The sequence below is a fragment of the Pempheris klunzingeri genome, chromosome 10 (assembly GCF_042242105.1).
Source record: "Pempheris klunzingeri isolate RE-2024b chromosome 10, fPemKlu1.hap1, whole genome shotgun sequence".
Lineage (NCBI taxonomy): Eukaryota > Metazoa > Chordata > Actinopteri > Acropomatiformes > Pempheridae > Pempheris > Pempheris klunzingeri.
The window spans coordinates 23,593,187-23,737,365 of NC_092021.1; the positions used below are offsets into that span (position 1 = coordinate 23,593,187).

Sequence of the window (144,179 nt, forward strand, 5' to 3'; positions counted from 1 at the left end):
TGGACGTCATTACTGAAAACTCAAATATAACATTTGGGTTAAATGAGGAGAACCTCTGTTTCAGGTTTCTTCCCATTAAAGGAGAGTTTTTCCGGCCACTGTTACCTGATACCTGATGCTTTCTCATGAGTGGGATTCCTTAATTTTGAATTCTTGAATCGTCTCTCTCTTAATTAGAGTCTTTTGTCTAGACTTGCTCTGTATGGAAAGCGTCTTGAGATAACACTGTTGGCGCTATATAAATAAAGATTGATTGATTGTTGAAGTTCAAGAGGTTAAACATCACTAATCTAACCTCTAAAAAGGGGAACAATTACTGCTTTAACTTATAATATCTGAGTACATTTTACAGCTGAGACACGTTCACATTTACACATGAAACATTATGAGCACATGCACGGCTTTGCTGTGTTTCTGACGGCACGCTGTGGGAGACGCAGCCGTCACACCCTGAATGTGCCGAATGTGGCACTGTGTTGTGTTGGCGAGTGTTGTTGACTGTTGTTGTGCTCTTTGTTCCAGTTCTATCAGAGCAGATCCTTGAACAATGGCCTGAGACCTTGACTCAGAAGAAACAGATTGTGAATGCACGTGAATAGTCCCCTTCAGTGTGTGTGTGTGTGTTTATGTGTGAGAGTTTCTATTCTTATTGGGACCTTGTTGTAGCCCTCATGGGGGCCAAAGCCTGGTCCCACTTAATCAAAATGTCATTACTGAGGTTCTGGGGAAAAGGTGTGAACTGAGGTTAGGTTAAGGTTACTGTTAGCCATGAGTTGGTTATGGTTAAGGTTCGGGTTAATCTGTCCACAATAAATGGACGTCAATGCCTGTGTGTGTGTTCATGCTTCCTCTTCCTCTTCCTCAATGGGCTGCTGCAGGAAGGACCCAGTGCAGGAAAACACACAGAAGAATGAATAATCAGTCAGACTTTGATCTGATGTGTATTTATATAAGAGACATTGCTGCATATCGACTGACTCTCCGTTTGTGTATCCGTGCACGGAAGGAACGCGACGATATATTACAGCACGATATTGTTTGACATGAAATATGAAACGCTGGGCGTCATTAATCACCCAGCTGAAGAATTACTCCCAGCACTAAGTCTAAATGAAGTCCTCTAAGTCGTACTTGTTGTATATCAAATGCAGAGAGTGCAGTTAAAATGTTCACAGGTCTCACCCGTAGCTGGAACATGTTGACAGGTTGAAAAACCAACCTCAGGCAGAAATACAGAACCAGCTTCTCTAAAAATACTTAAACTGAGCTTTGTGGCTAGAATGTGGGGTGACTAGCGGAGGACAGGGTTTTATTGTTCTCCTCTAAACACTCACTGCTTCTGTTCAACCATCTTCCTGCGAGGAGAAACAGGCCCTTCAGCAGCTTTGTGTTTCACTCTTTTTGCACCGTTTCATGTTTGTTGTTGACAGACTGACAGAAGGGACGCGGGGAGCTCGCGGATTTTAGCTGCACGGACAAGAGGCGTTCATGATTCTCCTTCAGGTCAAGAGCACCGTTACAAACTTACATCTGATATATTTGTGATTACAGGAAAATAAATCCATGTTTTCCTCCTGATTTAGTTGGTTTGGCCTTTATTCCTGTAGATTATTACGACATTTTGCTCCCTAATTTCAGTTGAGGACCAGATGAGGGATGTGGGAACAGGTGTGCGGATGAATGGGGCATTCAGGTGATTCGGGCATCTGGTGCACGGCTCGACGATGGCAGGTCAGGGGAGTTGAAGGAAATGGCCTTGGAGAAGTGAGCAGGGGGAAGGAAACAGGGACTGAGAGCAATGCAATGTGAAAAGAGAGTGTGGCTGAGGGAAGGAACTCAGGCTACATTATAATTATGAGTGTTTCACTGTACTGGATCAGCATCACGCTGCAAGACTTGATTATCTGCAGCTGCTGAGTAAACTTAACGCTGCGTCCAGTGGTGTAACTCCAGAGCAAACAAGGGAACAAGAGACCATTCACCGCAAAGCAAAGAGGAGGAAGGAGGACAGGGTTCATTCTGGTAAACACGGTCTGAACTGATGTGCAGTGAGATGGAAGAGGAGAGAAATAGAGGCTGCTGTCAAAGATAATGCCTTCCCTCCCCTTCCCATCTCCCTCTCTCCCTCGATCTGTGCATGCACTGAATAATTTAGAGCTTTACAGTACAGCCGGTGATAAAGTCAGCTCTGACTGAGACAGAGGGAGACAAAGGTAGAAACATCACTGCTCGATATTTGACTCTCTGTGATAAGCAGAACATGCGGCGTTCACCGTCTACACAAAGAGGACGATTTCCTCGATTACTGCTCTCGATAAAGCTGATGAGAGCACTTTTTGCTCATGAGGACGGAATAATCATGCTGCGCAAATATGAAAATGTAAAACAAAAGGTGACACCTTTACAGCCCGTGTGGCCTCTTTACATTTTAATGCAGCTGGGCTTAACAAGACAAATGATATTAATAATTTGTGGAAAAAATTGGAAATAAAGGGCCAATATCACCTTGGAATAGCATTTAGTAATTTAAAAGGGCTTCATGTGTCTTAATGACATTGCAAAATGTTTTTGTGCTGTGATTTCAGCAGCAGGAAACAACAAAACAAGGCTCTGTTCAATGTAGTTTATTGACTCTAACTATGACAAAAATACACTTAATACAGGCAGCAGGAGGATGTTAAAGGGTCATTTACATGTATGGAAATCATCAAACACTTGAGGATAAACAGGGGAAAATATCTCACACTAAACCAGACAATATGACGAATATGATGATTCTATTTCTGTCGTGTTTGCTTGAAAAAAAAAAGATGAACCTGGATTATATTGAAGTTGTGATATTCTAAGAATGAAGTTATTGTATTCTCACAGTTCCACAACAGAGTATTAGGTTGTTCTTGAAATGTTTGATCTCTGAACATCATGATCTTGTATGTAAATCACTCATTTATTCTCATAACATTGCAAATTGCTCCTAAAAATATCATCAATTTTGAATTTTGGAATTGGATCCAATTTTTGGATCTGGATTTTTACATTTATTCCCAAAATACTCACCCTTGCTGAAATCTTTGTCATGCACATCCATCCATCCATCCATTATCTTCTACTTACCCGGGTGGCAACAGGTCAAGCAGGGCGCTCCAGACGTTCTTCTCCCGAGCAACAATTTCCAGCTCCTCCTGGGGGATCCCGAGGCGTTCCCAGGCCAGATGAGATATATAATCCCTCCAGCGAGTTCTGGGTCTGCCCCGGGAACTCCTCCCGGTGGGACGTGCTCAGTAAACCTCCAAAGGGAGGCGTCCTGACCAGAACCAAACCACCTCAGCTGGCTCCTTTAAATGTGAAAGAGGCGGCTCTACTCCGAGCCCCTCCCGGATGCTCGCAGATCAACTGGTAAATCGAGAGCTTTGCCTTCCGGCTCAGCTCCCTTTTCACCACAACAGACCGGTACAGCGCCTGCATCACTGCTGACGCTGCACTAATCCCTCTGTACCCTCTGTACCCTCTGTACCCTCTGTACCCTCTGTACCCTCTGTACCCTCTGTACCCTTGCTCGCTCCCAACCTGGAGGGGCAATCCACCGTTTTCTGGCAGAGAACCATGTCCTCAGACTTAGAGGTGCTGACCCTCACCTTGTTGACCCTCGGCTTCAAGAGGAACAATGTGGATGTTACGTACATGAGTACATGAGAAGACCTAAAAGACCTGGCTGTGTGTTTACATGACCAGGAACAGTTTGTCAACCCAACGACTCGACCAAGAAACAAGTTTTCTCGTTTACATGATGTTTAAGAGGCCACTTCAGTGCAAAGAGACGGAAATAACGTGGTTATTTAAGAGTGTTCACGTGTGTGTGAGAGAGAGAGAGAGAGCTACTGAAGTGGACTGAGGAGGAAGCAGAGACTGGCAGGGAGACAGAGATTAGCAGCGATAGCAGGCTAATGTGTGTTTGACCTCCTGAGTGGCTGTAAGCAGCAGATAAGCTAAAGACTTGATTGTCTGTGGACCTCCGCAGACACACTCTGTAATTAGTTCATCTGTCTGAGCATGTAAAGACAGAATTTACACAGAGCACTTCTCTCTGCTCCTGTGACCCCCGGGAGTCCAGACAGTTGACCTTGGACCTCTACAGGCTAAAGCGCTGGGTTCTCCGAGAGTTCTTGTGCCTTTTTCCCCCCCTCAGTTAACGTACAAGCTGCCACAGATAAAAACAGAAGAAAATCTTTATTGGTTTTTAGCAAGAGTGGAACAAAAGTGGGCTCAGGAGACTGGCAGGCAGACGTCATCAACACCCTATCACGAGGCTGGTGTTTGAAAGTCAGGAAGATGCAGTCACAACTAATCAGGGTTCCCACCTCCAGAAGCTGGCAGGAGCTGTATTGAGTTTGTCAGCCTGAAACGACCCAGAACACCAGGAAACCAACAGCAGAGAAACACACCTGTCCAAGAGCAGCACAGCGTGAGTTCAGGGCTCCTTTATTCACCACAAACAGTGAATAGTGGTGAATCAAACAGTGTGGGGAGTGCGGACTCCCCGCTGATGAGCAATCTCTGCTCGTTGGGCTGATGGTGGCCAGTTGGAAAACATCACATCAGAGCTGCAGTAGGTGGTGGTAGTAGTCAGGTGGAGGCAAAAAGTTTCCTTGAATTCTTAGTTTTGGTGCTAAGCTACGCTAAACACACTCTAGATCTCCGAACTGAGGACAACGAGCTGATCTCTTCTCATCAAACTTTACGTCGGAAAGTCTACTTCCCAAATTTAGAGAATGTGTCCTTCATGTTTTGTAATAAAACTAAAAAGCAATTAAAACATTTCCATCAGTTTTCTGGGTCAACAAGCTGGTTTCAGTTTGAACAAATGAAAACTGGTGCTGTGTTTCTTACCTCCCACAGCATCCACCCACACACCCACTGTGGGACGTCTTACACCAGTCTCATTCCTCCTTACTGTTGAAACAAAGAAGCTGTAAAGGCAGTCGATCAGGTGAGTGTGTGAGAGAGAGAGTCAGATATATACACTATACAGCTCTATAGTTTCAGATGTAGCTCTCTCACACAGCTCAGATTGATGAGATGTGTAGCAAAGTTGCAACAAAAAGCAAAAATGATGCAACGTGGATACAGTTTATAATGAACTGAATCTTCGAGCACTACAGCATATCGTATCTAAAATCTAAATCCCACTAAAATCATCTGGAATTCAACCAAGACCGTGTTTATCTTTCATGTGATTATTCCGCACAGGATTTCTTTTACTTTTGGAGCAGACAGACTTCTTCTTCTTCTTCACTGTCTGAAAGCAGTCCGTCGATTGTTTGTGGTAGCCACTCAAAGGAAGACAGCAGGTAGCTAATTTAGCTAATTTAGCATGTTAATATTACTGTACTTTTTTCTTTTATGCACGTAAAAATCAATTAAAGCAATGCACATTCAGTGGAGCACTTGTCCAGCCCACAGTGACTCAGCTACACTAGCCATAAAACCTGTGGACTCTTCCTAGTTTCTACTCCCACACCTGCCTAAATTTGCCATAACTACCATCCTCCCCCTCCCCTAAAAGCAGCTATAATCAATATTTTTGTGATAACGATGCATCAAGATGAAGATGTGAATACAATGTCTCAGGGTCGCCGCTCCCCTCGGCCTGAAAAAGCTTCGTAATGACCTTGAACTCATGATTTAGTTGTCTGCAAAGCATCTTTGTGATTTGATTTACTCTCGCTGCTCTCATAGCATCATTTTCAGCCGCAAGAAGCAGCTGTTCTCTAAAAACCCACTGCACACGACCCTCTCAGCACTAAACAGCAGACTAAATCAGCCACTAGCAGAACATTTAGCAGCTAAACAGTCAGATATTTTAATCATTTGAGTTTGTAGAGACAGTAAATATGGGACATTTCTAAGTTGGAGTAGTTGGAGTTGCATGTGTAGAAAGCAAGAATTTGAATTGTTGAAAATGTTAGCATAGAAAGTCATCTGGAGTTTTGCAGAACTGACCAATATTAACATTCACAGTTGGTAAAATCGCTCCTTTGAATTGATTCTGCAAAAAAGATGTTGCAGCACAACATGCAGTTGAAACATCTGGGTGAAACAGACGCATCTCTCATCAATCTGAGCCACTCTGAATAACTTCAGACCTGCTTTTGTTTTGATCACAGCTGTCGTGATATTCGTCCTCTTTTAGAACAAAGCAGCATTATCCGGGTAGGTGGTGGTGGTGGTGGTGGTGGACAGTGCGGCCGCTCTAATGAGCTGACATGGCCCTTCTGGGAGATAAGTATAGAATACGCCATGGGGCAACTCCCCACATTTCTGTTTATTTCTGCTGTTAAAGAGAGCTGATGGTTGCTGTTTCTGTAACGCTCACCAACACCACACAGACTAATGCTGCTGAATAAGATTATAAACAGCTCACTCGCCTTCTTTCTCCACCTCTGACAAGAACTGAATAAGCTTGCAAACCTTCAAAATGCCCACACTAATCATCATTGTGGCTTCCCATTTTCCAGCCAACGCAGCCCACTGCTGAGAAATGATAATAATCCTCTGCGTTGGCTTTGCTGAAACCTCTTCATCCAAGCATCTTACGCACCCTGCAAGCAAAGAAAAATACAAGCATGAGTGGAAATGCAAAGTCCGTACTCACAGAAACGCCAAGTGACCACTTAAGATGATTTAAATCAGACGAATGAATATCGAGTCTGTCCTTCTGGAGAAATACAATCACAATTTGGTCTTTTAATTAGTTAATTAGCAATTTCTATGTAAGAGGACAAACTCGCAGAGCAGATACGCTGTATATGAGCCTCCTTACTTCTGCTTAATTGATCCCCAATTAGCCATTAATTATTTGATTACCTCATTTAGCCCGCGTGTCATTGGGTTGTATGTCAGCTCAGTCAGTGACAAGTTAGGGCTAATTAAAGACTGGGACACTATAGGCAGCCGAGGAGAAGCCATTTACAGGCAGCAGAGAGCGATAGATATTCATGAGATTGTTTTAATCTGTAATAAAGACCTAAATTACCAGCAGCGTTAAGAATATGAGCCTGTCTGTTGTATTTATGTGACGCTGGTTCTCCGTACGTCTGTGCTCTTGTCAGTGGCTGGACAGGATGCGTCCATCTGCTTTAAATGGCCATTACGAAGGAATAATGTGCCACCGTGTTACTCATAATTGAAGTCATCTGGGTGTCCATGCAGGGGTGACTTCAGTTATTTAACACTCAAGGTTATATTCTGTAGTTTTCTGTCTGTCTGCTCTAAAGGGAAGATGTGCAAACAAGGTGACATCTCTGAAAGTGAATCCCCGTCGTTGGGGACAAACTGTAACACGTTGACCTCAGAGTTCCCCCGAGCCCAAAGGTGCACGTAGAATAAATGGATCGTAAGCGTTAAAATGAAATGATATAGAGGGATCTATGGTTTATTCACCCTGATGAGCTCAATAGATTGGCTGTGTTATGTTCAAGTGCATCATTTCCAGAGATACATTTGAAATAATTCAGCAATTCTTCTTGCTTTAAATAGTTTTTCAACAGTTCCTAGTTATTTTTCTTTGTGTTATGTGATCATGAATTAAACATCTTTGTGTTGCGGACTGCTGACTGTGCAAAACAAACAATGTGAAGATGCCACCTGTGACATTTAGGAAATACTAACGGGCATTTTTCATTGTGTTGATAATTAAGTGATTAATCAAGAGTGCAACTTGAAGATTAGTCAGTAATATAAATTATAATCACTTGTTGCAGACTTAATCATTTATTCTATGTTTTGGCATTTATCAGGACGTCATGTGCCCATTATCTCTGCTTAGCCATCCATCTCTGCTGCACATGATGCCACATGTCAAGATGACACTGGTGCATGTGTGGGGAGAATTAAAAGAACAGTGTTTCCTGCTCCTGGAGGCCCACTGCCCTGCATGCTTTAGATGTTTCCCTGCTCCAACACACCTGATTCAAATGGAACGATCAGCTCGTCATCCAGCTCTGCAGAAGCCTGACGACGACCCATTCGTTTCAATCAGGTGTGTTGGAGCAGGGAAGCAGGCAGGGCAGTGGGCCTCCAGGACCAGGATTTGGAGCATCAATTGTTCCAGCAAGTGCCCCAAAGCAACATTTATTTTACGTTGAAGTGACAAAGTCCTGTGGTCATAACAACAGACGTCAGGTGTCTTGACTTCTTTGTATGTCGTCCATGAACCTTAAGCACGGTGGTGTCACATCATGACATAGATTTATTTTTCAAATGACAAATTTTGTTGTTTAACTTGTCCAAAGTTAAGTTCAAACTTATTTAAGGCTCCAATCTGTGGTAGCCTCACTGAGGGGGTGTTGTCTTGTGTTGGCTTATCACTGAAAAGTTTACGTGTAGTCTAACAGGATATGTCTCTCTGCTGTGGCTCAGCAAGGAAACTGTCTGTCCACAGAGAAGGAATCTTATACCCATAAAATGTATTTTCAACATAAACATGTTTCCCCAGTGTGCCTGCAGGCCTTCTTCTCCTGCTCCATCTTCCAGGAAATGTTTGTGAAAACACACTGTTTGGATTTGGCTCCTTATGAACTCCTCCGTTCCTTCAGCAAACCTACTGAGTCTACCTCGTTGTTCTTCCGCTCTAACACCAGCTCCCGTTAACACAAAGATGTCTAGATAAAAACAGAGCCTTCAGTGTTGCGTTGGTTAACAGAAACATTTAAACTCAAGCATCCAAAAGTGCAGTCGAGCAGGATCCATGCAGAAGGTAGAAAAATCCCCAGGTACCATATTTTTCACCCAAAATGGAAAATTACATCAAAAGGCGTCCAGTTTGCAGTAAGAGTGCAAAGAATTGAGAAAAAGATTATTCTGAAGGAACAAAATACAAGACAGGCAGATCAGATTCTACCATTTATTACACATATTACATTCTTAAATAAAAATGCTCCACTTAACAGTTCTTGCATAGATATCTTACAATACCAATTTAGAAAAGAATTATGAAACAGACCAGTAACAAAAATAAATTTTCTTCTTCCTTAATAAAGAACATTACCATACTAACATCATATAATACAAATAATATTTTAAACACTTTGTACAGCAAAAAATTTTAAGTAAAACAAGAGAACTCAAAGTAAAAAAAACAATAAAAAAAAAAAAACTCAACAGAGGTGACGGTAACAGAGGAGAGGAAGGTGGGTGTGGAGTGGTGGTTTATGGGTCGAAGGTTGAAATGGAAGGTATCAGAGTAACAGAGGCCCTGTGGGACAGGTGAGAGGGATGTTATGATGGTAAAAACACACCTGCTGTCTCCTCTTTCCTCTACATGTCAGCTCATCCCAGGAAATATATAGTTGTGACCCCTCAACAGTTCTGGCTTCAGCTGAAACAGTTCAGATGATATAAAAAGGTGCTAAAATACAACTTTCACCAAACGGAGACACTGGATTGGTCACTTTTCCCAACATGTGGCACAAAATGAAAATCAACTCTACGCCAACTAGACACAGATGCGCTCACCAGATGCATTACAGAGATTTTGGAGATGAGGTTTCTTTTTAATACAGCTTTACAGCAACATCCACTTGGGCAAGCAAGATGAGCATCATGCACATTTCTAAAACTTCAAATTTAACCAAAATTACCTAAAACTTGTGTTTGGCACTTGATCCTGAGGGAAACATTGAACGTCGTCTTGTGTCTTGTTCCCCTGATCTCTTAAATGCAGCTGGTGAGTAGCAACATGTCGACGTAACCGATAGGAACGACGGGCAACAGTGTGAAAACAAGAAAAACTGGATTTAAATTTTTACATTTTTTGTCAACTTGGAAAGAAACTTAAGAATCCCAAACACCCATGATGATCCCATTTATCCCATTCGTGAGTCTGAGTTCAATAAAAAGGAATCTTTCCACACTGATATAAAAGATGCTGCTGTGTAGGTGGACGTAACATTTTCACTTTAGCTTTCACTAAATGGACTTCATTTGAACTTTGCAGGAGATTATTTTACTTGCCTCACCCCAGAAACAATGAGCAGGGTGTGGCAGATGGTTAGTTAGCAAAACATGTCTGAATATTTTCCAGACTTGCTGAGGATTGTAGGATAACACATTTTCCAGAACATCTTTGAACCTGTGACAAACAGAGCATTTTTCATACCAGTCGTTCTTTGCGCGTAGTGACTGTCCAAACTCCAAGAAGCAGTTCCTAATTTCTAAGTACCCTACAAGAATGCATCGGGCATTCGGGTTGAACGGAGCAGATAAACTGACAGAGATGGAAAAGCACCTACAGCGATAGATCGACTGAACTAAAACAAACTGTACCGACTGAGGAAATTTAGCTGGCAAGGTGGAAAAGTTATTGCAGTCTCACCAATGAACTGCTTGGAGCTCCCAAGCTGCATAGCTCTTGAGGAAACTTCCCAGTACAGCTGGATATCCAAAGACTATTAGCATGTTCGGCCCCAGAGGGCTCTGACGGTCATGGTGTTGCTTGGAAAGGTTTTGGTGTGGGTGAGGTGAAATATACACAGACAAGGAGAGGGGTAAAGATCTGTGAATCTCTTATATACTGACACATCAAGCTTGGACAAACACAGTAGTTACAGACAGACAGAGTCACTCCGGGATGCCACTGATACCAAGAAGGTTCAACCAAGTCACAGCTTGACCGAATGTTTTAAAGTCCAACATATTCCCCCAGAATAACGGTGATGAAAAAGGCATTTCACTGGAGGTCGATATGTCGCTCTGACCGGACCTGTCGTCAGCGGTTCTTGGTGGCAAAGTGCATCCTGGACGTGTAACAAATGTTAAGTGGATATTTGAAAGAGTGCTCCAACAGACTATGCTAGCAGTGCGTGCACATGGAGAGTGCAATAGCTAAGTATGTTCATGTAGTGCAATGTTTGCGAGAACTAAAGCAGATCTATATAAACGCTGAAATGTCTGAGACGGTGCTGTCGCCACACACGGTTAATTTCACACAGAGCGGTCTGCATGTAAGATCTCACGCTATTTACAAAAGCTGCCTAAAGTGACAATCCTTCTTCAGGGTGATATGGTGGAAAACTGTGGAAACCAAAGCCTGGTTCCTCAAAGGACAATGTTGACAACGTTAACAATCAGCCCTGTGGTCAAAGATGAAGTCAGACGGCTGTTTTCACACTGGGTTTGTTGGTGCGAGTCCGAACCTGAACTTGATTAGCTTCTGTCTCCTAAAAAAACCTCAAATTACAGTTTCTAGGCAAAGCAATCGCAGATTCGGACTGTGTGAAAGCACCTTTAATCCCAAAGGGAAGAACTTAACTTCACCTCTGACCTGTAACCATTTGATGTGATGAGAACAGTAAACTTCTTCAAAGTTGGTGATATAACATTGGTTTCCACAGTCAGACAGATTAACATTTCCAAACACCACCTTTTACTTTGAAATATGAAACTTGACAGTGCTATTTTCAGTGTGCTAAGCAGCTAAATTAATCTAAAGCTTCTTCACTCCGGCTTACGCTGCTAGCGCCACTATACTGGGCACCCTATAAGACCATGAGAAAATTATTTTACATTTGTGAACTATGAGTTCGGCTCCAGCTGACAGCAGACAAGAGACTGAGAACGTTATGAAGCATGGGAAGTCGGAGCATAGCGGTAATTAAGATTTAATGGGACGTTCATGTAAGGAAAACAATCCGTCTCCCTCCACCTTCCAGCCGACGCTCCTTTCCTGCGTCTCTGCCCTCTCGGCTCTTTTCCTCTACATCTACAACATTCACAGCAGTTAACTTGCAAATATGCAAATCTTTGGGCAAAAATGTGTAAAGTGTGCATTCAGCATTCCTGCAGCTGATAGTGCATGGACAACTGCTGTGGACAGAGAGGGAGAGATGGGGTGAGGATGGAGGGGTGGAGGGAAACAAGAATGGCACTTAAACTGCTAAGGAAGAGAGAGGGTTGAGTATCTGTAGGGGCTTTGCAGATAAATGGTAATTTAGTTATCTGTAATCCATGAGATAAAATGTGAGTACTGTTTTAATGATTCCAATATTCATGTTAGCACTTTTTTTTTATCGCAGTTTAGTCTCTTTGACAATAATCCCACTGTCTCCTGACGTTTCTCTATGCTAATGGGATCTTCTGTTTGTTCTACATCAAATATGTCCACTGGGTCCGAAGCGCTGGAATCGGTCCGGCTCAAGGTCCCCGTTGTTTTTTCTTTTTTCTTTCTCCAGACCACTTGGTTTCCCCGTGACCCGGAGCTACCTCATTAGCCGAGCTGCAGCTAGAGAGGGGGACCCGGGAGTGCTAATGCTAATCAGAGCTGTGGGACGGCAGCTCGCCGTCCTGGAGGAGCCCGAGAGACGACAGAAAACCAGCTTCAACAGGCTGAGAGACGTGAAGGAGACGAAATGTTAGACTATCTGAAGTGACTTTGAGGTCTGTCAGATGTCAAGAGGGATTCTAATTAAAGAGGGGAAGAACTATAAGCTGTATTTGTTGCATGCTGGCCACCACTATAATTTCAACTTTTACATTTTAAAAACGTATGCTCTAAAACTTGTCTTTATAGTTTGGGGCACATTTTGGAACGTGTTGTTCCTAAAAACAACACAGAAATGGGCTGAAAGTGACGTATGCCTTTTGTGTACTTAAGCATACTTATGGCTCATCATTTTTGTGATCTTCACGTAAAAAATACCATGATTTCTTTTTTCAAACATCAATTCGTGGTATTAGCGGCTCAAAATATGAGTCTGACAAGACAAATGGAGATGATCTGCTATTAACTTATTGTTTTTTTCACCATTTTCTTTTTTTAAATGATCAGAACAAACACTATTCAATGCTGAGATTTTTGGGAAGGAGAAACAAAATAATGAGCCATAAGCGTCCTTCGTGTCCATCAGTGCACGTTTGCATTTCTTTGACTCTTGTCATCAAGCTCCATGACTTGTATGAACTATGACTGAATGTATGAACGAATGAAGGGTTTAAACAAACAAACAAAACAAAAAAGTCTATTAAACACATTGTCAGCCATTGCTTAGATTAAATGCATTTCCCAACAGTTCATATGTATCAACCAGCATTTCTCCCACATGGTTGCGCACGTGTTCAGCACTTAAAAATCTGTCATCGACCACTTTGCTGAATCACTGCTTCCCTCACAGTATGCCTAACGGGGACACACACATACACACATATACACATTCATGCCATCAAAAGCCTCACAAAAGTGCTACGATCCCCATCCCTCTATGATTGTACGTCCTGTATCGGAGGGTTCTTTCTACATCCCATTGCATGTCTCAACATTTTGGCATGACTTTGCATCATCCAAGCTGAAGGAAACAACCATCAATACAGCTTTTGTAACAGAAAACTAACAATGAAATGAAATCAAAAGTGAAACACTGGATTCATCCCAAATGAGGGTTGCTTTACGTCATATTTAGCAGAAAGAGAGTTAGTAGAGAAAGCTGCCGCTGGATACAGAGGCCTCGTATGGAGACGGTCTCCCGCTGATCTCTCCTGACCGGGGAGACTCTGCCCGTAGCTAAAGGGCAGTTCCACGCTGGAGGTTTTTGGTATCGATTGTTCGAAGCTGCACCATAAACCCCCTTGCAGGGGAATGTTTTCACTGTTTCGCCTAATGAAGGCTGGCAAGGCCGACTGGCACAATGAGTGGACACGCTGGGATGTGAAATTCCCCACCAGCTTCAGGATCCCTGCACCCTCACCAAGCCGCACCAGTCAGCAGCAGTGAGTATCAGACTGTTTGCATGTGCTACGGGGCATATAGGTGGTGGTGGGCGGATGGAGCAGCGGTGTCGGTGTTGCTGTTGATGTTGGCGGCATCAGTTATGCCCTGATTGCAAGGCGAGTTTATTTTTTCTGCAACCACTGAGCAAAGGAAGCAGGCGTTGTGATATGCACTCGCACCAGTTTTTCGCCTCTTATATCATTTTTTACGTTGGAGATTTTGCGATTACATTCAGGTCACAGATAAAAGTAACTGTTTTCATCAAACATTCAGTCCAAGCAGTGATTTAACAAACCTTACTGTGCCCATAAACCTCTACAGGTCACAACACGCAGAAGCAAAACAGCAGCCCGTCAACAGCCAAACGCTTGTTAGTCTGCTAGCTGAATTACTAGCTAGCATGCTAAGGGACGATTATTCACAGACCATCTCACAGGCCCTTCGCATCAAAATGTATTTATTTACATCATTTGGTGTGTAAAAGTTAAGTTTGGCTCAAATTTTCTGCAGATTTAAGTCTCTTCTAAAAGAAAGTTACTCAAGATGCCTGAAGTTTTCATTAACCAGATGCAGTAATTCACAATTTCACGGGTAAAGTGAGTCCCAAAGGTACTCTGTGTTTTCAAAGGCTTCTTTGAGTGTTACTGTCACCAACTGTTGAACAGCCTGAAACCGATGGTGGGAATGGTTATGGCGTCGCCCGTGTGCTCACAATGTCTTTATGTAATTGTAAAAATGTTGCTCAATAGAAATATAATAGCAGGATCCTTTAATGTTTGAAAGAATTTTGCTCAATCTTTTTCAATTTGTCAAATCAAAGTAGAGTTGGAGTTTCAGCAGTCAGATGTGATGGGGATATTAAACATAAAAACATTTGAGAGGATGTTATCCCAGTGACAGCCTGATTGAGACAGTTCTGATATTTCTTCAGGACCTTTTCATAATAAGAAAGCTGCTTTAGCAGGTTCTAAACGAACCTGATGCAATAATGCTTCTGGTTGCTGCTTCTGCTTGGCTGAAGAGATGCGGATTCATCTCGAGGGCCCTTGAGTTTACTGTACAAGAGAGAGACCGGACGGAAGGGTCTTTGTGGATCATCGACATGTTTTCAACGATGTCGTATATTTTGATAAAAGACCTGCTGCAACTGTTTCACGTCTATTTATTTTTTGATGAAATCAGTGACTTATACCCTCGATTGCAACCAACAATGTAACCGGAGTCTCTGAAGTAAAAACGCTGATTAAATGAGAGGCACAAACTGTAGCGAGGGATATGTGGGTGATTGTTGGAACTGAGAACAAGCAGATTTCTCACTTCAAAGGATTTGGAATCGTTTGTTACCTCCAGCCGAGAGCTAAGATACTCTTCTACTAAACAACAGTTGCTAAATTCCTACTGTGAAAAAAGATCTGGGAGCAGAACATATAATTCCAGGAAGAGTGTGCGTGTGTGTGTGTGTATGTGTGTGTGAGTGTGTGTGTACATGAGCTGGTGTGTGTGTGTGTGTGTGTTTGCAATAAAGCCTGCCATGCAGTGTTTTGTTTTCCAACTCTGTTCATTAGTTTAATAATTATTTTCCTAAATCTTATTAGTCTTATCTCAAGAGGAGCCGTGAGCAAAGAAACTGCAGTCTAAGTCTGTGTGTGTGTGTGTGTGTGTGTGTGTGTGTGTGTGTGTTGACGGAGTTTGTGTGCTTGTTCTGTATACAATGTGTAGAGCGAGACAGAATTGTTTTTGTGTTGTATTTTTTCAAGTCTTTTTATGATTTTTTTTTCTTTGTGTTCCTTTTTTGCTGTAGAAAAAAAGCACAGATAACATTGAAAAAAAGTCAGTGCAGTCAATGGATACGAAACAGGCAAATTTGACCGGGCTGATGAGACCATGTCGGTTCGGTGCCACCGCGCAAAGGTCGGTTGGCGTCTTAAGTCCCTCGTGAATAACCAAAAAGCAGCTCTTCAGCCTCTGTTCTTGCCCTGCAGTGCTGCCGGGGAGATGAGATCTCAGAGTCTGTGAAAGTGCTCCAGGATGACTTTCAGAATCAACAAAAAACAAAAAAGAGGAAGAAAAAACAGGTTTCCAGTTTTTAGTGAGTCCTTCGCCTGACTCTGGTAGAGTGTGAGACCACAGAAGGTCATGCAACGGTTTTGTTTTTTAAGCTGGAGTGAAGGGCAGAAAGAGCAACGGAAAAAAACATGAAGACCTCTCTGCTCTCTGCTTTTGTTTTAGTCCAAAAAAACAAAAAAAAAATACAAATCCCTTTTCTGAGAATTGGTGTGATTCTGTTCTTTGTTCATCCACTGGTTGCTTACAGACTGCAGAAGCACAGCCGGTGCGCATGGGGATTTAAAGACCAACAACGCTCTCCTTCTCATCCCACACATTCTGTTGAAGTCATCTTAGATTTTCAGTTTTTTTCTCAAACACAATTCAGTGAGTTTTAAGACATTTTCTCCAAGAGAGAAAAGAACAAAGTGTCATTCTTTGTAATAACAACAATAAGAAGAATTATCGTCCTCTAAGTAGAAAAAAAGGGAAGAAAGTGTCGCTGCGCATTTCTGTCAGATGGCCTGCGGGGGCGGCAGGCGTCTCAGTGAAGGTGAGAGATGCAAACACCCACTGGAGGAGAGCCTGAGAGCTGCAGCAGCACCCGCTGACCAAGGTCCCGTGGGTCCCACCGAAACACCCAGTGTCCGAGCCCTGGGTTCAATTGTCAGCTGTGCCGGAAGTCAATCCGTACAGTCTCTCTCCTGCAGATTTGGCATTGTTGTTTTCTTCACATAGATTACTGAAGCTGACTGCGTCAGGTGATGGTTTCTTATGTTCCATGTATGAGAAACAGTAAAAATAAAGAAAAAAGCTGAGTATTTGATTTCAAAAGCCGGTAAAGCACTAACAACTGACTATATGGATATTTAAAGTTTCCCCACTGAACTATCTCCTCACCCAAAGTGACTTTATGGTTCAAACACACTAAATACAGAGAAAGAAAAAAAGGCGGCGTTATGTTTCATCAAGCGAGTTAAGTATATGTTGATTTGGCAGTGTCCAAGTCCCCAGAGCCACATGGGAGCAGCGGGGTTCACCGGGATGAGTCAAAGACGGTGTGTGGAGTTACCTATTGCAAGTGTGTGAGTGTGAAATTTTAAAGAAAAACAACAATCTAGCTACTCCTCGTTTTCATCCAGTTCCATCTCCACCGAGAGGGCCGTCAGTCTGTTCGATCTTTGTGACCCTCTCAGATGGATGCGCTGCCCTGAAGGCGTCACGGCCGCCGACTGGTTTATGGACGGGGTGAACGAGGCGGGTGGTTGGTAGCTCGACTGCCCATCCCTCTCTCTCTCTCTCTCCTCCTATCTCTCCTCCTCCTCCTTCTCCTTTTGCTTCTTCCCCTCTCCCGCTCCTCTTCTTTTTGCCCTCAGATGTGCCTCTTCATGTGCAGGGCCAGGTGGTCTGACCGAGAGAAACACCTGCAGAGGGAAACAGAGCGACCACGTCAGGAAATCATAATCTAACATCCCAGACATGCATGAAATCTGTAGTAAAAACACAGGAAATGAAAGATAAGGAATGCTGAAATAAGAAGGCAGAGCAGGAAACAACTGAATTTTTAACCCATTTAAATAAGAATAAACGAGAGAACAGCTTACAGAAACACGTATATACAATTTGCAACGTAAAGACGTCTGCAAAGGCACAATTAGTCGTATCTCATTAGAGATTATCACACAATACACATACTATTTCAGGCAACTGTTGCCCATCAGTGCTACTGGCTCTGTATATGAGTTGGGAATGGTTCACACTCTCAAGCCCCCCTGAAATACCCACTGGCTCTTTATATCTTGGGAACTCTCCACAATCTCAGGCCCCTTGAACTTCCCACCGGCAATGTGTATTTGCTGGAAGAGCTCCACACTTGCAGCCCCCCTACACTACACATTGGCTTGTGTGCGTTTGCTGGGAATGCTCCACACGGTAAGGCCCACCTAAATGCTCCCTGGCTCTGTGTGTTTTCTGGGGAATACTTGTCAGCCTTGAGCCCAAAACCATCCACCATGGAACATAATGTGCTAAAGGTTGAATGTTAGGCATGCTAAGTTCAGCTCTTAATGCTTATTCTGATCAGTGTGTTGGGGGGAAATGTGGATTCTCAAGCTCAACAACAAGCGGTGTTATGTCAAATTGCAACAGACACTTGCTTAAAAACGAGTTTCTATGGCTGCCATAGATATAGACATATTTAAGTGAACGAGCATAGCCCGCAGGGAATGCTTTAAGCATTTCAACATGAAGCCATAAAGAGAAACTGGCTGAAAAAAAGAGAGAGAAGAGATTTTCAAGCATTTCATTTTAAATGTACAGTGAATTTCAGTGGTCTTACTCCATTATGTCACGTCAGCCAAACCCAGACGAAAAGACTTTGAATTCAGGCTCTGTGATTTCCTAAATACGACCATAAATCACAGCCAGACCTACACGGCTCTGCGGCCGAAGCTCTCAGTAGAACACTATTGTAGAAACTAATTAGATATGCATCGTGAACATGAACACTAATCCAGACAGACTGCCAGTACTTTCTGATGTCGGGCCATTTAACTCAGCAGTGACTGCACCTGGTGTGAGAGAGCCATAAAACCAGGTGCTGGTGATGTGTAATATAAGAATCGCAATGTCACGAGTGTTTTAATTTTACTACTCCATTGTGGGGGACATTAAAGCTGAACATCCACAATAAAATAACTCACGAATGATATGACTAAAGGAGAGGCAAACAAAATGTGGGCGAGAATTAAATGAGAAATTAAAAATTCAATTTGCCAGAGGGTTTATTCATTATTAATTAGTCAAGCCTATTCTGTGTGTGTGTGTGTGTGTGTGTGTGTGTGTGTGTGTGTGTCTAGGCTGGCTGTTGTTCTATCCAGATACGAGGAGACAGAGGTGAACATTTAAAAGCACAATAGAAAGTTTGTCATGCTGCAGCAAAATCTGCGTCTACCGTGATTCATTCTCTTTAATATAAAATAATTAAAGCCGGGCAACCTGCACAGAAACCTGTGCGAGAGATTGTCCTCACAAATTCAACTGAGAGCAAACTGGCTTAAAGCAGAACTCTGACCAGCTGCCTCCTGTATACAAAGCTGTGAGCACAATGTGCTGATTTATTCTGTATATGTTGATAATCAGTCGCACAAATCTCCACTGCTCAGGCCTGGACCATCATCAGCCTGATCGAGGCTACTGAGCAGTCATCTGACACACCTGGTGCATATTAGCTGTTGTTTAACACCTCCACCGCCTCCTGTGCTGGTTTAAAGGAGACATATTATGCTAATTTTCAGGTTCATACAGGTATTTACAGGTCATACAGGTATGTTGTGAACACTGTTTTAGTTCCCGTCTATTTTAAAACCCCTTAAAAACCCAGTCCGCTCCCACGGGTCTGAGCGACCAACTCCTGCATCTGCTCTGCCGTCTCCAACGGCGGCACACAATAGCCAAGCAACAAGCTAATGTTGAACAAGGTCATGTGCTGAAAAGATCCCCGATTGTGAAGAAAATGGTCTTTTGTCATAGTTTGACGCTCTGTAGAAAAAGTATGTCCCTTTAATTTAAAGTAAAACCTTAAAGCTTAAAACAAGCTAAGATGCCTCTGCCATTGTTTGGAATACCTTAATAGATTAGATATATTGTTTATATGATGTGTTCAAACATGAAAAAGGTTATAGGGATGCTTTTAGGGAAGTTTGGGGAGTTTTACAGGGAAATAGTTGAAAACACAAACTGTGGACAGAACTCTCTTTGACATGTTAATTCACCAAAAGCTTTCCTGTGAGCACGAGAGGGAGCGTCCAGCTGAACTCTGTTCTCCTCTCTGTGGTCCAGTGATTCCCCACAACCCTTAGTTTGCCATGTGGCACCTACTGTACACCTTCACCAGTGTGTGTGTGTGTGTGTGTGTGTGTGTGTGTGTGTGTGTGTGGCTGGACAGATGGCCATGCCAGTTACTGTGTCACTGTTGGGGTGTGGAGCAGCCAGACCAGCTGGTACCACCCCGACCACCCCCGCACTCCTCCGTCCCATCCTCCTCCTCCTCCTCCTCCTCCTCCTCCTCCTCTAAACTCTCCCTTCTCCTCCTCACTTCTTTTTGTCTTCCTCCTCATCACTCCTCCTCCTTCCAGCTCCATGGAAGCATCAGGGGGTCCCCGCTTGATTAGGCAGGATTAATGGCAGACTCCTGTGTGTGTGTGTGTGTGTGTGTGTGTGTGTTTCCCCAGGAGAAATTGTGTCAGATTGAACATTCTATCTAATGTTAACCTCTCCATGGTTGCCACTTTTTACCATTCTCATGGTAATATTTAGTGGACTCCACCCACCACAGATGTGTGTGTGTGTGTGTGTGTGTGTGTGTGTGTGTGTGTGTGTGTGCACTACTGTAAATACTGAGTTTCCATCCACCATGTTTTTGATGATCACAAAGCCTAAAGGGAAACACTGAAAATGTGAAAACAACAATTAAGGTGCAGAAAACCTGCAACACTGGTGTTCTGTATTCTGTCTGGTGTTCTGTATTCTGTCTGGTGTTCTGTATTCTGTCTGGTGTTCTGTATTTAGTCTGGTGTTCTGTCTGGTGTTCTGTATTCTGTCTGGTGTTCTGTATTCTGTCTGGTGTTCTGTATTCTGTCTGGTGTTCTGTATTCTGTCTGGTGTTCTGTGTTCTGTCTGGTGTTCTGTATTCTGTCTGGTGTTCTGTGTTCTGTCTGGTGTTCTGTGTTCTGTCTGGTGTTCTGTATTTAGTCTGGTGTTCTGTGTTCTGTCTGGTGTTCTGTGTTCTGTCTGGTGTTCTGTATTCTGTCTGGTGTTCTGTATTCTGTCTGGTGTTCTGTATTTAGTCTGGTGTTCTGTGTTCTGTCTGGTGTTCTGTGTTCTGTCTGGTGTTCTGTATTTAGTCTGGTGTTCTGTGTTCTGTCTGGTGTTCTGTGTTCTGTCTGGTGTTCTGTATTTAGTCTGGTGTTCTGTGTTCTGTCTGGTGTTCTGTGTTCTGTCTGGTGTTCTGTGTTCTGTCTGGTGTTCTGTGTTCTGTCTGGTGTTCTGTATTTAGTCTGGTGTTCTGTCTGGTGTTCTGTATTCTGTCTGGTGTTCTGTATTCTGTCTGGTGTTCTGTGTTCTGTCTGGTGTTCTGTATTCTGTCTGGTGTTCTGTATTCTGTCTGGTGTTCTGTATTTTGTCTGGTGTTCTGTATTCTGTCTGGTGTTCTGTATTCTGTCTGGTGTTCTGTATTTTGTCTGGTGTTCTGTATTCTGTCTGGTGTTCTGTCTGGTGTTCTATATTCTGTCTGGTGTTCTGTATTCTGTCTGGTGTTCTGTCTGGTGTTCTATATTCTGTCTGGTGTTCTGTATTCTGTCTGGTGTTCTGTCTGGTGTTCTATATTCTGTCTGGTGTTCTGTATTTTGTCTGGTGTTCTGTATTTAGTTCGGTGTTCTGTATTCTGTCTGGTGTTCTGTATTCTGTCTGGTGTTCTGTATTTTGTCTGGTGTTCTGTATTCTGTCTGGTGTTCTGTCTGGTGTTCTATATTCTGTCTGGTGTTCTGTATTTTGTCTGGTGTTCTGTATTTTGTCTGGTGTTCTGTATTTAGTTCGGTGTTCTGTATTCTGTCTGGTGTTCTGTATTCTGTCTGGTGTTCTGTCTGGTGTTCTGTATTTAGTCTGGTGTTCTGTCTGGTGTTCTGTCTGGTGTTCTGTCTGGTGTTCTGTATTTAGTCTGGTGTTCTGTATTTAGTCTGGTGTTCTGTCTGGTGTTCTGTCTGGTGTTCTGTATTTAGTCTGGTGTTCTGTCTGGTGTTCTGTATTCTGTCTGGTGTTCTGTATTCTGTCTGGTGTTCTGTATTTAGTCTGGTGTTCTGTATTTAGTCTGGTGTTCTGTGTTCTGTCTGGTGTTCTGTACTCTGTCTGGTGTTCTGTATTTAGTCTGGTGTTCTGTGTTCTGTCTGGTGTTCTGTACTCTGTCTGGTGTTCTGTATTTAGTCTGGTGTTCTGTGTTCTGTCTGGTGTTCTGTACTCTGTCTGGTGTTCTGTATTGGGTGCACCACCACTGGTGAATCCCTCTAACCTGGACACTGCTGCTGTCCACCTACTGTCATGCCATTATGCATTAGAGCAGATTAAAGTTAAAGCGTAACGACAAGGTTAACACACCAAGTACTGACGATTATAGTTATTGTCCCCGTCAGACTAAACTCTGAAGCTGAAGTCGCTCCAGATTCTGTTGATGCCATTTTTACATGGCGAGTAAAGGCAGCGAGTTGAAAAAGAGCAGCCGTGCTTCAGATCGGTGTTACTAGCACACACACACACACACACACACACACACACACACACACACACACACACACACACACAACAGAGTTTACACTCTGTGATTTGCACGTTTCTTGCTGAAATGCCCCATGGGAGTTGGAGTTTACGCCTCCCTTTGTACATATTGATGTGTACCTATATACCTTCTTATATATTCTAACACGGTTGTTTATCGTTTGCAGTGATGACTCAATCAGGGGAGTTTCATGCCTTTCAACGCCTGGAAGAGCTCCAACTGTCAATCACCGGCATCCTCAGTGCAGAAAATAAACAGGACCTTTAGCTCAGAGACACTGAGCACCCGAAATAACTTCTCCCACTTCAGTCCTGTGCAGACTGTGACACAGTCTGTGTCACAGTCTGGACCTTTAAATGCTCGTGTGTGTCAATATGCCTTTGCATCTAAATGCCTTTGTGTTCTGTGTATGCATGTGTGTGTTGTGTCTCTACATACTGGGTTTGTGTGTGTGTGTGTGTGTGTGTGTGTGTGTGTGTGCCAAAAAGGAGCTAATACAGTCCCAGCTCTCAGCCAGGATTAGAAGCTTCCAGCAGGTTTCTGGAGGGTTTTATGTCTAAAACCTAAACTAGAGGGAACCCACAACAGCCAATTACACTGTCTCCAGGGCAAAAGTGTGTGTGTATGTGCACATGTGTGTGTGTATGTGTGTTGTTCATCCAAAAGGTAGTGCAGGCACACACACACACACACACACACACATAGAGTGTATGTTAAAGTGGAGCTGGCATCTGGTGCCACTCAATTAGCTGCGACCAGTCTGCCAATAGCCAGAATCCATTTAACTGCCAGCACAGGGGCATGAGTAAGCACACACACACACACACAGAGACACACACACACAGAGAGACACACACAGAGACACACACACACAGACACACACACACACACAGACACAGAGACACACACACACACACACACACACACTCTACCTTGAGGACCAAACACAAAACAGAAACAATGTGACTTCCCTGGCTTTTGTCCACCAGGAGATTTAGTGTGCTTTAATTTTGAAACACAGTCTGCGTCATCTTCTTCTCCTACCTTTGTTTTCCACTGAGGAAAGTGACTTGGTGAAAAACGCTGCATCACTGACTCAAATCTTTTTCCACTGGCCAGATAGCACGGCTTGAAAGCCAATCATTTTCTAATTTAATTTCAGGTAATAACATTCCTTATCATTCAATTGAGGACACTATAAGCAGCCACAGTCTTGAACCAGGAGTCCAGATAAGAACTCACCTGAGCTCCTCCTGTAAACAGCTGAAGGAGCAAAATATCCTTTAGAAAATGATCACGTCCCTGCTAAACTTTAAATGGACTCATTGGCAGTCTTTTGTCTCTGAAGGGTTCATCTAATGAGGACTTTTCTTTCCTTACCCTTGTGGGAGAAGAGAAGTGAAATGTGTTGTGGATTATCAAACTGTCTGTAAATGCAACTTGAAATGCACGTAGAGCGAACCTGAATGAGAAGTGATTTATCATGTGTCAGAGCCTCTGTGCCAACATTTCCAAGCAACGTACGGAGGCCAAAGAGAGAAAAAAAGGTTACACAGTGATACTGTATCACTCTTATGATTAGTATGAAAGAGTGATGCAAATGGGAATATGCTTATTTGCTGTCTTACTATTTAACAGTTTGATCATTTTTCATTTTCTGTGGGTTTAACACGGTGGTATTTAGCCTAGCTTAGCACAAACTCTGTAAGCAGGAGTAAAATGCTAGCCTAGCTCTGTCAAAGATACCTATGGCATCTTATTTTTGTTCTAAATCACGTACCTGAAATAAACAAAAGGGACACTGTGCTTTAATTAGCGCTTAGCTTAGTCAATGGAGCTACTCGCTGACCAACGACAGCAGAAGTTTTGAGCAGTTGGGAGACGAATTTTCCTTTTTCGACAGAAGCTCAGTTCCCTTTTGCTTCTAATTTCTGTGCTAAGCTAGGCTAAACACGTCCTGGACCTGTTTCCGTGTTGGACACAAAATCGATTTCACATCTAACCTGCAGTTGGGAAGTTAACAATCCCGTTTTTCCTCTATGCTGCAGCGCTTAAACTAAAAAGACTTTAATGAGTAAAGCTGACATGGATTTTTCACGTACTGAGCCGGCTCATTATCATGTTGCCAAACTTGATATCACTGCTGTAACAAAGCCCTGGTAACTCTTGGATGCATGCTGCCTTCAAATGGAACCCGTAAGCCCTCGGTTACGACATGGGAAGTTGTGTAAACGACATGCTTGGCGTTCATTGACTGGTTTGCTTGCCAGCAAGACAAAACTGGAGTTGCTGCACGGAGACAGATTAAACTGGGGAGGACAGCAAATATGCAAACAAGCAAAAGTTGAATTACTTATCTAATAGTTGTTTTAAAGATGCAACTGGAAAAAAACCCAACATTTTGACTTGTCAGAGCAGTTTTGACTAATAACACTAACAAGGCTCTGTTCAACTGTTCCAGTAAGCTAAATGGAATTGAGCCATCATGCATTCATAGCCGTGTTATAAGATTAAATGCCTCCTGCGGAAAAAGTCATATGAAAACTAAAAATCATTAGTCGCAGCCCAGATGTTTACAAAAAGACGCCTAACTATGTGATGCACTGGCCGACGTGCTTCCTCTTCCAGTGTCCTGCTTTAATGACTTCACAGGATCGAGCTCTACCTTCTTGGAAATGACAGTTAAACACAGGTTCTTGGCAGATAAGTAGCACCTGTGTCCCCGCGAACGTGGAGTTCACCGTATGTTTGTCAGTGTTTGTGTACAAGCGTGTGTGTTTACCTGTCGCAGTGGTTGCACTTGAAGGGCTTCGCTCCGGTGTGTTTGCGGTAGTGTCGTGTCAACTCGTCACTGCGGGCAAAACGCCATTCACAGCCCTCCCAGGAGCACTTATAGGGCTTCTCACCTGAGAGAGAGGGGAGAGAAAGGGTGAGAGAGGGATGAGGGAGAGAGAAAGGGTGAGAGAGGGAGAGGGGAAAGGGGAGGTGTCGCATTTTATTATGATTTCTACATCTAATTTCACACATCTAATCTACAGCTGTTCACTAATATACAGGTTACCACCCCTGGCTTTTTCCAGACCCAAAGACACACACACACACACACACACACACACACACGCACACACACATGCACACACACACACGCACACACAGCCTAGGGGCCAGACGGGCAGACCAGTTTTAACACAACGGCCATTTCAATGAGCCAATACACTCAATTAGCTGTAAATGAAGTCTTTCAGCACTGCGGCGTGTTAATTCATAATCCCAAATTCACCCTGAAATGAATCTCGTTTTGTTCCCTCTATCACCGCCACCACCCCCCCATGCCCACACACACACACACACACACACACACACCCTGAGGTGGTGGGATCTGAAATGTAAATGAAGTTTCATCCCCCACTTCACCAGATGGGAGAAGAGATGGTCTATTGTTCTCAGCCTGTAGTTATCTCTCCATGATAGAAAGCCTTCCAGCTGTGTGTGTGTGTGTGTGTGTGTGTGTCTTTGTGTCTTTTGGCTAGAGGTGTGTGTGTGTGTGTGTGTGTAGTGTAGTGTGTACGGTAGCAGACTGTCCTCAGATGGGACGTGATGATGTCTGATTGTGTGTGTGAGGTCATCAGATAGGACGGCAAATCTGGTCTTCCACTAATCACACACACAAAGTACCACCACAGCTCATAATAACAAGAATAAAAAGAATATAATACACACTCCTGCATTCAGCGACTTTAAAACTCACAAATCCACTGTAAGTAAGCAAAACATGGCTTTAATCTATCATCCACTAAAGATTCTCCTCATGTGATGGGAATCACATAAATTGATAATTGGTCTAATTATGTAATATGTCATAGTATGGGCACTCATACTGGAATTCAGACTTATTAAATAACTCAATCTGTGACAGAGTAACAACAACATTAACAACAAGGCAGAAATTACTTGTGAATTATGCAATAAAATGTAGTTTTTCAGGCACAATTGTCCTTCTGTGTCTCTGTTCTGTGTCTTAGGAAGATGGTTTTTCATATCTCACTCTTTAACAGGTGAACTCTGGCATGATCTTACTTATGTGTACAGTTGGTGTAATTAATTTTTCATATTTCTAGATTACTGCTTTGAAGGAGTGGCAGCGATTCTGGTTGTAAAGGTTGCAGTCGCTGTGCTGCTACAGGTACTGGTGGGAAGAGGAAACACATGCCAGGAAGTCCAGTCTGACAGCCGATCAGACTCTTAAACGCCACATGGAGGTTTATAACCACATAACACAAGATTTTACAACCCTGGAAAGTTTATTTTATGTCCCGTCTTGATAATTAAACAGTGGGATTAAGCTGTTGTTGTTCAATGAGCATGTTTATGTGCTGCTGGCGGCAAAATCTGAGGTGGCTTCCACAATTTTGCAGATGACCTTGTGTTTTTTTTTGGTTTCAGATCCCTCTGAGTCTCATTTAAATGCAAAGGGATGCTTTGTGACACTGCTCAAACATGCACCAAACCGTCATCTAAATCAGTTTAATTTCACCCCGTGCTGAAAAAAGCTGGCCGAAGCCAACTGCAGACCCCTCGTGTGTGTGACTCTGTGTCGTGTGTGTGTGTGAACTGGGGGGTGGTAACTATAATTGGGGTCTTAATGACTCCTAATGGGGAGTAATACAGCAGCTTACAGTCAGTTAGCCAGATGTCCCAGCAGCCCCTCCGCTCCCATCACAGTGCACACCAATCTTCTTAAGGAGGCGAACACAAACACGAACCAATCCAAAATAAAGTGGAACTAATGTGAAAACTGAAGGATCTCACAATATGGTGGAAATGTAACTGAATGCAATAGAGAGGGACGTGTTGCTCACTGATGTCTGTCGTCCTGGTTGGAAAAAGAAAGGAACCAATCACAACTTTGTTGGCAGAATATAACGATCCAGTCGTCATCCGGCTGAGAACTGCTCCTAGCAACCGCTGAAATGATGTGACGCTAAATGCTTGAAATTAGGAACCCTTCCTACACCTGGACTAGCCTCAGCGTCACTTTAGGTGGAAAGCAGTGAATTGAAAGAACTATGGGTTAACAGAATTAAAGGAGACACACACTTTTTTTAATTTCAAGATCAAGGCTTAACATTTCAAAGCAGATCTACAGATCCATATTTCGTGTATTCCTCGGCCATACCACACGGCATAACTTCTCATGCAATAACTTCACATACCAACAGGAGTATAAAATGTAAAAGTGATTTTCTGAACTTTAATTGCCTTAATTCACCACCTTGAATCATCGCGAGGTGCAGAGCCGCTCCGAGAGCAAAGGTGATGCAACGTCAAGTAAAAGATGATGTGCTACAGGAACATCCAACTGTGAGTGATGCTCCCATCCCCTTTATTTCCCCCCCAGTTCCTGCGTCTCTCTTTGATCACAGTTGTCTTTTATCCACAGACACAACGTGACTGCAAGGTGACGCGGTTGTTCCCGGACTAAATGAATTCCAGATCATGAGCGGCGCTCTCCTGGATTTGCATATTGAAATTCTCCAGTCAAATCTTGTGCAGTCGGTTGCGGAGTTCCAAAACTGGTTTTCTGGTTGAGACTGGTCTTCGTCGACCTGCCACCTGGTCTGCAGCTTTTGATTTGTTAGGGGCCGAGAGCAGAGTTTACGAGGAGCCACCATTTCCTCTACAAGCTAGGCTCCGCTGCACTCTAATTAATTAAAGTTTGTTTGCTTTCATTGGTCTTTTTGAAAAGCTGAAACATGCTCCTGGTGGTTTTCTGTCCATACTTTCACTAAAATTAGTATCTCCACCTCTCTACATATTGAAGTTGAGTATCATTTTAGAGGAAAGATGACAACAATAATTTGTTTCCATAAATAACAGCACATCCTGACTCTCTTCCTGACTTTACACATCAAAATCTGTTTAAGATGTGAGTAACAAAAGTTGTATAAAGCCTTTTTTTGCAGCCTTAACGTCTGCTGAAGGCTACAAGTTTGAAAATTAAAGAAAACTGCAGGAGTGAAGCACAAAATTGAAAAAAGAACTATTTTTATTATTTTTTTTAATAATGTCATTTTGTTGCAGCCTCTTGGGAAAATTCATATTCACTAATTTGACTTTTTTCTTTTGGAGGTTTCTTTAAATTTTATTTTGATGAAAATGTGCACTGCAGAGTTTACCGGACTTGAGCTTGAGGTGAGGGGGAGGTTTGAGGCTACAATGGCTCCTACTAGCATAATAACACCTGAAACTGTGACAGGGGAGTTGAGTTGCATTGTGGGTAATAATGGGCCCAGATTTTGACGAGAGAGATGAGTGTGTGGAATAAAAAAAAAAAAAAATGCTGATATCTGTGCTTTTGCTGGATCAATATGAGTGTTACAGAAGTGCCGCGCTAAATCGACATTGGCATTCTGTCAAAGCCTCATTTCAGACTATGAAAGTCCAACATGTTACATGGCGTTAAGAGCTCGACTGCCAATAAGATGCATCAGCTACAGTAACGAAGGCTTCGGATCAAACCGCGATAATGTAGAGGAGAAAGCTCGAGCCACGTGGCTGCAAAGTTTGGCTGAAAACTGTGAGAAACGGGATACACATGAGTCAGAAGAGGTTTCCCAATGAGGTGGTTCAGACACCAAGAGAGGGTGGCTGCCTCCCTTTGGGGGAGAAGGAGGAGGACAGACGTGGTGGAAACTCAGAGGGAGACTCGGAACAAGCTGGAGAGACTTTATCTAGCAGCATGTGTCAGATCCCCCAGGAGGAGCTTACTGGAGAAAGTGTTTGAGCAGCTTTACCGTGCACGCCATATTGTCCCCGTGACCATGACAAACTGGATAGATGGACGCTCAGTAGAGTCCAACTGACACACAGGACAACCGATCCATCAATAAAACACGTATTGCTGCAGTTTGCTGCTGTACAATTTGTTTTTAACCAAACACACACAGTCAATACTGGTTAAAATTCAACATTATTATTATTTTTTTTCTCTATTCTTGTTATTTCTAATTCACCTGTGGGATGAGTGCGAGCATTTTTCCTGTTACATTTCCTTTGCTCCAAAAGAGGCGAGCTCCACGTGTTTACCCTACTTTAAAGGTTCAGGAACAGGACGTTCTCTATTTCTGTAAAGGCCCCTCAGTCCTGTGCCACGGCTGGAAAAATGCGAGCGTGTGATTGTACTGCAGATTACTTCTTGTTCTGTAAAGAACCAAAAATCATCCATCTTAAATCTTATGTGTGAATCCTCCCACTCACTCCAGAGTCCTCCTCACTCAGCAATGAATACAGGAGCAATATTTTCAACATACAATAGAAAACCACTTGGCAGCTTATCCTGTTGGAGAAATGCTACTCTCTCAACCTGCCTGTGTGTATATGTGTGTGTATATGTGTGTGTGTGTGTGTGTGTGTGTGTGATATGGGGTATGAGTGGGGGCCGCAGGTGCCAGACAGACGGCCGTTTCACACCCGTCTTCTGTAATTGGCCAGAGCACCCCATCTTCCTTCAAAAGGACACCCCTCAAACACACACACACACACATGTACACACACACATATACACACACACACACACACTGTTGGGGGAATGAAGCAAGGCCAGCTCGGGCCTGACGCCACAGCAACCATGACGCCAGCCAATTATAGCACAGCAAGGCAAGGATGCGTGATAAAGTCACCTAGCAACTGAGAGAAAGAGAGAGAAGGGGGTGGGTGAGGGTGAGAGAGAGAGAGAGAGAGAGAGAGAGAGAGAGATTAACAGGCATGAACAATCAACCAGCCACCAACCAATTATGGAAGAGTGTGATGCAGTTGCTTGGCAACCCAAACTGAATGAGCAAGTGGAAGAGCGAGAGAGCAAGAGAGAGAGAGAGAGGGGAAAAGACCGAGAGAGAGGGAGGAGGTTGGAGGTTGGATTCAGTGGGTGTAGAGGAGCGTGGAGGTATATACGTGTGTGGAGGTCCGGGGTTACAGCAGGGTTTTTCCTGGAGCTACGTGAGGCTGAGGTGGTGCCCACAGAGGGTGGGGGTGGGGCGGGGCTTTAAGTCAGACTCAAGCTGGGATGACCGGTGATTTTTTTTTTCCATGTTTTAACTACATATCACACAATTCTACTTTCCACCGCCGCTAACCGTTTCTCAAACCGTGTGTGAATTATTGTTTTAATAGGAGCTCAGTTTAATGGACATCTATGGTTAGTTTGTTCCTGAAACGTGCTTCAGTTACACAAATCGTCCCAGTGAACACAAAGCCGACATCTGTCTTGTTACTGTACTGTATTATCACCATGAGGTTGTGCAGTGCAGACTTTTAATTAATTCAACATTAACAAGGCATAAGTAACATCCACCAAAATAGTGCAGGCTTGTTTTCTAACGGTGTATCTTAGAGACTCAAGGCTACACTCAAAGTTTCAACAGTGTGTTGGCTGATTTTCATCAAGAAATGAATGGAAATGAATGTCTGCAACAACAGAAGAACATACAGTGGAGTCCAAAAGTCTGAGACCACTTTGGAAATCTTTAATATTTTTACGTAACCCTGAAAATCTTTTGTACTTTTGTACAAAGGCGTTAAGTTAAATGGCACAAATTTGCTAAAAGATATTGCAGAATCTTGAATATTTCTTCTTCATTGCACACGCCAGGACATCTTGTGTTTTTAAATGTTTCTGAATCCTCAAAGTTTCTGATTATTTACAAGTTTACATGAAAATATTCAGTGTGGTCTCAGACTTTTGATCCCACTGTATATTTATAGATATATATATAAAAAAAATCTAAAAACTGTAGAAAAACCTATAAGAACTACACATGAATTGTACTTAAGGAAGTGTTAATTATCAGAACAGACCTTAGTAGTGATGAAGAGTAGATGTAATGTAATCAATGGACGTGTTTAAATGTGAGGGTTCAACTGTGTCCTGCTACAAAAAGTGAAAAATCAGTTTGTGTGAAGATGTTTTTTCTTCCTGAGGACATTCTTTGGTCATTTGGTGTAGCTTCATATAGATCAAGATGTTTGTAACAAAGCTGCTTTATTGTGTCATTTAAGTGATTCTATTGTCTTATTAGAAAAAAAGGCTTTTCTATATGGGAGTAAACAGTTTTTACCCATAATGAGGACTCTTTAACTACTGGATCATATTAAACCATTAACCCTGCACTGTCTACTGTATTGTTTTATTTCTTCTATATATTTTGTCTGCCATCCAACATTAGCACATGTAGTGGAGGACCACGGTCATCTGACAGAAGCTGCGTTTCCCATAAATGCCCTTAGTGTTCCTATGCGCTGCGACATGTTGTATGCACGTCCAAATTTTGTATCAGAGAAAGGTGCCGGCACTCTGAGAAACAAAGACTTTCCAAAGCCAAACACTCTCACACTCCTTCCAAAACAGCTCATCTGTTCTACTATCTCAGGTGCCAAGTATGCAGATAAGTATATTTCTTGGACTGCTGCTTGAATAAGAAGGAGGAAACAATTATTAGTCATTGTAGAAAACCCTGGCTCCGACTGAGAGCAGCTCTGACTGGGCACTTCAGAGATTTACTCAATTCATTTGTACATCGATTAATGTTACCACTCAGCCCTAATTGAACACTTTCTTGAAAGAAAATAAAGCTGACTTCACGCCATAGCTGCAGCGCCGAGAAATTGTTTTGGATATGAAGAGAGGAATATTATTACCAACATTATGTAGAATTGCAGCACATGTGCTGTTTACTCCTGACAGAGCTCACTATAATGATGTTTCTAATGGCCTCTGGTGCGCACTATGTGACAGTAAGTGTATTGATGCTGTGCAGACTTTCTGCAGTTGCTCCTCCCTGTAGTCTCTGCTACGCTAATCCCTCCCTACATGTATGTTCAATGATTTATGGTCATAATAACCCAAAAAGAGGATTAAGCTAATTAAACCACAGTGCTGTGCTTGTAGTGAACACATCGGGAGGGAATACACCGCCCCCGCTTTTATACCACACACACACACACATGCACAGAGAGTGTGGAAGCTGCAGTATCTTCAGGGTGTCTTCTTTTTTCTCAGTGAATGATTCTGCCTTTAAAAGCTCATCGCTGGTTAGCATGACTGGACTGTAGAAGATTAAAGATGCTGCAGCTAGCGGCCGGGCCACCAGAAAGCTAGCTGCTCTATTCTGGATTAGCAATAATAAAGCTACAGCTGTGGGCTCCCCCTAGCATAGCTAGGTGCTGCCCTGGAATGTAATGCTATACTTAAAGCCATGCGATGGTCGCTGGGATCATATATAAGCCTGTAACACGCTGGATTAATGATGCCAAGGTTGCCAGTATTCATACAGTAGAAGGTCTGCAGGCCATATATTGTAATCCTGGTGAACACCAAGGAAACTGGATGATGACAACTGGGGGCCATGAACCACTCCAGATACTGTAAATGATGCTTGTGGTTAAAGCTACAGTTGAATAATGCTCGCTTCAGGTGGTACAAGTCTGCACAGGCCTCATGCTGCAGATAAGTGATGGATTCAGTTAGTCAGGCCAGAAGATGTCCTACCCACAGGACATTTTGACTTGAAAACGGATGAATGGATTTCTAAGTATGTACAAATCTGTGATTCGCTGTTTCTTGTCACTTCAAGAGTGGAAAAGTACCCAAACTCCACTTTGGTCAGTTTACTGGTGAAATCGGCTGAAAAGTCAGAGAACTTTTTTTTTCGTCTAATTCTCTTTATCGTGAGTCAAACAAGAAAAGACTCCACGCACAACAAAGAGCTTCATTATGGAGTTGATTGAGAGGTTTCGTTTCCATGTGTTATGAGCGATAACGTGTTCAGACAAATATACCAGGCTGTTCCTCAGCGAGTAAACTTCAGATACAAACTTTCAGGCTGAGTTCATGTCACTTGCTGCTGTTTAAACTCATGAATTCATCATAATCTGCATCTGTCAAATCCATCTTCACCCATGTGGCCCTGTCATCACCCTCAATCTGCACACGCTAATGCTTTGGAGAGCTCACGGCACACAGCCTCTGGACATTAGTCTGGTGTGTGTTCTGGCTGAGGGTCACTGAGAGGGCAGCTGTAGTTAGCAGCGAAAGCTGCGTGTGTGACCCACTTGGATACGGCTGAATTCACAGTGTCCTTTACTACCAGTCTATCAATCATGGGGCAATTACCGAGGCAGGGCCTTTTGGCACTGAGCTGGTTTCAAGACTTATGAGGAAATTAATAAATCTAGAGGATCATCTGAAAAGCAGCAGCGTCCCAATCTCTTTGCAGGTTTCTCCAGCTCAACCAGCTCCAGAGGTGAAGTATCCTCTGGGTTATGCATGAGTGTTGAGTTATGTGCTCAGCCTTCCTCAGACCTCCAGGTTTAAGCACATTATGGATGTTAGTCCATTTGTGTCAGGACAGTGAAACAGTCACGTCCGTATATATATAGTCCTCTGATTCTAGAGGACAGAAAGCAACTGGAAAAGTTGCATGAACTTTATTTTCAATGTTTGATGTCTAATCAGAATTCTAATCAGGCACTTGGTGTCTTCCCTGTTGTCTTCTCCTTCAGGTCTGTACTGCAGCCAGCTGTGCTTCTTGTTTATCATGTCAGGGCTCTTTGCATGCAGTGGATTGAGGTAAAGGGACTCATTTGAACAACTAGGACCATTAAATGTTTTACCAAATTACTTGTTGGTTGCTGTGTCTGTATATTGTCCTGCTGCTTTGTCCTAAAACTGGGGGACCTGGGGCCCATTTGACACAAGCAGTTTGTGAGCACTGTCAGATCATCATCATCCCAGTTGTTGTTGAATGCAAATTTGGTCAAAAGGGCCCATGTATATAAAGGAGTATGAGTCTGACATTGATGTGAATACCCTCAACTTATAGCTCAAAGTCAGCAACATAAACTAAAACACAAGGTTTCATTTCAAATCCAAAGTAGTGGATTACTAGTACTGTACTGGTAGTATCTTAATATAGAGTAATTGTGCCGGTCTTACCTGTGTGAGTCCTCTGATGAGCCTTCAGATGGGAGCTTTTGGTGTAAACCTTCCTGCAGCCATTAAACTGGCACCGGTGGACTCTCTTTTTGTTCTCTGGTACGTCTCCTCCCAGACTTCCTCCTCCTCCCTGCTCGCTGTCACTGAGGGCTCCTCCTCGGCTCGGCGGTGATGGTAACGCTCGCGCTGCCACCAGTTTAGCCGCTCCTAAGCCCACCTTCTTCGCCACAAGTTTGAGCGTTAATGTACCGTCTGCCGTCGCAGTCAGTGTTTGTGTGGGTTTGATGAGGTGGCGGCCGAGCTCTGGCGACGATGGTGGTGTTAGGGATGTAACGGCGGCGCTGAGCTGTGCGGCACTGACTCCTGCAAGGACTTGGTCCTTTGGTGTGGGGGTCTCAGTGCCCGCCTCTGCTGCGGTCTTGCTGGGGTTGGGCACCTGTAGAATCTTGGTCTGGACCTTGGGGAGAGTTACCAGTAGCGGGGGCGGACTGGGCTGGTCAGGGAGGCTGGGAAGGAGCGGATCCATCAGGTCTTCATCACTGTCACCTCCCTGCATGAATGCCGGCGTTAAGAGACAGTCCAGCTCCTCATCAAAAAGCTCTGAGAGGCGCTTGGGCTCCGTCTGCAGGTACCGCTCCAACTCTAGACATGTCTGCAAGAGATGGAAACACAGGGACCCAGAGTCAGACATGAACTTATACTCCACACCTGTTGAAGAGAACATGGTAGAACATTGAGGCAGCGCTTGTATCCATCGATTGGCCGTAAGCCTTTTTATTCATGCTAAAACACAACCCTATTCATTCCTATATGCTGATACCTTCACAGCAAAACCATTTAGTGCTGTGAAAGCTCAAACTCATCATGAGTTGAAGTGTTTGGCCACCTACTTTGTTTACTGCATTATTTACATTCACATTTAAATAGGAACCAGGCTTCTTCTTTCCCATCTTTGCTTGTGCATTTCTGCAAATCTTGATTTGCAGACCACCACCTGTTGATCCATGGAATAGTGGGACACCTTTTGCACCTGAGTGTTACTGTACCCAGCATACACAACATAAACCAAATACACTTATAGAAAAATGGCTCCATAGCACCAATAGAGGTCAAAAACTCCACAGGGAACAATTAAGTATAGAGAGGGCCTGCGGTTATGGTTAAAATAAACCTGCTTTGACCCTTGAATGCACAACCATCCACTATTTGGAACAACCATCCACAACATATAGGTTGATTCAACCTTTTGGACTAATGACCTTTGCAGTGTTACTGGCTGGTATCAGTGGTTTTCTCTGTTTACTCGTCTATTTAGGTTCAAATGCCGACTGTAGGCTCCATATTTCCGTGCAGCTGTTGTCCATGTTACCTGGCACATGGCAGTCCTGAGAGAGGAGGGATTTAGTCTGTGATTGATTGCTGCTGCCTGGCCGAGCTCTCCGGAGCCCTGAACTGTGGAAGCCTCGCCTGTTTCCCTCTGCTCACCCAAATCAACCAGCCATGGAAGTCATATCGCAATAAGATAGGGGTGAGGAAAGAGAGCAAGATGGCAGAGGGAAAGTCAAATAAAAGAAACAAAAGAGAGGGGAAGGGAGATAAGAGGAGAGGAGCGCGGAAAAATAAGCGAGCATTTCTTTAGTTGTTCATTCAACCTTTATCCAGAGGCAACACAGACATCTGTGCATTTTCCCCAACAACTGTACAGTTTCATTTTGGCAGCAGAGCAGCATCACCACGGTTGTTGGTCGAATGGCCCTCAGTGCTTTGGTCAAGGGCACCGGCCACATTACCTCAGGGGATTTGAGCCAGAAACCTTCAGGTCAATAACCTACTTTTTAAAGGCTACAGCTCTCCTTTCTAAACTTTTCTCTAATTCTTGCTGCCTCTCACTTGAACTACCAGCTGCACTTTCAAAGTCTACAATGGCTGCTGCTTTGATCTCTCACACCTGCAACACTACGTTTTATCGAAATTCTGTCTGCCTCGTCCAACAGGGAAAAAAAAACAACACTTGTAGCTGTTGTAGCTTTTAAAAGGTTATAGATTTCAAAATCAAGGGAAATCCTTAAACCCTATAATAGAGCAAACAACACCTGTGTTCAGAACGGTTTTTGTGATGTTTGTTTTTATTGAGAGAGACAGAGAGAAGACAGCATGCCAGTCCCCTGCTCCGTTAACTGTCCACTCAGCACTTTCTTTGCAAGCTACCTGGCGCCGGCGCGACTCTGCAGCATAGTGCCTTTACTGTATCTACTTGGAAAGTGAATTTCCTCTGTTTGGCCAAAGGCCTTTGGCAGCTGAAGGTTCTCATCCTGATCCTCTGGCTCTTTCCACCTCTGCCATCGGAGCAAATTACAGCCACTATAGAAATGTTTTTTCTTAGCTGCAGCTGGTTGACTTGGTCCATTCAGACAGGCCAACGCCGGGGCTTTGCTCCGTTCAGCCTCAGTGACGAGACAGACAAACCAACACATTTAGTCTGAACATCTGTTGAGTGGTGATAAGCTGAACTTCCCTCTCTCTCCATTTTCCCTTTTGTTCTTCCCCTTTTTCCTAAGGATGCTCATTTGCATATGAATATAAATCAAAGATATTTCTTTGGGAGGGTTACACTGCTTCATAAGGAAACTTAAAAAAGAGAAACACCAATGTGTTTCTCTTAGTAACAATGTCTTTTGCAAAGCTGATACCAGCGCTGTGAGCAAAACCTCCTGGTTAGCCTTTTGTCCAGATTGTTGCTATGATTTGTTAGCACTGGTTTTCCTTTCAGTAATTACTGTGTGTAATGCAATATGTAGTGAAGCATGCTGAAGGAGGCCATTATATCTGTGTTTAAATTAGATCAGTCATTGCTAATGCATCTCGAAACCAATACTGGAGATTATCAAACAGACATCAGGTTATCGGGAGTGGAACTTTAACAGCCAAGCATGTATTCACACACACACACACACACACACACACACTAATGTAGTCTGAGAGGCAGCGTGCACCCCACCAATCACACAGGCTTTTAAACAAACGTGGTTTAATACAAATAACAATGCCAAAGCTAATGTAATGAAAGTTATCACTCCAATCATCTATCTCATTGTAAAAGAACAGCGTTTAATGTTGAACCAAGAAGTATATTCCCACAAACTAATGGCTACTGAATCAGGATAAAGATGTTCAAATTGTATTTTAGAAAATATCATGTTCACATTAATACTTGTTTTTGATTGGCTGGCAGCTGTCCACTTTGTAAATAAATGTGTGAGGTATATAAATTGGCTTGTAACCATAGAAATAGTGTAAAAGTCGCAGCAGAATCAAAACAAACGTGACTTTGGCGTATTTATTGTGGGCAAAACGGACTGTTTCAGCTATAAGTCATCACCAGGGTAATCAGTAGTACATAATACACAGGTGAGGCCCAAACACCAATCAGCAAGCTGAACACGTTACTGCATAATAGGATCCATCTGCGAATGAACCGCCAAGGTACGGCCTCGCCTGACGAAGGAGGTGGGACAACAAAAAAAAAATCAGCGGCTAAATCTGTGATGTGGGGCATGTTTATAAACGGGGACAAAGGGGAAGTCACAATAGCGGATCATGAGGACTCGCCATGTATACCGATATCTGTTATCACGTGACCAAACACATGACTAAAGGTGGTGTGTTCCACTTGCTGCCGCCGAAAAAAGGCTGGTGAGGGAGTTTAGACATTTGGAGTTATCACAGATTGTCTTGATGCCTTGAAGCTGTTAAACCCTATATTTATACTATTTTTCACGGGACCTACTTATATTTGGGTAATTCGGCCATCTGAGAAACACAGATATTACTCTACCTCAATTTACTTGATTAATTTCCACACAGCTGCATATTCAAGATACCGTAAAGGTCATCATGAGGAGAACTTATATATGTAATTTTATGCATTTTCTGTGGTTCATCCTTCAGGTGATAAAAGGGAATGAGATCTTTTTTTTCTTGTATCTAAAATATTTGCTGTATCGCACATGTTCTCTCGGTTATTCATCATCATCATCATCAGACAATAACAGCGCCATGAACATTAGTTATCTTGGTCGCAGTGAATACCGTCCATACTGGTGAATTCTGGCGGCACACTGTATCATTGTTTTCACTTGGACTAGAAATCAGAAATAGAAAGGTCTTGTGTCTCCTGGCAGGGGCTGGACTGATGCTGAGGATTGTGGGAAGTTGGCGGGGAGGACAGAGGGTAGAGAGAGCCCGAGGCAGTGGAAGAGGAGGGAGCGGCAATCAAACCCACGGCTGGCAGTGAACGCACCGCCTCTGACATCACACGTATGACCTTCTCCTTCGTCTGTTTCTCCGATACACCATGAATATCAGGTAACAATGACATGTGTGGCCTGCAGCGTGTGTGTGTGTGTGTGTACGCGAGTGTGTGTGTGTACACGAGTGTGTGTGTGTGTGTGTGTGTGTGTGTCAGTGGCTGCTGGATAACAGCTCAGACTGATAGCATGTGTAGGGCTCACCTCCTGTCCCCCTGCTCAGTCCCACACCATATGGAGAAAGGTCACATCCACACACACACACACACACACACACACACACGCACACACACACACAAACACCCTCCTCCCCATTTTGCTCATGAAAAATGTTTTTTGACTGACTGTTGAAGCATTTCAACACTTTTGGACACAGAGCCCCGAAACTCACTGCCTCACTGACAAAAAGCCAAAGCTACGAGACAGTGAATGCAACAGTTTTAGGACAGAAGTCGACAAGAGCCCAAGAGACGTCGCTGCACTCAGAAACATCCAGTCGCACGGCGTCAGATCCTGCTGCTGTTGGGCTGAAGTTAGAGGTAAAGGTCGGTTTAAACCACATTGTGGATCAAAGAAATAACTAATGCTGCGTTGGCGTCACCTTGTGAGCGCTCATGCTTTACCCCACCGACAGCCCTGCACACGCTCAGGATAAATGGACATTCAAATTAGCTATTTTTATCCGGGCACATTTGTCCACTAAAAAGCAGAAACCCACAAAGAAATGGTGTACAGCTCCTTTTTTAATAAGCTGAATTGTATTATTGTTAATACTAGATTTGATCTTGATGCAACTGTCAGTGTTGATGTCTTTGCAGACAGTTTATTGAGACTTCTGCCGCCAAGAGGCCGTAGTTTCTGTTGTTTAATGGCATCAGTAAAGACATTAACTCTGTACGTGTGAGCTGTCATATACAAACATAAGGACAATTTGTGGCCGTGATGTTCATGTCATGGTTCTCAGTGTTTGATTTAATAATGTAGTGGTATGGGAGGTCAAGGTCAAACAAGGTCAAAAGCAAACTGGGTGTCGCTGCTGAGGTGAAAGTCATCGCCGTTGCATATTGCACTTAATTTGATATTTTTACATTCTTTTATATTTATATGTGATGTGGGTATATATCATGTGATATATGATATGATATATGTGTGTACACTTTCATACACACAGCGGAGGATAAAAACAATGAGGAAAGTCTCTCTGCATCCTCTCCTCCCTCAATGAACGTGTTTTTGCCCCTTTATACTTTGAGTGTTTGATTTAATATCTCGTCTAAAATAGCCACAAGTGATGTGCAGGTCCTGCCCGTGTGCGTGTGTGTGTGTGTGCGTGTGTATTCTCAGCCTGCTGAGGTCCATTAATAATGAATGCAGAGAGCAGAGCTCTGGATGGAAACGCTAAGAGCTTTTGACAGACAAAAGATCATCGAGGACAGAGCTCAGCAAATAGACTGAAGTGGATTCAGCAGGAGATGCTCCGCCTGTGTTTGCATGCACACAGTTCAGTGACTATTACCAGCATTTCCATAAAGACAATGGTGAAATTAATCCATTTACACAATTCTGTAAAGTGACGCATCCTATAATGATCTGCTTCACGTGGTTATCGCCACATAAATGACTGACTGAACATCACGAGGAACATCAACAGCTTTCTTTCTATGAGGTTTTAGTTTCAAAGCCTAGAAACAGACAAGAATTGATTCAAAAGCCGTCACTGAATGTTTAGATAACATGATACGTTACTAACTACTAGAACTAGGTTTTGTAAAATGAAGCATGCTTTTGCATCTTCTTCATTCTGCTTTGTTTATTTTCTTTTATCTCTGTTATATTCAGACACTGATTTTGGTGCACAGCTTCAGACCAATGTGATATTTCCAGTACTGTCTCTCTTTTTCCAATAAAAATCAGAAGCAAAGATCAATTGAAATGTGATATTGGTCTAATTCAGGGAGGTAATGTGCTCACAATGAGCAGCTTTGCCAGACTAAAACACACCGCGGAGACACATCGACTTCTGTTTGAAATCACAACTCAGAAAAACTGATATTTCTCACCAAAATGATTATTTACTCGCCCGCATGAGTTACATTAAAACACGTTCCTCAACGTTCCTACACAAAAGGTCTGCAACCAGACCGTGTTGTCATTACAGCTGCTGCTGCTACTTCATCTGTCTGTCTGACGTTATACATCTGTGTAACGTCAGACAGACAGATGAAGCAGCAGCAGCTCAGCCCGGAACGAACACACGGCGGGAATCATGTGATTTAAATGTCCGGATAATAAAACTAGCCTTTATGTCAAAGAATGGGATTTTACAGCGATACTGTATGTGCACTCCAGTTTGGAAAAATTTAAAACTAAATGGGAACAAGAACTCCGCTTTTAAAATACCGACATCGGCAGCCACAGCTTCACAATAAGCTGCAACACACTTTTTGAGGAGCTAACTAGCAAAACCAATATGTCCACTGCATTATAAAAACAGTGTGAATACTCAACTACTGTAAGTTCGGTTGGTGAAACGCTTTCTCTGTCAAACTGAATGGAAATTTTTAAAAACAACAGTTCAGTTAATGAGGTGATGTGCGTTCTTTTCCAAGTAAGTTTCACCAGCGTGTTTGAGAAGCTGTGACCAGCAGAGTTAATATCTCAGTAACTCCGGTGAGTACATTTGAAGGAACGATGCTCCGGACACTAAAAACAAAGACAAAGTTGTAAAGATGGAGACATCTGACATCTGAATCCTGGAGCAAAAGCACGTGACTGGAGAAAGTGAAAACATCATACGGAGGTTTGAGGAGAAATTGTTTGAACAATCTACTGGCTGATGTTTGGAGCCGTTTGGTGCTTGTTTCTGACCTTTAAATAACTCAGCATGCTCATTATTTCTTGTAAGTGTGTCATTTATAGGTGGTTAACAGTGGCTCCTGTGAAGAAACATGGCTGACGTGTGGACTTCATCGTGACTCCGTTAACAGCATTCATATTCTTGTATCTACAGCTCTCCAGTGTTGCTTCTGCATTTCCTCCCATTATTTTTATTCATTTTTAACATAGCGTCACAGCAGCATTCATGTAAACCTCACTGACTACAGCACACACACACACACACACACACACACAGCTGTAAAAAGCCTCCTTGTGAGGATCTCATCTCCTCCAGTCTAATCCTTTTAGTTTGCTCCTGTCTCTCCTTATCCGTGTGTGTTTATTTTCCCTTCACATTATACAGCTTTTGGCTTCAAATTAAGTTTTTCTCTTCGCTTTCTCGTACAAATAGGTCCTAATTAAAGTGCTTTGGCTTCCATAAACTGCTCTTTGAAGCTCTACCTCTTGATGGATCTCGCTCTCTCCACGCAGCAGGCTCTGATGGCTAATTAGCCACTCAAAAGAAAAGGCAAAAAGAGGCTCTTTATTCAGCTAATTTGCTGATGCGGCTGTGTACGCGGCAGATGTGTGTGTTTGTAAGAGTGAGAAGAGCATAATGACTTTTAACTGATGTGTGTGAATATGTAATGCCTCGTGAGTGTGTACAATATCAAACTGGTGCCACTGGCAGCGATCTGCCTCCTTTATGTCTGAGCAAGCATCAGTGCTGCAGAGTGCGTTTGGTGCTTTGTTACACACTGAAGTGCAGTTTGTGTGAAGCTGCCTGCGAGGATGCTGGAGCTGTTTGAGTTACTGCAGCAGCGTCTGTGCAGAGTCCCACTGACTGACAGCGGCTTATATCTTGCAATCTGATCAAAATAACACACAACTGGATGCGTTTACACTCGCCTGAAGTACATCAGGCTGTAACAGCATCATTTTCTCCTCATCCACATGGTGTCAAATGCACCAAATCATTTTTAACTCACAAGTGCAGATTCTTTAAATCACACACATTCAAAGTTGCTGCCTCTAATGTATGAAAATCATTTTAACACCAGATCATTTCAGGATGAATAAGAACATATACTTAAGAATCTGAGAATACTAGAAGCAATGACCTTTCTCTTGGCTTTAATGAGGCAAAGAAAAGGAGAGACTCCAGGTTTCTATACTTCTACGCTTGGTGAATTTCATTGTGTTCACAGTGCAGTCAGATCTGCAGCTTTCAGGACAGATGTAGGAGCTTCAGCATGTTTAGTCATAATGCTAAATATGAAACACAGCACTTGGTCTTCCCAAAACATTCTGGGATTGTTTGTTTGTTTTTGGTTTCCTAGATGTTAAAATGGAAAGTTTTTCTGGTATAAAACCAAAATGATTAACAGATCATATATACAATTCCATATTCCACTTATGTGACTGTTGAACATTTGATGTCAAAGCTAGTGGTATCAACCTCCAGCTATGTCAGACTCCATCCTTCTGGTTTCAGGCTTTCCACCAGATTTTGGTTTTCAGTCGCTGGTGTGAGGAGGTAAAGTCAGGCTCACATTTGGTGTTCAGGATCATCCAAAAGGTGGAAGGTGAGGTTGACGTCGGGGCTGAAACAGCATGGAACCTTTCCCAAACTGTTGCCACAGAGTTGGAAGCACAGCACTGTCTAAAATATCATTGTGTGCTGTATCATGTCGTGTTTTCCTCGACCCAAACCCTGAAAAACTACTCCAAACTCCAAATGTATACAAGCGTGGTACGTGCTCAGGGCGTGTAAATACGTTTGGCCGTGCATCACAGCAGCATCCGGTACATAAACTGTCCTCTCATGCAGCCCGAACCTCTGCTTGCTTGTGGCTAACTGCCATTTTGGACACACTAGTTTCGTCACGCCTACGCTGCGCTGGTTCACTGCACTAATGAGCCAATATCATTCTGCTGGACGGTGACCAGCTCGACCTGCCTCCGCTTCCACTGCTGCTTCCAACACCGCTGACACCTCTGCTAACAAACTTTTATATCCCAACCAATCCTCAAATATTACAGCACCTAAAAGCACCGGGGCTCTTTAAGCAGGCCCTAACGTGTCTTAGTGAATCTGAACTTGAAGACATTTTCATCACTATGCTCTGCTAGACTTTATTGACAGTATTGGTTCATTAAAGATTTGTTTCCTTCTGTCGTTTTGTTTCATATAAAATTTTTCTCCAATTCAGTCGCAGACAGCTGTGAAACTGAAACCCTGAAATGGAAGATACAGGGACGATATTCTTCTCTCACTCTTGTTAAAAAAGGCACTAAAGTTGCTAACATAAGCTGCTGTGCGGTGCTGCAGCTCATCCCATTAATGATCAGCTCGCTTCTCTCTGGTTGAAGGCGTGCGACTCAATAAAACCAGCTGCCGATCAGCCGCTTAGGCAGAGCTACAAAGAAACAGGCTGATCCGGAGTGAAGGCGACCTGCAGGATAACAGCTCAGTGTCTCCGCTGTTGAGCTTTGATGCATCAGTGTTTTATCTGTAATGGGTTTATACAGCGATTCTGACTGTACAGATATTCATGTGCAGAGAAAATCCCCTTAGCTGCACTGGTTCTGGAAAGAAACACATAAATGATGAAAACCTGGATAAGCACACACCAAATCTGAGCTTCTTGTCATTTGCTGACTTCAAATTGAACTTGTAAGGTTGTATTTTTGACATGGAAAGTGGAGAACACCATATACTGGACACTCTATAAAAGATGATTTCAAGGGTTTGGGCTCCATATGAAAAACTTTCCACAACTTAAACAGGTTTAAGGTTAGTTAATAAACTCTTTTTGAACCTGTAGAAATCACTCATCGTATGACATACTGTTATTATTGTGGTTAATAATGCACTTGAACTGAACCCAGACATCTTTACATTGTCGCCAAAATAGCTGCCTAGAAACACAATTTGTAAAAAGAGTCCTGGTTCTGAATCATCTCACAGTTTCCCCTGATGAACCCAAAATAAAACTACTGTCACTAACTAACACTTCAATCCTAAACATGTCCCACCACGCACACACGCTGACAGACAATCACTATCAATGTGGCAGCACAGTAGTGATGGAGTGGACACGGTGTTTGCCGGAGCACCTGAAGGTGCTGGCAGTCCACTCAGGTATCCTCTCACTCCGCCTTAATTGAAAAAGCAGCATGGCAGTCATAGAGGAGTCCTGTGGGGTCTGATTTGAAAAGACGGAGGAGGCTTCAATGAAAGAGATTAATGGAGACGAGACTGATGGAGGAACGAGGCGACATCACTGGAATCTCTCAGACTTTGATCCCAAGATTAGTCTGGAAAAGCTCAGGCTGGGGCTGCAGCACGTATATATTTCTATTAATGATTAATCTGTCAGGTTTTTCCCCCCAATTAATCTGCTCATCAAATCTCAGAAATACTGACTAATATTAACCACGAGTGACAAGAGGCTAAAGAAATGTCTATAACACCACACGTGAAACATCTTTATATTTCTGAAAAAGTTTTTTTTGATGCCAAAACTTCCAAATGACACCAAACACTTAAATTTACATGAATAAAACTTAGATGAGCAAATGAATTTAAGGAAACGTTTGGTAGTTTACCAGATATGTAACTCAATCAGACAATTTAAAGTTTCCGTCGATTCATTCTTTAACTGATCAACTATCAATAGACTAACTAAGATCAGTTTCACATATAAACTGGTTGTTTGTGGGAGCACGTTAACTTGAACTCACTTGAATTTTCAGGTGGAGAAACACCCATAAATTAATTATGTTACCATTATCATAAATAATACAAGGGCCAGTAATAGTTTAATGTTTAATGTGAAATTCAGAGGACAAAGAATTTAAAATAATGAATCACTTATTGAACCTGAGTCTTTTAGTATTTAGTACCATGCATGTATTTTAGTGCTTGTATGTGCTGTTGATGTGCTGTGAGGACAGTGTGCAGCAGTAAAGTGGGCTTCATGCAGCAGCCATTACACACACACGCTAACTAAACTGGTGCCTGGTGAGAGGCGACTAAAATCGAGTAAATCGGACCTTTAAAATGTTAAAATACGACAGCTAGTAAAAGAGGGAGAGAGACAGAGACTGGGCTTAATAGTTGAGAGCCAATGAGAGAGCAGTGAGCTCGAGACAAAGAAAGATAATTAGCCAATAAGAGTGAGAGTACAGGAGCACACACACACACACACACACACACACACACACACACACACACACACACACACACACGGAGCGTCACCTCCGACCTCCAGCCTCAGCCAATGAAATTTTAATCAACGGTCTCTGATGGAGGAGAGCACTCAGACTCTCCTGCTGTGTAACTGCTCTCTCTCTCCCTCTCTCTCTCCATCTTCTCTCTATCTTTTTATGCCTTTGAGCAGACCCCCCCATCCCCTTCCATCCACTCCTCCTCCTCCTCTCTCACCTCTATAAACACCTCCTCCCTCCTCTCCTCTCTCTCACACACACACACATTTCACCTCCTCCTTCCTCATTCACAAAGCAAAGGTCACCTGCTCCTCTTTCTCCTTCTCATTCACTCTACTTTCCTCCTCTTTCCCTCCTTTGTGCTCTTTTTCCTCTTCATCTCCTCTCATTTCATCCTCCTGTTTCTTATTGCTGAAGCATCTCAGAAGAAAAACCACCTCACTGCCTACTAGTGAATATTTTTTTTATTACTCATCTTAGAGATAAACGTTCGAGTGCAGCTGATAAAACTTGGACTCTAATTTGCAGTAATTACTTTTCTGTTTCTGGTCTCATGCGCGCTTGCTGGCTGCACGGGGGAATAATAAATTACCATCAAATGAAAACAAAATGAACACACAATTAAATAAAAAGCAAAAACAAAGCCAGGAAGCATCTCGTGTGGATTTCTGCAAGCTGAGATCAACTTGATGTGCGACAGTGTAGCAGGAGTGAGTATTAAACAACAAGGCTGCTCCTCCTGCTCCATCACAGCTTCATTCTTCTTTATTAAATAAATCAGATATAAAATAATGAGCAAATTCACCCAAAGTCAAGTCAGCAGGATCAGTGAGGAACTTCACCTCTTTATCAAACGCACCAAGTGTTAATGGTGGAGTTGGATAAATTTGTGGAAACACAAATTCATCTTCTCTGTGAGACCAACAGCTTCGGAAAAATGCAGAAATGAGAAACGTGTGGATTTTCACTGTTTTGCTCGTCCTGTCTTTTCCCTCCTCAGACAAAACTGTTACAACAGAGACATTAGACAGAGCACACTCTCTCTCTCTGTGTCACACACACACACACACACGCACACACAGCATTTTCACTGTCCACGGTTATTAAATACAAGGGCATAAAATTAATTAACAGCTTAATCACTCACACACTCACACACACACACACACACACACACACACACACACACACAGAGCTCTAAAAAGGACAAGGCAGGTACGGCCTTTTAATTTGAAGAATAATTTAATACTGCTTAACCAGGCTTATGGCCATTCGCTCTCTCTTTGTCCCCCTGGCTCTGTCTGTGTGTGTGTGTGTGTGTGTGTGTGTGTGTGTGTCCTAGCTATTTCATTAATTGGCTGAGATGGAGAGATTGAAATCTGTGGCAGAATCATCTGTTCCTCTGTCTGTTGTGCTTTCTGTTAATGAAGCTTCTCTCCCTCTCTCTCTCTCTCTCTCTGTAGGTCATTTGTCATGTCGGACGGCCTGTCCTCCACCATGGGGCATTTGTCCAGTCTGGAAAAATGATGGTCTGGCTGTGCACACATCACATCCAGAGACAGTGCCCACACACACACACACACACTCACACACACACTCACACACACACTCTAACCTTTAAGCTAACTTGTGCATGAATGGGTCTTTCTGTAAACGCTTTGGCGCCTCTTTAGAACCACTTGTTCTTTGAACTCTCCCCATTTCCTGTCATTTTTATCTTAAGAACAAACAGTGCAGTGCATCGTGGGTACTTGGAGTCTTACTTCACAGTAGGACAAACAATAGCTATTTTTTATTCTTTTTTTTTTTTTTACAATTTCGCAATTATTGAAAGAAAGAAAAGAAGAAAGAAAAAAAGCTGCATAATGTTTCAGTCTCAAACCATCTGAAGATTTGTTCTGTATCCATTAAGGCTGCATATCAATTCTAAAAGCTTGAACATGATAACGTTCATAAAAAGTAGGATTTATGACACAGCTGTTCTTGTTTTTTATAAAAATGTGTTTGCACCTTGCAAAGTGATGTATTGAAGGACGATACAATAAACAATAAACAGGCCATTGTTCTATAATAACTAATAAACTTCCTGTTTATTTCTCTTTTAAGATTTCATTTTAATTTGTACACCCTGTTTTTTCTTTGGCCAAATACATTCTGCTGATGTTAGTTCTACTCTTGTGATTTTACTGTTACTGTAATGAAAGATATCGATTTAACACGTCCTTGTGTTAAAATAATTTAATGGGATTTAATGAATCACCCCATTTATATTCTATCGCTGTATCTCATTACGGTATTCTGCTGCGATGACTATTTCCCCACAGGGATCATTAAAACCTGGGCTCTCTAATCTAATTTGAGAATAAAGCGTTTGGCTGATAAAATCTGTATTTACATGAGAAGAAAAACATTGACGAGAATTATTCAAAGTGTGTCGGAGATACTCGAAGCCCTGAGTGTTTTTCACTCTGAGTGCTTTTGTTCACTTCCATTCACACCACAGTTTGAGAGCCACAGACTAAAATTGAACGTTAAACACTTGACTTTAGGGAAACCATTGACTCTCAAACTTAAATAAGAGTAAATGTGAGAGGTAAAGAGACACTTCTGCCAAGTGATTTGATGAAAAAAAAAAAGCTTCATGCAGTTGCTGACGGAGGACAAAGGATGACAGGCGTGTAATATTTGGATGAAACAGACTTTGTGGAGCCGGTTTTCCAATTCACAAACTCACTCATTCATATTTTGCAGGCGGTGGATTCTCCAAAGGGAGAAACCGTTGTGTCACATAGCCACCATGATGTATAGTTTCGCTTTAAGGGCGTCGCAATCTTGATGACATGGACGCCTCAATCAGAACGTAGTCCCGCCCTAAAGGACACCCTGCTTCATCGTCTATTGGACTCTAAATGGAACCATAATTTACTAATTGAACATCCTGCTGTGTTGAGGAAGATGCAGAACTAGCGTCTGAGACCATAAACTCACAAAGAAAGTGTTTACTGAGGTAATAAATCAAGTGAAAGTGGGGTAATTCTCTCATAGACTTCCAGGCATTTGGACTGGCCATTAGAACTGGCTTCACTTTTCAGACCCAAAGCCAAGTCCACTTCTTTCATACAGTCTTTAGGCCGACATCAACCTGCCCTTCATACCAGAAGCTAGATTAGTAGTAAGACCAACACTTTGGGTAATGACTGTCGCTGCACTTTCCCCTTGTAGCACCTTCATCAATCAATAAACCAATTTGTAAGCCTGATAATATTGTTTAAAATAGGGAAAAAGTACATAAATGGGTTCTGTACCGTTTCCATTTCCATTTGTACCCAATGGCTACTTTCATTATCCCCTCGCCGTGTGTGTGTGTGTGTGTGTGTGTGTGTCCATAGTTGATCTCTCAAACTACTGGACCAATCAGTGTGATATTTTTTCTATATATTGTCCCAGTGTTTGGAAAACTTATTTCATTGATTGTTTTATACTATCATTGATTGCACACACACACACACAGCTTCTGCAGATTAACTCCATATTATTTAATAAGTTATGATAAACTAAAGTTATGCACAATAACTTTAGTTTATCTGCACGTTTTTTTGTAAGCGGTTGTATTAAAAACCTTAATTGAAACAGGTAAACAAAAGTTATCTTGTAAAGCTCACAGTGGTTAATGGGTTTAGGTTAGGTTGGTTACGTGTGGCAGAGATTGGCTGGTGAAGGGTTAGGGTTAGGGTTAGAAGATCTGCACTCACTTTTCTAGTTATTTTTGAGTTAATTTACTCAGAATCATTCATTTGGACAACAGTATCATCACAATACAGGTTAAGTTGCTACCTAATAATTTTGAATCATCAGACCTAAAGCATACCTTTTAAAGAAACTAGATTTGTCTTTGCACAGGAGTCTGTTGTCAAATGCTAGAACCTCCATCATAAAATGACTTCTATGAAGTAGAAGAAAATGGTTGCTCATGTTTGAACCACAGTATTATAAATCCACCCAAAACTGAGGAGTGGTGCTGCAACATTCCCAATTTAACATTACCATAAAAATAGTATTATTAAAGAATGAAAGAGATCATCATTTTCTCATTATAACCCCCATTACATTAGCTAGAAAGCCATTATCTTGCTTTATAAAAACTTGTTTTCACCTACTGAGGCTTAATTTAAAAAATGTCATGGCTTGTTGTGAATTATGGACGAAAGTTCTGACTGCTTAATCACATCTCCTGTAATTCCAAAAATATTAACACACCACCAAGAACCCACACAGCCAAATAGCGGGCTTTTAATTCAACACTTAACTCAAACTGTTTTCCAATAAATAAATGAAACTTTACCTTCAAACGGTACACAAGCAATGACAACAGTAACACGCTGGCAGGAGAAATACGCTTGTTAGTATTTGCCTCTTGGGGGAAAATCTGTTCATATTTTCAGTCACAACAACTTGCAGTTTGTGTTTTACTGCTACATAAATTATAGAAACATTAAGTATTTACAATATCAGACATCTTTTCAGAGGAGACTTTTCTGCTGGCGTTTAAAAAGATTTAACAAATATGCGTCTGCTTCTTGTTTGGTAAGTTATAGATTCATTTAACATTCTGCTTACAAACATTAAATCAAATGACTCCAGGATATGTGAAATTGCTGCCAGTACTACTCTCACCACTGAGAATCAACATGCCAAGCGTCTCTGTGCAGCTTTCAGCCGCTTTTCATACCAACAAAACAAAAAACAAACGGTGGAAAGCAGAGCAGAGGAGCTGGTACAAGCCAACTGTATGTTACCTGCCTGCCACGAAACGACAGCTCTGTTAGTCCTTTTATGATTTATATTGCAGGGTTCATTGAGCCATTAGGGCTGCACAATATACCGCTGCTGTAACCACTGAACCGTTTCATTTAAATCTGTTTTCCTCTGAACGTATCACGAGAAAGAGCGGAGAGGAACTGTACTACCTGATTCTTTTTAGCAAACTAAAAATATCCTGCCGCAACAACTCTCTGAGGGAAGTAATGCAACAGAGAGCGTGGAGAGGTGGAGTGTGTGTGAGTGTGTGTGTGTGTGTGTGTGAGTGAGTGAAACAAAGAGCAGCATACGTAAGACTTAGAGTAAAGCAGTCCACACAAGCATGTCTTGTTGTGTCCGACACTGAGTACAAGTCAAGTCAAGATTTGATGAATTTGAGGGTTATTTTGATGGTTTGATTTGCTGATTTGTGACCATTTACAATAAAATACATGTTTTTTTTTAACAATGTAAGATCTTTTGCTCCTGCAAAGCATAATTCTGTCTGTGTGGAGGATCTGTCTGTATGTGTAGAAGTTCATGGCTGAATAGAGCCACTGTGTAAACACCATTGGTGAACAGATGGATGGATAGATAAGGCCAGCGACCAGAGAATAGGCAATACACACAATATAAAAAAAATTGATTCACAGGTGTCACAACTGGGGGTACAAAGGACTCTGAAGTGTTCTGATCAGCATCTGATTATCTTATCAGTCAATAAACACCTTTTTTTCCTATCAAGCTGAAGTCTGAACCCTCCTCCTCGTTTCTTTTCCTCCAAAAACAATTTCTGTCTAACAGGAATGTAAATCATAGGACCTGTCTGTCTGGATGTTGTTACCCTAAGAGACCTCAGTATAATACCCCAGTATCTCCGGCATTTATGTGTAAAAGTGAAATTCTGGACTGATATTGATTGATGGATTTGCTGGTGGAGGCAAAGTAAATTCAGGCTGAGCTTTTGCTTAGAGTTCAACTGAAGTGACCTTTTGTTTGTGTGTTAGCTGTATCTCAATATTTAATTTGACATAACCCTGACCTGCCCTGCTAAATAGAAGAGATGTGGCTTCGTCTGTGGTTCAGACAGCAGTGGATGGTACAAATAAATTCCCTTCAATGAACTGTTTTAACTTAATGTCCAGTCAGCAACCAAGGGTCTTTTTTGGTGTGATGAAATTCTTCACATTTTACGCCTTTAGTTTGTGTATTCTGGTCCGAATCAGCCGTAAACTCCCCCGTTGTTGTGTAGATGTGTCTGGGGTGGGAGGAAGGAAGAGGAAGGAGGGGAGGAAGATGACCCTCAGACCTTGATTTTGTTCCACACTTTGTTCAATTGATGAGTTCAGATCCACCCAAGTCCAATTCAACCAGACTAAATAACAGAGATATAAAGGTTATAAAATGGAAACCATGACTTGAGTCTTTTCAAACGCAGCTTAACGTTTTCTGACCGGTTAATTTAATGTCAGCACATATAAGGAAAACACACATGTTTCCTTCTAGGTCAATCATTAAATCCTTGTTTCCTTGCAATTGAAGTGGCCACTTGGTCTCTGCGGGCCTCATCTTTGTCATCTGATATAAGACTCTCTGGGGCAGAGTCTTCTGGACATTTCTGAAGACGAAAGGACGTTTGGCCACACCTGCAGTCGGCCGTATAAAAGGTAATGAAGAAGGCGATAAGATGGTTCCACGGGGAGCTTCTGCTTTCATAAAAATAATGTCAAACTTTATTATTCGCTCTGACATACCGGGGTCTGGACGATTCCCAGGCGACCATTTGAGCCAATATTAGTCTTTTCCTCAAAATGTCCAGCCAGACACTTCTGCCCACCTCGAATATGACGGATATGATAACGTTTGACTGACAGCATATTTATTCTGTAGTTTTTCAGTCTGCTGATCAGAATGACACAATCACAAGTAGTGTTGGTCGGGACAATATTGACAAAAACAGGCATAACCCTGTCCAAAGCTAATAAACTCATATCACACACACACACACACACACACACACACACACACACACACACACACACTAACCTCCCCTATCAGGCCTCTCTCCTCTCTCTCTCTTCCTAATTGACCATGAAAGTACCCCATAAATCGAGTTACTGCATTGTGCCTGTCTAGTCATATAAAAGTGCTTTAATGGTTTTGCTAGGAGCTCTGTTGGGAACATTAGGCAGAACTCTCCACATTCATTAGCCCATTAGCCTGTTTCAATATTGACACTGTCTCATTTGTCCCCTCCCCGGTCTGTCAGGGCCGAGACACTCTGGGACCAGGTCCGAAATCTGCCCTCTGGCTCTGCTTTGGTCCGGAACAATCCATGCTGTTCCACCATGTGCTAACAGGTTAGACAGTATTGCTTTGGGAAACGTCTTGAATGTTGGTGAGGTGCAAAATACAAACCAGTCATCTTGTATCTGTAATAGCCTGAGAGATGCAATAGGTTTTCAGAATTACACCACTATCGTCCTCTGGTTTTAAACGTCTTTGGTCCCTAAATGACGTAGAAATCAATCCTTTCACTCACCCACAGACAGATAAAAAGACAAGATCGCTCCAATAAACTCAGCATCTTGAGAACCACCAACTGGAGACCGAGCCTTGTTAAACACAGCACTGATATTTTTCACTTTACTTGATTCACAATCATTGTCTATCATGCAGCAGGTCAACAGGTCAAGCAGGGCGCTCCAGACGTCCCGCTCCCCCAGCTCCTCCTGGGGAGAAATATAATCCCTCCAGTGAGTTCTGGGTCTGCCCCGGGGTCTCCTCCCTGTGGGAAGTGCCCGGTAAGCCTCCACAAGGAGGTGTGTCCAGGAGGCATCCTGACCAGACGCCTAAACCACCTAAGCAGGCTCATTGCGATGTGAAGGAGCAGCAGCTCTACTCCAAACTCCTCACCTTATCTCTAAGGCTGAGCCCAGACTCCCTTCACAGGAAACTCATTTCAACCGCTTGTATTCGCAATCCGGTTCTTTTGGTCATCGCCCAGAAGCTCATGACCATAAGTGAGGAAACGTAGATCGACTGGTAAATCGAGACCCTCTGGCTCAGCGCCCTCTTCACCACAACGGACCGGTACAGCACCAGCATTCCCGCTGACGCCGCACTAATCCGTCTCACCCTCACTCGTGAACAAAACCCTGAGATACTTGAACTCCCCCACTTGGGGCAGCAACTCGTTCCCAACCTGGAGGGAAAATCCACCATTTTCCTGCAGAAAACCATGTTCGATCAGAATTGATGTGAATTTTGGGGAAAACTGTGCACAGATGCAAAAGACAGGTAAAGTATTTCCATATGAGGGAATAAAAATATGCCCTCTTGGAGTTAAATATTCTATTCAATGTAAGGGAAATATTGCTGATTGAGCAGATACAGAATATATTCCTCACATGACTCCTTGTATGTATACTCTAAAAATATCCATATAAATATAGAATATTCAATATACTTAGAGCAAAGTGTGGAATAATGTAAATTAACACAACTACAGTGAGGATTTAAGGGGAAATCAGGGTTTGAGCTTTTAAAACAACAGAAAAAACACTTGTACAATGTTGAGCTTTGCTTATTCTACTAATGAAGGCAAATATCTAAGCTGGCATTTTATCTCCATAAAAGCTCCGTGACTGAATGATTCACAAATGTGCATTATGGAATCTGTTTGGATATAAAAAAGTTCATAAGCTCATGATAATAACTCTGCCGCCTTTCCTTTAATGCACATATAGTATGTGGTAATAATAACTTCAAAGGAAATTATCCTTATTACAATATATACCGCATCAACTAAGCACATTTCACAACATTAACACAGAGAAAATATAGCGTCCTACAGATATCATTTCTGTATCCACCAGCCTTACTGAACAACACTGCACTGAACCCAATGAACCCACTGAAGTAGAACATTATGTTAATGCTGAGATATGAGACTGCGCTCCTGCCAACTAGCCAGAGAGGAGATAGCGTGCATGTGAATGTACGTGCACACAAAGAGTCTCCTCACACTCACACACACACACACTCACACATTTTATCTTCCGTCCAAATCCACAAGGGGCTTCTGGCTTTATTTAGGTGTATGAAAGACGTACCGCAGAGTGTGCACGGCAGCTGGTCCAATCATGATAAGTACGCAAATTTACATTTGATTACTTTTATACTTGTGCTTTGTGGGGTGAGGTGAGTTTTACTTCAGTATCAGCTGCTGTCAGCAGGTAGCACTGCCTTAAATCCTGCTTTGGAAAATGCTGATATTACTGCTGCATTTTCTACAGTGTGTGACAATATGACAACCCATCTATAACTGTGTGTGTGAGAGAGAGAGAGAGAGAGAGAGTGTGGTGTGTGTGTGTGTGTGTGTGTGTGATGAAGTACAAGCCTGTTTAAGGTCAGTCAAGCTGTGTTGAGCGTGGCCTTTACCATCCCGGCCCCCTGTGGAGGGTCCTGGAGGGCGGCCTCCATTGCGTGACCGAGTTCATGGACATTTTTTATGTCGTGCTGGTGTCACGGAAAAGAAGTGAGAGCGTCAGGTTTTGCCACCTGAGGCCTGCAGATGCTGTCAGAGGGCAGAACCAGTGTTACATATAACAAAGCCTAACGTTGTTACCCCGATTCTATGACCGTGCCGCCCTGCTGCTCCCCGAGTTGCTGACTTTATGGATGCCAGGGTCAGGTGCATGAGATATTTGTGCCACTGGTACCCACTGGATTAGTGTCCTTCATATGGATTCAGTGAACAAGAACTTGCAGGTTTCAAAGGTAAGAGGTCAAACCTACAAAGCTCTCCGGTGGGGTCTAATTTTTGGATGCAGAACAGAACGAAGGAGGGATTTAAGCGCCCTGTTGTAGAAATGAATTAATTACAATAAACGCATTAAACTTATTGGTTATCTGGCACAAAAATACAATCCTACAGCAGAAAATGATGGCTTCATCTAAAATAACCTCACAGTGCGTCATTGGCTCTTAATGTAGACAAAGCTAAAAGTCTGATGCTCTGCTGGAGCCAGATAGAAAGTTCAGTACACGCCGAAATATAAAAAAGGAGCAGTCAGAGGATTTTTAGAGCCTCACGAGTGGGGAAACTAAAAATGTGCAGGGAAGATTTCCATTAGAATATTTAGACGTGCTAATGGCGCTACATGATTTAGGCTAGGAGGTAGCCAAATCAGTGCTTTATTAAAAGTGTCAGTTTTCAGTCTTTGATGTCGACGTAGCCCTTTACAGGCTGAACATGCTTTGTGTAATTGTGCTCTGCTGCACTGCTTGACTAGTTAGTGATGCATATATAAATCACTTGACTAGTAAATAAAGCAGCAACATATTATTAATTCTTCCAATTGGAGCTCCAACTTCCTGTTTTCATCTCCACACTGGCAGGGAGCTCATTAGCTCACCCAGCAGTTATTTGGTGAACTGTCGCTCATCGTCCATTTATCATTCAGTTAAATGAGGTTATTGTTGGTGACGATCGTTTAGTTTAAATGGCTGCTGCCCTAAACGACGAGCTGGATTTTATCACCCACACATCAGTCTGAACACAAACCGACACCACAAGCTGTTAAATGATGTTCTGCATGATGATGGTGTTTATATATGATGTCAGCACCATGGTGCTCTGTGTGTGTGTGTGTGTGTGTGTGTGTGTGTGTAAGCACAGACTGCGTACTCCAGCACACATGCTGACTTTTCCCCCCCGATGTATTCCTGGTATATTGCTGACAGCCTGCAGTCTGAAGAATACATTCATTTAATGATTTCTCCATGTGTGTGTGTGTGTGTGTGTGTGTGTGTGTGTGTGTGTGTGTGTGTGTGTGTGTGTTGGATAGTGTAAAGACAACAGCCTCCTCGCTGCTTGCTGGAGTCAGTACATCCATGTGTGGAGGTCATGGTGCATTTTTCTACATTTTATCATGAACAGATGGATTAAATTTAATAAACACAGCAGATAAATACATTAAAACAACAATAACAAATCTGTTTACCTTTAACCGCAGCATTGACCCGAAAAATTAACATATTGAATGTCGGCATTGGATTAATTTCAACAATTAACATTTTCAAGTCGTGCAAGTGAGACTGTGTTTTTTTTTCTTTTCTGGCAGCTTTGTACATTTAAAAAAAAATAAAAATCAATAGGAGACATATTTAGAAGTAGCAGCACAAACAACAGATTACATCTAATCTAAGAACAAAAGCTGTCTGAGTTTGAGGTTGCATTCAAACTGAAAATAGGACTGAAAAAAAAAAACATGAGGGGTTTAATGTTGGTGTGTCAGTACAACGCTGACACAATCCTCAAAGTCTAAAGACATATGAGACACCAAAATACTGCAAACTGGACACTACTGGACACCATTACTTCATCCTGCTTCTCGACAGATCGCACATTTATCGACCAGGAATGTGTGCGTGCTTAAGTTTGAGATCAGAGTACGTGTGTAAAAAGTGTTAAAGATAAAAAAAACAAAAAAAACTGCTTGCTGCAGTGGGTGAATATTTGGCTGTTAAGCTGAAACAGTTCTAAAAATAAGTACATCAGATATGTAAAGGCATTGATGCACTCCGCAGGACTGGTAGCGACTGTCACTCCGTGCTGTCAGTTACCAAAACATGAAGGCAAAAGTGCTATAAAAAGACATCAGAGTTCATCTTTGTAGACTGTGAGCCATCATGAAGAATCCCAAACTCTGAATAACCCAGAAATACAGACAGAGATAAACGGAGGGTGAAACACAGAAGGGTGGGATAAAGAGAGAAAAATATATCTGCTGTTTATTTGGGTAAAATCTGATTTCTACTCCTTCAGAAGTGTTGACGACAACGTTTGTGTGTGCGTCTGTGTGTGTGTGTGTGTGTGTGTGTGTGTTTGTGTGTAATCTAATCAGGATATGGAGATTACCATTAAATCGTCCGGCAGGGATTACACTCCCTTTCACAGAGCTGATTCAAAGGCCACACTTATAAACGGGGGTTAACAGCTTGTTGTAAGACGCTGGATTGTGTGTGTGTGTTTGAGAGTGTGTGTGTGTGTGTGAGAGTGTGTGTGTGTCCCCTAATGTGACAAGCTAATCTTCATTGCTCAGAGCGATGAGAGGGCCAAAGAAAAGCAGCCAAACAACACTGAGACAAAGACGTGACGAGAGATGGGAGGAGAGAGGGCTGAACAAAAGAAAAGACACACACACACTCCCAGCAATAATCAAAGAAGAGGTTTGTTGCCACTCTCGTGTGTGAGGTCACATCAAGTGTGTGTGTGTGTGTGTGTGTGTGTTTATCTCAGCTGATTTTAGCTGTGGCGGTTTGCTCTGTTGCCTCTCGGTCAGATTCAAATCCAGCTTTGAACCAGGGGTCTTTCTGTTTGCACACTCTCTTGTGCACTTTCCACAAATGTTAGTCGCTTCCTTGCATCTCTCTGGACCTGGTTCTTCCTACATTCTTCAGAGTTGCTCTTTCTCACATGTAACTGGTCTATATTCATATTCTGCCACCTGATTACAAATGTTATCTCAAGACCAAACTCTTTAACCAAGAGACCCAACAATCGTGAATTCAAAATTATCGATTCAAGAATCCCAACACAGGCAAACAGCGGGCAACAAGGATAAACTCCCCCCGAAGCCTGGAGCAGATCCCGGCCCAGAGGTGGGCGGCTTCCTGCTGGGGCCGCACAGGGTGATTCAAATGATCAGTTAATCATCCAGCTCTGCACGAGCCTGATAACCACCCACACATCTGAATCAGGGGCGCTGGAGTAGGGAGACTAGATCTAAAACTACAGACTGTAGAAGTAAGTGGACGTGAACGCACCTCCCATCTGACAAGTGCGGAAGAACCTTAAACCTGCACTCTTCCTAAAGGCCAGCAGGGGGCGACTCTGCTGGCGACTTCTCACCTAATTTATCACCGCAGTAAACATTTTCCTAATGAGTTTGTGCTCTCCATCGTTAGTGTCAAGTCCTCCTAAACCCAGCATGACGTTCATTTAGTACATTTTGGTCCCATTTAGAGGAAAATAGACGATAAAGCAGGATACGTTTTAGGGCGGGACTACCTTGTGACTAACCAATCAGAGGTGAGTCCCGCCTAAACCTAACCAATCAGAGGCTTGTCCTGCCTAAACCTAACCAATCAGAGGCTTGTCCCGCCTAAACCTAACCAATCAGACGCGAGTCGTGCCTAAACCTAACCAATCAGACGCGAGTCCCGCCTAAACCTAACCAATCAGACGCGAGTCTTGCCTAAACCTCACCAATCAGACGCGAGTCTTGCCTAAACCTAACCAATCAGACGCGAGTCCCGCCTAAACCTAACCAATCAGACGCGAGTCTTGCCTAAACCTAACCAATCAGACGCAAGTCTTGCCTAAACCTAACCAATCAGAGGCGAGTCTTGCCTAAACCTAACCTGGTAACCTGGTTTTTGTAGCTCCAAAACCATGATGGAGACGCTAAAAGTTACATTTTCCAAACGTCCATCCACGAACCAGAGGGTGACATCAAGCCCTTCTCTCCTACTTGTTGCTTCATTAGGTTGTTAAGGAGAAATTTCTGAGAAACTCTGCTCTTCTTGTGTTTCTACTGTTGTTCTCAAACTGGACAGGATCATGTCTCTTAGACCGATTCATTCTTTAGCTCCTTATTTAAAGAGGCGTTGGGACAAGTCGTTCAGATTCCAGTAATCTCCAAATAAGATGATTTATTTCTAATGAGACAAAGAAAGGACTTTTTAAAAAATGTTTTATTGTAAGCAGAATTGTCCCCTGGGTGACTTCACTAGTGTCACTATTTTCAAATGCATATCTTGACAACAAGCAATATCTCCAGGATTCATCTTGATGTTTGTTTGGCATACTGCCTTTTAAGTCGTTACGGTTCGGTGCAGGACATCTTCCCCAGCCAAAGAACCAGTGGAAACCCCTGTTTTCTGGCACATACGGAGGGCCACAAAAGTGTTTTTTTCTTACTGTGATTGCTTGCTGAAGCTTTTTCCTGCACTTAAAAAGCAGAGCTAAGTGTGCAGAGGATCTGCTGATGTGTATCAGAGGCAGAGAGTCAACAACACCGCTGACCAGCCAGTGATGCTGTTTGATGAAGTGTTTACAGACCAAAGAGAAGCAGAGAGAGAAGCTTTAAATCTACACTTGAGCCAAGTAGAAAAGTCTTGGTTTACAGCTCAGCTGGAAATCTGAGTGAACACATTTCATCTCATCACGAGCCAATCAGCTGGTTCCAGTGCAGTTTATAATCTAAAGGGACAGAATACAGGCAGAATAAAACCCAGAGGCCAAAAGACAAATTCCAGTTTGTGCATATTTTACCATTTTACACTAAATCTAGTAGTCCTGACTCAGACCCGCACGTCATTAGAAATCATCACCTGGCAGAAAAATGCTGTTGCGAGATGCTCGATGACAGAAGAGAAATGATTAACAGACTTATGCTGTTTACTTATTGGAAAAGATAAAACATGAAACAATCACTGTGTGAGGACCGAAGCTGATAGAGCTCTTGTGTTTTTAAAGTCTAATACAAACATTGTTTTACTGACGCTGAAGCATGTTTGTGTTTAACTTTGAATATGCAAAAACGTCCCACAAAGGACTCAAGCTTTCTTCCTTTCTTCTTTGGGCTAAAACATGAGGATTTTCAAAAATGTTACACACACACACACACATATATATATATATATATACACATATGTGTGTGTTCATGTCTTGATGGTCTGATGGTAACGAAAGTTGTGTTTATGGATACTTTACTGTGCAAAATCACTGCAATGGTACAAAAAATTCAAATTAAATTCTCTTTTCCTTTTAAGGCAAGAAAACACACACACACACACACACACACACACACACAGTCACACACACACACACACACACTGCTTGAGGTGCAACACTGATCATAAATAAATGCATAACGAGTGAAGTCATCACTTATACACACACACACACACACCCAACTGCCTTTGTTTTATACACACACACACAGTCACGCATGCTCACACTACACAATGACCTCATCCCTCACATCATCCCTCCTCCACCCCATCACACACTCTCTCTCACACACACACACACACACACACACACACACAAAGGGTCAATCCATTAAGACACAACAGCAGCTGATCCCTTCCTTTATGTTCCGCTCGTTTAAATTAATTCATTCCTTTGCCTGTAATAGACTACTACCACTGATGTAAATTTATCAAACAGAGCCAAATGATGTCAGGCTTATTAATTGAGTCATTTTATTCTGCACAGTAACATGTAATCCTCCAATGGAAAGCCATTTCAGAAAAGTGTGTGTATGTGTGTGTGTGTGTGTGTGTGGATTTCGTTGTATTGTTTAGGATTTATGAGTTTTAGAAACTATTCTTCCACAGCACATGAGAGGAAACTCTAAAAATCGCAGACTAAATGTTCCACCAAGCTCCAAAACCGAAACACCTCATCACCCTGAATATTTTAAGATCTGACAGAATTCATTTAATTTGAAACGAGTGTTTGGTAAATGACTCTGTAGCTGTTTTTAGCTCTTTTTGGCCTGTTTCTGCATCATTGTTCATTTTAGTAAAATGATTTTGCCCGTTTGACTCATTTTCTATTGTTCTAAATCTAACTTTAGTGGCCTGGTTCCTCTTGCATAAGCGCTTTTTGACCACTATTGTGATTTAAGCCACATTCTTAAATATATATATGCAGGAGATAAATGAAAGGAAAACCTACATTAAGTGTCTTGCTACGGTGTCCTTAATGTCCACGAGGCTAAAATCTCCTGTAGGTGTTCAATTGCTGTAAGATGTGGTGACTGTGAAGGACGTAGTATGTGATTCACTTCCTTTTCACACTCATCGAAGGATTCAGTGAACCCTCGTGTCCTGCATTAAATCTCATCCTCAGATCTTTTGTCAAATTAACAACGTATATATAAAAGTAAATAAGTCATCACATGAGTGAAAATTAGAACTACTGTAGGTTTAAATGCAGCGATGAGTTTATGTGAAGGAGGGATTTAGAGGTCTCACAAAGACAGATTGTGTGTGTGTGTGTGTGTGTGTGTGTGTGTGTGTGTATGACTCCAGGGAGGCCTCTACTGTCATCACACCTTTTTTTTTTTCTAACACCAGGGTCTCTCTCTCTCTCCCTCTCTTCTTTACCTCCAGAGGTCTTTGTATTTTGAGGAAGCCACTGATCTCATTGGCCTTGCTGGAAAGCAAAAGCAGGTGGACACATGACTCATCCACACATGTGTTTGTGTGTGTGTGTGTTTGTTTGTTTGTTTGTGTGTGTGTGTGTGTTTCCGGCGTAGGCTGAAGAAACCCTCTCTGCATTAGAAAGTTGTCTTGGGGGTAAAAGAGAAACACCCTCTATTTCTCCACTTTTGTGTGTCCTGCAGTTCAACCCTAAATAATTCAGATGTCTCCCCTCTTCCCCCGTCTCACACACACACACACACACACACACACACACACACACACACACACACACACACACACACACACACACACAAATCATGTCTACAATTGGCATCAAAGTGAAGTTTGCTTTTCATCCAGCTGGAAACCGAGGCCACGTCCACACTAATGTGCTTAAATCTGAAAATGCATCTTTTTGTCTTTGCTCGGGGCTCCTAGCGTCTGTGCACACGCTGCCCCGCAGAAACTGATTTAAAGACGGCAACCACTCGAGATTTTAAGGTCCAGAATTCGAAGACATTAAGTTTACAAAGACATAAAACAGAGACGAGCAGCAGATCTTCACATTTTGAAGGTGAAACCAGAGAACGTTTGGCATTTTTGCTTGAAAAATAATGGAAACAATTATCATAACTGTTGCTGTTTGATTTTCTGTCAAAGAATTAATTCGGTGACTAATCTTTTAAAGGAATATTCCTTGGATATTTGGGTCAGGTTGGTAGCAGGTACAGTGAAATACAATGAACATTAAGGCAACATGTTTTTACTTTTTTGTCCCCCATAACTGTTTCCTTCTTAACGCATCATTCAAATCAATCATAAAGTAAAGGAACATGCAAAACTAACACACACACATATGTACCGGACTGGTTACGTATCGACCTGTATTGACAAAGTGAGCATCAAAGGTGAGTGAATTCTGCCGTCATCTATAAAGGAGCAGGATGCAAACTGTTCAGAGCCACGTTTCAAGCCCGGGGGGGGTATTTAGTAGTAGAAGTAGCAGCAGCAGGGGGGTGGGGAGTATTTGATTGTGATATATTTTCAGTGGAGTATTGCTTTAAATACGCTGATGTATGATTGTCACAGATGTCCATTTGAATTCAACACCTCCAACTCTGTCTGCTGTTGCTCAGTCTGTATGCAAATACCTTTGGCCACACAATAAACACGCTGTCTTTCATATGCAATCATTGACATAACGTCTATTCTGTGCTGCTCCACCTACAACATATAAAAAAAAAATTTAAAAAAAGAGCTGCTCCGGAGGCTCAGTGCGTCAGTAACAACACCTGCTCTGTCTGATCAGCTTTAACAGGTGAGGGCTATAACGCACAAGTGTGTTGTTTGGCCGACTGAAAAATAAAAAACAGGAGAAAGTTTCCCCCCACGCTTCTAGAAAATGACAACCGTTATGTCTTGTAAACAATATCTTCAAATGAACTTACATTACTGTGGACACACCTTCTAATTCCCTGTCTTTTTCCCCAGAAACTCGCCACGTCTTTCTCCACTTTGTCCCCGTTCATGTCTGTGAACTTACATGTGAACCAGGAGCACATTGACACACACACACACACACACACACACACACACACACACACACACTGCAGTGCTTGTCTATTCCCTCAGGTGTTCCTGGCAACATTGTGGATTAAAATAGCTGACGACCCACATATCCCAGTATAGCAGTCATGGCACTGCTGAGCCAGACACCACAACCATTTGTCCACATACAGCAGCACACAGCTGGCCTGATTTAGAAATACTTGCATAACATGCAGTTATGATAAATATTAAAATATGGTGACCTGATGAGCCAAACTCAAACATTAATGATGAAGATTATTATTATTATTATTATTATTGTCTGTGTTCATATTAAGTGATATTTGAACTTCAGGGAATAGAAGACATGAAGAAGAAAATATTCCTAAATGAGTAGGAGCAGTTCTTTTTAGTAACACTTTATTAAGTAAAAATTAATGATCCAACTGGATATGTTTTAGTTCCAACCTTAATCTTAGAGTCAAATCACTAAAAGCTGCAGCAGAAAACACATTAGGGGTAATGAAGTAATGTGGATACAGTTAGTGACTCAGACATTTAACATTTCAGGCCCTGCAGCTGTTTTCATGTTGCTTTGATAGCCAGCGAGCAGGTCAGGTGGATCCAGCCAATGAGAGTTGGAGGGAACTTAAAAGCAGACAATGAAGCTGAGACTACAAAAGCGCCAGCTATAAAATACAAAGAATTTTGAAATCACATGCACAAAGTTTTGCTTTTAAACCATGTGTGTGAGGAGTCAGTAAGTTGAAGGCACAACAAGCTTGTGTTCGACATTTCAAACACATGCTATTGCAATGACATCAAGGACAGCTGTTGGACGGAGAGAAGGAAAAATGGGATAAAAATGTGGGCACATCTGTACACATCAGCCTTCTGCTGGTCTGGGTTTGTTATTCATCTTTTCCTTTGCTCCAACTAAAAGGTGCCCGGTGGGGACTTCTCGTAAGCAAACAAAAGCTGACACTGATGTCCATGTTAGGCAGCCAGCAGTCTTCTTCTTCTTCACTGCCTTTGTTGGTGCGTTGCTACATATGTGAGCGTGTTACCGCCACCTGTTGATCAGTGGGATAGCGTGACGCCATCGGTAAGACCGTGTATCACGTCACCCGCATGTCTTCATGCACCAGATGAATAAAACATGGATCCACTTAGAGAAAAGCTGCTCCAGAGCACTGCTAGAGGTCAAAAACCCCACAAGGAACACAGAGACATGGCAGGCAAAGCATCATTTTTTCATGCACTAGTCAATTTAAAGATGTGGGGCTATTGTGAGTTTACATAATGTGTCTTCTCTCAGACTAGTGAGAAAGAAAAGAATCTTTATTTTGCTTCACTTTGTCTGTAGATTTCTTCTAAATTCACATCTTGAAATGAGTTTTTACACATTTCAGCAGCACTTACATACACCACACTTTAGTTTGAATTGAAAAATGTGTAAAAAAACCTTTGGCTCTAATGAAATATTTGCAATTCAGTGCACATTTAATTAGATAATGCTGCATTTGCATATTTGACTATAACATATATCAGAACACTGCAAAAAATTATTCTGGGAGGTTTCATGTTTCATGGTGATAATTTGTTAAGTGTCACTTAAGTGTCCCTTAAGTGTCCCTTAAGGAAAATGTTAACACTACTGCATATTGATAAATTAGACAATAATGTGCTTCCAACTTTGTGGCAACATTTCAAATGAACAAATCTATTTTTGAGTGAATCTGTCGACTCTCAGTTGTTATTTTCTACCTTTCTCCCTCTCTCCCTCTCTCTCTGTCTCTGAGACAAAGAACTGCGTCGGCAGACTTGTGAAGAAAAACAGGACAAATTCCCAAGGTCATCCTCCTCCACTGCATATGACCCATTTACTGTGTCCCACTCTACACACACACACACAACCACACACACACCATCCATGCATGCATAAATTGCACTGGAGCTCTGGCACGCTCTCCAGCCTCACTGCAACTCGGTCTCTTGTTCAGACATCACTCACACACACACACACACACACACACACACACACACACAGTAAACTACATTCAATCTCCTGAAACAACGCGACATCCTTAATGAAACTCCTGGTTTCATACAGACACACTTGGACTGTGGCTCTGAGCTGCTGAAAGTTATTAGTCTTTACAGCATATTGGCATTTAAAGGGTCTCTGCAGTTTAATCCAACAACATCAAAATAAGTTGAAGCTTTTCGTTTCAGATTTCTGAAAAGTTTCGTTTGATCTAAAGCTTTTGGGAACAGCGAGCAAATGTTTGTCCAATCATGATATGTACAGATTTTAGAAAAAAACCCCTCTTATTAATATCATTATACTGATTTCAGCCACATTTCCCTCTGATCTGAAAGTAGGACTAATTTGAGAAGAACTCTGGGTATTTTTCAGACTAAAACACACGGCTGAAAAGTGCTGTTACAACTCACTGCTATCGTGCGCTTACTGTAACTTCAGAAGTGGAAATTTATGAAGTAAATGTTTATTTTCTATTCATTTATCTAGATGTCTGTGCCTGATAAAAGCAGAAGACAATTTGTCATTTTCTGAAAAGCTGAGCGGCAGACAGACACACTTGTTTTTGTCGTCTCCCCATGTTGGAAATTTGGTGAGTTCTGTTTGAAGGCAGGTTCAAGCTGCTCGGCTGCGTTCACGCCAGCGCAGAAGCTGTGCCTTTGGAAACATTTTCAGAAGACACGAGTCTGGCACTACGAGAATGTCAGTCACAAGGACATTTTTCTGGGAAAATGTAGTGGTTAGACTGTATAAAAAGAATCATTTCCAAAGACTAACACAGTTTCTTTCTCTTCTCATTGCTCACAACACAACATTGTTAACAAATGGCGCCCTGTTTTATTCTTCTTGTTGGGTTTCAGAAGGTGACATTGGTCGTTATTGGAACAGCCTGGGGACAAACTGGTGAACTCACTGGTTATCATTAAGTTGCCAGTGTAGCTGACTGACTGTAGACTAGCCTAAGAGCAAAACTAGTCTAACTTTACACACTCCACTAAATCTCTGTGAAACCAGCAGCACAAGTGTGAGTATCCTGCGTGGTGTACTGCCAGCCGTGCGCCCTGCCAAGCTAGCACACAAACAGACACTCATTTCCTCTGCCACTGTCAACATCCTCTGCACACTATGAGTGATGTCATTACCAAAACACACACAGTCCATGCGAGTGCCCCGGTGGCTGCTGGGTCAGCACAGGAGCTCAGCGACGGGAAGAGGATGCATTTCCGAACCAGATGTGCAGATATTAAACCAAATATAAAATCAGTGTGTGCATTAATTAGAGCTGTGGAGGTTATCAGCATGATAAAAAAAGGAGCCACAGTAACTCCTCCAGTACATCATGACGTTTAAGTGCTGCTGGTTTTTTATGTTATTTTCATGAGTTATCTAACCACAATTTTTTCCTTCCTTCTTCTTTCTTTATTTATCATTCTGACAACTTTCTACACTGGCAGCAATAAAGGAGAGGAAGAAGAAAAGAGAAGAGGAAGCAGGTCCTACAATGTCATTGTTTATGAGGAAAATGTGTTTCCATCAGCCTTTATTGCATCTTCTCTTTGCTGACACATCATCTTGACCGCTTCAGATCAGAGAAACAACTTTCTGCTGTATTTACGCATTTTTTCAAATTCCTATTTTTTTTTTTTCCATTCAGTTTTTTATGTGCAGACTCTAAGTGGGCATAAACAAAAGGATGTTAGGGAGAGAATGGGGCAGAGAGGGAGGGAGGGAGGGAGGAGGAGGAAGAAAGAATGACAGACAGAGAAAGGGAGAGAGAGGGAGCTGGGTGAGTAGAGAACAGGGAGGGTTGGATGGATGCCAGGTCACAAGGCTTTATCCCTGAGCCAATCGGTCTGCAAACACTGGCTCAGCAGGATGTAGAGACACAAACGCACACAACACAATACACCTGTGTATATAAATGTGTGTGTGTGTGTGTGTGTCAACACAGCTCAGACCGTGATCACCAAGAGGATTTCTCGTAATAAAAAAGAATTAAATATAACACTCTCGGCTATTCGATTTCAAAATAACTTCCCAAACACATGTGCATTAAACCAAAAAAAGTCTCATAGCAGAAGATACAGGAGTTATAAATAAAATAAGGCAGAAGCTCTTTGCACCCGGGGTGGAACAGCCAGGCGTTTGTTGGAAGGGCTTACTGTACTGTTCTTTTTATATTTGTATTGGAGTTATTATTATAAGCCGAACCATGATCTTTTCCAGAACCTCGGACCAAGCTTGGGTGCCTAAAAATAACCAAACCGCAACCAAGAAGTGATGACAGAAAGACAAGAAAACTGAAAACAACAAGTTGACTTGGTATAAAGATTAAAGTTAATATTAACATTTAGTTTCACACAGGATTCAAACCCTAGTCTGCCGGCTCAGAGTCCTGCGTTTGGACCCTTTGGCCACCAAGTCTTCTCTTTGTAAGAACTTTATCGCCCCGTAAACTACGTCATAGTCTAACAGCTGCCACCTGGCTATTTAAACCTGGGTGCAAATAGACCGGAGATTTATTCTACACCGTATAGATAATGTAAAGTACGATTACGGAGAAGGTTTAGGAAAACCTCAAACAGGTTTCAGTCGCTAACCGGGCAGAAAGTTTGAACTCAATTCAAGGGAACTTCTGGCTCAAGACTTACAGGCTGTGCTGCATCTTCTTTGTGGCTCCAGCTGATAGACAACAACTGGTGCACTGACAAAAGCTTCCAGGTGAGACTTGCACCATCTAATGTCTGTTCTGCACCTACTACGTCATACCGCAGTAGTTTTCACATTTCCATGACAGCATTAACGCATTTTTTTTTATTGCAATATTGCAAAATGTTGTTACATCCTTTATTTATATAAGAGCAAGAGCATAGCACTGTGAGAAGGATTATTATTTTCATTATTAACCTGCTGATTATTTTCTTGTATAATGAATGAATTGTTCTGTCTATCAACTGTCAAAAATAGCTAAATAAATGTTCATCAGTGTTTTGTGTTTTTTTCTTTTCTTAATACAGGAGAAAATCGACATGTGCATATGAAACACACGTCGTACAAAAGGATGATCCACTACACAATGGTTGATATCCACAGTGTGCGTGAAGCATGAATAGATGAATGGGTAAATCTCCTTGTAAACTGTAGTAATCAGGCTCCACGGTGAATAGTGCTGGAGAGTTGCCCTCCATAAAAAAAACCCACTCATCTTGAAAGATCAGGGCTATGGTTTTCACAGTATAAGCTCTCTCCATCACGAGTGCAGTTCATTTGTTCTGCTTTCCTGCCGCGGCCGTCTGACTGCTCACTTTCTTATCTAATCTCTGCCACTGTAGACTGAATGCCTTATTCACTTACTGAATTATGGGTTCTCAGGCGAGCGTGTGTGTGTGTGTGTGTGTGTGTGTGTGTGTGTGTTTGACTCGAGTGATTTCAAATTAGGAGGAAAAGACAATAACTGTGTGTGTTTGGGAGATTGATAAAAAAGAAAATGAATGAATGCAGTGATTAGAGCTGTTCATAGTGAGGAGAATATTGGCACTGGTTTCCACGCTGTAAGAAGTGAAGAAGCACATCTGCGACTTCTTTTTGTTTTGTTTTTTTACAGATCTGACTTCTTTTGCAGCTTTGAATCTCCATCTTTCTCTCTTCTGCAAGTATCTTCAATAAGCCAAAATGTTGACTACATTATAATACTAGAATAGTGCCTCATAATTATGGACATAGAAACAATACATGCATCCATTTCCTTTAAAGCTCGCCCTGTTCAGGGTCACAGTGGGCTGTAGTCAGTCCCAGCATGCAGTGGGCAAGAGGCAGGTCACCCTGTACAAGTCGCCAGTCAATCACAGAGCTGACGCATAAAGACCTCCTACAGTTCTGCTAATCAACCTGAGCCTGGCAGGTTCAGTTCAAAATCAAGTGAATGGTTAAAAACCATGTCAGCCTTTCAGTTGTAATTCAAAGCTGCTGATGTGGGTAATTGTTGACAGCTAAAATATCTCCCACCTGCCAAACCTTAGTACAACAGTGTCAAACTAAACCAGTGGGAAAATGGTAATACGGATGTATCGGGTCTCACTTGTTACCAAACTGGTGCTTTAGGCTTAATTTCCGCTAATCTGGAGGAGTAGCCGTCCTGGGATAATCCATAAGTGCTCATCAGTCATGATAATCATAGTTTGTTCCCGGTCTGGAGACAAAGCGGCATTAAGCCATTCATGCATGATGAGGCCACACATGGAAAGTCAGAGCATTCATTCATCATATGAGGAACTCAATAGCCGTCCGTGTTCTGGCCAACAAAGTTACACGATACGAGAAAACCAGCTAATTTATTGCATCTAAAAGCTGCAACAAAAAGAAGTTATACAAATAATTAATTGAATAAAGTTGTTTTCATTCACTTTCTTGCGTTGATTAACCGGTTTGTTGTTCCTCTGCAGTGGATGCTGGGTGATGCTGTTACACAACAACTGAACACTGAACTTCCTGTTGTTGTTTTCAGGAAAATATGATCACTTCACTTTTAAGTTGCCTTTTTTTTAAAAAAAGGTGGATTAGTTATTAAACAATCAGCAGCTACATTCATTCTGCATCTCTCTCTCTCTCTGTGTCGCTCTCTCACTTCTCTCATATCTCTTTCCTCAGTTTCTCTGCATTCCTTTGTTTCTCTCCATTGGCTTCCTCTTTTCTTTTTTTTTTTTCATCTGCTGCGACTAGGAGGAAGCAGCTGTGCACCACAGACAATTACATAACTCGGTGTGTGTGCACGTCTCTCTGTGTGTGTGCATGTCTGTGTTTAATTATCACAATCACTGTCACCCCAATTTAAAATGTTAAATCTATTGTTTTGCTCTTATACAGTGTTTATCGGATGGCGAGAGATGAAAGGATGGAGTAAGAAAGACGGGACAAAGGTCTTCTCTCACTTAACTACTGTAACTTTCACCTGCGTTTTTTTCTCATAATGTGTCCACTGCTGTTTTGCTTTATCCATCATCCTCAACTTATCCTCTCACTCCTCCCCCCATCCCCTCCATCCTTCCCTCCATCCCTACATACAGAGTTACTGGGCTGTGAAATGTGAAAAACTGCAGCATGCATGGCAATTCATTATCTTGTCAAACTTCCCAGGGCCAGCCTCAAACTGCAGGGAGGGAGAGAGAAAGAGAGAGAGAGAGAGAGAGAGAAACATAGAGAAAGCCCAGTTCAGGCACTGATCCTTGCAGTAGGTTAACAGGTTACCAGAGAGAAGAAAGGAAGGGAAACAACAGACACTGTACATGAGAAGCTGCACAGCCTGTGAGGATGCTCTGACTGTTACGGTCGACTTCTTGGTTCATCAAAACAAACTAAAAAATATGCTTTAAATCCATAAAATATAAGAAACACCTGAAATGCGTGGATTGCAGCAAGTGTCATGGGGAAAAAAAAAACTAATTGTGTTGTTTAATTATCAGCGGATCAACATCATAAAACCAGTACTACCATTCAGTCCAAACAGGATCTTACTGTGAATGAGTTCGGTTGTGAATTGAAGGAAGCATTTTTAAGAAAAACAAATGTGATGAAACTGTGAAACAGTGGTACTGTGTATCCTGTAATTGTAAATCAGTAGGTGGAAAATGTGGGTGATTCACTGATATTAAAACTACTACTGATAATGAAAGTAAAAGTAGGCCCAGCTCAAGTATGAGTAAACAAGATCTTTAAAAATTCTGGTGCACAAAAAATTGCTTGAGGGCATTTCCTGACCTTAATATAACCTAAACATAGTATATATCATATTGATGGTTCGCTGTAGGTGCAGACAGGAGAGTGTTAGAGATGGTATGACTGTAGGAGTGATACCTGAGAGTAACTTACTACTACTTACTTACTTACTAAGTTAAATTCAGACTAAAAAACCTCTTAAGGGTTTAACATTTTGGCTGATTCAACCTGGGCTTTTAACTGATTGATGAGATCTGTGAGCATCTCTCTTAGAGGAATGTTTCAAGTACTGCAAATACTGGAGAGAAACACATGTGAAGGCTGAATCTGCATGAGCTAATGATCATCAACCGCAGTAGGCTCAGTACTGACAGAATGCACTCTTAGGAAAGGTGCAGGGCTGTAGCCTGCAGGCTTGCCAGGCCTAATGGAGACACTGTATATCAGTAACGCAGAGCTGGTTGGTTTAGCATAGTGCTGTAACAACACCACAGCAAATAAATCAATCAGCCTGAAAAGAACTACAGACACACAGAGTGCGCAAATTAACAGACAAGACGAGAAAGAGACCGAGAGAATCAGCTAGTTTAAAAAGCAGTCAGGCTTCTGAATGTGGCCGGTTGCCTTCGTGCTGAACCTGTGCGAAGTATGAGTGTTTAAATGCAGATGTGTTTTCACAAACCAGAGAAAAACTGAATCTCTGACGCAGTTTTCACCTCCATCAACCCTTTGTTTTCACCGTCTCCATTTCCCCCTCCAACTCATCAGACTTTGGCAAGGCTCTGCTTTGAAATAAATGGATTATATCTAATTGGGATGTCTGGGTTTGCCATTTTATCCTTGGACACACACACACACACACACACACACACACACACACAGACACACACTCACAAATCCCATCACATCAGTCCAAACCTGCAAAGATGCAGCAATTAAATGCAGAACATGGGCTCATACTGTCAGAGTCAACAAGGCTGATAGACAGAAGAGAGAGAGAGTGAGAGTGTGTGTGTGTGTGTGTGTGTTTTCCACATGTTTAGCCATGATGCAAAGCAGCTGATAAAAGAAGCCTGTGCGAGGAAACAAAGACCAGGAGCATGATGCAGGGACAGACAGGGAAGATAAATGACACACACAAACCCACAAACCCGGTTGTTTGTTTGTGTGTGTATGTGTGTATATATGTGTGTGTGTGTGTGTGTGTGTGTGTGTGTGTTTCTCTGTCCATCTGACAGCAAACGGCCAATTACTGTCGAAAGTGGTGGGATGAGCCCTGCCAGACCATAGCTTTCCATTAGTGCATGCCAGCCAAGCATGTGTGTGTGTGTGTGTGTGTGTGTAGGAGAGTGTGAGATGGAGTGAATGAGGAAATAGAGGGAGACAGAAGGAACGAGAGTGGAAAAAATGTGGGTGTGCCTGGTCTCAAAGTGTGTGTTTGTGTCTCTCTCCTCTCTCTGTGACTGTGTCCCCACTAGTGCAGATACATTTGGGAAAAAAAACAAAAAAAAAAAAACAAATCATCTTTCTCTCTCAGTTTCTGCCTCCAATCCACAATAACCAACAATCTGAAAAGCTGATCCGAGCCACTGTGGGCGCTGGTTTACTGTCTCACCAGAAGTCAGATGAGGGAAGTGGTTTTCAGTTTCAGCGCCGTGTGTTTAACAGAGAAAAAGGTCCCAGATGCTGTTAGCCTAGCTTAGCACAAAGACTGGAAACAAGTGGAAACTGCTAGCTTCCTCAGAAAGAAGGGGAAAACAGCCAGTCATGCTCCAGCTGGAAACGTGTCTTCTTTACCTTTAGCAAGCAACGGCCACCAATACATCCAGGATTTTTTTTTTTTATTATTATTTTGCTCCACCCAACCAACAAATAGCTCTAATTCACTAAGCTACTTCGTTGTTAAACCAAAAGTCTTTGCATGTTTATTTTTTGTCCATTAAGGGCAAAAGAAGTCAAGCAGACAGGTACAGCTTTACCACCGTATAGCAAACAGTTAGCTTCTTTACACATGAACTCTGATCCAAATATTCATTCTAATTCTGCTTTGGTCTCCACCACATATCTGTCTAACTGATACTAACTGAGTGTGTCTGCTGTTCGGTGCTGGGCAGGTGGAGTGTGGAGGTTTTATTAGAGCTTATTTGTTGTGTTAACACAGCTGCCTGCATACTGAAACACTGAGCCTGGACCAAACACTGACACTCCCCTTAAAAAACCTGCTAAAAAGAGGCTGAAAAGCTCAGTGAAACTTGAGCTGGTGATGATTTACAGCAGGTTTGTCTCTATGAGAGACTCCATTCATGCTGCATGCTGTCATTTGATTGATTATTGGTATGAACGATATTAAAAAGGAGCTTTAAATACACAAGACCCGTTGGCGGAAGGCAACTTTTACAGAGTTCAACTAGCTAGTTTCCTTTGCTGTAAGTGTTTTGTGCTAAACCATGCAGAGATGGAACAGACATCCATCTTTTCTTCTGACTCCACATAAGCACAAATCAAGCATGTTTAGAGAAACTGTCAGTGTGGCCTTTCGAGAAAGTTTAAATCGCCTTCAGTTACCTTTCATTGCTGCTAGTTGTTGCTGAGGTAACAACTAGTTCAGATAAAAATAAAGAGCAAACTGCTCATTATGACATCGAAGCCATTCAAAGCAGGTGCACTCATTCACTTCTGGTGTTAGTACCAACACTCACAATGGCTTTGCTGTCAAATTTCAAACAATTCCTCACCATCTACTCTCATTTCAGTATAACAGCTCTTATAATAGGCTGAAATATGTAAAACTGCGCATAAAAGTTTTCCCCCCCAGGTCTACATTCCTGTCTCCAGGCACCAATTTAAACCGCTTTTCCAGCCATTCTGTGGAAAATGAGACATGACATCAAAACCTGAAACTCTATGAAACTTCTCAATCAATTAACAATATGCTTACAGACAGAAAAAAAATAGGTTACAGGGGGTGAAACTGTGTGCTGTTTGGACTAAAAATAGGATGAGGCGCTGAGAATTTGTGTCAGTGAGACAGTCAGGGAAGAGAAGTGCAGTCTGAGCTTCATTCAGGACTATAAGAATAAACAAGAAGAATAAAGTGACCCAGCACCACCTGGGCAGATTTAGTCCCACGGATGTACCGCTTTACTGAGCGTTATATAGCTTATAAAAAAAAAAAAGGTGGCAACACACTAAAACACATACGCTCACACGCGAGGATGAAGATGGCTGCCAATTAACAGCTTCCATTTCTCAAGTTCAAGGGGTGAAACTTCAGAGAAATGTTTCTGTCCCCTGATTATCTCTTATTAAATTCTCCTCTTGAAATTACCAGATGGGTGTAGGTCATATTTCAAAACAATCAAATCCTCATTCAGATTGTAAAACCTTTACTTTATCACCATTATTGCCCTTTCATTTATTTAATAGAAGTACAGTAAAGATTGAGGATGTAGGTGATGAGGCTCTCTCATACACAGTAAATGTTCTATAGTGGGTGATGATGCATAATTCAGCAGGATTATCTGCAAACAAACAGTGGCAGATGTGGATATATTATTTAAGAATAAGTCACCAGCTATCAGGCATGTGTCCATCTTCCAGTGTGTGTGTGTGTGAGAGAGAGAGAGAGAGGGAGAGAGAGAGAGAATCCAAACATATCAGGCTGACAGACTGGTCTATCGATCAGATCAGTCACACTGAAGCAGCACAGTCTCCATCATCAGCTCAGACTGAAAAACAAAATCAGTCCACTTTCACCTTCAGCCAGCTCCCACTCAGAGTCTGAACTGGTGATTAAATACAGCAGCAATAGAACAGGACACACAAAAAACAAAAAAAACAGCTAAACCTGATGGAAAGTTACAGGAAACCATTTTATTCTAAACCAAAAAAAAATCCTCTTAAACTTTCCATATTCACATTAAGGTCAAATATGCACGAAGTGAGTGATCAGAGCAGCTGAATTTGTTCCCAATCAGACAACGTGGATCCCTAAATGTTACCAGGAACAGACGTCTGGACGTCAAGCAGCATTTTCACACTGACCACCTGCGTTTTAGAGTTTTTTTTTTTCTCTTTCCCAGCAGCATTTTAAAGCCTTTTTGGCTGCAGTTTAAAATCATCAGCCGGGTTTCACAGGACAGCAGCGTCACGCTCCTGATGATTCAGGGCTTTAATTAAGCCTTAAGTGTGTTTAAGGTGCATTTAAGGAACCACTCGTGTACAGTAAAGGGCGTGTGCGTAAATGTGGAGGCTGTTTTTACGCATCTTAAAATTGCCTATTAGTGCCATTAGTGCGTAAAGCTCTTGTGTGGATCCTCTCCCTTTTCCTTCCCCCTTCCCACTCCTCTCCACTCCACTCCCCCTGTGTGCATGTGTGTGTACGTTGTGTGTGTTTTCTCCTGTCAGCGGACCTCGCCGTGCTCCATGTGAGCGAGAGAGAAAAAAAAAAAAGAGAGAGAGAGAGAGAGAAAGACGCAACTACACGGGGCTGCTGCTGCTGCTGCTGCCGCTCCGGAGCGCGCTGCTGGTGCAAAACACCCAAAAACACACAGAGGAAACACCAAGCAGCGCACACATGTTATTTCATCCCACTTTACAACCCACTCTGATTCCCGGAAAAGAAGAGAAAACGTATCATCTCTGACCTGCTGCCAGTTCTCCTCCAGGGAAGGCATCGCAGAGAAATAACCAGTGTCATGAACGAGTTGGAGTTCCTGGAAAATACTGTAATTCGCCAACACATCCATGCTTGATGCAAGAAATGGGGGGGGGGGGAAAACTCGGTAAAGAAGTCCGGAATCCAAACGATAAAATCGCACTTCTTCTTCTTCTTCTTCTTTCCTCCTCTCAGACTTGTCAAATAAAAAAAAAAACAAATGCTGGAAAAACCCCCAGCTGGTGCAGATGAGCGCACCTGAGCACTTTAATTAAAAAAAAGAAAAAAAAAAGCTAACAGGAAAGAAAGAGTTGATTATTTTATCTTTGTCAATGCAATCCCCTCTCCTCTCTGCTCGCTCTGTCACTCCTCTCTCCTCAGTCCGGGCTCGGGGGGTGCCAGATCTATTTCCGCATTGCCAGATTGCCAATCGGTCTCCGTACAAGCTTTGCCAGGTTGCCAGGTTTGCTCCTCCAGCAGCAGACTGGACCCCGCTGCAATCCAGGCGACCGGCGCGAGAGGGGAGGGAGGCAGGGGAGGAGCCACCTGTCCGTCAACTTCATGCGTGACCTAATAAGGTAAATAGGGTTGATGATGTCACTGGCGTCCAATTAAGGAGGCGCTGAGACCGAGGGAGGGGGCGGAGCCTTCGGGGAGGAAGGCACGCCATTGGCTACGGCAGGCTGTCGGTCCGGCTGTACATGGCAGTGAGGGGTGAGTTATTTTTAGAGGCCTATATAAAAACCAGCAGCATTCCTGCCTCAGTCATTACAGGCTGCTCAGGCAGAGAGGAGAGAAACCACGAGCGCTGCCGCTGTGAGGAAACGGCGAGGAAAGAGGCACAAACAGCCGAGAACAGAGTGAACATGCAGAAAGAAGCTGCTGAGCGTCAGAAGCAGCAGCACTGATGTCGGAGGTGTTGTTTTCCTGCTTCTCCACAGAGACTTCCTCCATGTGGTTTTCATGTGGTGGTGTCTGTGCGGAGAGCAGGGATGCAGTGGAGGGAAGAGCTCCACACGGTCCTCCCACCTGCTCGCTTCTACTACTGAGTTTTATTCACCTTTTGTTCACGTCTGGAGTGCAAATAAATCCACGTTCAAAAGGCATCTCTCTCTCTGTTGCCACACTATAAATATACATCCTCCACACCTGAACCCAAACTGCTGCCACATCATAAACTAGCAACGTGCTCTAATCCCGGTCATCAGTGGTGGAAGAGGAGTTCAGATAAAGCACACCGTACCGTAGAAATACTTTAAATTCTACTTAAATACACATAAGTAAATGTACTTAGTTACTTTCTACCACTGCTAATGATCACCGTTAGAATAGATTAATACATTTAAAGAACTTTACAGGTGAGTTTTGCAGAAAACGATACAAGATGTGAAACACAAAATAACAAAAAAATTTTGTTTTTTCTCGAGGGTTTTCTAAATCATAAGGCTCTGGATGCACCAAGCATCGTCGTTTGTATATAAATCCACGTTTGGTACGTTTCTGTCAGAGCACAGAGACTTAAAGGAAAGCAGACGGTAACATTTATTGTGAGAAATGTGGAAAAAAAACGTTAAACGGTGGCTCAGATTTGGCCGCAACTCAGTCAGGAGGCTAATCAGAAAACAAAAAAAACCCACGTGTCAGTAATGTGTCTGACCTTTAAGGTGTTTGAGTTCAGTTCTAAAGTTTATTTGTATTCTCAGTCAACTCGCAGCTTGTTTTCAACTTTGTACGGAAAGTAGCTTTGCAGCCCTGATGGTTCATCCATCAGCGGGGAGAGTAAGTGCCTGCACACTGGATCATTTCTGGATGGCTGCAGCTCGTGCTCCTTTATAAAGGACAGGCACAACTGACTGACTGCTGTTTGTTTTGTAGTGTGTGTGTGTGTGTGTGTGTGTGTGTAGAAATGAAATGAGTTGTACTGGAAACAGTTTGAAATAATCTCACTCAGTTTTTCTGTTTCCAGGATATTTGGTTTGGTGTTTTAGGTTGTTTTTTTTAAACTCGATGATGTTGGTCTCTAAAAAAAGAATCCATTCTTCATTAACGCTGCGATTTAACATTACTTTAGATGCTGCTGTGTCTGTTTATCGGCCGAACACATGATATGATGCATCTCCTCTCTGTTCGAGACATGACTGACTGAACCGGAGCCCCGAGGACACTCAGCAGACAGACGCTTCCTGTGTTTGGTTTGTTCCAGAGAATCACGGAGTCTTTTAAAGGATCAGATGACTGAAATGATGTCCAACAGGCTCACAAAATGTTTGAACGGCTGCTGAGTTGTATTAAACTAGTGTTAGTAGATTATTGTGACTCCTTTGTTCTGTCATCCCGTCACATTATCTCCTTTCTTCTTTCCTTTTTGCTTTCTTTCTCCCTTTTTGCACACTTTTTAAACCACATTTTTTTTTATAAATCAAGTCTTGGGTAACTTTCTGCTAATCACACCTCATTTCCTGAAACCTGCCTCCACCTCTGACACCATCCAGCTACCATTACTAATTACATTAATTGGATTAATGAGGATGCAATAAGTAAAAGGTCAGAATTTGAAACTCAAATGTGATGTCTCAGACGACACTTGTGACTGTGATAGAACCTGGAGGGTGTCGCACTCTGGCAGCAAAGATGGAGGCAGTGTTGTCAAAAAGGTCATCGTTTCACCTGAGAGGTGCTCAAACTGCTCCGACGCGAGTCCAAGTTTAATAAAAGTTGTTTTGGAGAGTGAAGTATTTTGTTTGTCGGTCTTTTCTCCTTACCCATGCTGCCTCTAACATCCTTTTTTCTATTTGAATCAGAATAAGCAGGAGTAAGACATAGTATGAGGAAGTTATATGCAAAATATTTAAGAATCACATGTTGTTATATGGCACATCGTCGTTTTTACTTTGGGTTTATTAGTTTCCACCTATCTGTCTCTTATGTAACAGCCGCATGAGTCTGCGTGTTATTGAGTTAACACTTGCTTTGTGTTGTTGTGTGCTCGGACCTCTTCTCGCTCCCCTTTGTCAGCTTCTTGCCCATGTGTCTCGTCCCCGGGGGGGGGAACCACTGCTGGTCTCCGAGGACAGCGAGGGGCCAGATGGCTTCTAGATCGGCTGTTTCGGGACATTTTCTCCATTGATTTTTTACAGCTCAGTCTGCCACAGGAGGAACAGAGGAAGGAGGAGAGGAAGGAGGAGGGAGGAGATGGAGAAAGTGTAAGTGTGTGTGTGTGTTGTGTTGTGGGGGTCGGGGGATCAATACCACTACTGATTACCTATGAGGCCTTTTACACATTCGCATCTTAGTGACACTCAGTATGAAACAACAGCTTATAACAATCAGTATCATGTTTTATTCTCATAGTGTTAGTTTTCTATTTATTATTCTCCTCCTACAACTATCACTACCATCACTACTCCTCCTCCAACTATCACTACTACCATCACTCCTCCTTCTCCAACTATCACTACCACCATCACTCCTCCTCCTCCAACTATCACTACTACCATCACTCCTCCTTCTCCAACTATCACTACTACCATCACTCCTCCTCCTACAACTATCACTACCACCATCACTCCTCCTTCTCCAACTATCACTACCACCATCACTCCTCCTCCTCCAACTATCACTACTACCATCACTCCTCCTCCTACAACTATCACTACCATCACTCCTCCTTCTTCAACTATCACTACCATCACTCCTCCTTCTCCAACTATCACTACCATCACTCCTCCTTCTCCAACTATCACTACCATCACTCCTCCTTCTTCAACTATCACTACTACCATCACTCCTCCTTCTTCAACTATCACTACCATCACTCCTCCTCCTCCAACTATCACTACTACCATCACTCCTCCTTCTCCAACTATCACTACTACCATCACTCCTCCTTCTTCAACTATCACTACTACCATCACTCCTCCTTCTTCAACTATCACTACTACCATCACTCCTCCTTCTTCAACTATCACTACCATCACTCCTCCTTCTCCAACTATCACTACCATCACTCCTCCTTCTCCAACTATCACTACCATCACTCCTCCTTCTTCAACTATCACTACTACCATCACTCCTCCTTCTTCAACTATCACTACCATCACTCCTCCTCCTCCAACTATCACTACTACCATCACTCCTCCTTCTTCAACTGTCACTACTACCATCACTCCTCCTCCTCCAACTATCACTACCACCATCACTCCTCCTTCTCCAACTATCACTACCATCACTCCTCCTCCTCCAACTATCACTACCACCATCACTCCTCCTCCTCCAACTATCACTACCACCATCACTCCTCCTTCTCCAACTATCACTACCATCACTCCTCCTTCTCCAACTATCACTACCATCACTCCTCCTTCTCCAACTATCACTACCATCACTCCTCCTTCTCCAACTATCACTACCATCACTCCTCCTTCTTCAACTATCACTACCATCACTCCTCCTTCTCCATCACTACCATCACTCCTCCTTCTTCAACTATCACTACCATCACTCCTCCTTCTCCAACTATCACTACCATCACTCCTCCTTCTCCAACTATCACTACCATCACTCCTCCTTCTCCAACTATCACTACCATCACTCCTCCTTCTCCAACTATCACTACCATCACTCCTCCTTCTTCAACTATCACTACTACCATCACTCCTCCTTCTTCAACTATCACTACCACCATCACTCCTCCTCCAACTATCACTACCATCACTCCTCCTCCTCCAACTATCACTACTACCATCACTCCTCCTCCTCCAACTATCACTACTACCATCACTCCTCCTTCTTCAACTATCACTACTACCATCACTCCTCCTTCTTCAACTGTCACTACTACCATCACTCCTCCTCCTCCAACTATCACTACCACCATCACTCCTCCTCCTCCAACTATCACTACCACCATCACTCCTCCTTCTCCAACTATCACTACCATCACTCCTCCTTCTTCAACTATCACTACCATCACTCCTCCTTCTCCAACTATCACTACCATCACTCCTCCTTCTCCAACTATCACTACCATCACTCCTCCTTCTTCAACTATCACTACCATCACTCCTCCTTCTCCAACTATCACTACCATCACTCCTCCTTCTCCAACTATCACTACCATCACTCCTCCTTCTTCAACTATCACTACCACCATCACTCCTCCTCCAACTATCACTACCACCATCACTCCTCCTTCTCCAACTATCACTACCATCACTCCTCCTTCTCCAACTATCACTACCATCACTCCTCCTTCTTCAACTATCACTACTACCATCACTCCTCCTTCTCCAACTATCACTACCATCACTCCTCCTCCTCCAACTATCACTACCACCATCACTCCTCCTCCTCCAACTATCACTACCATCACTCCTCCTTCTCCAACTATCATTACCATCACTCCTCCTTCTTCAACTATCACTACCATCACTCCTCCTTCTCCAACTATCACTACCATCACTCCTCCTTCTCCAACTATCACTACCATCACTCCTCCTTCTCCAACTATCACTACCATCACTCCTCCTTCTTCAACTATCACTACTACCATCACTCCTCCTTCTTCAACTATCACTACCACCATCACTCCTTCTCCAACTATCACTACCACCATCACTCCTCCTTCTCCAACTATCACTACTACCATCACTCCTCCTTCTCCAACTATCACTACCACCATCACTCCTCCTCCAACTATCACTACCATCACTACTCCTTCTCCAACTATCACTACCATCACTCCTCCTTCTTCAACTATCACTACCACCATCACTCCTCCTTCTTCAACTATCACTACCACCATCACTCCTCCTTCTCCAACTATCACTACCACCATCACTCCTCCTCCAACTATCACTACCATCACTCCTCCTTCTCCAACTATCACTACCATCACTCCTCCTTCTCCAACTATCACTACCATCACTCCTCCTTCTTCAACTATCACTACTACCATCACTCCTCCTTCTTCAACTATCACTACCACCATCACTCCTTCTCCAACTATCACTACCATCACTCCTCCTCCTTCAACTATCACTACCACCATCACTCCTCCTTCTTCAACTATCAGTACCACCATCACTCCTCCTCCTCCAACTATCACTACTACCATCACTCCTCCTTCAACTATCACTACCACCATCACTCCTCCTTCTTCAACTATCACTACCACCATCACTCCTCCTTCTTCAACTATCACTACCACCATCACTCCTCCTTCTCCAACTATCACTACCACCATCACTCCTCCTCCAACTATCACTACCATCACTCCTCCTTCTCCAACTATCACTACTACCATCCCTCCTTCTACTTATCCTCCTCCTGCTTCTATTCCTACCACTAGTCCTAGTCCTTTAGTACTTGTGCTACAGCTCCTCTCTCTAGTCCTCCTCCTCCTCCTTCTGCTCATACTAGTCCTACTCCTATTTCTCGTCATTCTTATTCTCCTCCTCCTAGTCCTAGTCCTAGTCCTAGTCCTACTCTGTTTCTTTCTACTACTCCCACCACCAGTCCCAGTCCTCCTGCTTGTCATCCTCCTCCTCCTCCTCCAGCTAGTCTCCTACTACTACTCATGATACTACTTGTCATCCTTCTCCTCCTTCTCCTCCCACTCTTCCTCCTCTAACTTCTTTGTTCTTGTACTAGTACTGTTTCTCGTCCTCTTCTTTCCACTACCCCCACCACTAGTCCTAGTCTTTCTCCTCCTTCCACTAGTCCTTGCCCTTCTCTTCTAGTCCTCCTCCTCTTACTCATTCTTATTCTCCTTTTACTAGTCCGACTACATGTTGTTTCCCCCCCTTTCCTCCTAATCCTCCTCCTCCTACTACTAGTCCTACTCTGTTTCTTTCCACTACCCCCACCACTAGTCCTTTGCCTACATCCTGTCACTCTCCTCCTCCTCCTCCTCCTCCTCCCTCCCTCACTAGTCCTAGTCTTTCTCCTCCTTCCACTAGTCCTTGCCCTTCTCTTCTAGTCCTCCTCCTCCTCCTCCTACTTCTCGTCCTCCTCTTCTCTCCACTAATCCCATTACAAGTCCTTGTCCTACAGCTTGTCATTGTCTCCTTCCCCTTTTCGTCCTCCTACTTCTGCTGCTCCTACCACCAGTCCTCCTCCTCCTCCTCCTCCTTTACTAGTCCTACTGCTAGTCCTAGACCCATTACTCGTGCTACTAGTCCTCCTCCTCCTCTTACTACTCATACTGCTACTACCATTAACTCTCCTCCTCCTTCCACCGCTATTGTGTCTCTTTGTTTTCCTTTTACTTTTCGACTCTTCCCTTTTTCCGTCTCCTCTGTTGTTGCAAATGAAGATCGAGAGAAAGAGAAAATGAGACAAATTATTGAAAAGACACAAAGAGGATTAAGAGAAACGGAGAGAAAGGAGAAACAGAGAGAGAAAGAATTTCACAGTAAAATGGATCTCCAGTGTAATTCCATGTTTTCACTTCCTGGCTAAAACCACCAAACACCGTAAGAGGAGAAAATATAAAAGCTCTGTGTGTGTGTGTGTGTTTGAAATGTGTGCATCGCTGCCCAGCTCCACACACACTCAGTGTTGTAATCTTATTATTGTGTTGTGTTGTTCTGGCACAGAGAAGAATTGGAGGGAGAGCGGGGGGAGGAGGCAGAGGGAAGGTAGAGGAGAGGAAAAGGATTTTATCACTGCGTTTTCATCATGTAATCAAAGCTGAAGCATCAGACTGGTAAGATGGAAACCAGGTTAGTCTAGTTATTAGTACTGACTAATGCTGTGGCTATTTCTTGGTACGGTTAACATGGAGCACAGCATATTTTAATGTGAACACATGGTAAGAAGGGAGAGTAGAAATAACCTGCCACTGGCCCCGTAACCTTAAAACCACCCTGGCTGGATACATCCAGTACCATTCATGTCTGCACATGCCATCATTTTATCCTCACTTCAGAAAATCAGAGGAGCCCTTATCCTGGTTTTGAGAAGTGTGCCAGCTCTGTTGCTCAGGAACAAACTGTGGCAGGTAAACATGAGATCCAGGTTTGTGATCAGTGCCTGCTGCAGTGTGCAGGTGCAGCTGGGATCAGTGTTTTAAAGCTTCAAGACGTATCGCCGCACATCCAAGAGCCTTCTTCGATTCCACTGGCTGGTGCAGAGCTCCGGGCTTTGTGAATGTTTCATTTATCTCACACTCTGTTTTAATTATTTCCATCTTGAGAAAACCAACAGTTGGAGGATAAGGTTTTAGATACGATACGTGAGAGGCTGACTGGAGAGATCTGAGGCACTCAGGGTAGCGACGGTGGCGGCAGGGTGAGGATATTGAATGGAAGACTTCTTCATGCTGTACTCCAAACTCAGAACCCATTAGGCTGACAATGAGTTCACCTCGTGGGGGCAGGGGGTGATTCCAGTGTAGCCAGCAGATATCTAGTCGGTGGATTCCTGGGAAAAGGTGATCTTTAAAAACAAATATCTACCTGTGAATGCAGATACATTTTGGAAAAGCTAATAAAAAGCTTAATAGCGATCAATCAGTAGTTGATGTGTTTCTGCTCTCCACACAGACTGTTTCTCAAAGAAGACCCTGCATTCACACACACAGAGGGCTGTTTACAGAGAATAGCTCGACTGTAACTACCATGTGAAATAATCTTAATGGGAATAACAGGCAGCATCTGAAGGCCAACGATTATCATCCCTCTGCTCAGCAATAATGTATGACTTTATCTGCACACTGAAATAACAACTACTACTACAAGCCAAGACTGGAGCAGTAAGTTCTGTTTCTTAAATCCTACTTGTATTTCTCCCAACAATCATGATGTGAGTCCCAGCATAAAATTCCAATTAAAAAATACTGTAATATTCAAATAAATCCTGATTAAACACCAAGTTGAGACAAATATCAGTGTTGGCTCCATGGGTTTGGGATGTTACTACAATCTGCATTAAGAATATACTCAATAATGAGAAATGCAGGTCATAGTTCAAGTCAGAGCAAGCAAGAAAAGGTTCTCAGGACGTAAACACTGCAGCGACAGCGCTGAGGCGAGCCTGAGGCCTGAGCTGTCTCCGGTCTCCAGAGGACTACATGGCAAACACAAAGTCCTCCTGCCTGCACAGTTTCCCTACACAAGCTCCCTCTGTGCCCCTGACCCTGACAGAAGGAGGCGACACAGACGCCATGTTCTGCTGCGAGAGCCACAGCTGGATCGCTGAACTGGACATCAGGATGCGGCATGAAACTGCTGTCTGCCCGAGAGAACCAGAGGTGAAACCAGTAGCGGTGAACCATCAATAACGTGGTCGTCCAACGGCCTCAAAATAACACGGGAACAACGGTGCATACAGCAACGGAGAGCGAGAGAATTAGTGTTCAGGTGTCCTGTTATCATAGTAATCTACGTCTCTTCTCCAGCTTTGATGAAAGTGGAGTCAGACCTCAGTGTTCAGGACAACAACCGACAACTTTTTATCATTTTGGCTCTACGAGAACAATTTACTACGATTTACAGACGTGACTGTGGAAACAATAAAGTTAGGTTTCATTTAAAAAATATATATATATCTTCAAATCCTTCCTTAAGCACACACAAGGTTTAGGTCTTCTTCTACCTTCATAATCACAGCTGAAGTTGTAATATGCTAACGCGATAACGTATGCCAGTCAGTGTTTGAGTGACAGATGCTGTCACGGTTTACACCACCCTCACAGCATCCCAAATACTCAGCAGCTCCCACCTTCCTAATGTACCACTAAATAGAACACATTTCCCAGCCTCCACATGCTAAACATGTAGCTGTGATACTTCCTGTCTGCTCCCCTCCTCCTCTCATGTCTGTGATATTTTTAATAATGGAGAGGAAGAAGCAATATATCCTCGAGCTGAGGGAGCGATACAGGGTTAAGCGTATTCCGCCGCTAATTGCGTGTTCTGGTTTTTAATAAAGAAAAACCACAGGCCTGCAGGGCTGTGTGTGTGTGTGTGTGTGTGTGATGTGTGTGTGTGTGTGTAATGTATGTGTATGTGTATGTAATGTATGTGTGTGTGTGTGTTTTCAAACCAGCACAAGGCATGAGCAAATAGTTAAAAAGCAAAATACCTTTTGGCTTCGTGTATGCAGAAACTTTACTTATCAGTGTGTGTGTGTGTGTGTGTGATTGTTACTATTAAACAGGGCTGCAACTAGTAGTTGTGTTCATTATCAATTAGCTGCAAATTTTTCAATTGACTAATTCGAGGTTTTGTCTTTAAAAATGCCAAACAAACATCCTTAACTGTGTGTTTTTCAAACTAACAGTCCAAAACCCAAACTAATTCAGTTTACAAACGAGATAAGTGAGGAAAGCAAATCCTCGCGTTTAAGACGCCGAAACATTTGGACACCTGAGCCATTTATTTTCTTATTGTTTCATCGTATTACTTTAAAAACTGATATGGTTGATTGAATGATTGATGTAGTTTTGTCTCTGTTGCTGCAGTGAGTGTGGTAAAAGATCAGAACTTCAGTGATTTACTTTAAACCAAAGCGTTTCTGTTCAGATTGACTTTGGGTCATGAAATACATCAGACTGCATTTATCCACTGGAAGAGATATTTATTATTTATTGTCAAAAGATGGATGACTAAGAGTCAACTTAAGTCACATAATATGATCATAAACTGCAGGTATCAGTGTTTGTAAGCTTCTACGCTGGATGTTTAAGCTCCATTCATCCCATATTATTAACTACTTCACACATATTGTTGCTGGAGGGAACAAGTCATTTAACATTTCAACTGCAGCTATAAAAACTTGAGGGTCTTCATGGCGGTCTGCGTGTGGTCTGTCGCTGCAGTTTCACCTAAAGGGGGAACAATAAGGGCAAAAGGCAAGTGTGGGAAAGGCAGAGCCATGAACATGACGGGTGGGTGGATGTTGGATGTTTGAGGAGCCCGTGGAGACGTCATGCTCTTTATGAAGCTGTAAAACAAAAAGGCTGCTGCCTCTCCGTTCATCCTGTCATCACGGTGACCTTTTTTTTTTTTCTCCTCGCTGGCTCTTTAAAAGGCCCGAGTAATGGATGTTTAGACATGCCAGACATATACCGCACATAACCACATCATCATCCCAACACTGCCACATCGTGCTGGGCAATAATCTGCCCCAGACTCCAGGGTTTTATGATTGACAGAACCGAATAAATCTCCTCATTTGGATGTGCTGTGACAGGAATTAATTACCAGGCAATTGTGTCTAACATATTAATTTAGAGGAGATTATACAATGCATTAGCCCGGCACTTATTAAGCATGGTTATGTATGCCTGCGTTTGTGTATTGAAATCGCACAGGCGGAAAATTCAGTCCAATTTGCCATGCTTGGCTCCCGTTAACACACTGCTGTGTCTCTGAAACCCTCCCTCCTTCCTCTCATCCTGTTCCTTCTCTCCGTCTACTCTGCCTTCTCCTCCATATCTGCTCTCTTTCAGCATCTCCTACATCTGAGTGATTTCAGTTCGGTGTAACCTTGGGATCCACACTAGCGCCACATGCAAAGATAAACCTTGGCCTGAGTTGTAAAAAAATAGAAAGAACTACTTTTTTGTTTTGTTCTTCCTACCCTGGAGCTGTCATATTTCTTCCATCTATCCATCTCTGTCTGGCTGACCAAATTTTTTTGATATCCAACCATTCAGCCGGCAGCCAAACTCGACGTCAAATGACGGCCGATGTGGCAAAAACTCGATGTAGTTCTCAAGCCGACCAAACCGGGTTTAATCTGTAAATTAATACAGGTTCCAATTTTAAGAGGCTCAAATTAAGTTTTGGGAAGAGATTTACTGCATTTTTGGACTCTTAGTAAAGTTTAGAGTCCAATGAGAAGCAGGTGGTGAAATGTGGTTGTCAACCCAAAGCAGTGGTCCTTGATCGCACTGTGAGACAAGTTCACAGATGGCCAATTCAGAGTTTAGGCGACCAGAGACAGCCTGTGCCAAATGTCTGACAGCGTCCAAAATTTGGGACTAAATTCCCACAAAGTGACCGCTACAGAAATATGACCCACGTCTGCAAAACCAACCAGCAAGAATATGACATGAAATGATGGAGCTTTGTAGACACAGTGGGGTCCTGTGCTATGACCGAAGCTGGTTTTTGTTTTGTTTCTGGCTTTGCAGAACAATACAGATGAAATGATGCACACTGATGATGTGCATCTTTATTCAGTGTTCCTATACGTGCATATCACAAGGCGGCGTGGATAACTAACAAAACTGATATCCGACACTGTGAACGGTGTTAAGATGCCTTTAGCATTCCTGGAACAGCACCGGAGACTTAACCACCCTTTTCCCCGTGGCTGGACACATTGTGCTCCAGAGAATAAAGCCATGTTTATAAGACGTACGATGAGAAGTGGTGCCGAGGTCTGATGCCGTTATAAGCTGTAAACTGTAAAGCTTGTTTCTGCTGCTTTTCATGTTGACTTCAAAACAACTGACAAACAAATGAAGGTATAATTGGAGGCTCTGCTCACGCTGAGAGACGACGGCTGCATCACTGAATAGATAAGCTGTTTGCAGGCTGTTGCTATGGTGGTGTACTCTACTGGGATGTGCATGAGGGTGTGTTTAGTGTTTGCTGTGGTGTGTGTTTGCGAGTTGCCTATAATGGAACTGAATGCTTGTTGTTTCCCTGAGAATTCATCTGTGTGTATGTGTTCTGATTGCAGAGCATTCCTGTGCGTTATCTTCTTGTATGTTTTTTTTTTTTTTTTGTCTGCCTGTGTGTTTGTGTATGAATTCTTGAATCTGTGAGTTTGTGTGAGTGTGTGTGTGTGTGTCCCTGGTGTGCTGGTAGTAAAGCGTGGCATGTTGCTCTAACAGGCTTGTCCTCCATTAGTGGCTCAGCGCTGGGCTTAAAATTGGGAGGGAGGAGAGAGGAGGGAAGATGGAGAGACACACACACACACACACACACACACACACACTTTAAATTCTACTTAGATGGAGCTTAGAAATGACATTGGGGTGATTGAACCTCGCTGCAGTTGAGCTTTGTAGTTAGCTTGTCTGTGTGTTTGCTGGTGATGAACAAAGACTGATCAAATGTGCCACCATCACACAGATACAGAGACAATAAATGTCATTAAATGTGTCAAGACATGAAGAGAGACGGTCTGTGTATTTAAGGAAATGTGGCAGTGCCAGAAAATTCTTATCTTTTGTTGACTTATGACTCTAAATGTGTTTTATATTTAAGTCTTTTGAGTTTAAGATATTCTTCTGTGTGTTTTTGTAAAGACTGTATGTTGGAAAGGGGGTTATAAGGTTTTTTTTGGCCCCTTCTTTCCTCTCATAATCCTCCCTCCATCCTTTTCATAAACCATGAAATCCCCTTTAAAACACTGCCACTCCACTACTTACCAGTGTCGAGCTGTTACATACTGAATTTAGTACGGTATTTTTGCAGCACAAAAAGACAACCTACAAGTTACATGGATGCTGCTCTACTGTGTTGGAAATATTGCATTACCATTACATGCAATACCCGAAGGAAAACCTGTGCAGATGAAGCTCAAATTACACGCGTACAAGTGGAAAGTTGACTCGTTGACTTGAATTATCGAGTATCTGAGTAACAAATGGAGCAAAAATGACCCGAAGACGATACATTTTTAGGCCAAACTATCAAATCAAACCTATTTTCCTCAAAAGGGATCATGTTATTGACATCAACACAAGTCAGCAGAGAGCAGAGAGTCAAAGCCTTCGGTTTCAGCCATGTAAATATATTTTTTGTTTGCTTGACGGTTGTTTCCCAAATTTTTACAGCATCTTCCTTTAAATGCTTCTCCAGCTGTCAGACTCTCCTCTCCCTGCCCTGTAATCATCCATAGCTGGTTGTACTATAATCCAGTCAGCCCATAGCAGTCCATGATACAGCCAGAGTGTGAGACACACACACACACACACACACACACACACACACACACACACAGTATGCTGCAGAGCCTCAGGGCAGTTACTGCACTCCATAAATCCCATATTTACTGACAGCGAGGGAGCTGTCAGTCATGAACAAGGACAGTTCATCACAGAATTAGAGGCGCACTGACAGAACCAACTGACTGTGTGTGTGTGTGTGTGTGTGTGTGTGTGTGTGTGTGTGTGTCCATGAATGTATGCACATGTATGGGACTGGGTTGTGACTTTAGCATGAGTTTGATGGAGGGAGAAGAGGCGTAATCACTCTCTGGATATTTCAACGGAAGGGAAGTGGGACGAAGGACGAAGGACGAAGGAACAGCAACAAAGACATTTAGACTTATTTTAATAACCCAAATGTTCTGACCCACCTTCTATTTCCTAATTGGTGACGCCGGAGAGCAGGTTTGTTTGCTCACGGTGGCTGTGAAAGACGAAATAGCGACCCGTCTAGCTCCACATGGCACCCTGACAGTGGTTTGCCACTGGAGTGCATGCAACAGCTGTGAAACATGCTGGAAACCCATAAGGAGCCAGATACAAACTTTTCAGAGCAAAACTATAGTGGGAGAGTTTTCCAGCACCAAACAACGCATACAAATACAGGGCTGCTCACACATTTGTGATGTTATTGTCTAACCTATTTGTTCACCTGTTTTCCTGAGCTAAAAGGTGTGCGTATGATGTGTATTTACACTTTGTGGCTCCACAATGTTGGAAGAGAAAAGGGGGATATACTTTATGGCTTTTTTTATACATGAATGCACCTGGAAAAAAAACAAAAAAAACCCAAAATATATGTTGGAAGCTGTTTGTCTTTTATAAAATGGAATAAAGACAAAAAAGAACAAAGGACAGTGCATCTTAATGCCAATAACTTTGTTATTTTGGGTTATTTTTTCGTGCCAAGAGACACATAAATGCTAAAAGAAAGATGAATGAAGAAGGAGAATGGGAGAAGAAAGGGAAGAGGAGAGTACGTGACATCGACTTCAAGGGAATTACAGAGAGAGAAGGAGGAGAGAAAGAATTTGACCCTTTTCTCCTCTAACCCTGGCTCACACCCAAACACACACACACACACACACACACACACACACACACACACACACACACACCTACACCTACACACACACTTCCCAAAGGTTAATGTGATGCTAATGTGGCCTATATTGAGAGGGTGATCATTATTTTCAGACCTTTGCTGTGCGCCACACCTGTGTATAAAAACTAAAAGCAGCAACAACAACAACAACACACACACATAGAATGACACCACTGCCAGTAAAGAACATCCATTCTAACTTTTTAAACTCAGCGTCAAAATGTCATTTCAAGCATCAAAGTGAAGGCTGAGTTAGTTTACCTCATTCACCTCCACTCAGTATTTTAAAGTTGCTCTCAAAGCCCATGAAAAGACTCAAACCAGCAACGACTCGATCTCACTAAGACGTACGACAACCAGCAACTCACTAACTTAGCACCTCTACCTCAGTCCGCTCTGAATTTATTATGTTGAAGCACCAAATGTATGTATTATATTTTGAGATAAGTTGATGTTCCCTTCTCTTTATATTGTTACAATGTCTGTTAAATCAAGTTGCCATACTTGTTTATTTGTGTATTTTTTCAATAAAGCATTGAAAAATATATGGCTTCGTGTCATTCGATGAATAATACTCACAGACGTTGCTTTAGCGCAGAGGGGAAAAGAAGAATAACGTCTTAACCGCTGAGCTGACAACTGCTTATTTCCTGCTTCCTACTTCCTGCTTCCTGTTTCCTGCTTCCCATTTCCTGCTTCCTGTTTCCTGCTTACCATTTCTTGCTTCCTGTTTCCTGGTTGCTGTGGTTACAGCAACAACATATTTCTGGGGGAATAACAGTCTGAGTAGCCAAACCTTTATATATCTCATTTCCCAGCATCATAGACTTTGATTGTTGTCACTATTAAAAACACGTCATAGAGTCACACTGCTGCAAACCTTTATATATCTCATTTCCCAGCATCATAGACTTTGATTGTTGTCACTATTAAAAACACGTCATAGAGTCACACTGCTGCAGAGGGTGACATGTGGACATGCACGAGCCTCATGACACTGAGGAACTGCTAACAGATGTTTGTTTAGTCGCTGGCTAAGAATAAACTGCACTGGGCACGTTGATCACGCTACTGACACCGTACACAGTCACATGGCTTCATATGTTCATATGGAAATGTGTGAATGCCAAAGTCCTTCTTCAATGTCACCTGGAAATTAGTTTCATGTGAACATGTTTTATTGGAGGCTTTTATTTTGCAAAACCTTACTGCCTTGATATACACTGTTGCCCATACAGTTGGAAGAATTGTTCAATAACACAGTTTGCAAAGGTTAATTGTGGTTTAAGTTTCACTGTGATATGTTTGGAAGAGTTTGATCAATAAAGTTGAGAAGATATACACTTTATTTATCAAGAATAAATCACATTGTCACAATCATTTCATGAGAAGAGGTAAAAAAAACATTTTATTCCAACTGTATGGGCAGCAGTGTACATATATATATATATATATATATATATATATATATATATGTGTGTGTGTGTATATATATATATATATATATATAATCTCATGGTCACTGCTTCTTTTATAGGCGTCAACATGACATTAGAAAAATTAGATAATTTCAAGCTGCCACTGTCATGTTGAAGTTGTACTAATGCAGGTAAATGTGTTTGTCTTCACTGAAAGCAAAAAGCACTTGCGGTTGACATCTGCCCTGCATCATTCCCTGCAGGGACTTCAGTGGGTGATGCCTTCAGAAAGAATCCTTTTTACCTGCAGTAAAACATCTCAATCCACACGACACTATCCATAATCAGACTAATTAAACTGAACCCATCAGTGCAACCAAGTAAAAACAACCAATTATGATAATGTATGAAGTTAATTATGGTTTGCAGAAATTATGAAATGTGACAAATTAGGAAAGTGAGGGTAAACAAATGTGTATTCTTTCATGTGAATTAATTAAAATGTAAGAGGAAGGTCAGTCGGCTTCTATTGTATAAGTTATAATTCTTTTTTGTTGTGTTTACTCTTGCAGGGTGAAAATGTACAAACAGCTAAGTTAATAAATAATTCATTGATTCCTTCATAACTTTTTATCACAATTAATCTGCCAAAAACCCTCATCTTCACTAAACTACATACATTTCATTGAAGTATCATTAGAATTGCCGCATTTTACATTTTGATATCGACCTGTTTCACCCTGATCTAACATGTTACCTGCATATATGTATTTAACGCTGCATAAAACAATTCTCTGCTTCCTCTTGGTGCTTTGACGTGATCGCTGGCTCGGCAGTGCCTACGGAGCATGAAACCAAAGCCAGAGTTCCCATCTCATCTTTATAAATATATGTTTTTTACCTTAATACTTCATTGCTTTAGTGAAAAGAAGCCTCTTCGCTGTGTCATATCCTGGGAGGTATTGATTTATCCTAGCTCTAATTGCTATGCAACTGCCAACTGCCTCAGAGTTTGAGTTTTGCACTGGAGGATAAAAAGATGGCTCTTGATTTGGGTTTTCTGCCTCTAGGCTATGAATCTGTTGACATTTTCCTCTTAGTTATCCAGCTTTTAAACACTTACAGCCCATAACTTTTCTTTTTCATGTTAATTCCATGTCTCCGGCTGGGTGAGATTTGTTAATGAGTGGTGCTGTCTGAAAACAGCCTATGGGATATATGAGCAGTGTGCATGTGCGAGCGCCTGTTCTTTCACTCTTGTCTGAATTTAAAAACTGAAATTGGGGAAATTGCTGTTTCAGTCGGACTATTTCTCCCAAAAAGAAACACGGAGAGAAACCAGCTCCTTCCAAAAGAGAAGTCTAAACTCCTATCCATTTGGGGAAAAAAACTCAATCATGATCAAATCCTTCAGAGACTATAATCCCTCCTCCCGGCCAGTCTGCACCCGCCCAGGTCCAACTGGGTCAGAACTCTGAGCGAAGCTTTATCAAAACCAAGTCCTGGATCTCACATTTGGTTTTAGCTTCTCCTCACCACTTCCCAGTTAACATTAGGGTACACTTTTAAAATTTGTACCTGTGATATGTAGGACATTACATCCACTTCAAAGAGCTGCTGCACCCAGTCAACCACCTTTCTCCTGCTCAAATTATTCTTTTTTCCATATCTGCAGCCGCGAGAGTCCGCAACAGTTTGTGAGATGTAACTTTTGTCACGTCCACGCCTCTTCGCACGTGTGTCCGCACTGACTGCAGCATAGTGTTGCTGCTGTCCACATCTGTGTTGGAGCAGGCCTTAACTCATCCCTTGAACACACCCGATTGTTTTTGGCCACGACTGGTAATATGGAGCAATGTTGTTAAGAGCCCTTTATTGTGTTTATCATGCAGATGCATGTAAACAGCACAATACAAACCCCTGCAGATGGTTTCACATTATTTTGCTGATCGATGGTGGTGGTGTGGTGTAGTATAGCTATCCAACAGTGAGGAGTTACACTGGTGGCTCACAAGTGATTATACAATTAAAAAGTCTGCTCTGTAAATGTTTGTCGGACCTCAAGAATGCAGCTAATGTGTTTAAGTGAGAAACACTGAGTCCACATCAATGGAAAACCTTTAGTCAGTGGAAAAAGTCCCATTGCTGTTGAGGTTGAAAACTTAATTGGATCATGCTGTTGCTGTCATGTCTCATCTACTGGGGAGCGACCAACTCCAAAATCCATGGGAGACCAAATCAGAGCAAGTTTTAAAAAAACATTTTAAAATGGGCTCTTTCACACTTGTAATTCACGCCTAGCGCCCTCTCCTGGTGGATCTCCAATCCAGATTGTGTCTAATTAATGCGCCTGAGCCCAGTTGCTAACTGCATCTTCATTTGCTTAATATTATAATCTCTGTGTTGTGTTTTGTGGGCATCTAATTGAATTGCTTTGATGTGTTTATGTATTTTTCAGATGGGAGAGAGGAGGGAGACCTGCAGTTATTACTGAAGTGTTTTATTGTGGGAGAGGACACTAATTGTTAACTAAGAGCCAGTTAGCGTTGGACGCTAATTGTGAAGAACAGTAGAACTAACAGGGGAATGGAAAACTAGGTTAAATCACGGTATAAATTGGCTGAAGATGAATGTGAGCCAGAAATGCACACAGGTTGGTGGAGCTGAAGTCAGAAAGCTGAAATAAATAGACAGCAGTTACACAGATGCATTTGAAGCTGGAGAAAAAAAGTTTGAAGTGAAGGGTGTCTCCTTCGCTCAACAAAACAGAGAACCAGAAGGAGGCAGTCAGCAAAGAGAAGGGGGGTTGAAGGACATACAGGATGAGGTAAATGTGTAGCTGTATCATAGCTGTGTCTAATAAAAACGCTTTTAAAGACACAAGGACTCAACAGCGAGATAACTTGACTTAATATTAACCCAGACAACAACATGAATTTGCAACTAGGTTTAACAGTATCGCTGCAATACTACAAAAAAATGGCAAAAACTCAGATGTTCCAATAACATTCAAAGAACCACGTCAGCGGTGCTCAGTCGCAGCAACACAGGACCAATATAATCAGCTTGTTAGAAAACTCCTGTATCTTGAGTTTGCCGGTGATGATCATGACTTGTTGTCGTAAACTGATCACAGGCCGTCATTTGTCTGATTGATTGTTAAACATCAAGAAGGTGGGTGTGATCCAACGTGAGCGGCTGAGAGGGTAGGTGGGGGTGGGGAGTGAAAAGAAGAGACGAGAGGAAGATCAGAGGAGCGTCGGCGTGCTGCTGATGGCTACAGATCCTTGTGTTGGGACTGTTTCGAACAATGAATTATAGCTCAAGTATTTTGTAGTCGTTTCTGTCTGCATTAAGCTAAATGCACTTAAACCAACGACCAAGCTTAACGCATTGGTTGGTCCGGCACGAACCACCCAGTCGAAGCGGCTCAAGTGGGCCCTGCATCCTTTTTCTGTCATTGGCAACTAAGGCATTCAGCGTATGTTGGGACTTGTTAGGAGCTGGAATAGCTGGAGGATTTAGTGGGAATTGAATCCCCTAGACCTATCAACAAACTATGTTTTAGCAGGACTACCTGAGAGTGGAGACGCTGAACACTGTGGAGGTTTCTTTGGGCGTTATGTGCCACTCACTCTTTACACTTTCACATTCGACCTTGTTTTTGTAGCGACCTTATGATCTTGAGCCTGATTCGACTCATTATAAACTAAAAACTCTGTGTCTCAGAGCAGCACTAAACCACCAGAGAACCATACAATGATCTTTGAATGTCAGCAGTCAGATATGGTGACCAGCTTTGTAATTAGCCAAATAGCTTGGCAAACAATTGGGCACAACGGTGGCTTCTCCGCTACCCAGAGTGCATTGGTGACATAAACCTACTCTACACCTTCCCCTGCTTTGTGCTCTGCGCTCCACCCCACTGCTTATGTCGCTGATTATGCCGAGAAGGTCCGAGGCATGAGCTGACGATGAGGATAAATCCTCTATGGACTGGTTTATTTGGGAGGACGTGCAGGTTCATCCCGCTGACCTTCAGCCTTCTTAAGGACCGGCTGCATCCTTCGCAGGAGGAGGAGGAGCTTGAAATAGGACACAGCTGCAGACACTCTGTTGTAAGAGCAGTTCTCATTATGATCTGTCTCACTCTCTCTCTCTCTCTCTCTCTCTCCCTGCAGCTTTGTGCCGCGCCTTAGGTTTTCTTTAGCAGGGGAAAAAAGGGGCTTCCCAGTGCTTCTGTCCCTGGGGCTTCGAGATGCTAATTCAGTGTTGATATGCTGAAGAATGCAGCCTCTCTAGTCACTTTTGCAACAACGCAAAAGCTTAGCAACTCTGGGCTGTTTGTCTCATTCATCTTTGTTTTCCTTGAATACATTCATGGAGCTCCTCATTTAGAAAAAAAAACAACAGCAACAAAAAACAACTTTTTTTGGTTTCACCACCTCCCAAACCATCACCACACCCGACTTCTCCGAAACAAGAATTCAGGACATTTGCCTCCTTGGACTCTGTGAGCTGGCAGTGCAGAGCTGTTTTGAGCATTCACAGGTTGGGGAGGCATCATTAGCATTGACATTAACAGCTGCCATCTCACAGCCTCTGAACTATAAAGACTGCCGGGGTTCAAAGGCTCTGCCTCTATAAACAGATCTTTGGGAAGGGGGGTGGTAGGAGAGTTGGAGAGAATATTTGAGAGAGATTAGGTGAAGGAGAAAAAGGGCAAAGTTGCAAAACAAAGAAGAAATCCCAGCAGTGGCACAGGGGAGCGGCTGTGCTGCTTCTCACAGCCACATTTCTCTTTAATTTTGTTATATCTTTAACAGCTTAACTAGTCATTGCTTTCATATTAAACAATTTTAGTAAATGCTTGAGTCACTAAAAACAACCTATTTCATCAAACTTAATTTATTTAAGAACCTTAAATGTTCATCTCAGACCAAATCAGTGCCATTTGGTTCCAGCTCTGCACATAGAGGTGAGCCCATGTCCTCCACCACCAGCTCCGTTTCCTTCCCCGAGAAAGGTGACATTCCTCATCACTAACGCCCTTGTGAGATGCAGGGGGTCCACGTGCCCAGGACCTCGTCTTTGCCTGTCACCAGGCTTACAGTGCCCCAGTGTCACTCCCCGTGGGTGGTGGGCTCAAAGGATGCTCAGCAGGCCCTGTGGATCAAAGCCCAGCCACCAGACACCGCAGACGAGCTCCCCTCCCAGGTGTGGCTCTACAAGGGGGCCCTGGTGTCCATAATCTGGGCGGTAACACGGCTCTCTGGCTTCCGGTTCATAGAGGGTCTTTGAATTGCTCTACTGTGGAACCTTTTTCCTTGGGAGACTCTACCAAGGCCTATTGCCCCCAAAAGCACAGCTCACAAGGTCCCACGCTGATGTGGTGGGGATTCTTTGGAGGGGGAACGGTAACTTAACCTAACAAATAACCTGAATATGTCTTTTAAGGTTGTTTATACGACATAACATCCCATTGTTATCTACTGCATCTTTACAGCACACGGCTGTTTAATGGCATATTGTTCTGAATGTCGTAAAAAGAACCTTTAAAGACGTGCTCAAGTTCAGTCAGACAGCGAACACGTATTTTCCATTTTCCACTGGCTTGACTCACAGACATTAAACTGAGGTGACACCGAGCACATAGAAATAACTTCTCTGAGGTGCCCCCCTGGTTTAGAGTTTGAAACATGCACCATAAACTGCAACATCCCCGGTTCAAATCTCAACCTTTGTTGCATCTCTCTCTCTCTCTCTCTCTCTCTCTCTCTCTCTCTCTCTCTCTCTGCAGTGTTGAAGAATAATACGCTTTGTTTGCAGTTCAAGGTGACAGACTGTGACAGAGAAAACGCCATTTAGGCCACATGGGACTTTTTTAGTTGCTGAAATGTTACATTAATCCTACAGATTAGCTAAAGAACAGACCTGAGTTCCTTGTTAATTTATCGGCTAAATGTTTATCTTTAGTTTGTCTCTCTTTCCTATAGTTGGTCTTAAAAGAGGTGATGACAGCCTCAGCTCTACCGAGGTTATGTTTGTACATCATTAAGTTGTTTTCCTAATTATGTTGTGCTGACAGATGTAAGTGCTACCTGGATTATGTTCACAGATGACGTTACTTTGAGTTAATGAAACATAATATTTATGTACCATCACAGTCACACCAAAGCACTTTGGTTAATGTTAGGGGGAGAACTTTATTTTGGCAAAAACAAATGAAAGAAAAGAAACTAAACAAATTAAAATTGTCTGTTAACATCAAATATGTCAGTTGACATTTTACCTATTTGTTCAGCATCAACATTTTTGTGACTTGCCAGGTGTGTGAATGACATTTACTCATTATATGTTAAGAGAAATTGTAATTTGTACTTTATAACTTAAAACACTTGATTTAATTCCCTGATTTCTGTTTTTCTTTCATTTCATCCTGTAGTTTAACGTTGGAAGTGGACTCGCTGTTCTCTCCATGGCACTGAGAGGACATTAATATCAATCTTCTAATCTTATTCTGTCTGCAAATCAGCAAACAAGCATATTTCGAAAAATTCGTCATTGTTCCTTTAAAGCGGGCAGAAGCTGCAGCCACGGTGGTAAGAACGCTTCAGTGTGCCTGCATGAAGCCACAGCAGCTGTGAGAGGAAAGTGGGATTAACAAAGCTGATTTAAAAGGATTAGAGGGTCCGACAGAAAACAGAGGACCACCAGGACACCTTCTGATCCACATGGGCATGCGCACATATATGCGCACATACAAATGTCAAGTATCCCATAATCCTTTTCAAGTGCATTGTCACAAATTGTTTGTCCCCGTACTCATTGCGATTCAATCCGTAAAAGCCGGTGCGGTTAACAGATATGAAAGCAGAGGAAGAAGAGGCCTACACTCATGGGGAGAGTGTATGAGATTACTGTGAAGAACAAAAACAAAAATCAATGTGACCTGATATGGTGCAAGATGATCGCAGGCAACAACAACAGAAAAATAAAATGCTGCTAATATGGCTCATGGAAGTGAAACCACAATACCTCTGTTCAAATCATCAGTGTCAAGAGAAATATATGAAATCACTCTTAGCATCAGCAAATCCAAAGATTTCCACCTCAGGAATCTTTTCAAAGCAGTAGGAGCATCTTTAGATTGTTAAATGTTCTGTTTGGACTGTGGGACATCCCTGTCTGCATATGTACTCTAACTACTGTTTCTGTTGTTTATGCTACTCCCATGAACTCTTAATGCAACAGGATACAGTGATATTTCAGACAATAGTGTGCGTCCACCTTTAGGGTCAACAGTTTGTGCTTGGCCCTTTCCTGTTTAAACATGACAATGCCCCCGGTCACAAAGCCAGGCCCATAAAGAAATGCTTTTCCACTTTGTTGTGGAATAATTCGACTGACCCCTGAACTCAACCCCTGTCCCCCCCAACACCTTCATGCTAAACGAGAATGCCGGCTGTGAGCCAGGCCTTATCACCCAACATCAGGATTGGACCTGACTAATGCTCTTGTGGCTGATTGAGGGCAAATCCCTGCAGCCAGGTTCAAAATATTGTGAAGCCTGGATCCAGAAAAGTGGAGGCTGACATAGCAGCAGACTGATGCCCACGGTTTTGGAGCCTCCAAGTGCACATGGGTATACTGTAATGTTCTTTTAGTCATGTACAGCCGCTGCAGGTTTGGCTCATGGGCTGTTGTTCCTACATTAAATTATTTCTGCTTCTGATGTTTTAATTCACAAATGTGAAAGAATTTCCTGGGTGAAGTTTATATTGTTGTTGTTGTTGAACAAACTAGAGAATTCTCTTTGTGCCAAGCAAAGGCTAAAACCATCAGGGACACTTCGCTCTACTGGACAGAGAGCACAGATTTAACTGGGCTCTGGGTCGGACTCTGGGTAAGACTGGTTAAACAAATTTCCCAAAATACTGAGGGCTCAGAAGAGGCTTTGATTTCATTTGATTTTATAACAACTATTGATCAGCAACCAGGAGCAAAGCAAAGGGTTCTGTTATATATGAAACTGTTCTTCATTGCTTCAGGAGCTTCACAGTAACTTTAGCCCTAAGTGGCACTAAAGGTGTTCACGGTTCACAAAGGCATTTATGAATTCAGTTATTGAGCAAAACAGTGTTGAGACGCCTTCAGTTTTTCCACGTTTTGTTGTGATTGGAGTTTTTTTTTCCACCACTAATCTCATCTCAGCATGACTTCATTTGAACTAATATTAAAAAGCTTAAAAAGTAAAAACTCAAATCAAATATTGAATCCTTCTTGATCATCATTTTTGCAGAATACATCCAAACTTACTTATAGATGAAAAATGTCTGAGCCTTTAAAAACATGCAGCCTGTAACGAAGGACTTGACTTTGACCCAGGAGATGAGGATTGTGAGAATGAAACTGAAGCTTAAATTACTCAAATAACACCAACTTTTCCTAATTCCAACCTCATAGCTTTACTGCCTAAACCTAACCAAACTGTAACAGTTTCACACCGTTAACCACAGTTTTTTTTATTGTTACCATGATGATGATAGTCTGGTGTCCCTGCGGCGGTATTAGACCGTAAGCGGCTTCAGTATTTAATGATTTCATTAACTATTTGGAATGAAGGGACGGTCGGACTAGTTGCTCTGAGCGTCTAATTGATGCAGAAGGGTGTTTTCTGCTTCGGTAACAGAAACCAAAGACAGTGACAAAGTGTCGGTTTGTGAAGCTCTACGAATTAAAAACTGTTTGACTTTAATCAGTTAATTTGAAGTTAAGATTCCCGTTTCTGGTGTTGCACCCTAAATACACAATAGATTAATTTTAGAAATGTGTTACTATCCACACAAAACATCCAGGGGGACAAAGTCAGCACATTTTTGTAGATTCATATTGATGTAAGGGGGAAATAACATTTGAACTGGTATCAAAAGAGAACATTATTGAGTCTTGTAAACTGAATCATACCCACAGATGAATTTCCATGTCCACATCGCAGGATGTAAATAAACTGAACTTTCATTTTGCTTTCTAAGTTGATAAGACTGTCTAGCACTGATTCACAGGAAATATCCTATTTGAAAGGCAGATTGAAAACGTGACCGGACTGAAGCCGGGTACCTTAAACCCTTAAATATCTTGAATCTTTCAGAACAATCACCACTGAACTGTATATTCACACACACACACACACACACACACACACACACACACACACACACACTCTCACTGACGCTCCTCATTGGCTAACTGCTGCTTGACAACCAGGGGGGGACCTGGGGGAAATTCTCCTCATCGCCATGGCTACAGGGACCGGGGATGACGACGACAGCATTAATTATTTTAGCATCAGGAGCAACTGAGGTGGGACGGCAGCGGAGTGTCAATAGTAATTAACCACTGCCTGCTCTCACGTGTCACTTCCTGTGCCCGGGGTGTGTAAGCAGGAGGTCGTGATGTTCTTCTGTAATTACTGCATGTTCAGTTTCTCGTCTTTGCACTCATTAGTTTGATTGCTCGGCTAAAATGATCAGCAGTAAAATTGATTAAACAGGTTTAAATGTCGTTTTTTTCTTGGTTGATTGGCTTTTTTCTGTCTATATTTCTCTGTTTCTTAACTTGTTTGTTTTGACGAGGCAGTGTTAGCATTTTAATTATTTTGCACCTGCACAGCTTGGCCCTGATTTCACATCACTTATGGATAATGTTATGGTGCTATTGTCGAACCAAACCCAAATGAGTGAGCTGGCGGCACCATCCTACTTCCATGGTGATTATTGCATTTTAGTGTGTGTATATGTGTGTGTGTGTGTGTTTGGCACTGGCAAACAAAAAAACAAATTTATTTCCAAAAATCCGACAGCCAAAACCATGTGAAAATCATGCTTTGCACAGTATTTTCATTTGAGCTCACACAACAAGATACATTTCATGCAATTACAGGCTCAAATTTCCTCCCAGCTCATTGTTGATACTTTCAGATCAAGGTAGAAAGATCATGCAGGTAGCAGCCATACAATGTGCTTTAAAGGAATCATTCAACATTTTTAAAAATGCATTTATTCACTTGGGGGCGGCACGGTGGTGCGGTGGTTAGCACTGCTGCCTCACAGCAAGAAGGTTCCAGGTTTTGAATCCAGGTTTGAACCTGGTGTCTTTCTGTGTGGAGTCTGCATGTTCTCCCCATGCTTGCGTGGGTTTTCTCCGGGAACTCTTCCTCCCACAGTCCAAAGACATGCAGGTTTGGTTAATTGGTTAGGAAACTGCCTTTAGGTGTGACTCTGAGCGCGAGTGGTTGTCTGTCCCTGTGTGTTAGGGTCAGGGTCCTTATCCCTGACGGATGAGCGGTATAGATAATGGATGGATGGATGGATGGATACTTTATTCACTTGCTTTCTGAGAGTGAGATGAGAAGATACCACTCTTATGTTGGTCCATTCATTGTGAAGCTGGAGCCAGCTGGCTGTTAGCTTAGCTTAGTATAAACACTGCAAATGGAAAAACAGCTTACCTGGCAAGTTCTGAAACTTCACCACTGGGAGGAAACGAAAGGATTTAGAGCAGCTGTTAAGTGCTCTAAAACAGTCTGACATAATTACGGAGTGTATTTTTAAGATTTGATGATGGGTTATGAGTCATTCTTTATGCAAATGTGTGTATAAATAGTGTGTGTGTGTGTGTGTGTGTGCATATACCCATCCATTTAAATGAAGCCATGTCTTCATATCTGATGTGATGACACTCGTATTGAAACCTTTTTGTGCTCAGGAGAAGATTTTTTCCTGTAAAACGATGAGATCATTGTTCCAACAGAGAACTCGTGCTCTACACCAACATGTTTTATTCAGAGATGACATCATGTTACTGGAAGACTTCGCTTCCCTCTTCAATGAAGGTCATGTGAAGCAGAAAGCAGGCTGAGAGCAGAGAGTGTGCGCTTGTGAAAAAAACAGCTAAATTTTAAATCCTGTAAACTGCAGTTTTCTAGTTTGCGCTTCTGGTGATTTTCTCCAAACGTCTGTGAACCAGAAACCTTATCGCACATACTGTATCCACCCACACACACACACCTACACACACTCACACCAGTTATTCCACATGGATAGACACAACGCGAACACACATGCAGATGCCCCTCCAAAACTCTCTGCTGTGCAGTCTGAAAGTTCTCAAACTGCTTTCCGCCTCCTCACCTCCTGTCAGCGCTCCTTCTGCATGTATCCTTCCATCTTCCCGTCTGTCTTTCAATCCACCCATCCCTCATCTGTCCTCCTTGTTCTCCATAGACTCCTCTCCTCTACTTTGTGAGGAGGTGCTGACATTTTTTTTTTTTTTTTTTATTTGGAAGAAAAAGTTTCGTGGCATTTAGTGTGTCTGAATTTAGTAAATGTTGGAGGAAGAGAGACGGAAGCAGCGAGGAAGGAGAAGACGAGGATGGAAGTAAATGATAAATGCTAGAATTTGAGGATGTTGTTTTTTTAAATAACTTCACTTATTGTGTTTCTATTCTGATTGCACAGCATTTTGGATCAGTTGCTTTTAAATGTGCTTCATAAATAACCTTGGATTGGACTGGATTGGAGGATGGTGAACGCAAATGCAACATAAATGTTTGCATGTGTGAACCACATTTCTTGGCACTGTAGACCTCATGGTGGAGATGAAATGTAAGGGGATGACAAAGAATAGTAGGAATCCTCTTCTTGGTCCAAAAGCTATCTGCACCACATTTAATGACAAACCACCCGTTAAGGTATTCCACTAAAAACCAAAAAAGGTAAACTGCTGCAGATTTTCATAGTGATGTTAAAATTTGAGGAGATCATGTTTGATTGATTGGATCAAAGAGGCCCACGAGTTAAAGAGAGCCAAATATTGATCTATTATATTGTTAAAATAACCAATGTAGCCACAACACATGACTGATAATGATGTTTCCCACTGCAATGAAGGAGGTGTATCATGTGCAGAAGTGGGGATATAAAAAAACAATTCTGTTGTTACTTGAGAGTATATTTATATATATATATATAGCCATATATATATATATATATATATATATATATATATATATATATATGAGCATATAACATTATATTCTATCAGATCATTATATTCTATCAGATCAGTCATTAAAAGTCACCTGTAATGAACATGAGGAAATCTTTATGAATATTTATGTCTGCTGTCATTAAATGTCAGTGGGTCATTTATGTCTCCATGACAACATATAAGGATCCAAACCAGCCCCGGTCATCCAGCATCACCAAACTATTTAGCTTTATGTGCTAACGTGACACTAAACTGTCACATGTGGTTGGTTTTGACATTGGTAGTCATGAGATCATTATAAGTGTGTCATGAATACTTTCCTTGACCTTAACCACGCTGGTATGATTTGAACTAGTCATTAAAATGTCTTAAAGTGTTATTACGCTGTCAAACCCTTTTCCAACAGCGTCATAAATCATTTCTTTGATGGCTACAGTGGTAAAGTTTGGACATTTGTTGTTAACAGTGATGGTCTAACCGTCTGTGGCAGTTCACATGGAACTCCCAAACCGCATCTGCCATTGTTTTTTCACATAGAAACTAGCATTAGCAACATCTTAGCTGTCATTAGCTAGCTGACACATATTAGCTATCCAGGTTATATGTGAAAAAACAGACTGGACATACAAGCAGTTTGTGTTTAAATCATTGTTGTGGGTGTCTCAAAGTCCACCACACATGACAGTTTAATGTAAAATAAACACATTAAGCTGAATTATTTTGTCAAGTGTTACCATCAGTCCTACTATAGCATGTTTATGACAGGACATGATGTCGTCTTGGTTAACGCTAATATCAAGTTGTCACGACGAAGACACTGACAGCTTGTGTTTTCTTGGTTAATGTCAAGTTGTCAAAACAAAGACCTCCAAACTTTCCATTAAAAATGACATAATTGACTGAATGACACTTAATGGCAGCAGTCATAAACATTAATGAAGATTCCTTCGCGTGCGTGACAGATGTCATGCAGTGGTGTTGACAGTAGCGTGTCAGTCTCACACACACCCCTTCAAAATCAGAGTCAGAATCAGAATCAGAATTACTTTAATAATCCCCAGGGGGAAACTGCTTTTTGTTACACACAGCTCCAAAAGAATAAGAATAAACTTCAAACACGAAAGTAATAATAATAATAACACAAATAAAACCACTACTACTAATAATAATATATAACAACATGTACACTCTGAGTGAGGAGCTGTATTATATAATAATAATAATAATAATAATAATAACAATAATAATAATAATCAGGTGAGTCCAGGGTCCTCTCCTCTCTGGTGGAACAGTTCCTGTGATGGGTGAAGGTGGGCAGTGCCTTTGTCATGGTGACATGGTGAAAATAAAGTGCTACCAACTATTTGATTTGATATATTCATGTTAAAATCAGCACCTTTCACACTGAACACATTTGAGCTTGAAAGCAGTGACAAATGTTATTGGCAGCTCAGCTGGCTGTTGGCACAAAGTGGTGGAGATGGTAAAAGGGTTGTGCAACAGCCTGCAATGTGCTCATATTATCAGAGTCAAACACAACGTTTCAGCTCTTATGAAGTCTTTGCTCTCCTGTATCAGCAGTTCTAAGCTTTGTTAGCTGTGTTATAATGCCTTCAAAATAAAACAATTATGTTGTAAATGTAAATTTCCTCTACAGGATCGCAGCAGTGTCGTTCATGTCTTCTGAACCATCCACCAGAACGCCGAGGTGTTTAGATCCGGACACAAAACAGACTCCACATGGAGTCTCCTTTCCTCTCCTCTCGTCTCTGCTCTCAGCTGCTCCTCTATCTGCTCTGCACCATCTGTCGTTCATTTGAATAAATGCCACAGGTAGTTAGCTTGTATTTTTTATATCTCTGCCTGAATCTGCCACAGGTCTTTTGGGGTTTTTTTTTTGTTGTTGTTATTTTGTCTTTTGTCACTATCAGGACATGAAACGACCATCTGCGGCTCTTCCTCAGATACACATGAAAACACGTGTAGATCACACAGTGCATCACATGTACAGTGTTGGCACCAGTGGTCTGTTTTCTTACCATTAATTTCACAATTACTAATAAGTGGGAGTTAAACCAGTTAGCAGAAATGATGAGTGCCTCTGATTTCTTCATTCAGTAGCTACTGCAAAGGTGGTCTTAAAACTAGATTCACCATCAGGCTGCAACAATTTTGTCTTTGTCTATGGCAAAGAGTCAGAGCCTGAACTGTTGTCCTGCTGCTGTGAGGCCGTTGTGTGTTAAGACCTAACAACATATTTGGTCGTATGTCTACAGTGATAGTAATTATATCTGAGCTATAAGCTGGCAGACCGAACATTCATCAGCCCAGTGGTGACATCTGCAGTGTTTGGTAGCCAAGGATTCATCTATTTGGTATCTGTTTGTGTGTGTGTGTGTGTGTGTGTGTGTGTGTGTGTGTGTGTGTGCGCCTGCTGTGATGAACCACGGGCTACAAAATCTGTCTTGTTGGAAGGATGGCTGGAGGTTAAAGAAGAATCTGAAAAAGAAGACAGAAAGCTCTTTAATTCCATATGAGCTAAAGCAGGAGTGGTATTATTTTTTAAATTTTTTTTCTTCGCTGTACTCCCTCAGGACTTCACCACTGAAATATGTTTGTGTGTGTGTGTGTGTGTGTGTGTGTGTGTGTGTGTGTGTGTAGCCACCTGCTGAGCAGTGCATAGAAACTAGACTGGGATTTTGGCGTCAATACTTCAGGGTCTGTCTGATAAGCTTGGCCTAAGGGGAGAAACCAAACCAAAATAACAACCCAGAGATGGAGAGAGCTTCACTGTCAAGGAAGAAAAAGCTTGTTGAGGGACAAAGATGACAAGACAGCACAACATGGCAAGCATACGGTTTGGACAGGAAGTGCTCCCATCATTTTGTGTTTTGTCATGCAGGAAAAATTAGAAACTAAAAAGAAATTAGGAAAATAAAATGTTACAGGCTCACTGATTTCTTTGTGAGTTAGAACTCACTGGTTCATATCACTGGAGAACCACTGGATGGGACTGTGTTGTGTTTAGGTCGTTATTTCTCCATCAAGGATCAAACCTTCACTAAGAGTGATTCAGAAGTGGAGCATCTTCAAGCAATGACATTTTTCTTTCCAAGTATATTGAATACATACCTGCAGCTCTGAGAGAGACGCTCTGCTCTCATTTAACTGGACATTGGCACACCTGACTGCCAACAACACCTCCTCGTTAAATAAAAAAAAAGATATATACATCATCTGTTTTCCAATCTGCACCCCCCCCATCATTAGGACAACATTAATTTGGAAAAATAAATCAGTTTTATAATCTGACGTTTGGTTAAGTTTAGGTAAAGAGCGTGCTTTGGGTTAAATGACTTCTTTGTTGAGGTTATTAACCTTAACAAAGCTTAACCAACACTTAATGTAAACAACCTTAGTGTAACATAACTGTAATTGGCAAATATTTTTTCACAACACAAACACAAGTGCAAGCTGGAGTTCACACACAGAAGCACAGACACACACAACCACTCCAGGCAATTACACAGCAGACAACTGATATGTCACCATGGAGGGGCTCACCGCACAACTCCCACCCTATAAACCAGCCTTTGATCAGCACCATGGACAGCAGCCCCAGACTCAAACCACCACAGACTGAGTTCTCCAACGCCTGACACAGATGTAGCTAGCCCATGCTACCAAGTCAACACAAATCTTACCCAGCATGTCAATAAGCATCGAGAAAATAGTCATCAAGAAAAGCACAGCTTACATTTAACCCCCCCGTCTCCCTCTGGAGGAAAGTGGAGAGGTGGGTACCCAGCGGTGCGTGGAGAATGGTGAGGGCGAGGCCGCTCCACTGCAAATGGGTTAGATGGCGGGGGAGGCCTGGTGGCACTGGGCAGGCCTCCACCAGGCCCTCAGAGCAGGCTGCATAACACAGGTGGAGGGGGCAAGTGGGGACAAAGGTGATCAGGACAGAATCCAGAAGAGAGCCACACTCATACCACACTCTGATCCATGAGACATAAATGTGACTGCATAGACTTTGTGTCTACAGGAGCAAGCACACTTACTGCCCATGCTTCGGATAACAAAATGGATACTTGATTTTGAAGAGCTTCTTCTTCTTTTTCTGCTTCTTCTACTTTATGACGGTTGGCAAACAACTTTCTGGTGCATCACCACCACCGACTGGAATGGAGTGTGGTTCCTGAAATATGCAAACCATGCAGACCCTTCATGGTGTTATCAACATGATACAAGTCTGTAACAGTAAACCTACAATAGTAAATCGGCAAAAACATCCCCCTTCTTACATGAGCCCCTGACAGCTCCTGTGCTTTGGTGCGACACTGATATTCAGGCTAATGCATCGTAGTCATGGTTACAATAATGAGCACTTGGTTAAGATTGAGGAACGATCATGGCCGGGGTTATAAAAAGCCAATTTTGACAGCTGGAGGGAAACGAGAAACAAACAGCTGTCTCATGTGTCAAAGTCCACCTGGACCTCCTCCCTCTGCAGACTCTGCTGCTGTATAATGTCACCTGATGTCCTCCACCTCCACCCAAGAGACAGGAGACACAGCTCCTGCGGCTGCTGGACGCCTTCGTCGCATTGTTGCTTCTTGACATTTGCTGAAATCACTGATGCGGTTGTTTTTTCTTATGAGGACACATCTCCAGCTGGAGCACAATGCACTCACCAATGGTGGACACTGGGGGGGGGGAAATAGCACGCCCCGTTTAAAGAGATCTGTGCAGCAGCCATCTGACTACTTCATAGAGACTTCCCGGCAGCGCACAAAACTCACACCCTGCTGGCTTGACTGCACATACAAAGGAGTCACTCTAGGTAACGGCAGCTCTCTGCTAATGCAACTGTTGTTTGGGTCACTGTGATCTGAGAGCTGAGACACATGCAGTCTACAGACCATCTGTAAAGCTCCGTCCCTTAATGAGACACATGTATTAAATATATGAACGCTGTGCTTTGACTGCTGGATTATATTCTGAGCTAAAACTGAATCGACCAGTAAACACAACAGCGCTAAACAAATAGTTGTGGAGCTGATGGTGATAATTACCACCATGCTTGACCCTTTTCACATCGCTGTATGTGATCTCTTTGGATTTAGTGTAAATATAAAATAATAATGCTGCTGAACAACACTGATTACTTCTGTCTACAGCACTAAGCACAACAACTAAATCACATGCATAAAATATGAAACAGGCTACTTGTAGTTGTTGTGCATAGGAGAGGCGCAGACACACCAGGGTGGTACTGAACACGAGGCCAGCTGGGGTGACGCCTGAACTCTGTAATGGTCATAAAGAAAGACAGAAAGAAAGAAGAACAGTCAAAGAAGTGAAGAGATTAAAATGATTCGCCCTGTGAAGTAATTCGTAATTTCCACCTCTACTTTAATCTACTCCAGTCCTGTAGAAAACCTGTGTGTGTGTGTGTGTGTGTGTGTGTGTGTGTGCGTGTGTGTGTGTGTGTGTGCGCGTGTGTGTGTGTGTTTCTGAGGGTGGGGTGATACTGAATAATTCAACTGTTCTGCCCAAATTCTGTAGTGAAGCCAGGCAGAAAGAGGACAACATGCAGCGTGTGTGTGTGTGTGTGTGTGTGTGTGTGGAAGGGGGCAGTTGTAGGTGTGTGTGTGTGTGTGTGTGTGTGTGTGTTTGCAGAGGGGCAGCAGAGAAGGTCAGACATGTTGGGGGGATTTAAATGGGATTTCTTTTCCTTCAGCTTTAAAAAAGGTGCAGCGGAGACACAACATTGAAACTGGGTCAAGGAAATGGGTGAAGGTGAGTGTGCCCCCCCCCCCCCCCCCCCCCCCCCCACACACACACACACACACACCAAACCACACACACACACACACACACACACACAGGAGATCTGGAGGAAGCCCACAGAGTGATGGAGAGATCACCCTGGAAATTGTTTTTTGTTTTTTCGGTTTTCTTGTTCCACGACAGCGGCGCTCATTTCTCCAACAATCCTGGAACAACAGAAACTAATCCGGCCTTCTGCCCAAACCAGCAGAATTTATTTCCTGTTTAGACAAAAACTAGTTCTGAATACTGAATAAAAGAAAGAATTCAACCATAGGTGGATTTCTTTAAATAGTCTTAGCCTAAAAGCGATCACCCCCAGTTCATTCTGTGTTTCTGTGCGTCTCTCATCCGTAATGCACAATACAGTAATGCAATAAAGCTTTTTCCCTGTTACCTAGCCAACAGTATCCATGGATGCAGCTACAACTGTCTGTGGGGCTTTTCGCTTTGTGTGTCTGCTTTGTGATCTCAAAAAAGGAAGAGACAAGCTCATGTTGGAAGCCAGGAAGCGAATTATGTTAACCTGCTTGTTGAGAGATCAGGGCTGAGAGGACACAGACGACCAGAGGCGACGAAGTGACGTCCACATGCAGAGTTCTCAGGTTTATTCAGCTTAAAGTGGACGGAGCCTCGCTGCAGTCGCCCCCCTCTCAGTATTCGATTGAATACATATCAAATTATACAGCAGTTTTTACACCATTGCCTTCATTGTTCGGTCTGTTTTTAATGGGTGCACATAGCTAGGTGATTAGTTATCTAACTACGTAGAAAGATGATGATGATGATGATCTTAATCCTGCCCACTAATTGGTTCATTACCCCTGACGGCCGTCAATAAGCATCGATTCAAAGGGCCGAAACTAGGCAGCTGTTACCACGGTTACCCAGTGTTTTGGATGGATGGACCTGTGGACGGACTCATAACTGTGACTGTGTAAGCGGAGAGGGAAGTTTTCAAACGGATCTACGATTTCATCTTGGGACTGTGTGAAGTGTTTTCATTGCTTTCGATGTTTTGCAGGTTTAACCCTCTGTTGCACGGTGCTGCAACAATTACTTAATCTCATTTTTACTGAAAAGCAGTAACATAAAATCCATGTTTTACTGTGAAGTTGTGAAAATGGGGTCCTTTACTATGTCAGGACAACTAATAGAACACATCAAACCACCACTAAATTCTGTTTGAACGTCCCTTTTCTGTGGAGACGTGACACTGGTCAAAGGTCACGACCTGAGGCTCCTAAAGTCGACTAACTGTTTGATATTTACGCAAAATTCTTTCAGGAAACAAATGAAATATAATATCTGGGGTAAGTTAACTTGTGGCGGCCTGGCTTTCCCCTACAGCCCCCCTGGAATTATTTTTATTAATATTTAGTGAGTTATTTATAATCTAGATTATAAATTACATCATAGGAAATCACAGTTGTAACAGAAGGCACCTTGATATCTCACCCAAACTATATGTTGGTCCACTTTCCTGTACTTTAGTTTTAACAACATTTTCTTCCTAGAACATGATATATTGTAGATAATACGTCATAATCCAGACAGGACGGTTGTTTTTGTCCACATAAGCCCTTAATTCTATTATATTTTATTAATTTCACTGTGTAAATATTCGGTTGGATTTGTTTAGTCTCATTTTCATATTTTTAGAGAAGACATTGTGCATTTTTGCCATATGGCAACATTTAACTAACCCCCACTCCCTATTTTTTTTTTTTTCAAACTTTTTCAAATAAAGCTATTATCAAGCAATTCTGAGTAATAAAAACACATTAAATTGTTGTTCATGCAATAGAGGAATGAAATGAAATGTGATTATTCACATTAAAAACCAGGAGGCTGATGGGTACGTCATAGGATTTGTAGGTATTTGGTCATAAATTTAAGTATTGGACACATTTAAATGTCTCTTTTCAACAAATGTCACCCTGCTTTTGCACCAACATGTTTAACATTACCAAAAGCACAGTTAGTTAGTGGGGAGTCTAGAACGTTGTTCTTATAAGTAACTTCATAAGAAATACTAAACTAACACAGAATTAGGTTGTGTGTGTTCATGCACAGACCCTTTCACGGTGCCTTTGTGCGGTTGTGTGTGTCTCTGTGTTTGTGTGTGTGTAACAGTGTGTGGTATTTTCCTTTGTGTGTGTGTGTGACAGTGACAAATGAAAGCAGTCTCCAGTCCATCAGTGAGGTGGCTGCTGCTTTGTGTGGCTGATAATAGCCAACAATAAGTGCTCTGAGACTTAAAATGACTTGTAATTACATCGTGCATTTCATAACCAGGTCCTGAGCTTGTTACACAGCGAGATTTGTTTTTAAGACATGTTAACATCATCACTTCTGTGGCACTGACAAACGACTGAGTCTGAAGAACGCTCCGCATGGGCAGCCTCAGCACGAGCTCTAATTCAATTTAGTCCAAATTTGTTCTAGCGAGCTGCTCATTAAGTTGGAGGTTTGTTTGTCTTCAGAAAACATTAGCCGAAAGTAGATCTATATGCTGTAATTGAACTCCTGTGTAAACCAGGTGAACACAAACTCATCATTCAGTGTAATGACTTTCATCCATTTCACTGATAGTAATGGATAAGACAAACAGGAGGGGACATTGTCATATGAAGATAATTAATGTCCCACCAGAAAACTGTGCAGTGGTGGAAAACTCCTGCTGAACTGTTCGTGTCATCGCCTCCTCCAAGCTTCTGTCTCCTCGCCAGACAAATTAAATTAGGGAGTTAGCGAGCTATTAAAAAGGCAATCTGCAAGGTTCTTGTTTTTAGGATTACATATCCTAAAAAGAAAGAGAAAGTTTTAGTCATTAGAAGTTCAGCAGTAAAGTGAAGTTTACACGAGGGCACTGGAGAGACACCGCACAGCAGTGACATGTTTAAATAAAGTTGTACAGGTCTGATTTAAAAGTTGCTCTCTCACACTTTTAGCCAGACATCTGGTTAGGGTCTTTGTCTTTATGCTAAGCTACGTTCGGCTAAACAAAGCCCCGTTTGTGACTCTTAACTCCACGATTTGCTCAGACATGGTTTCCGTTTCTATCTTTAGAGGTGCTTTCACCATCTAACAGATATTTACTGTTCAGTCACCACAGTTGCACTCAAGCGCCCTCCCTCCCCCCCTTTGGCCTCTGACTGGATGAGTGCCCTTTTCATGAGACATTTTTCTCCATTTCTTTCTCTAATTCTCTATTTTAGTTTTTAAATTTCGCCTGCAGCAAAAGGAAAAACAGCAACAGCAACACGCAGCAGTTTGTAGTTTGAATGGTAGATTTGTTGGTTTATGATTTTATTTATTCAGAGAGCAATGAAATGTGGAAAGCTTTGCTGATTTTGGATGGTTATTTATTTTACAGACTAGACTTCCTTGTTGTTACGTGCTTTTTGTGATAAATGTAGAAATAGTGAACGCTAAAGACCAGCGTCTTTGTGAACTGATCATCAGGTAGAACTCTCTTGAGTATTAAATATCTGCATGCAGGCAAGTAAAAGATGTGCTTCTGTTCCTTTAGGTTTGCTAGAGGTTGTTTCTCACCTTAGTTCTGGTTTTGGATTTCTCTAATGACGTTATGCACACACTCTTGGAAGAGTGATGCTCAACAGCGAGGCCTTAACCTAATGTTATAGTAAAGATTTGATCTGACAAGCATGGACAACTCCTCCTCGCCCGCGCCCTGCTGCTGTCTCCTGCCAACACGAGCAATAAGCATAAGGGCAGAAGACTTCCTTCGTTAGGGAAGGATGGTGCTCGTTCGCTTTAACAGCCCCTCTCTCATCCTTTTGGCTGAGCGTCAGAGCCAAATGTTCCACACTCGTGTCTATCAGGAGTGAAAAACAGACAGGAAAGATTCAGCCACTGTCTGTCGCTGAAATCCATCATTTCATGACATGACAGATTCGTTTAAACGCCCGAAGTTCTCCTCACAATGATGCTTCTTCTTTTTCTTATTACTTTTTTTTATTATTTTGAAGAAGCAATCGCATAAAAAATGATGGTTTCCATGGTAAGTAAGGTAAGTTTCTATGTTACTCACGACTCTGGCCTTCAGTGAAATATGTGTACTTATCTTTTAAGCTACTCTATTTGTGCTTATTGTGTTTAATATTGACACATTGTTATCTTACACACACACACACACACACACACACACACACACACACGCCTAATTTCCCCTGTAACTTAGCACACAGTGCAATACAAACGAAAGCTACCAGCAAGGTCCATTAATCTGTTCCAGTTAGACCACTTTCCCCTCTCTCTCTCCCCCTCTCTCCCCCTCTCTCTCTCTCTCTCTCTCAGGCAGCTCTGTGTGTCTGGTTGTATTGATCCCTGCTGCTCTCCGTGTCCATTAGTGGCCCAGGAGGCAGACGGTCTTCAGTCTGTCTGAAGTGTGTGTGGGTCTGTATGAAAGTTTATCAGATACTCATCAAACACTGCAGAATCCTCCACAGTAGGAGCCTCATTTTGGAAAATGTCACAAAGCAATGGACCTTTGGAGAGCCTATTTAAAGCAACCTGAGTTTTGGTCGATATTTGTAAGTATCAGACTGTAACTGAGTTAGAATAAATTATTTTAACCCTGCAAACCTTTGAAACCTGGTCCCATCATCCCATAGTGTTGGGTGCTTTTTAGATTTGAATCTGATCCCTACTAAGAGCAGGACGGATTACTATCACACCTTGTACCACAGAGCAAGGGATGCTGGGAACTGCGAGATTAACTTGAATAGGTGAACTGTTTGTGTTAATAACTCAGCCCATAACAGTTCATGACAGGTCCGGTCCTGCTCTTGCCAATATCGATAAAGGATCCTGGATTATAGACTTCTATGCAGCGTGTGTTCACAAGAGCAAATATCTGTCGTTTTTTCCTTGGAGATTTCCACAGCACTTTATCAAGCATCGCCCAGAGAGCGAGCACACCACAGTGTTTCTTTAGGTAAATTTATCTTGCAAGTGGCTCTCAGCCAGAAACAAGCAGCCCCTCTTAAGTGGACACGATGTTTTCCCTTGACCCAATATCAATTGTATCGACTACGGTGCCTATTTATCTGAATGCACCGCTGATGTGTGAGTGAGCGAGAGACAGAGAGAGAGAGAGAGAGAGAGTTAGATGCAGCACTTAAAACAGCAAATATTCAGAGTGGCTACAAGGGGCTCATTAAAGTTTGATGCTCTCCTCTCTCTGCAGCTCTTATCCAAGGTAATGGAGGCTAATTAGGGCTCACACATACACAGCATCGTTAATAGGCAGTAACAGAATCTGTCCTCTTCATGCAGATGACTCTCAGTACTTCCTGGACCGGAGGAGGAAAATTAATGCTGAATGCCTGAACTGTGTCCACCAAGGAAATTCTTTCCTCACAGACACATGGAAGCAGATGTGTGGATGTTTTCTGCAAGTAAACAGCATATAAACATGTCCCTTCAAGGCCTTTTTTTTGCAATAAGAGAGTGTGTTCCGTACTGAGGAGTTTTGCCTGAATTTTGGCAGCAAGAACGTAGCTCTAGTTTTTATTCCTGCAGTGCAAAAGGTCCTCTCTTCCACTGAGGTTCTGCTGTCTGACGGCCCAGGAGCTGACTGGAAGGAGTAAGCAGTGTTGAATGGTTCGACCAGAATGCAGCAAAGTGCGTACAGCATTCACTGAGACTTTGACCAAGCTGGTTATCTCAGTACCAGTATTAAGAACTTCTTTTAATGGTATTCATGCTTAAAGTTTTGCAGCCACCTCCTTAACTCGAGGGAATGAGAAAAGCAGGCGAGGGGGCTAACAAGGCCTCCGAAAAGTCAACAAAATTACATTAAGCTGAAGACCAAAAAAAAAAAAAAAAACCTGATAAAAACTGAGGCTTTACAGCACCACTTTCCTCTCCGTTAATCCACTGAATGGCATTTTCCCCCTCTCCTTCTCACCTAACTGAGCCCACCACCAGTCCAGGTAAGTACAGGGTGGGCTGAACAGAGATCAAGCATAAAAAGAACAACTTAATCTGTCCCTCTGCAGCTCAACAGTGACCGGCTCCTCCCAACGAGGAGGACAGAATGATTTCATTACACTTTATTATCAGACTGTTCCTCTGAAATGTGTCCTTTGTTCCCAGACGTTCCCAACATTTACCCAGATGACGAATACTAATTCAAATATAACATATATTATAGCAGACACAGTGAATATGTGGCTGCAGTGAAATCAGTTTACTCTCAAAAGCCGATATTGTTCAGATAAAATAGCGTTTCAGATGCACTCTAACCTGCCAGAGACAACATCCCTCTCATATATGCAGCTTGAAAACTTGACTCAAGCGTTTGACCCACAATCTCTGAGCAGATACGCTGCAGTCTGGCTTTAAACTGAACTGAGAGACAACTGTACCGTGCACTGATTCCACCCTGCAGAGCGCCCTGTATTATAGCCTGGAAAAGCAATAACAGGATCTGTTTGTTTTGCAGATCTGCTTTCTCTCTCTCTCTCTTTCTCTCTCTTTGGTAGTGGGATTATCTACAGCTGATCTACCCACACATCCCCAAAAACAACAGATAAAATAGATGTAAGAACATGGTGTTAGTTAGATAACCTTAATTAATAATGTATCAGACTAACTGGCGTATTCGATATTTGAAATTTACAGCCCAAAAAAGAATCTGCTGTTCATGTTGGGAAAAAGGGAGAAAGGAACATTTTTACATAATATGGGACGGGTTACTCATCGGTAATGACATCAGTGCTCGCATGCTAGCTGGAACACATTAAAATGTAAGCTCGAAGGTGGAGTTTGCATCCAGGACAACTTTTGCTTTCTGCTTGATCGTCTCAGTTGCTTCATCTGTTTTTCTCTGTCTTAGAGGGAGAAGGCCTTGTCATATGATTTGATAAAAGCGTTCAGACAGCAGTTTCACCATCTTTCATGTCTGCTCAGAGCGGCCAGACTTGAAACATCCTGGTCAGGAAAACAGAAATCATTTTAGATCTTGTTTGACAATTTCTCAACAACACTGAACATATATTTTCTTTCCCTCTATCTATCTATCTATCTGTCCGTCCGTCTGTCTGTCTGTCTTCTCCTCTTTCTTTGCCACCTTCCTTCCATCTTTCACTCTGATTTTCAGGTTTTTGCAGCCTGAGTTTTCAAACAGCTCTGCTCTGACAGTCTCTGCCTCCCATCCTGCTATTCCCCTCTCATTACCTGAATTACTGTCATTTTCCGTTCCAGCTTGCCACAACACAATAATTGCACGTAAGGCTGAGAGACAGAAGAGCCCGTCTCTGTGTTTCCACCGAGGGGGTCCAGTGGTCTTACTTACTCTATTGTGTGTTGTCTGTGTTTTGTTTTTGCTTAAATATCTACCAGCATGGACACAGGAAAATATCATGTTTCCTTCCATTACGTCCTCGATGTGCCAACATGTTTTTATCTACCTCTATCTTGACACTCACCAAAAAAACCTGCTGCGAGCTCTTAATATGGGCGTTATAGTTCTCTTTCACAAGCAGTCTGAAACCGAAGAGAAAATCTAATCTTGAAGGAGGAACAAGGATCAGACAGTTTCATCACAACATGTCATCGCGGCTCAGAACTGAAGATCAATGCGCAGTGACATCTTTTGCCTGAACTTACCTTCACTTTTATGTAACCAATAACTGCGGGGAAACACTGCACACGTTTTCTCTTAATCTTTTCACTGAAATTAACTCAGAGTCCAGGATATGTTATGCAAATCTATATCATTCTACATTCAAAGACGCCTTTGTGTAAAGTGTATTTGGGAGGAATAGATTATTATTATTTAATTAACACAGGTCATCTGGAAAGTCAAGCTGATTTTAAACAGCACACAAACGGAAATTGGATCAACTTGGTGGATGAATTTGTGATATTTGCAAAGACCTATTCTTCACAATTTGGTGACTCTACATCTTAACTTTACATCTCATAGTGTTTTAGTTTTAGTAAACCAGCCTGACCGAACCCCAAACCAAACAAGCAAAATATCTGTAAGCAATCGCCTCATGTTTCATCCCAACACTCTGATATTTCCCACCGTCCAAAGATGTGCAGACCGGGTTTGTACCTCTTCTGGGTTTGGAGTTGTGATGTGTTGTGACAGCAGTGTGATGTGTTTGTCTCGGGAAGGAAGGAGACAAACACTGAAAGAAAACTTTTCTCACCACACAGGAAGAATTCACTGTTCACCTCTCTTCCCTTTTATCTAAATCATTTCATCTCTCCGTCTCCTCCTTTCCAGGCTCTTTTTTTTTTCCTCTAACTTCACTAAATTTGACTTAATCATGTTTCACGACTGAGCAGGCTCCCTTCATTAGCCTCACTAATCCAGGATTTCTAAAGCCGGCAGAGAGAAGCCCTAATCCTCAGTCTCCATGTGCAGAGTTGTTCAAGTCAGTGAAGCCTTAAAATTGTGTCATCTTCCACATGAATCTAAACACCTACTAATCACCGTGGTACCAGTGGACAGTAGCTGTGTCCTGTCCTGGTTTTCTTACAAAGGGGACAACGAACTGTCCGTGTTGGGCCTGGAGTTATTGTGCGAGCTGTAAAGAGACTTAATTCATACGTTGCTATATATTTGCTATACATTTATAAATGGTAAAAAATATTTGTATAGCACCTTTCTAGTTATTTCAACTACTCAAAGCGCTTTACATCACATCCTCATTCACCCATTCACACATCAATCATTCAGGAGGAATGTAATTTGGAGGAGACTATTCTTTTATACTCATTCACACTGTGAAGCCATGTTTCAGGAGCAAGTTGGGGTTCAGTGTCTTGCCCAAGGACAATTCGACATGTTGACCCAAAGGAGCTGGGGATCGAACCTTCCGATTGAGGGACGCCCTACTCTACCACTGAGCCACAGCCGCCCCACATACCAAAGTGCTTTGCAGTTGGGTGCCCTGATGGCAGGCTTGGACTCAAGCATGATCGTTGTTTGTTTGTTTAAAAGTTTGTCTTGTTGTCGAAATACAAGCAGAGGTCAGGAGAACAAGTAGGCAAACAGAGACAGAGAGACAGACTGGACGGATGCTGGAGCGCTCAGCAAGGACACACAGGAGGATGTGATAAGGCCGCACGTGGAAAGGAGGCCGGCATATGTGTTGTAAGGCTGATGTAAAGGCCCTCAGGGGGCGGGGAAAGGAGTGACGGAGACTGTATAAAAACCTATGACATGACAAACTGGTGTTATGACAATGAAGCTGGTCTGCAGGAGCAGAGGGGGATTCAGTGCTTTGCTCTCAGACTCTCAGAAGGAGGAGCCATAGATTGAACCACCCACCCTGTGGTTAATGACACCCACTGGCTATAGAAGAAGAACTATAGAAGAGGTAAAAGCTTTGCCACCATCTGACGATTCATTTTACATTTGAGTGAAATAAGATAAATCTCTATTATCTCTATCTGTTATCAAAATCCATCAATGTAAGCACAACATAGACAAGACTTACAAAACGTAGTATATCAAATACTGGGGTGTTTGAGGCCGTTTGAGCTGAACAGTCTGCTGCTGGAAGCACTAACGCAGTCCAACAGCAGTTTAACTGACATTTTTGTGACCAAGCAAACATCCTGAGGCATCTTTTATTATCTTATTATCTTTTATTATTCTTATTTATATATATTTCCCCTTATTCGCCTTGTTTGTGATGATTTGTTTTTTGTTAATTTAGCTCATTCTACTCCACATTAAGCTAGCCATTATACTAGCTGTATTTGGCTAACATGTTGCTAACAAAACGGTCTACTGTTGTCAGTGTTACTTATTTTGTTTACTAGATTAATTATTGTGTTGTACAGTGTCATAGGAACGTGTTACTTTTGAGAATTCAGTTTTCTTGTCACTGTTATAGTAATTAACAGTAAACCTCAAAGACCAACTTGTTCCCTTGTCTCTGAACACCTACATAGATAGAGAGGGCAGAAGATGGTCACGACCATATTCAAAGTAACCTCTTAATGTGGGAGCATGGCTCTGTTGGTCACCAGCTGAATCACACAACCTAATCTTAAAAGTCTAGATGTTTTTTCCCCTAACTGTGTCCACTGAGGAGAGCTGCAGCGTTTGAGCTCTCCTGTCTACAGCACGTCCATTACCGAGTGACCTTCATGTTAATTGATTTACCGTGTTCATAGCCAAATGAAAAAAACAAGTCAGCTCAGCGGAGGGACTGAGTGACTCCTGTTGCACGCTATTTACATGGGACATTCCCCACTGAAAAGTTCAAACCTATCCCTCAGTGAGTTTATGTTTGAGATCAGATAAGCATCCCGTCGTCTCCCTCCCTTCATCCCTCCATCTGTAACCTCTCTCTCCGTGTGCATGGTTCCTCTGCTCTGTCGCCGCCTGTAAAGGTCTTAAAGATGTCAATTATGATGTGACATGCCATTATTTTCCCATCTTCCATCATTTGTTTTGCTCTGACTCCTTCACTAGGAATGTTTCTATAGTGACTGAAGGAGCGAGTGAGACGAACTCAATGGTGTTGTGAAAAGAAGCGTAATGTAAAGAGACGCATGGTTCAATATATATGACAGTATATGACAGTGTATGACTGTATATGACAGTATATGACAGTATATGACAGTGTATGACTGTATATGACAGTATATGACAGTGTATGACAGTATATGACAGTGTATGACTGTATATGACTGTATATGACAGTATATGACAGTATATGACAGTATATGACTGTGTATGACAGTATATGACTGTATATGACTGTGTATGTCAGTGTATGACAGTATATGACAGTGTATGACAGTATATGACAGTGTATGACTGTATATGACTGTATATGACAGTATATGACAGTATATGACAGTATATGACTGTGTATGACAGTATATGACTGTATATGACTGTGTATGTCAGTGTATGACAGTATATGACTGTGTATGACAGTATATGACAGTGTATGACAGTGTATGACAGTATATGACTGTATATGACTGTGTATGTCAGTGTATGACAGTATATGACAGTGTATGACAGTATATGACAGTGTATGACTGTATATGACTGTATATGACAGTATATGACAGTATATGACAGTATATGACTGTGTATGACAGTATATGACTGTATATGACAGTATATGACAGTATATGACTGTATATGACTGTGTATGTCAGTGTATGACAGTATATGACAGTGTATGACAGTATATGACAGTGTATGACAGTATATGACAGTGTATGACTGTATATGACAGTATATGACAGTGTATGACAGTATATGACAGTGTATGACTGTATATGACTGTATATGACAGTATATGACAGTATATGACTGTATATGACTGTGTATGTCAGTGTATGACAGTATATGACAGTGTATGACAGTATATGACAGTGTATGACAGTATATGACAGTGTATGACTGTATATGACTGTATATGACAGTATATGACAGTATATGACTGTATATGACTGTGTATGTCAGTGTATGACAGTATATGACAGTGTATGACAGTATATGACAGTGTATGACAGTGCATGACTCTATATGACAGTGTATGACAGTATATGACAGTATATGACTGTGTATGACAGTATATGACAGTATATGACTGTGTATGACAGTGTATGACTGTATATGACAGTATATGACAGTGTATGACAGTATATGACAGTGTATGACTGTATATGACTGTATATGACAGTATATGACAGTATATGACAGTATATGACTGTGTATGACAGTATATGACTGTATATGACTGTGTATGTCAGTGTATGACAGTATATGACAGTGTATGACAGTATATGACAGTGTATGACTGTATATGACTGTATATGACAGTATATGACAGTATATGACAGTATATGACTGTGTATGACAGTGTATGACTGTATATGACAGTATATGACAGTGTATGACAGTATATGACAGTGTATGACTGTATATGACTGTATATGACAGTATATGACAGTATATGACTGTATATGACTGTGTATGTCAGTGTATGACAGTATATGACAGTGTATGACAGTATATGACAGTGTATGACAGTGCATGACTCTATATGACAGTGTATGACAGTATATGACAGTGTATGACAGCATATGACAGTATATGACAGTGTATGACAGTGTATGACAGTACATGACTTTATATGACAGTATATGACAGTGTATGACTCTATATGACTGTATATGACAGTATATGACAGTGTATGGCAGTGTATGACAGTATATGACAGTGTATGACAGTATATGACAGTATATGACAGTGTATGACAGTGTATGACAGTGTATGACAGTATATGACAGTATATGACAGTGTATGACAGTGTATGACAGTGTATGACAGTGTATGACAGTATATGACAGTGTATGACAGTGTATGACAGTGTATGACAGTGTATGACAGTGTATGACAGTGTATGACAGTATATGACAGTGTATGACAGTGTATGACAGTGTATGACAGTGTATGGCAGTGTATGACAGTGTATGACAGTGTATGACAGTATATGACAGTATATGACAGTGTATGACAGTGTATGACAGTGTATGACAGTGTATGACAGTATATGACAGTGTATGACAGTGTATGACAGTATATGACAGTATATGACAGTGTATGACAGTGTATGACAGTGTATGACAGTGTATGACAGTGTATGACAGTATATGACAGTGTATGACAGTGTATGACAGTGTATGACAGTATATGACTGTATATGACAGTGTATGACAGTATATGACAGTATATGACAGTATATGACAGTGTATGACAGTATATGACAGTATATGACTGTATATGACAGTATATGACAGTGTATGACAGTATATGACAGTATATGACAGTGTATGACAGTGTATGACAGTGTTTGACAGTATATGACATATTGTACATGATGACATGTCCAGACTGAAGGAGCCATTCAGGACAAATGAACATGTGACAGTAAGGAGGACTTATTTTTACTTCTTGTTCACCTCCTATTCATTTTTCTTGTTGTTTGTCCTCTCCACTCCTCCACGGTCTCACCCTCTCTCCCTCTTTTTCTACTCTTTCTGGACCTCCCCTCTCCTCCTCCTGCTCCTCCTCCTCTCCCTCCACTCATCTGTCTCTCCCTCTCTCTTCCCTCAGCAGCCTGTAACGCGATTCAAGGTGACGAGTTCACATCGTCTTCTAGGGAGCCCTTCTCTCCTGACCTACTTTTACTGGCTGCTACACTGCAGCGCACTTACGGAGACACACACACACACACACACACACACACACACACACACACACACACACACACAGAACCATGCACACAAACACACACTCAAACATAGCAAATAATGGTATCCATAACAATAAAAACAATTACACACATACAGGCATCGTCATGCCCTGAAACTAATCCACACTAATCTTTTTTCTCTCACATGCAGACACACACAGAAACTTTCACATTCACTGATGTAATAAGAGATGGGTATGAAGTTCTAATTTAAAAAAACAACCATAAGTACCTGATATTTTTGAGTTTTTGAGGTTTTAATATCACTCAAATATTGTACTTATTATAATTAAGTACAAAATAATTCAAATTTGATCGAAGTACGTATGTTTTAGCATCAAAAATGCTATTTTTCCCAAACTCTTTTCATATTACCTGACGTAGGTTTCTGCATGATGACGTCAGGCGAGCAGTAACCAGGCTGTTCACAACAAAAGGGTGTGTCTCCTCGCCAGTCTGCCTGTCTGCCTGTCTGTCTGTCTGTCTGTCTGTCAGTCTGCCTTGCCTGCTTGTGTGTGTGTGAGAGCGAGAGAGACGAGCAGACAGACAGACACAGACACAGACTGCTCACTTGAGAATTGACATCCCGGTGCTTCGTGGTGCCTCCTCATCCTTGAGCTGGCAGGTGGAGTCGTCCTTTAAGGTTGACTGTTGTGCACAATAGTTGTTTGAATTTTGTGTTAACGGTACATTCATGAGTATGCAGGAGTTAATTCCATTTTTACTTGTATCTTTTAGCATCCGCCGGTCTGTCCATGAAGGAAACTAGGTACATGAATATGAGCATGTAATGTATCTATCTGTAGATTAGACTTCTGTCCTTTCAGTCTTTGTGGACACTTTTAATAATGTGATAGTAACACAGGTACAATGCAGAGCAGAGAATATACCTGTCTGTGTTAAAATATTTGTCCATTAAATTACCTTTTAAAATAGTCTAGCTGGGTCACTCCAGGGAAAATGTCACTGATAAAACGTATTTTTTCAAGAAAATCCAGGCTTAGATGAGCAGCAAGTGACACTGACGTACAGCCAAAATTATACATGCATGCACTATAAAAGCCAGGGGAATAAAAGATAAAGATAACAAGTATGCTAAACCAAAGAACCAAACAGTGCTGCAGGACAGAAAAGACACTGATACTGAGCACAACAAATTCCCTGAAAACGAAAAATGGAAACAGATTCTAACTTTGCTGGTGTGTGAAACCAAATAGCTGGAGATCAGATTTGTACAAAAACATTAATCCAACCCAAACCAAGCTGAGGGGTAAATGAATGCTGTTCTCTCCTCCTCAGCATTTCTCTGCTCCAACGGGGGAAATGCCTGCACACATCGCCGCCCGGTGCCCGAGGGACGGCCGGGGCAGAAAAAGCATTTGCTGGTTGGCAACAGCAGCGGCAGCAGCAGAGCCACGGCGCTGCCAGTCTGCGGCAGGCAGTCCGAACCAGGCTAAACCCTGCTGGCAGCGGGATGTGTAGTGAGAAGCACTGACCTGGAATCTGGGATGTTAGACTAACACTGCTAAATGATTCATTGGCAATAATGTCGATTAGAGCGACACCTTCATCATTATTTGATATCAAGGCCAAGGAGAGAGGGGGTGGAGGAGGGGAGGGGTAGAATGGATGAAGAGAGGAAGAGAAGAAAGGGGGTACAGACAAGAATGGATGGAGAGAGAAGCAAAACACCACAGCTTGGGTATAAATCACCCAAACATCAGAGGAAATTTGAGTGTAGAAAGTGAATGAGAGGGTCAGCTTGAACAAGGCTCTGCTCCAGCTCCTCAGTGGCTCATGTACACCACATTACAGGACTGTTATTGAACAGAAGCTACATCGAATAACAGTGAAAGATTGTGGGGGTTTTTTCTAGCTTCCATTGTAAATGTGTGAACGTTTTTTTGGCGATCCTGCAAGACAGCCCCGAGATCAGCTTACTTCTGCCAAATTAAACAAGTCTGGAACCCAAACAAAAATTATTTCACTATTCTAACTGTGTTCAGACAGATGAACATGAAAAGAATTTTTAGAAGCGATGCAATTGCATACAAAGTGTCCTGGGAGTGAGTGAATAAAGATTAAGAGAGATCTGAGGGTGGAAAAACAGGAAACAACAGAAAGAGTGTGAGGACAGTCAGAGTCTGAGCTGAACATGAACGCACAGGCAGGCTGGTGGTGGTGCTGGAGGAAAGGTCACGAGAATCACCAAAATCACAGAGGTTCATTCACAGTGCTGAATAATAACCATGGATGGAGACTTCACTCTATCACTGATCAATTATCTGTATTTTTGTTTGATCAATCACAACATTTAGTCTGTGAAATGTCGAAAAAAGGCTTCAAATTGTTGTTTTTTTTATGATCAGCAGTCCAAAACCCCAAAGGTTGCAAATGAAAATGATATAAAACAAAAAAAAGCGGTAAATCCTCATGTTTGATAAGCTGATAAGAGCTGTGACAAATAGATTGTTTCGATTGACTCATCAGTGAATTGACTTCATTTCATCACTACATCACACTAACACACATTTAAATCCAGCCATTAATTTTCAGCATATCTTGTCACAAACCAAAGGGTTGGTCAAGGGGACATTTTCCCCCAAGGACAGATCAGCAGGTCACCAAAGTCATTTAGAATAATCCTCTCGGGAACATGAATAAAACATAAAACCCGCAGAGTACAGTAGATGTCGAGATCTTTAGCTGTGGAGTAAACTATCGTACGAGGAGATAAGGTGACATCGCTGTCCTTCAGGGACATTCAGACCCAACATAAAGAAACATTTTGCTTTTTTGTTCCTCGCTTTGTTTGCGCGATTTGGACTGCGAGGCGGTTTGTGCAGCCGGTTGCACAGATTCAAACAGCTTCGGGATAAGCACAAATCTGTCACTCAAGACAAAACATTATTTATTTGTGTGGACATGTCTTTGCCTTTATTTGTGCCACCTAGAACGAGTCTGCGTCCACATTTGTTTTTCTGTGCTTCATGTTAAAGTCTCGTCTGAGTAAAAATGTAAGGCTGTGACATTATTCTACTGGCTGCATATGGACAAACATGATGAGTCATTTAGAGATATTCAGTGGGCTGTTTTATAGCAGCTGTATGGATTTTTTTGTATTAAGTTCATGTATTCTTTTTCTTTTCTCTCTAATTTCTCCTCTTCTTCACCTGTTAGGAGCTGGATCAGCCAATTAGTGCCCCTCATGCAGAGGTTTGCACGACATGTTGTGATGTGGAAAGTGTGAGGGAGCCTCTGCAACGGAGGTGTAAGTATCATAATAACAATAATAAGTTCAGCATTAAGCCTCATGAAAGAGGAGAAGAACGTCAGAAAATGGACATGGTTACCCGTTTGGTTTTTGATGAAGCCACTGTAATCTGTGCTAAGTGCGCGCCTGAAGGCCAGCAGAGGTGGTGAACATGGCACAGAGGCTCTGGTCTGGGTCGCAGCTGTAAACAAGCTCGGTCAGCCACAAGAAACCTGGCAACCGGCAACACCAGCTGGCAACCCAACAACTGCATCCAAACATATGCAAACAATTCCACCACAACAACTAAAGTGTGTGTGTGTGTGTGTGTGTGTGTGTGTGTGTGTGGGGGGGGGGCAGATGTGTGCTTCTCTGTGCACGTTGTGTTTCTGTTGTGTGTCTGTGGTGTATTTGCCCTGCATGCTGTAGGCTACGTGTGCTAGCATGTGAGATCTGTGTGTGGGCAGTGTGTGTGTGTGTGTGTGTGTGTGTGCAGCACGGGGGGAGATATGGAGGGGGAGGGTGGGGGGGTTGAAGGAAGGGTCAGACGAGAGGGAATAAGTGGAAACTGTCTCCTTTTCTCTTTATCCGTCTCGAGGGAGATTTCAGCACTTCACTGTCTGATTTTCTCCCTCTTGTCATTCTCTGTCTCGGAGGCCATGTCCACACTGATGTGGATACATTTGAAATCACATCTTTTTTTTCTCTCTCCGTTTTGGCCTTTAATCCTGAATTAATGGAAGGTGAAAATGCTCGTCAGCCTGGAAGCATCAGAAAAAACTCACGTGACATTGTGAACGTGACAAACTGAGCTGTGTTGGGAAATCAACATTCACAGACACAGTTGGAAAAGTATGTTTAGCAACAACACTAGAAGCCATTTTTTTTTTTTAATATCTCCAACTCTTTGAAGGCTCAAAAAGCTTTCTATATCAATTAATGCATAGCCTGTGGCGCACCAAATGGAACGGCGAGGGTCTCAATACAACAAGGCATTCCTCATAACGTTTCTAAAAGATTTTACAGAGCAAGCATGAATTAAACGTATGTATTTATTTATAAATCAAAATATATCTTACACTTCAATCCTAAATAAAAACATCTTTGTGAAGGACAGCAGCCACTTTTGTCCATATCTTTACTTTGCAGAATCAAAAGGCTCTCTTTCTGTGGTGGCAGCGTTAGGGGATGTTCACGCTGAGCAGGAAGCTAATTTTAGGCAAAACAATTGCGTAAAAGTTTAAAGGAAAGACGGAGGTGGATGTGAACAGGTGCGGATTCTCTTGAGGCGCTGCAAATTGAGGCTAAGAAGAAAAAAATTCAAACTGCGTGACTCTACCTCCTGAACATGCAGAGAGAAGATTGAAGAGGGAGAGAAACTAGATAAATCTACAGAACACACTGGAGTATAAATGAGTTTGTGTGTATCACAGAGATCCAGAAAGCATTGATGCTGTGTTCACTTCATGCTGCCGTGGTTATAATTAGTATTTTTGGACTTTTAAACACCATTCACATGCATCATAGTCCAACAGGGAATCTCCAATAGATCTGACTTCTCACTGCATCGTACAGAAGCGCCTGAAAAAACAAACACGAACAGCCAAAGTTGGCAAATTAAAGTCATTAAATCCAAGTGAAATGAATATAGACCGTGCACAGTATTTATTTTGATGAGATTTAAGTTCAGGTTGGAGGGAAACATCTGCCACCCATGTCAGCATCACTAACATTCCTGCATACCACACACACACAGTCACACAGGCAGTGGGAGTTCGCTCTGAGACATTCACCACATGAATGTGCTTATTCTCTGTTTACACACAACCCCACACACGCTTGTACGTCTACCTTTGTGAGGACCGTCACTGATATAAAGCATTCCCCAGCCCTTACCTTAACCTTAACCCAAACCTGACTCGAAACATAAAACCAAGTGTTAACCTCAAAAACAGCCCTTAGTGGTTGTGAGGCCCTCACTTCCCAAAAATGTCCTCACTCTGCTAGTAAAATGAGCGGTGTGGACCTCACTTTGTAGTGAGTACAAGAACACACACACTCAAACAGCCCACTGAGAACCCCCCGAACTTGAACACATGACAGAGCTAATTACAGGAGATTTGATTTGAAGCGGTGGAGCCACAGATTGAACAAACAGGCAGGTCTGCTCAGCTCATATCTGCTGATAATACAGCAGCATCCACTGAGCCGCTCATAATACCTAAGCAGACACACACACACACACATTCAGACACATGTTCATACAGGTACACACACTGGCAGATTCACAAAGGCTGAATGTGAAAACACCTAAATGTGGCACAACCAAAGGAAGTTTTAGGGGTGAGATGAGAAATAGAAGGAACAAATTCAAACTGTGTGACTTCGCTGAACAATGACAGATGAGAGAAACTGAAGGTAATCTACAGCACAAACTGCAGCTTTAAAGTGTTTGTGTGCATTTTGTCTGTCCTTTTTTGGCCAAAATGGAGGAAGTGAAGTTCTGAAGTGTGCCTGTTTTCCATCACCATCATCTCTGGCTCTGTCGTCCAATGTGCCTCATGAACAGCAGCACTGGATTACAGAGATACCGAGAGCATTGATATTAATTCCCTTCACGTCACAGTCCAAGTTGTACTAAACTGAGAATGTACACTAGATCTGACATCTGAAAAACAACAAAACAAACATTGATGCTTCACATCCATAAACTATATATAAGAAGTGGATGCAGCCACCATCACGTCACTCTTTTATTAGTGAACTACAATTTTTAAGCCTCAAGTCGTCATCTCGGTCTTTTGGAACCAGATGTGAAGCTTGATTTTCTTTCCTGCCTCTGATTAGTTAGGTTTAGGCATGACACACCAAAGCAGCCCCACTCCGAGGCTTTAAATAGGACTAACATTTACATAATGTCCATCATGCTGTATTGAAGATAAATTAAAACTAACCATGGAGCCAATAAACTCATTAGGAAAGTGAGAAGTTGGGTAATTTTCTCATAGACTTCCTCATAATCAGACCACTCTTTGAGTCGCCCCCTGCTGGCCATTAGAAAGAATGCAGATTTAAGTTAGTTTGGCTTTGGCTTCTTTTATACAATCTATGTTCACATTAGCCAAAGTAGGTTGCTGACATGGATGTGATGAGTACAGGTGTGAAGGAAACATCTCTGCCCACAGCCTCACCAGTATTTCTCCATAACACACACACACACACACACACACACACACACACAGGAAGTGGAACTGCACTCGGACAGCATCAAATAAGGTAAATCTTGACAGTGAAATTGCAGTGCACCACTGCAACTTGACATTCCCCCTACTGTGCGTCCACTCTAACCACACCACAGGAGTCACCGAAATATCAAAGAGGTGCAGGGGGGGGAAAACCATGTGCCCTCAGGCATTGTGTAACATAAAGTTGGAAGCCCGATTTAAACTTTCAAACATGTACATTTTAATGAAATCAAACCATTTTGAAACTATTGATAATCTGCATTTCTTTCTGTATGAAACGTTCAGTGTATTTAGATTCTGTAGTCCGACATTTCTGCACTGAATTCAAATTGTTTTCTCAAGCATCCACAGGACAAAATGCAGCATCTGACCCATCTGAACCCTCAGAGCCTATTGTATGTCCTACAGTTGTATCAGGACTGGTTAGTAACAACCTAATTCGTCCCACTGCTGCTGCTTCACATTAAAAGATGTCAACTAGTGATACACTAGGTGGCTTTTATTGTGAAAAGGCCACAGGAAACACAGTGTTTTTGTCACAGAGGTTAGCACTGACAGCGATCATTTATCAAAAATGCATCTACACAACAAGACAACAGTCATTTTGAGTATTTTCTTGACAGTGGATCAGTTTAAAATATTGCAAGCTGTTTGATGAAGAGCTGCAGTTGACAGGCTGCACACCTCAGACTCTTCAGCAAGTGAACCAACTCTTTTGTGTCCTGCTGTTGAGTGTAAAACTACTCGCTTCGTGCTCAGCATGAAATGAGACTGCTGTTGCTCATGGCATGATGGAAAAGGGTCGACTATTGACTGACTCCTTTATTAAAACAATGTGAGTTTGTTTGGCTGCACTGTAAACAAATACACCAGGCGCTCCTCTGTTGCATTCTCAGAAATCTGGTTTAGGCATGATCTCTCTGTGTTCATCATCCCAACACTTCACAAAGAGTTTGAGAATGTCAGAGTGAGAGACGGGGAGAAAGTGGGAGAGCATAAAATAAAACAGAAGCCAAAACTTTACTGTATATGGTCTGTATTTCATTGTGGTTCCATGCTAAATTAAAAATAACACAGATAGACCTCTCAGCATCACTCTTGCAGAGGTATCAAACTCAAACTGTACAGCTGAACTCAACTGGTTACCTCACTTACTTTAGTTAAAGGCAGGGTATGCTACTTATTTTAGAAGCATGTTGTTATATTTGTTGAAATTCTCATATCAGCCCAACAGCAATCAATAAATCAAACGGTTTGACAAAAAAAACATTAAAGGTCTGTAATAAGACGACCTGTCTAACTACATATCTGCCTACCTGTGCACTCTGCCCATGCACACATTGACCTGTGAGTCTTTCACAAGGCTAGGCAGATTGGCTTATTGTTAAAGCTAACATGCTTGTTGCACAAGAATTGGCAGAGTGAGGTAAAGTCAAGCCAAAATTTGAGCTGCGGCTCAGCGACAGACTGTCATAATAATCGCTATTGTGGTCTTGTCCTGCAGCCGTCGTCAGGCAGGTGCTGTGGCTTCAAAGGGAGGACTTTTGAAATCTAGCTACTGCTGCTAGTTTCTCCAGATCCTACCTTTAGAAATTGTGATATTGCATATGATTAAAATGGAAAAAATGGATCAGTGCAGTCATTTCTATACATATATACATAGATCTGGATATTTTAGATCATCTTTGAATATTGCAACAGCGAGAACCACACGAGCTAAGAGCTGACGAGCTACAGACGACATGTTTGAGATAAAAACACGTGTGTCGTGCTACATGACAGGCTCCCGTCCACTGGTCATACGACGGAGGAGATGGGACCGTGAGGAGACTCTTTGGCTCTCTGTCGCACCGGCGTCATGTTACTGAGGACGTGAATAAGAGCAGATCATGTGGTGGAGATAGAAACCCAAACAGGAGGCTGATAAAGACGGTTCACTGAAAAGGTTGACTGTCCCCTAAGGTGTAACTTAGACACACACACACACACACACACACACACACACACACACACACTCAGTCACCTTGTTTTTTGGATGGATTTGTGAGAGAGATTTGTCAGATTTGCTGTGTTCACACCTCTGATCAACACGACAAATTTCTGTGATGAAAGTGACTCTGACTCCTGATGCCCACCTCCTCCTCTTTCTCACCTTCTTTTCATCACTTCCTTCATCCTTCTCCTCTTCCTCACTTCATCCCACACTTTATCCCTCTCTTCTGTCCGCCCACCTCCTCCCTTTCTCCTACTTTCCACCCCATTTCTTCCTCCTCCTTCAACGCTTTTTCGTCTCAGTTCCTCATCTCCCTCCTCCTCACCCGTGTTTAGGCTATCTCCTCCTCCTCACCTATTTCTTGGCCCTTTTCTGTTTCTGCTACCCCTCCTCCTCCTCCTCCTCCTCCTCCACCTCCACCTCCTCTTTCCTGTTCTCCTCCCTCTTCAGCCTCCTCATCCTTATCCCCTCTTTCTCACTTAATCCCCTCTGCTACCTTTCTCTCCTCATCTTCCTCTTCACCTCCTAAATCTTCCTCTTTGTCTCATGCTTGTCCTGCTTTATTTTCTCCTCCCTCCTGCCTCTTCTTTCCTCCACTCTCCCCCTTCTCTCTTTCTCCTACACCATCCTCTCCTCTCCTCTCCTCCCTCGAATCTATTCCTCTTCCATAACAATCTCCTATCTCACTTCCTCTAACTCCTCCTCCTCCTCATCTCCTCCACTGCCCGTCTCTTCTGTTATTTAGTTCATATATTTTTCTCCTCACCTCCTTCTATTCACCTCCACCGTTCCCTCACAACATCCTATACTCTGTCTCTTAGACCTCATCCTCTCTCTCCTCATCTTTCTTCCCCCCTCTTCCTCACCTTGTCATACTTTCCCTATTGTACTTCATCATTCGTTCCATTATTTTTCCTCTTTTTTCAGTGTTCCTCTTCTGCATCTTACACTCGTTTAGTTTCCTTTTTTCCTCTCATGACTTGTTTTGCCTCTCAGTTTCTTACCCCATGCGTCTCTAACTTCTTCTCCACTTGCCCCCGTCCCCCTCCTCACTTTAATCTCCTCCTCTCACCTCCTCCACCCTTCTCGTTATCCCTCTCCGCCTCATCATCTCCTTTGCTTCAGTCACCTCACTTCCCTCCTTCCTACTTCCTCCTTCCTGAGACTCTCACACAAGCCACTGCTACACAAAGTTACATAATGCATGAACTTACCTCCTCCTCCTCTTCCTCCTCCTCCTCCTCCTCCTCCTCCTCCTACTTCTCACCTAATCAAACACAGAGCGGAAACTGTCGAACAAGCAACATTGTTAGTTTTTGAAGCAGTACACTGGTTTAGTTACATATTACATGAAAGTGCCTCCTACCAAAATGTTTGAATATGGAAATGGCTGCTTTGTGTTGTCTTCGGTGTAATGAGCTCCCTGTGTGCCACCGCCACATCTGGGCCATTAATAAAGAATGGGTGAGGAGGGGGGGGGGAGGGGCAGAGGGTGCTGGGTGGAAAAATAGAGGACACATGAAACACAAAGCAATACAGCCGACAGCAATGCCACGCTTTGAAGCATCTCCCACTGGGTGTGTGTGTCTCCTGGTGTGTGTATGTGTGTCGATAAGCTAAGGTAGAGCAAACACACACACACACACACACACAGCTCTCACGAATGCAGACTGAACAACAGTTTGTCACTGTCAGCTGCTAAATTCACTGAGGCAACTGGCTCTGTGCAAGTAAGAGTTCCCAAAAAAAGACTGCACATTAACACGCGCTCAGTTTTGCCGTTCTAAATGATCCCTGACTGAATTTTTGCCACTAATCCTTAAATCTTTAAGGAACACTTTTGGGAAATGTCCGTCATTAGCTGTTCATTAGCTGTTAGCTTAGCTTAGCTTAGCCCAAACACTGGAACTGGAAACTGGAAAATCCAGCACAAAAAATGACAAAATCCACCCACCAGCACTCCTAAAGCTTGAAAACTGATGTGTTATAACTTGTTTCTTAGTTCAGTGTTGCCTGATGCCCTGCATGCTTTAGATGTTTTCCTACTTCCAAACACCTGATACAAATGATCAGCTCGTCATCAAGCTCTGCAGAAGCGCGAATCATTTAACTGAGGTGTGTTGGAGCAGGAAAACATCCAAAACAGGCAGTTGGGAAATGCTGTTTTAGTTCAAGTGTAAAAACAAGTCATGGTTTTAGGAACTATTCCTCGGTTGGGAGCAGCTGACTTCCTCGATTCTCTTCTTCTCTACTCTAATCTATGGATTAGTGAGTTTTATCTTCCGTCTTTTAACATGTCTAACTTATCTAATTTGGTGTGTTTTCCCAAACAGTGTAGGCTCCAGTGTAAAGGTGGAAGAATTCCAGGTGGGTGGTTTCCACTGAAGCATCAGAATCGACTTGTTTAGCTTTGCAGAGCCTCCCTCGTCCAGTTCAACCTTTCAGTGTGAGACATCAGGTCTGTGTGTGTGACTGTGTCTGTGGTTGTGTGTGTACCTTCTTCCCAGCATGTACAGTATCCAATTAAAGCCCAAAGCCCAATTTACATTCTGCTGCTGCCTCGGCCAGGTGGCTGAGGGGAACAGAGCGAGGGAGAGAAGGACTGAGAGGGAGATAAAGTTCTCCCCTCTAATTAAAACTGAAACATGGCTTCAGTCTGAAGGTGCAGGCCACTTTTTCTCCCAGGCTTTATCTAGGTCAGCTTGGCTGTAAAATGACATTCAACAATACAACCAGTGGTTGTCTAAGGGGGTATTTCATCTCAATTCTAAATTAGAATCAGAATAAGTCTCTCGGCGCGTAGAGAAAACTCTACCGCATATACAAGCATCACGAGCGTATATTCAGATTAATATTTTAGAATCACTTCTGCATTTCATTGCATATCATCTTAACACAGCAGCTCATTGCTGGCAGGTTAAAAGCAGCAGCCGGTGATGGTGGTGCATGTTAGGAGAATCATCGACCTCCCGGGCCAACAGCAGAGTTTGCATGGATTCATGTGATATAATAAAGTAAAGGTAGGTTTACACACCAGGATATCATGAGAAGCGTATTTTCCTTTTGTTCTGATTCCATAATCTATTTATTCAAGTGTGTTAACGTGTTGTTTCCATTTCTTGACAGAAAATATGCGTCAAGTGTTTAGAGAAACTTGCATATAATATTATTTTATACCAAGAAAAGAGACAAGGCTACAGCTGGAGTGGTGCTGTGGTGCTGTGAGGCTGCACTTTGAGAGAAATAACGTGAGAACTTCCACCCAACTCTGCAGCTCTGCAGCTCTGCAGGGTGGTTTGGCATCTTTATGGTTTCGATTATATATGGCATTTGCTTGTCAAGTGGTCATATTGTAAGTGGGATAATACCCCCCTAGACGTACATTGCTAATGCCCTAAGGCAAGAACCCTAAAGTGTGTGTGTGTGTGTGTGTGTGTGAATGGGTGAATGCAGTGTTAATGCGCTTTGAGTGGTCAAAAATACTTGAAAGTCACCTCACATTACATCCATTTACCGTTTGCTGCAATCAGCTTTTTGGAGGCACATCTTTCCTTTTTAATATCTTTTATATGCTGTAAAGAGAATTCTTTATTTCCTCGTATTTTGTATTTTGATTTATAACACAGCTCCAAACCGTTGAATAAACCAGATTACTTTGAAATCTCTTCAGCACCATGGACAGAAGCATTTCAAAGCTCTTAATGGCCGACGGCCTGCTGCTCTGCTCTGCTCTGCTCTTAACTTTATGAGCGCAGCAAAGAACGATTCACTGAAAATCTCCTCAGAACACTTTCACTTTGAATTATGAAACAGTGTTGATGAAACATCTCCAGGGAATTTTAACCTTGTCAAGTTACATGACATGCATCAACATGTGACATGGTGTCCCATCAGAAAACCTGCTGTGAGTGAATGTTTTGTTTTGTGGCTGTTTTTCTGTGTCATCACTGTTAATGAACAAATATCTGCCAGGATCTCAGCTGCTATTCACCCTGTGACCAAGTCTGTTTCCTGCTCTGTGTGTGTGTGTGTGTGTGTCTAAACGGCTGTGTGCTCTATTTAAAAAGCCACAGTGCTGTATTATTTATCAGCCTGGGGAGAGGTGCTGTTCACATCTCATCTCTCACTCCTCATGCGTTCTGATTGTCTCGGCTAATTCCTTCTTGTTGAGGCAGGTGAGATGCAAATGCGGTTGCCCTGATTTGCATGCTCACAGAGAGAAAATGGAGAAGACAGAGGAAGTCCTTTCTTATAAGCTGTGCGGCCGTTTGGTTACAAATGTACAACTTATCATCGCCTTTTCATGTGTGTCACATGTTTTCTTAGCTGTATCACATTAGGAATTGTGGCAACAGTCGTGTTTTCTCATCTAATCCGGTGTAATCTGTAGTCTGCTCACCCTCACGCTTTATCTTCCACAGTATGAGTTGATTTGTGATTGTCTCTCTGTTTGTGATGATGCTTGGCACATTTTAAGGTGCATTGCTGGAAACCAACCAATGTGGTCTCATTATTACCACAGGCCAGTGGTTCCCAGTCGGGGGTATACGTACCCTAAAGGGCACTTCTGCAGTTTCCAGATTAATCAAGATATACAGAGTAAATCAACTAATTAGAAAAAATAGACATTATGATTTGATTAAAAAATGTATTCACACACTTTGGGTGTTAATGAGGAAATTAAACACAGAAATAGGATTACAAGCAGGTTTAAGCCTGATCTCCTTAATATGACAATGAGCTTTGATAGGCTGACGGCACAGAATATATCTCCTGACCTTCTCCCAAAGATTAGCTCGAAAGCAAGCAAATAAATGTAAATAGATAAAGGTAATGGATAATGGATAAAACACAGAGCTGCTGCCACTCCAAACGGTAGAGACCACGTCTAAACATCCAATAACTTCATGATCCATGTGTCTTATACGAAAACTATTGTAAGAATATAGATTTTTATATATTAATTGTGTTAAATAACACCCACATCAGTTAACACACACTTAACTGGAACATCTGGTGGTGTTCATGCCACCAGATGCTCATCTGAATGGGCTGAAGGGAAATAGATATATATATATATATATATGGTTTTGTAGGCAGATGGATCATTTTTATTACCTCTGAGATATCTGAACTTATCTTTATGGAACCACTTTGACACCAACATGAAACACCAAATGAGGTCAACATCAGCAAAACAGCTGGTTTTCCTTACACCATGTGACTGACCCAAGAAGCCAACACCCTGAAATGAATCATGCAGCATAAACCTTATAATGATCATGCTGCATGAAATATCTGCCTCAAAAAAACAAACACGAAAGCTCATTTTTTAAGATGAATTTCTCAACAAGATGCTGAATGTGTGGCCTGGGGGAAAGACAGCCATCATTTTAAATATTTAATACACTTTATTTTTACAAGGTGCAGGAGGGTTTTGGTCTGTCCTCAAAGTTTTATTTCTTTTCAGCATTCAGAACAAGTTTGTGCATGTTACTTACAGGAATGAAAAGCTATCAACAAGGTCTGCAGGGTGACCGTGTGTGTGTGTGTGTGTGTGTGCATGCACTGTTGACAATATAACAAGTCTATTTTGATTTTACAGGACACATTGGTCACAATGTTAAATTCTATTCAGGTGCTGAAACACACTGATGTGTTTTTACCAGGTTCTCTTCTCACTTCATCTCTCGTCCGGGTGAATTATGATCACACCCCGATGAACACGACAATACGCAGACACACACACGCACACAAACACACCTCAGCCTTGGTCAAAGCCCCAGATGGCCGTAAATCGTCTTTTATGAGCAGGACTTGATGAAAGCGTTTCCCTGGACACTGGGTTTTTTTGCCCTCTGGCAGGCTGTTGGTTTATTTCTCCACACTCCGCCGCCTTTATGTGCCGTCTCTATCATTCTGCTCTGACAAGGACCAGATACACGCAATAGTCCACGTCAAATCTAAATGAATTATTTAGATTTACCCAAAAGCAGCTGCACAGCTTGATGCAAAGTTTAATCATTTCTAAATATCAGAATCATAAACCATCACAGAAATAGCCCTGATACTGTTAAATACCCCTGATACTGTTAAACTGTCTGCAGCAAAGCTAACACAGAGTGAGGGAAATGTAAAAGCACAGTCTGAAGACGCCCACACAGTCCTGAGAAGACGTCTAATCAGGCATAATAAGTGTAAACACTTGAGGAAGGCTACATCGAGTGTGCGGGGGCTTTAAATTAAGCTGCCACGTGTGGAAATGTGATCACTGAGGTGTTAAAACAATAGTGATATGAAACTTTGCCGCATATGTTTATCTTAAATTTACTGATTCACTTGTTCTGTAGTTTTAGCTTTAACAGCCTTTTCAACTGCAAATCAAACTAAAAAAATGCCATTAACTCATCACTTTGGTCACCTACTGACAGTGTAACCACGTAATGTCGCCACAGTATGATGCGGTAACTTCCCTTTATCTGATCGCCTTAAGTCACCGCTATTTGTCATAACCGTGACAAATGTTTCGGCCACAACGTCGTGCACAGCAGTGAGCATGTGTCACCTGGAAAACCGAGCTCCCTCTGCTCTCTCTGCTGATTTGGCAAGTCTGACAAGAAAGACAGGAAGAGGAGACTGCAGGAGGGGAGAGGCTGATGGAGACGGAGAGGTCTGCAGTCCCCTGAGACTCAGCCGTGCTTCAGACGAGCTTTCAGAGAGGAGACAGAGATAAAGAGCGGAGAGAGAGAGAGAGAGAGAGATCGAGATGGAGGCTGATAAACGGAGAATTCGGGGGGAGTTGATTAAAAGAAGAAAAGGGAAGATGTGTGGAAGGGATTCGGAGAAGAGGAAAGAAAGGTGCCCCTAAAACATTTTTAGGGCGCTCCTCTTTCTTCTTCTTTAATTTGCCAGCAGCTCTATCTGACATTGACCCAGGGGTGTAAAATAATGGTGCTTTGTCTCTTTCATTCTCTCTCTTGCCTGCTCCTCTAATAGAACTCTGAAGAGACCTTCAAGCGTGGTGTTTCAGATTAACAGTTCTGCTGTTGACAGGGACAGAGATTGTAGAAATGCATTCTTGACAAATACATAAACCTAACCTATCCTTGACTTTATGTATTCTGTTTGCTCCTGCACATGACAGTTATCATCGCATCGTACAATAAAGCATGAAAACGGACTTCAGGGCACTTCAATAACGTAAGTTGAACATTATGTGAGATGAAGCCATATACTGTTTACCTGTACCGTAAATATCAACTGTAGAGAAACTGCTAGGAGAATTATTTTCAGCCATTAGCATGAGTTTGGACCCAGAGGTGGATTTAAAGGAACATTATCCAAGTGGTTAACACAAAAGAGAAGATTTTCAATCTTTGTACTGAAGTTAATTAAAATTAACAACAAAATAATTCTTAATTTTCACCCCTAGCAGGATTGGATTTGTTCGGCCATTCGAACAGTTTAAAGGTCTGTCAGTCAGAAATAAAAGGAATAAAAGTGGTGGATGATGCATGATACGTGCTGCACAGAATGTAGTCAGTCGACTTACAGAAATAAGAACTCTTGAAGTCATTATAAAAAACATTCACTGCTCCTGGTGACCATTACTGCAGCTCCTATGTCGACAGAAAATGTCATTGGTTAGGGCAAGAATAACAACCTCCTCCCAAGCAGAAAATGGATAACATGAGCACATTGTCAGGCTGAATAATAATGGAGTGTTGGGGGCCAAGCAGTGAGACAACGAGGAAACAGGAGTTCTAAATGGAAATCTGGGATTTTATTAACCTCTAAAGAAAATTAATCACTATCTAAACTGGGCCTATTGATAGAACTCCTAACAAAGGTGTCAACTGAAGAAATGATGCAGTGACACATGAGAGAACATATAAAGTGGTTTGGATAAATGTTAGAAGGTTTTTCTCATGTAACATGATTGTGTAGGAACTTGTGTCATACATGGTCTATATGTTACTCTCAAGTCAGAATACTACTCTTCTGACAAGATCAAGTCCATCTTGGGACATGCTCTCATGTATCTGAAACCAGATAGAGTTTGTAGAATCCTATATATGTGGTAGCTTTACTCTGTATTCCTTAGTCTCATCTACGCCTGTGATGTTGGACTCCGAGCTCGTACACCTACATAAACTTCTTGAATGAATCTTGGACTTCTCTCTTCATTGCTACAACCCCCATCCTTTAGATGGTTCCCTGCTCCGACACAACTGATTCAAATGAATTGTCGTTATCAGGCTTCTGCAGAGCTGGACGATGAGCTCATCATCTGAATCAGGAGCAGGGAGACAGGACCAGGACCAGGAAACACTGGGCTACACCTACAGTGTTAAACAAGATGGACTCTAACTATAAGCCCCATTACACAGCAGCACACAGATTGGCCGATCTGTGTGAAACACTGTGTAACAGGCTTTGAGGTCCAAAATGGCGACATCCATGAAGCCAAACTCGACGCTTCAAAATGGCCGTCCACAAACCAAAGGTTGATTTCATCATGGCACCATCCACTTCTTCTCTACGGTCTGTGTGCTCAGTGCACCGTCGTTTCTGATCAAATAAATGTTTTGCTATGCGCAGAAACGTGCAAATAAACAACTTCGAATTCAAATAAACTATGTGATGTCAATTGTTTGGGTGTGGTTGACAAATGCAAATGAAATGAACCTGTGTGGGATGCAAACAGAGAGAGTGAAGTGGGATCGTATGAGCACGTCCAGTTATCAGGTAAGGAGCAGACGACCCAAACAGGGTTCAGTGATGTCGGCTGTGTTACGTCCGTCCAAAGAAACATGATTCCTTTAGAGGACTGAAGACTGATGGTGTGTTCAGGCTCTCTTCAGCTTGTAACGTTGAACATTTTCATGTTTGCCAGCAGGAATTTGCATTTAACGCAGCAGCAGTCCTGGGCAAAAGCAACATCAGCAAAAGAGCAGTGCAGCGCAGAGTGAGCCCGTGAACCCTGCGCCTGTTTGGTGTCTGCATGTGTCAGTATGTGCCAGTGTTTGCACCTGTGTGTGTGTGTGTGTGTGTGTGTGTGTGGAAGGAGACATCCACATTGGAGCAGAGCAATTTGTTTTTTGTGATGCGTGACCTGTCACAACATGAGGCAAGTAGAAAAGCCTTGGGCAAAAGTTGCAATCCAGCCCATTTTATCCCATTCTCACAATGCCTCTAGTCTCTAATTTTCAACAAAATTATTCCATGATGCCTATAAATCGTATATATAATAGCTCGGTGGTGGCGGCAGGGTGTTTTCAGTGCTGGCTGGGGGCACAGAGGAGAGACCTGGCTCCCTCCGTGCCCTCCAGCTTTCACTGTTTACAGGCTTTTTCTGAAGCAGCCTGCTGACCACCCGAGCACGAACACGCTCGGAAAACACAACGCGGTTCCATGATGTCTAAAGACACGCAGCATTAATTGTTGCGTACTAACTTTTTACCTGTAGGAGGGCTATAAATTGTGTAAATAGTTTCATGAATTAGGCAAAAGACAAGAAGAAAAGAGGACTTTTGAATATGTCAACAAACAGCATGGAAATATGAGCTTCAAAGAAAATAGAGCCTGAACTTGGACCTGATGTACATTAATGAAATCTACATTTTCTACTAGACTTGCAATTCATTACATGTATTCCCTTTCAGAAATAAAGATGTATCAACAATCCTTTTAATTTAATTCAATCATTTTCTTTTCCAAAGATCCTATTGTATCTATCGTTATCTTCTCAGAGTCTCTATTTCCACAGTTTCCTCTCTTTCTCCTCATCTTTCTCTGTGCAAACTTGGGAATGATCAACAAATGCTATACAGAAGAGAAGCTATACCTCTGAGTCTCCTCTCCTCTCTCTTATTTTTTTTTTTGTGTAAAGGCTAATTGGACCTCTCATTAACAGTACAGCAACCTTCAGCTGTTAACGATGTGGAACTTTTTGATTTGGCTACAGGCTGAACGGACGAGTTGGTGAGTTGGTGTTTGCGACGTTGGGCTCAAATTAGGGAGGTGTGGGCACAGTGCTGAAGGGGAGGTGGTGTTTCCCTTCTCATTTTGTGTTGTGTTTGCTTTTTGTTGCCATTAAACTGTCCCCAAAGGAATTTCACACAGATGCATTATGCAGGTTGCCCTTTAACAGAGACACTTTTCAATTCTGTACGACCTACACTGGTCAAATGAAGGTTAAATTAATTAAAAGATAACTGAACAGTGTCTTACATTATGAGTGCAGGTGAGAGGAATGGTGCAGAGCACTGGCAAACAATGTGACCCGTTTGTAATTTAAACTTTTGTTAACGTTTATGGTCTTTGTGTGGAGAAATAGATTCTCTTTACTCTCACACAGTACAGGACATGAAGTATCTGCATAGCTTGTTTGTTGTGATCTGCAGAGTGAGATGAGAAGGTTTATTTTAATTCAATGTATATTTTCTGTGCATATCAACATTTATGATCTTACATTCAGCCTTTAACCAGTAAGCCAGCCTGAACAATACCAGCTCCCCGAAACGTATGCAGCTAAATGGAATTCAGCCTTCATTCATTTCATTATCCACACCAGCTCTTCTCTTACTGTGACATGTCAAAATGGCAGACTTTCCTGGTCCTCCCTGTCAGTCTGACAAGTCGCCTTGTCACTCTCAGTGTGTGTGTGTGTGTGTGTGTGTGTGTGTGTGTTATTCTCCTTTTTCAGTTATTTTCTGAAATGTTTTGAAAATCATTCTGCTACCTGCGTCATGCCAGTAACCTGCCCGTGTCTTTAGATCCCTCCTTCTGTCAGCCGACATATTCCAGCTCACCCTTAACCTTGAGATCCTGTCGACTGACACACGGGATTCGATCACCGAGGAGTATCTTTCTGTCGCTGCTGTAGTATCGTGTTTCTTATCATGTCTGCAGAGCTGGACTGGGGCAAGAAAATCAACATTTTTGGCCCAGACTGGTCCCCCGCAGTCAGCTGAACGCCACCCAAGAGCACACCATCCTTGCCATCCCCTAAATATGTGCACTGTACTATTCCCCAAGATCCACTACAAAGCTGAGCACTAAGAGAACAAGTGGACCGCGGTACTCGCTCGCTCTTGACTGACTCCCCGGTGATCAGAAGTGGCTGTGGAGTATCCAAGATCCATAGTCAAGTAGAAGGGCAAGTAATTGTCGGGGAAAAAGCTCTACTGGAAATCAAAGCAACATTTCAGTGACATTTAGATATTCGCTATTTGCTGGGTTACAAAAATAATGGTAGTAACTTTTGGTACGCTGGTATGTTTCTGTCAGAAATCCAGTTCAGTGTGATGTTATTGCTGTAACCATAGCAACTTAGAAGCAGTGCATATCAGGAAACAGGAAGCAGGAAACAGGAAGCAGGAAATGGGAAACAGGAAGCAGGAAGTAGGAAGTAAGAAGCAGGAAATAAGTTCACCATGTGGTGATTGGATGTCATTGTTGATGGGACGTTGATCACGAGCAGTTGTCAGCTCCTTGGTTAAGATGTTATTCTTCTTTTTCCCTCTGCGCTAAAGCAACGTCTGTGAGTATTATTCATCTAATGACACGAAGCCATCCAGTTATTTTGTGTTTGCGTGATTAGAAGTGTGGCTGGATGCTAACTGCGTTGCTAAGTTAGTGGATTGCTGGTTGTCTTTTTGACCATGTTAGCCGTGCTTTTATTATATTAGCTACGTGGCTTAATGCCTGGATCCTGTTGTGATGTGTGTATTTGATCAACAGTGCTGTTTATTAATGCTGATAGTTTTCACTGTAGTGTAACTGCAGTTTCACAAGACTCCAAGTGAACTTTCATCATCTGTGTCCTGAAGTTTTTTGGGAGTGTTTAAACTGATTGGAAACAGTCCATGACAACACTATTTGGCACTGACTGACTGACAGAACACCAGCAGTGGCTGACAGGCTCCCTTTAAGATAAAATGAGATTATCTTATCTTGTTATCATTGTCATTAATTGAATTAATGTCAGTGGCCTCCTTCCACCTGTTGCTCACAGATGTTCGGGCTGCTGCTGCTGCACATTTGGCGACATGTGCATCTCGATTCTCGTCTTTAGCAAGACAACTTCTCTGCCGATGTGATGGGCCAGCCTAGTGTCTTCATAGAAAATGAACCAATGGTCTATAGTGCCTCTTTCATGGCCAATATTATCCATATTAGAAATGACAAATCTGTCCAAAGTGTGTTGACCTGCTGGGAAAATGCCTAGTAGAGTCCAGCGCTGTCTGTAAAGTTGTCTGCCAAACCTCTTCAAATGTAGATGGAGAGTCAAAACAGCAAAGGGTTAAAGAAAATACAGCCTGAAATGTATCGAGCGTTAGTTGAGGTTCGCCGACCAGCGTGTCCTTTTATTTGTTCCTCAGAAAGCAAAAAGATCACGATGGTAAATCCAGAAGAACTTTCTTTATCCCTCCCTGATGTGAAGCCTACACTCCAGTCTGTTGTGTTACCCAGGCGTCCATCTGTTTGGAGCTGGGCTGATGGAGATGTGAAGTCTGTTAACAC

The 144,179-nt window shown here is 42.3% G+C and overlaps 1 protein-coding gene across 2 annotated transcripts; it reads right to left on the reverse strand.

The window, feature by feature from the left end:
* Positions 1 to 17,159: 17,159 nt before the first annotated feature.
* Positions 17,160 to 75,614, reverse strand: klf7b (Kruppel like factor 7b). Of its 2 annotated transcripts, XM_070837597.1 has the most exons (5): positions 75,513 to 75,614; positions 34,608 to 34,774; positions 34,123 to 34,544; positions 24,916 to 25,039; positions 17,160 to 17,229 (listed from the first exon to the last, which is right to left on the reverse strand). In XM_070837597.1, the coding sequence occupies exons 1-5, from the start codon at positions 75,612 to 75,614 to the stop codon at positions 17,178 to 17,180; spliced, it is 867 nt and encodes a 288-aa protein (XP_070693698.1). In that variant the 3' UTR covers positions 17,160 to 17,177. The 2 variants fall into 2 exon arrangements, with proteins under 2 accessions (XP_070693698.1, XP_070693697.1); XM_070837596.1 differs by having other exon boundaries at positions 34,123 to 34,774.
* Positions 75,615 to 144,179: the final 68,565 nt, after the last annotated feature.

Excerpts from the sequence above, each read along its gene's own strand:
- klf7b (XM_070837596.1), bottom strand. The coding sequence starts at position 75,614 with ATGGATGTGTTGGCGAATTACAGTATTTTCCAGGAACTCCAACTCGTT. Across the intron at positions 34,775-75,512 it reads TGGAGGAGAACTGGCAGCAG|ACATGTCTAGAGTTGGAGCG; the intron begins GTCAGAGATGAT and ends CATCTCTTGCAG. Across the intron at positions 25,040-34,122 it reads TCATCAGAGGACTCACACAG|GTGAGAAGCCCTATAAGTGC; the intron begins GTAAGACCGGCA and ends CCTCTCTCTCAG.